The sequence below is a fragment of the Muscardinus avellanarius genome (genome assembly GCF_963383645.1).
Source record: "Muscardinus avellanarius genome assembly, chromosome: 3".
Taxonomy (NCBI): Eukaryota; Metazoa; Chordata; class Mammalia; order Rodentia; family Gliridae; genus Muscardinus; species Muscardinus avellanarius.
Genome location: NC_137788.1, coordinates 39,892,473 through 40,032,916, shown reverse-complemented (window position 1 = coordinate 40,032,916; position 140,444 = coordinate 39,892,473). Strand labels below are relative to the sequence as shown.

At 42.1% G+C, this 140,444-nt stretch overlaps 3 protein-coding genes across 5 annotated transcripts; 2 read left to right on the top strand and 1 right to left on the bottom strand.

Annotated features, from left to right (window-relative positions):
• Window positions 1-58,215: 58,215 nt before the first annotated feature.
• Window positions 58,216-98,467, top strand: EFCAB14 (EF-hand calcium binding domain 14; the record flags this gene model as incomplete). Of its 2 annotated transcripts, none has more annotated exons than XM_080691002.1 (11): window positions 58,216-58,400; window positions 59,937-60,085; window positions 65,476-65,621; window positions 78,835-78,933; window positions 83,336-83,446; window positions 85,823-85,909; window positions 86,913-87,104; window positions 89,034-89,120; window positions 91,502-91,613; window positions 93,087-93,212; window positions 98,292-98,467. In XM_080691002.1, 11 exons carry the CDS (start codon window positions 58,216-58,218, stop codon window positions 98,465-98,467), a joined length of 1,470 nt encoding a protein of 489 aa, XP_080547128.1. The 2 variants fall into 2 exon arrangements, with proteins under 2 accessions (XP_080547128.1, XP_080547127.1); XM_080691001.1 differs by having other exon boundaries at window positions 85,805-85,909.
• A 6,196-nt stretch (window positions 98,468-104,663) lies between these two features.
• On the bottom strand, window positions 104,664-105,854 carry TEX38 (testis expressed 38; the record flags this gene model as incomplete). The annotated part of the gene is made up of 2 exons (XM_080693158.1): window positions 105,812-105,854; window positions 104,664-105,268 (listed from the first exon to the last, which is right to left on the bottom strand). Exons 1-2 carry the CDS (start codon window positions 105,846-105,848, stop codon window positions 104,664-104,666), a joined length of 642 nt encoding a protein of 213 aa, XP_080549284.1. The 5' UTR covers window positions 105,849-105,854.
• Window positions 105,855-108,114: 2,260 nt separating this feature from the next.
• Window positions 108,115-132,286, top strand: ATPAF1 (ATP synthase mitochondrial F1 complex assembly factor 1; the record flags this gene model as incomplete). Of its 2 annotated transcripts, XM_080690471.1 has the most annotated exons (9): window positions 108,115-108,419; window positions 110,820-110,928; window positions 116,418-116,468; window positions 117,298-117,360; window positions 121,658-121,708; window positions 122,828-122,875; window positions 127,338-127,433; window positions 129,767-129,874; window positions 132,092-132,286. In XM_080690471.1, 9 exons carry the CDS (start codon window positions 108,115-108,117, stop codon window positions 132,284-132,286), a joined length of 1,026 nt encoding a protein of 341 aa, XP_080546597.1. The 2 variants fall into 2 exon arrangements, with proteins under 2 accessions (XP_080546597.1, XP_080546598.1); XM_080690472.1 differs by lacking the exons at window positions 127,338-127,433; window positions 129,767-129,874.
• Between the last annotated feature and the right edge of the window lie 8,158 nt (window positions 132,287-140,444).

Below are 140,444 nucleotides of genomic sequence, written 5' to 3'. Positions count from 1 at the left end.
AAAATAGGGAGGGGATGTAGCAGAATGCCAGAATTCCCCTGGGTTCAATATCTAGTATGAGAGAGAGAGAGAGAAAGAAGAAGGAGGAGGAGGAGGAGGAGGAGGAGGAGGAGGAGGAGGATAATAATAATAATAATAATAATAAGAAGAAGAAGAAGAAGAAGAAGAAGAAGAAGAAGAAGAAGAAGTCGACGATGACAGAGGAGGAGGGAGGAGGGGGAGAAGGTGGAAAGAGGAAAAGGAGGAGGGAGGAGGGAGGGGAGGAGGGAACATGAGGAGGAGAAGGGAAAGGGAGAAAGGAGGAGAAGGGAAGAGGAGAAGGGGGAGAAGGAGGAGGGAGGAAGGAGGAGAAGAGGAGGGAGAGGAGGAGGAAGAAGGAAGAGGAAGGAAGAAGGAGGAGGGGGAAAGGAAGAGAAGGAGGAGGAGAAGGAGGGAGGAGGAAAAGGAGGAGGAGAAGGAGGGAGGAGGAGGAAGGAGGAAGAGGGAGAAGGAAGAGGAGGAGGAGGAGGGAGAAAGGAGAAGGGAGAGGAGAAGGAGGAGTTAAAATATTACCCTTTCATCCAGGCGTGGTGGCGCACGCTTGTAATCCCCGCACTTGGGAGGCAGAGACAGAAGGATTGCGCTGGTTCGGAGCCAGCCTTGCTGGCTTAAGAGACCCTGTTTCCACATAAAAAGTAAAAAAAATAGGTCTGGGAGTGTAGTGAGGAACACACTCAAACCATATCCAAGGTAGAAACTGGTCATGCTGTTTGAACTCCTAGATCAACCTTCACTGAAAGCTAGGATTACCTTTGAACCCTTTAATTGAATAAGCTAAGAAATCCACTTTATCAAATATATTCAAATATAAATCCCCTTTATCAAATATTTTCTGTTGCTTAAAACCATAGGATTCCTACAGAATATACTAGGGAAAAACCAGGAAAGTGAGAAAGGTTTGGTTAGGTAGGGATGAAACATATTGGGGAATTAGTCTGGGACACAGAGAGTGGAATTAACTTGGGAAAGGGAGTCAACCTGAATATGTTGAACATGGGGGGCTAGCCTGAGAAGTACTGAGAGGCTCACAGAGGAGCTCTATGTGAAATCTGCACAGAAGCTTTCATAAGAGGGAAGCAAGCAATAATCTGGGTGTGGCGAAAGTGAGGGGCATATTTGTAGAAGAAGCACATACCTGAGATGTTATGAAACAGAAAACACAAAGGAAAGAAACCTGTCAGAAAACTGGAATATCGGGAGCTGGGTTAAGAAGGAGTCTATGCCTCCCAGGCTGCAGGAAGCCATGGCATAGAAATGAGGATGCTCAGAAGTGGCTTCTAGGAAGATCACCCCTCACCCCTCTGCATATGTCTGATGACTATGGCTGGTGAGGTTGGAGCCTGCTGAAGACCTGGAAAGGAAAGGAAGCTATCAATGTGCTGGTCCTTTGGGAAGTGACAAGACTGGTCAGGGAGGTAACAGGGCGCATGATCCTGAGCTGCTTGTGTGTAAGGGGACTGGAGCTCAGCTGAGAATGACAGACAAGAAGAGGAAGTCAGAGAAGATGAGCAGGGTGAGTGTCACTATGGCCTCAGACTCAGAGGTCCTGCCTATCTTCCCCTGCCAGAAACATGGCCTGGTTCTTACGGCTATTTTTCACACACACCCTACTCTCCACTCCTTGGTTAAATTCTGGCAGCCACCCACATTTCTAGGACAAAAGACAGGTGACCACATGAGCAGAGTCAGAGGCTAGGTAGAACCAACCTCTCCGGTCCTATCCTACCAGCTCCCAGCAATGAGCCACCTTGGCAGCAGAAATGCTCCACTCTGAAGCTTCCACCCACTGATCTTAGTTTGACCCTCAAGGCTCCAAAGAAAACCTCTGTGAAAAGAGGATTAGAGATGACTCTCAATTCAACAGTGTGCCAGAACTGGCTGGCACTGGCTCTCAACAGAAAGTGTGAGCACCGCTTCCCACCTTTGAGTTCAGTGACATCATACCAGTAGCTTGAATTGGCCATCATGGGAATATTTACACCTCGAAAAAACTGGCAAATATTTGACCAAATTATGTGCATAAATAAATATCTAACAACAAATCCCACTATTATATATAACCATACTGCACCAATAAAAAATGGGAAGGAAATTGGCAAAGCTACACAGATCAAGGCTTTCTGCCCTGGAAAGCCAAATGTTAAACATTTTCAACAGATGGCCACAGTATGACACTGCTCCCCACCCACAACTCTATAAACCTTCAAAAGACATTCGGGATCCTCTCTACTTCCCCAGAACACAGTAAATTCAAGTGAATGTCAAAGAGACTGGCTACTATAGCTGGATATGTGGGGAGAAGACGGTGAGAAAAGGTTTATTGACCAATGTAAAATATAGTGGCAATTGGTACCTCTTGTAACTGGGTCCCAGTAGCCACTGCCTGTCTGGGAGCCCTAAGCTCACCACTGTCCTTTTTTTAATTTTTATTGGTGCATTGTAGTCATACATCTTAATGGGATACAAGATGGTGGAGGCATACATGCACACATCACCCAATTGGGACTCCTACCTCAAATCAGGGAAGTCAGGCTGACAGGGAAGAGGGTGTACTGAATGTTAATTCTTAATAAAGCTGGGAAGATTCAGAGGAATTAAAAATGTTCTAGTGCAGTACTCTCGATCTCAGCTGCACATTTAAATCACCTGGGAACCTTTAAAAATATCCCTTGCCCTTGCCATAACCCTATCCTATGTGCTGGCCTGGAACCTGTCTTTCCTGATTATGTAGCCTTCTTCACAGGTTTGTTGCAAGGAACCTGGGAACTCAACAATGTCCTATGCACATTGTAAAGCTGGTGTCCACCGGGCCTGGTGGCACACACTTGTAATCCCAGTATTTGGGAGGCTGAGACAGGAGGATCACAGGTTCATGGCAGCCTCAGCTACTTAGTGATGCCCTCAGCATCTTAGTGAGACCCGTTTCAAAAAAAAAAAAATAGCAGCATTTGGGAGGCTGAGACAGGAGGAATGCAGTTCAAAGACGGCCCCAGCTCCTACTTAGTGAGGCCCTTTGCAACTCAGTGAGACCATGTTTCAAAATAAAGACTAAAAAATAGGGCTGGGGGTGTAGCTTGGAGGTAGAATGCCCCTGGGCTTTATCCCCAGTACCACAAAAAAATAAATAAATAAATAAAAATAAAAAATAAAAAGTAAAAAATAGGACTGAGGATATAGCTCGGAAGTAGAATGCTCCTGAGTTAAATTATCGTATGCCGGGCATGGTGGCGCACACTTATAATCCCCGCACTTGGGAGGCGGAGACAGGAGGATCACACAGGTTCGAAGCCAACCGCGCTGGCTTAAGAGACCCTGTTTCCAAATTTAAAAAAAAGTATAAAAAGTATAAAAAAAAAAAGTTCTGTGAGTGTAGCCCAGAGGTAGAAGGGTTTCCAGGAACCCCAGTACCACCAAAAAAAAATTCTCAGTACTCTCCCCCCCAAAAAAAGTTGGTGTCCCATGTGAAGAATGGCTACCAGTGCACAAAGTAGTGAGGAAGCTGGGGAGATGGGCCTCTGTGCTAGCATTCGGGACTTTCTGATCTTTGTGGTCTGCCCAGTTCCTTCCACTTAGGTTGTATTTGCTCACGAATGAGGTTGTATTTGCTCATGAACGATCCCAGCCAGCTGTGGCTAAGCACATTGGTCCTGAAAATATGAGGGGGGAAGAAGGAAGGTGGAGATTGGGAGGGCCAAGAACAGGGAGGAATGTGAAGCAGCTGGCTGCACAGAACTCAGTCCTTCTATAGGCTCCGTCTTGAGTTGAGGCTTCAAGAGAGCCTGAGGCCTCCTTCCCAGGTGCCCCACTCTACCACAAGAATGGCTTTGCCACCAGGATGGCTAAAGATGATAACCCTGGTATAGATGTGAGTCAGAATCCCTGCCCCTCCAAGGACCCCTGCCCTTCTGCTTATGGTGGTGTGATAATATTCTTCACAGAAAGTTCTAACAGTCCCAGGAAGCCAGCGTGGCTGATAAGGAGGTAGGGGTGAGGGACACAGGCCAGGTTTCGATGGTGAATAGCCTGAATACCAGGCTAAAGATTTGGCCTTTTCCTGGTGACCCCAGCCATGCCTCTGAGGGGGGACACTATTAGAATTTTATGTTTGGCAAATGTTAAATGGGGCAGAGTTATACACCTACAGGGAAAGCTATGAGTCCATAGACAGGAGCCTAACCTCATAGGGAAACATGCCTTCCTGCCTGGGAACAGAGCCTGTCTGCCAGAGGTCAAACTTCCTGCATGTCTAGCTCTCCCCCAGAATATGCCAAACAGGAAAAGTGCTGAGTCAGAATCCCTAGTGAGGGAGGGAAGGAAGGGAAAAAGAGAAAAGAAGAGCAGGGGAGGGAGAAAGGAGAAAATGGATCCTTTTGAAATGCTAGATGGAGTTTTGGCTGACTTGCCAAACACCCTCCTTCTCCCTGTGAGTTTGAAGCAATTGAGAAATACCCATACCTCTTTTTTTAGTATCTGGGAAACTGAAATTCACATGGGGGTTCCCAAGCCCCATGATTCAATGGACAGCTCTTAAATTCTCCCTTCATGCCAACCTGGCCAACCCCCTCATCAGACATGCTAGCTGCCTGGGATTGCCAGGAGCTTCAGTTAAGAATGTCTTCTTGGGTTTCTAACTAGCCTGAGACATAAGCCCAGCCCTGGGCAAATTTCATAACCTCTCTGAGTCTCAGGTTGCTAATCTGCAGAACAGAGATTATAATAGTATCTACTTTGTATTGTTGTTTAGAGGATTAAAGGAGATAATGCATGTGAAGTGTTAGTTCTCACATTAAAAATGATTTAATATTCTTAGAGTTGCATTTGGATGGATGATGATCAGTAAAAGGCTTCAACAGCTTCTCCCACTGAAATAGACTTGCTCAGGAGTAATCCCAGCAGTGCCTGGCTGGTATCGAGCCTGGGTTTGTGTCAAGACCTGCTCTGCTTCTAGCTCCCATGAGGAGAGAGGAGAGGCCCTTTCACTCTCTCTGCTTCCCGCAGCCATGCCCTGAGCTCCACAGACTTCACCCCACCTAACATGGACTGCAACCTCTGAAGCCTCCAGAACTGTGAGAAAATAAATCTCCCTTCTTCTATGTTGTGGCAGACAGGTATTTTGAGCCACAGTTGTTAGAATGCTGACTAAAACAGGAGGTTTGGACAAGGTCCCATCTTGCTCTAAGGTAATGTGTTTTTTTGTTTGGTTTGGTTTTGCAGTATTGGGGTTAGAACCCAGGGGTTCTATCTCCAAGCTACATCCCAAGCTTACTTTTTATTCTTTATTTTGAAACAGGGTCTCACTGAGTTGCAAAGGGTCTCACTAAGTATCTGAGGCTGTCCGCGAACTACGATCCTTTGAAAAGCTCTGCCTGACAAAAAGCAGGGTTAGCACAAATTCATGGATGAAAGTCAGTAGGCAGCTAGGAGAGAAGCAAAATGACGTGTGTGTGTGTGTGTGTGTGTGTGTGTGTGTGTGTGTGTGTGTGTGTAAGAGAGAGAGAGACAGACAGAGAGAGAAACAGCTACAGAGATAGATACAGAGATACTGGGGATGGAACACACAGGGGCATTCTACCTCTGAGCTACACCCCCAGCCCTATTTTTATTCTTTATTTCGAAACAGGGTCTCACTGAATTGCAAAGGGCCTCACTGAGTAGCCGAGGCTATCTGTGAACCCAGATCCTCCTGTCTTAGATTCCCAAATGCTGAGATTACAAGCATGTGCCACCATGCCTGGCATATTTTTATTTTGAAACAGGGTCTCACTAAGTTTCTGAGGGCCTTGATAAGTTGTTGAGGCTGTCCTCCAACCTGTGATCCTCCTATCTCAGCCTCCCAAGTACTGGGATTACCAACATGAACCACAATCCCTGGCTACTTTTTCTCTTTTTTAATACCCAACCTTTTTTGGTGGTACTGGGGTTCCTGGAAACCCTTCTACCTCCGGGCTACACTCCCAGACCTATTTTTATACTTTTTAAAATTTTTTATTTGGAAGCGCAGCTGGCTTTGAACCTGCGCGATCCTCCTGTCTCTGCCTCCCAAGCGCGGGGATTACAAGCGTGCGCCACCACACCCGGCTCACACCCAACCTTTAACGACCTGATTCCACGTATTCTATACCCAATGCACTTCTTCCAGGAAGCCCTCCCCAAGCCCACCCTCAACCCCACACTCTGCTTGGTTGTCCATGATTTCCTTCCTGTATTTACCCTACTGTCCACAAGCCTTGTTCCCCTCATCCTCTAACCCTACCACTCAAAGTCACCCAAGAACCCTCTCCCTCCTCAAACCAGGGGCTTATCTGATTCAACTTCCTGGTGACCAGGGCTCAGCATGGAATACTATGACTGACCATCTCAGTGTGCCGAGGACTGAGAGTTTCCCAGGACATATGACTTTCAGTGATAAAATCAGGAGAGTCTTGGGCACACTGGGATGCTTGGCCCACAGTTGGATCAGAAAGCACCTACTGAATTTCAAGGGAAGAAATGCATGGGAAATTTGTTAGCAAAAGGAATGGTCCATTTCTAATGAATTTTTATCTCAAGGAGATAGGAGCCAGAAATTGGTTGGTCCTAATAACATGCCAAGGCTGCAACAAACATGTGCGGAACTGCAGGCTTTGGGAGGCATTTTCTCCAGCATAAGCTCTACAGATTCTCACAAAACCCTGTGAGCTCATTAAATAAGGAAACCTAATCCCCATCTCACCAGCCACAGAAGTGCAGAGAGGTTAATACATGGAGAAATATACTAAATCCGTAGAGGAGAAGACTCGGTATCACAAAGATGGCATTTCTTCCTAAAGTAATCTGTAACTTCAATGCCATCCCAACGGGAATTTTCACAGGACTTAATAAGCTGATCCTCAAATTCTTATAGAAGAATATACTCAAGGGCTAAGTATAGCCAGAAGAATTTTAAGGAGAATAAGAGTGGACTGGTCCCCACGGAGATACTGAGACTTATTTTAAAGCTATAATGATGTTTTAAAAGTGTGGTAATGGCACAATGGAACAGAAGAACTAATAATGACACAAAATATACAACAAAAAGATTATTACAAAATCAGTAGGTATAAATGAAATATTCAATAGATGGTGCTGAGCACTGACTATTCACATAGAAGTGGGAAAAATTAGATCTCTATCTTATATAACACACAAAAATTCCAAATGTATTAAAAACCTGAACACTGATATTTTTAAATCTTTAAAACTTATAGAAGAATATAACCACAAAGAGGAAACTCAATGCACTTGATCACATTAAACTTTACCAAACTTCACCACATTAAAATTTGAAATTTGTATATGACAAAAACATAAGCAAAATAAAAAGCAAGACTGAATCAGATACTTATAAAGCATGTAACTAACAATGAGATAGTATTCAAAATATATAAAGACCCACAAGTAACAAGCAAAAGACAAGCATCCAAGTAGAAAAATCTGCAAAAGATAGGAAAAGGTAATTCATAGAAGAAAAAAGATCTCAGTGACCAAAACCATGGGAACATGTTCAAACTCTTTATCCAATGACTTGGCAAAAATCTTCACAGTTGACAAGACAGACCCAGGGATGGGTGGGGACACGGAGGAACGCAGCCCATCTGTTTCTAGTAAGAATGTGAGGTGGAGGCAACGTGGCAGTGTTCCACAGAGCTGCATAAGCACAGCCGTTTCCACCCAGCCTTCCTTCTAGCCACGTATGGAACTCCCACACTGGGACCCACGCACCGTGCAAGGCCACTGGGTATTTCTTGTTGCTGTGCTTGTTATGGTTACAAACAAAAAACAAAACAATAAAAAGTGTAATCTCAGTACATGGGAGGTTGAGGCAGGAGGAGCACAGGTTTGAGGCCAGTCTCGGCAGTTTATTTAGTGAGACCCTCAGCTATTTAGCAAAACTATTTCAATACCGAGTACTGTTTTTAATCCCAAGTACCAAAAACAAAACAAAATTGTGATGTGTGCTAAGTTCTGGTTAAACTTTTATAGAGGGAGGAAAGAATGCCAGATTATCAAGGTAGTCTTTATTTTATTTTACTTTTTGGTGGTACTGGGGATTGAACCCAGAGGCATTCTATGAGGTATACCCCCACCCCTATTTTATTTTTTATTTTGAAACAGGGTCTCACTAAGTTTCTGAGGTTAACCACGAACCTAAGACCCTCCTGTCTCAGCTTCCCAAGTACAAGGATTACAGGCATAAGTTTAACTGTATCTAGCATCCTGAGCTCTGTGGCCCAGATGATAGTGTCCAAGGGACAAATTCTTGGACCTTGCCATTCTGTGTCTGCCCAGAGGATAGAGCCTGGAGCTGAAGGGGAAAGCACAACTCTGGTTCCATCAAAGCAGTGGGGAGGTGAGGGCCGCAGGCAGTGAAAACATATGGCCAACATCACAAAGCCGACCGGAAGCTGGAACAGCAGAGCCTGGTGAGGACTGTCACAGCAGCGGGGCTTTATCCTTTTTTTCCAGCTCTAACTATGTTATCCTGATGTTATGGGGGAGATGCAGCCTGTAACAGTTAAAGTTCTTCAGAGAAACAGCACTCATGGGATGAGTTCCTTCGAATAAGGAATTTACTCATGAGATTATGGAGATGGACAAGTCCCGGGATCTGCAGTTAGCAAGTTGAAGACGCAGAAAGGCCAATGGTATAGTTTGTCAACCTATATATATAAAGAAAAATCAGAGAAAGATTCTCCAAAGAATAATGGCATTTATTTGGGAATAGCAGAGTGAACACATGTGCCACGATAAATTCAGGGCATTTTCAAAAGAGATCAAGACAAGTTTTTAAAGAAAAAAATGAGGATTACAGCAGATATTTTGAAGCAATAATCCTCAGCCACAATGATTTATAGCAAGAATGACATCAGTCCAAGGTTGAACAGACAGCTGCTGGGCAGATGACCTCATAGATGTAAGTCCTTTCTAAGTTGCAGGGCGTCAGCATGCTTGTCATCTGGCAGAGCCTTCTGTGATGGTTACTAAGAGTCACATACCCTTCCTGCCTATGCAGACTCCTTCCTTCATAACTTCCTAGCTTTGTTCTGTTTTGCCTTGTTTATAATTGACACAAGTAACTTCACTTGATTTTGATGACTTCCCATCTCTTTTACAAGCCCTAGTCCAAGTCTAAATGCCTGAAAACCCAGATGTGACAGTGTAGTCCTATTCCAAAAACCAAGACTCAAAGTGAGTTTGAGTCCCAAGGAAGGAAAAAAGAGATCTCCTAGCTCAAAGGCAGTCAGGTAGCAGGGTTCCCTCTTGTTCAGCCTTTATGTCCTATTCAGATCTTCAGCTGATTAATTAGAGGATGCCCACCCATGAAAGGGAGGGCCATCTACTTTACTCATATTACTGATTCGATTCATATGTTAGTCTTATCTAGAAACACCCTCTCTGACACACCCAGAATAATGTACAGACATCTCTTTCAAGACCTATACATAAGACGTGGAGAACAGAGGTTTAGACAGTGTCTGAAAGAAATGTTGTGTTTTACATACATACATACATACATACATATATATATATATATATATATATATATATATATAATCACTCAGGAGGTACTTAAGCAAGATTATAGGCTGGAGAAAAGATGAAAAAAAGTAGGACAGAGAACAGCCAATGGCAAGTTGAGAAGACATAGGAAGACACATAAGAGTCGTGTTTACCTAGATGAATGATAAATTTATAATTTTATTTATAAAAATTCATATACACACTATACACAGTGGCACATGCCTATAATCCCAGTCCTTGGAGATTGAGACAGAAGATTGCAGGTTTGAGGTCAGCCACAGCTCACTTAGTGAGACCCTCAGCAACTTAGCAAGACTATTTCAAAATAAAAAATAATAAGATGAGCCAGGTATGGTGGTGCATGCTTGTAATCCCAGCATTCAGGAGATTAAGAGTGGAGGATTGTGCTTCGTGGACAGCCTCAGATACTTAAGTGAGGCCCTCCGCAACTTAGTGAGACCCTGTTTCAAAATAAAGAATAAAAAATAGGGCAGGGGGTGTAGCTTGGAGGTTGGATGCCCCTGGGTTCCATCTCCAAACCCACAATGAATAAATAAATAAATAAGATAGGGCTGGAGTTATAGCTTGGAGGTAGAATGCTTTAGGGTTCAATCTCAGTACCAAAAAAAGCCATTCAAATATATATTTCAAATGAAAGCTCAAGTATTTAGAAGAGAAATATACTGAATTCAACCCATCTTCAAATGATTCTGAAAAATATGCACATAAAATATATGTAATATATGTGTTATAACATATATATATGTATATGTATATGTATATGTATATGTATATGTATATGTATGTAGAGTGTGTGTGTGTGTGTGTGAAGCTGTCAGAATTAAAATGGAGTCGTTTGTGTCCATTATAACAAAATAAATAAATAAAGGTGGAAGTTTACCAAGAAAAGGCTCTCATGCACAATCGCCTGATAGAAACTATCAAAAAAGACTGCTGGGAACACCACCTTGTACAATGGCTACCACCACCCTACATTAAAAAAACCTGCTGCAAGGACATCTGCCCAGCAACTGTCTGCTTACCCTCAGCCTGGCACTATCCTTGCTATTAATCCTTGTAGCCAAGAAGTTTGGTTCTACATATTTTATGGATGGTCATGGGGTCATTGTGGCTTCCAGTGAGACTTCACAGGAAATCCTGGGAGGCCAGGCAATGCACAGCAGGGCTGGCATCTTTGCAAGCAGCCCCTGACAAGGCCATCCTAGAGATGCCGACTGAAGCAAAAGCTTTCTGGAGCGGAGTTCCAAAAGAGGTGCCAGCAGTGTGCAACATCTGCCAAAGGAAGCTGCAGACAACAATAAAAAAAACTCACTCACAAGATGCCATGTGGGCTAAAGGAACAAGGCCACCGGGGTGAAGCTGCCCAAGCCCTTGAAAGCCCATTTGCCACCACAGTGAGTCCCAGACCCCAGATACAGAAGTTTAGGACTTAATATCTAGTCTTGCTCTGTGCTGATCCCTCCTTACTAGTTTCCTATTTTTCCCTTTTGTACAGGAATGTTTACCCTATGCCTGTCCCACTGCTATATTGTAGAAATATGTAACTTTCTTTCTTTCTTTTTTCCTTGTTTTGCAAGGATTTGCAGCTGCATTTGCCTCAAGTCTGAGAATAGACTTTAGACTTTGTGTTTGGACTTTTGGATTTTGAAACCACGCTGAAATAGAAAAGACTGTTGAAGATCCTTGGGGATGGCTGAGTGCATTTCACATTCCGAAGTGGACATGAGCGCAAAATGCTACAGCATGGATACTGACTATCTCCCAAAGGCCCTGCCCACAGGCTTGGTCCTCAGGGTGGCAACACTGGGCAACAGTGGCACCTGTAAGAGGTGAGGTCTGGTGGGAAGTGCCTACGTTGCTTGTGTCACTGAGGGTGTGCCCTCATCAACTAAGGAAAATAAGTCTCAGAAGAAAGGTCTGAATTGCAACGGTGAGTAGAGAAAGTGTCAAGAAAAAGAGAAAATGCAAATAAATACCAGCCAAATAGAACAATAATAATATCTTGCAGATATTATAAAATAACTGAAAATGAAAATAAATAGGCTTAAGGCAGGGTGATAACATAAGAGATAAAGTGTTCAAAGGTCCTTGAATTGTTCAGGAGAATAATTAACATGAACTTAAATTAACTTTATGCTTTGATATATAAAGTATGCATGTTAAACATCTAGCTAGACATTTAAGAAACATTTAACAACTTTTAAACTTGCAGGTGGAAAATAGCCCCCCAAAAAAGGCAAGAAATGTTAAAAAAGAAAAAGAAATATTGAAAAGGTGGGGAATACCTTAAAAGTGGCCTTCAGAAAGGGCTCTGTAGACCCAGAGGCCTTGTTGCACCAGGGTCACTCCCAGGTTGGGATTTTGTCGAGAAAATCTCTCTGGAATAAATAACCTAGGAGAACCTTTTGTTTTGTGATAGTTCATACTAGTGAGCAGAGCAGCTGAGCTATTCAAACTAATCACAGTCAAAGAAGCAATAGAGAAACTACTACAAAATCAAGTGGAATTAAACTCAGCATTACATGCAAACTGACCTCCTAAGACACATTGCCAATAGAAGACTGCACCCTAAGAAGGCCTTAACAACATGGAGATTGTCGCGTCCCTAAGGCTCTGACCAGCAGAGCCTAGGGAAGAAACACACGAATGCTGACTCTGTTGATGAAGCTACTTCCTCTTTAATGCTTCCTCATTCCTCCTCCTTCTTCCTCCCAATGCCCCAGCAGGCAAAAATATATCAGTCTTATAACCCCTCCCTCATTACTCCACCAACCCCAAGCTTCCCACAGCTAGGGCATGCACATTTCTAACCCTCTCATAGGCGGGCTGGTGGTAGCACGAGGCACTGCGTCACTAATCATCCGTAAGGCGCCTGATAGGGCTCACTGCGCAGGCTCAGGGCACCGCCAGCCTCGTGAGCCTCGTGACTTGGCTGCAAGCCCAGGCGCCATCTTGAGTCCACGCTGGCAACAAGCCTGGGTGCCATCTCGGTCCAGCCGAGTGGGCCCCGACATCTCCCCCTTTCTGTTTTATTAAAAATAAGGCTCGGGATCGTGCCTGTCTTAGGTTGTCGACCCTCAAGGATCATTCTTACCCGTCTTTGGGAGAACAATAGCATGATTGTTTCCCTGTCTTAGGTTGATATGATCCTGGGGACGATCTTACCCGTCTTTGACTACTGATCCAGCATATTGAGCCAAACCTGAGGAGATGAGCCAACATCAAGGGCTGCCATAGCTTGCACCAATATGCGCTGTTGTTGCAGTGTGCGTTGTCGAGTTCGCCTGATATATCCAAACAGGAAACAGCATGTTACCACCAGCAAGAATGCCCAGAATGCCATGCCACCCCAATCTTTTAAGAAACCCAATGTTCCATGTATCAAGTCCATCCATTGTTGTACTGTGGCGACTTCTACGCGGGTAGAATTAATTGCAGCGATGGATGCTCGAAGCTCAATCATGGTGTGTTCAAATTCACGGCTCCAAGTCCCTAGAAGCATCTTGCTTAATTGACGAGACAAATTGCCTGCATGGGAGAAATTTTGATACTGCACATACATTATACATAATCCAGAAAATTTATGAATACATGGTACCATGGCCTTTTGCCCCAGAATGTCAACCTGTTCTTGTAACAGGTCTACTCTTTGATTTACCATTAATATGCCAGCTTTAAGTTATCCATTTATTTGAGCTTGCTGAGCCATGGCAGTAGCCACATGTGAGGATAGAGCATTCATAGTGGCTGCAGTATTTATAGATGTCGCCAAAGCGGCAGCAGCTGTAACTGCCGCGGCCACAGAGGCCACAATTACAGCAATAAGAGCAGAAATTTCACAGTCTCTCTTTTCTCGTTTCAGCAAAACTGGAAGGGAATTTACATTCATTCGTATTGGCCAAGGAACTGCTATAGGCAGTCGCATTGCTACTGCCCAAGGGTACATTGAAGTATTCCAGCAGAAAGTTAGAAAACAGGTATCAATAAAACAACCTAGACTATCATTAACCAAGGTAAAGGAAGAGGTAAAGCAGAAATAATTCCCCAAAGATCTTTTTCACCCATTCCAATGTGAAACATTAAGGAAGAGGGAAAGCAGAAATAATTCCCCAAAGATCTTTTTCACCCATTCCAATGTGAAACATTACCAACAGAGTTAGCAATATCCATTTGTCGCTTGGCATCTTCCATTGGCTCCTGTACATGGCGCACCAATCTTTCAGGAACCCAAATCGGCGAGTCTTTGTCCTGTGGGAAAACACAAACCGACCCTCGACCCCACGTTAGCACTGGATCCGGACCATTCCATGCTCCTGTAAGAATATCTTTCCACATTGCTTGCCCTGCATAGCGCTCATGAGGCCTGTAGTGTCTTTCCGCTGCCGTTTGTCCATTGGCATCCAGCGTTAAAAAATTTAGAATAAATAATATAAGATTTAGTTTATCTTTTGGTGTGCTCCATTGATCCCCTACTCCCCTTTTTTGTTTTATTAAAGCAGACTTAATAGTGGCATGGGCTCGTTCTACTATGCCTTGGCTCTGTGGATTATATGGTAATCCATGATTTAAGTGTATAGCCATTTGGGCACAAAAATGAGAAAATCTTTGAGAAACATAAGCAGGTTCATTATCAGTTTTAATTTGGTGAGGGATGCCCCAGGCAGCAAAAGCCTGCAAACAATGGGAAATTACATGTTGGGCCTTTTCTCCAGTATGAGCAGAGGCAAAGATGACTCCAGAACATGTATCCACGGAAACATGTACATATTTAAGAGAGCCAAATTCAAGAACATGCGTGACATCCATTTGCCATAGGTGAAGAGGTCGCAGACCTCGAGGATTTACTCCTGTAGTAGGCTGTGGCAATAATGTCAAACAATTTTTGCATTGCAATACAATGTGTCGAGCTTGTTCTTTAGTGATTTTAAATTTTAGTCTCAGCATTTGGGAATTTACATGAAATTTATTGTGAAATTCTTGAGCCTGTAACACTTTGTCCTCATTTGAAAAAATAAGTACAGTTCGAGTATGAAAATCTGCAATAGCATTGCCTTCAGCAAGCGGTCCAGGAAGTCCTGAATGAGCTCGCATGTGGGTTGCATAGAAGGAACATTTTCGGTTCCAAATATATTGTTGTAACTTAGCCAATAATAAAAGAATAGTAGATTGCCCCTTAATATGTCCTACACATTCAAGGCTATTAAGTGCCTGTACTACATATAAGCTATCTGAAATTAAATTGAATGGAGTGGAATCATAGAGCATAAATACTTGAATCACTGTCAAAATCTCTACTGCCTGTGCTGATGAATGGGGAAAAAGAAAAGTTTGTGGATCTGAGCCCTCTTTGAATATCACTCCCATACCTCCTTTGGATCCATTTGTAAAAATATTTAGTGCTCCAGCAATCGGTGCAGATCAAGTGATTTTAGGAAAAATAATAGGATGAGCCAAAACAAACCTGCGCCATGGATGTTGTGGATAATGATTATCGAATTGTCCTGTGGCCATTACATGGACAATGGCCCAGTCAGAATTGGTGGCAGCTAGAGTGGCAAGCTGTTCTTTAGTATATGGAGTGATGATAAGATCAGACTGCATCCCAAATGCAGTCAGAGTTGCCTTTAGTGCCTTAATAATTATTTGTGCAACACAGGCTGGATACCATGGCAACACTTTTTTGGGAGAATGAGGGAGGTGTACCCACATTATGGGACCCTCTTGCCACAACACTCCAGTGGGTGTGAGATCTGTGGTAAGAATACATAAGAGCAGTTTTTTCTGATAATCTATACGATCCACTTGTGCTTCAGCTAATCTTTCCTCTACAAGTTGAATACATGTTCGCGCCTCAGGTGTTAAAGATCGCGAAGAAAGCAAATCTGAATCCCCTTTTAGCAAATCAAACAAAGGTTTTAGGTCAGCATTACTAAGTCTGCAATATGGTCGAATCCAATTTATATCCCCTAAAAGTTTTTGGAAATCATTTAAAGTTTGTAAATTGTCCACCCTCAAGCTAACCTTAAGAGGACGAATAATGGTATTTTCTAATTTGGTGCCAAGATATTGTTTAACATTTCCCTGTTGTATTTTTTCTGGAGCTATAATTAAGCTCCATTGTTTAAGACATAGTATAGTTTTTATAAGCATTTCGTCCAAAATTTCTGGGGTTTTAGCACATAATAAAATATCATCCATATAATGACAAATCATGGAAGAGGCAAATTCTCTCCTAATAGATTGTAGGGCTTTATCTACATTTATTTGGCACAACGTGGGACTATTAGCCATACCCTGTGGTAGCACTGTCCATTCATATCTTTGATCCACCTGCTGATGGTTAATGGACGGTATTGTAAAAGCAAATCGAGGGGTATCTGCAGGATGGAGTGGGATAGAGAAGAAACAGTCTTGGATGTCCAATACAACAGTGGGCCAACTGGCAGGGAGGGCTGATATGACTGGTAGCTCCAATTGCACTGGTCCCATGATCTCCATACTATTATTTACTGCTCGGAGATCATGTAACAATCTCCATTTACCTGATTTCTTTTTGATAACAAAAATAGGGGTATTCCATGGAGATGTGGAGGACTGTAAATGTCCTGCCAATAACTGCTCCTGTACCAGCTTGTGGGCTGCTGTAACTTTTTCTTTAGGAAGGGGCCACTGAGAGACCCACACTGGCACATCTGTTTTCCATTTAATTTTTAATTGTTCAGTGGCCCCATAGAAAAACCCAGTCCTCTTTTATCTTTGAGATTGTTATGCCCCATTATGGGAACAGGGGACTTTCAACCTTGTTCAAATCGGCCAAGCCCACCTGTCCCTGAATAGCCTGCATCATGCATAAGTTGTTGACTTTGAGGGCTATATACAGATTCAGTAGTCAATTTTACTCCCATTTGTTGTAACACATCCCAGCCCCACAAGGATACAGGAAGCTCCAGAACAAAAGGTTGGAATGTCCCTGAATGAACTTCTTGATCTGTCCAATTCAGGTGAACAGCACTGCAGCTTGGACTATTTGCATATCCTAACCCCTTAAGTAATTGATCTGTCTGTTGTAATCCCCAATCTTTTGGCCATTCAGATAATCTAATGATACTACGGTCTGCACCTGAGTCTCCTCTTTCGCTACCTCTAAAGCATTAGAGCCTTCAGCCAGAACTTGATGATACCTCCCTGTTTTATCTGTCAGGCATGATTTAATTAAGCTCCAAATAGCCAATGTCCCAGGTGGAAGAGCCCCTTCAGCATCGGCCTTAAGAAGATCCTGACCAAGACGTTTCCACTGAGGAGTGTTAACATATCCTTCCTCTAAAAACCATGGAGCCACAGCCTTAACTGTGCTAAGAAAATTTTCTAAAGTGGCTGCCTTCACTTTTACTCCTCCCCTAGACAGAATGTTACAAAGAGCCTCTTTGACCTTCATGGTAGCAACCTTAGACCCCATGATAAGTTTTACTTCGTCGCAAACTCCTACAAACCTATCGTCGCAAATCCCTGCGAACCTATCGTCGCAAATTCCTGCGAACCTATCAGTTGCAAATTCCTGCGAACCTATCAGTTGCAAATTTCTGTGAACCTTCACAGCGCTGTCCCTTGCTTATCCGTGAGCCTTATCTTATTTTGTCACTTACCTGCGAATTTTTTGGTACGTTTTTTTTTTTTTTTTTCTTCCCGGGTTTCAGCGCCACTTGTTGCATCCCTAAGGCTCTGACCAGCAGAGCCTAGGGAAGAAACACACGAATGCCGACTCTGTTGATGAAGCTACTTCCTCTTTAATGCTTCCTCCTTCCTCCTCCTTCTTCCTCCCAATGCCCCAGCAGGCAAAAATATATCAGTCTTATAACCCCTCCCTCATTACTCCACCAACCCCAAGCTTCCCACAGCTAGGGCATGCGCATTTCTAATTCTCTCATAGGCGGGCTCGTGGTAGCATGAGGCGCTGCGTCACTAATCACCCGTAAGGCGCCTGATAGGGCTCACTGCGCAGGCTCAGGGCACCGCCAGCCTCGTGAGCCTCGTGACTTGGCTGCAAGCCCAGGCGCCATCTTGAGTCCACACTGGCAACAAGCCTGGGTGCCATCTCGGTCCAGCCGAGTGGGCCCCGACAGGAGATAGCCATCCTAATAAATGCATAAATACCAACACAGAAACACAACAAATATGACATGGGTGTAGTGGCTTATGCTTGTAATCCTAGTACTTGGGAGGCTGAGACCTCAGCTACTTAGGCCCTCTGCAACTTAGTGAGACCCTGTTTCAAAATAAAGAATAAAAATGGGGCTGGAGTGTAGCTGGGAGGTAGAATGCCCCTAGGTTCAATCCCCAGAACCACACACACAAAAAGAAAAACAACAAATATGAAAAACAGAGCAACATTTCTCCTCCATAATTCATAACTCTCCAGTAACTTACTCCAAAGTTATTGAAGAGGAGGAAATTTTGGACAAAGAATTCAAAAGAATAATTTTTATTTTATTTTATTTTATTTTGTGGTAATGGGGTTCCTGGAAGCCCTTCTACCTCTGGGCTATACTCCCAGACCTATTTTATACTTTTTTATTTTTGGAAACAGGGTCTCTTAAGCCAGCGGGGCTGACTTCGAACCTGCGCGATCCTCCTGTCTCCACCTCCCTAGCACAGGGATTACAAGCGTGCGCCACCACGCCCGGCAAAAGAATAATATTTAAAGTTATCAACAAATCCAAAGAAGAACAACTGAAAGAAATAAGAAAGACAATGCAGGATATGAAAAAGCAGATGAATAACGGAAATAGAGATTCAAAAGAAGAACCAAACAGAAATCTTAGAAATGAAAATCTCAATAAATCAAATAAAAAACCTCAGTTGAAAGCCTCATCAATAGACTAGGGAAAACAGAAGAGAGTATAGCAGGCTTGAAAACAAGGTAGACAGCCAGGTATGGTGTCACATCCTCCCAGTGCTTGGGAGGCTGACACAGGAGGATTGCAGCTTTACAGCCAGCCTCAACTACTTAGTGAGGCCCTCTGCAACTTAGTGAGGCCCTGTTCCAAAATAAAAAATAAAAAAATAGGGCTGCAGGTGTAGCTTGGAGGTAGAATGCCGCTGGGTTCAATCTCTAGTACCTCCAAAAAAAAAAAAAAACAAGATAGACTAATAAATTCAGACATTAATAAGGAAAAAATGAGAAATTATGAACAGAACATACAAAACTTTTGGAATATTAAAAGACCCAATGTTTGAATCATAGGGACAGGAGAATCGAGCTATAGGCTATTGGTACAGAAAACTTATTCAGTGGAATAATGTAAAAAAAAATTTCCAAGTTTTGGGATTAATATAGACAACCAGGTACTGGAGACATTCAGAACTCCAGATAGACATGACCAGAAAAGAACCTCTCTCTGCCATACTATGGTTAAGCTTCCAAAAGCACAGAACAAAGGAAGATTATTAAAAGCTATAAGAGAGAAGCTCAGTGTCATTTATAAAAAGGCAAAGTCATACAATAATAACATACTTCTCAGCAGAAGGTTTGGAGAAGGAAAGGGCAGAAGATCATGGAATGTTGTATTTCAAGCCCTAAAAGAAAATGACTGCCAACCTAGATTATTATATCCAGCAAACTTATCTTTCAGAATCAAAAGAGAAACAAAGACTTTCCAAGGTAAGCATAAGCTAAAAGAATTTATGATTACTAATCCAGCATTACAGAAGATACTTGAAGGAATCTTACACCCAAATAAGGAAGCAAGATAAATACAACCACAAGAGCATGGGAACAAAAATATCTCATCAAAGGGCCAATAAGCAAATGGGAAGTAGAAAAGAATCAAACATGATTATTTCAGTAAATCAAGGCTCTAAGATGAACAAAGGAGAAAGAAACAAACATAGGTTATTCAAAGCTACCAAAATAAAAACAAAAAAATGACAGAAGCTAGGTTGCATCTTTGAATAATAAACACAATTTAAGTGGTCTGAATCTTCCAATTAGAAGACAGAGATTTCTGGGTGTGATGGTACATACCTGTAATCCCAGCACTTGGGCAGTTGAGACAGGAGGATTGAAGATTCAAGACCAGCATCAGCAACTGAGTGGGACCTCATTTCAAAATAAAAGGGGGGGGGGCTATGGATGTAGCTCAGAGGTAGAATAGCCCCAGGTTCAATCCCTGGTGCCAGAAAAATAAATTTTAAAAAGCACAGACTGTTTGGATTAAAACAAGACCCCAAGACCCATCTGTTATTGTCTGCAAGAAACTCACATCACTGGCAAAGATAGACATAGACTGAAAGTGAAAGAAAGGATGAGGAATAATATTCCAATCAAATAAAAGCAAGTGGGATTAGCTGTACTCAGATGCTGTGAAATAGACTTCTTTTTTAATTTAAAAGAATTTATTTTTTTATTTTTTTATTTTTTATTGTTGCATTGTAGTCATACATCTTAATGGGATAAAAGATGGTGGAGATATACATGCACACATCACCCAATTAGCCCTTGCCCAATTCCTGCCCCAGTCTCTCCCCTTCCCTCCTTTCCATGCTTGGCCTAGTGATTGATTTGATATGTTTGTTTAAGTATACCATGTGCTTTAGAGAGTTTCCCTCTCCCCCCCTCCCAGCCCCTCATTTAGGTCGCCTTATTTGCTCCTCTATAGAATCTCCTTCTTCATCTAGAGTTCCTCCTGTTACCCATTTCTCCCTAGCTTTCGCATATTAGGGAAAGCATCCGATTTCTTATTTTTTGTGACTGACTAACCTCACTTAGCATAATGTCCTCCAGTTCCATCCATTTTCCTGTAAGTGATGTAATTGTGTTTTTCTTTACGGCTGAGTAAAAATTCATTGTGTACATATCCCACAGTTTTGTAATCCATTCATCTGTTGATGGACATCTTGGCTGGTTCCATATTTTAGCAATGGTGAATTGTGCAGCTATGAACATAGATACACATGCATTAGTTTGGTAGTTTCAAAATAGACTTCTTACCTCAATCAGAATAGCTATTACAAAAAAATGCTGGCAAGGATGCAGGGGAAAGGAACTCTTATATACTGTTGATGGGAATTTAAATTAGTAAAACCACTGTGGAGATCAGCATGGAGGTTACTCAAAACACTAAAAGCAAAACTACCATATGATGCAGCTATGCCACTCCTAGGTACGTTCCCAAAGGAATCAAAATCAGTATACTGTAGAGAAACCTACATACCCATATTTATAGGGACATTATTCAAAATAGCCAAGCTACTAAATCATCCTAGATTCTCAACAGTGAATAAAATGTGGTGTGTGCGTGCGCATGCACATTATTCAGACAAAGAAAAACGAATTTCCTGAAATGATGTCATTTGCAGGAAACTGGATGGAGCTGGAGATCATGATGTTCAGCAAAGTGAGCCAGTGTCAGAAAAACAAGTCTGTTTCCCTTCATTCGTGGAATTTAGAAAAATTAATTTTTTAAAAAAGATAATGAAAGTAAAAGGAGGATGATTAGGGATGGGGAAGAAGGAGTAAGAAAGGGTTGTAGGGAGGGTAGGTACAATCAAAGCATGTTATATGGAAATGCCACGATGAAACCCATAAATCTGTACAATTAATATGTACTAATAATTATAATAATAATAAAATGTGCAAATAGAAGCCACAAAATGGAATGAAAAATGATATGATCCCTGGTGGGGAAGTGGAAATTTGAGAGCAGTGTTGGAACTAGCCAAGAGGGAGAAGAGTGGAGGAAGAATACAGATGCCCCGAGGACATTTCCAGTGGCCAGGCCCAAGAATCAGAGTCTTAACCCACTCTCAACACTCAATAATCTCCAAGAGCCTCCCACCAATGTGTCTCTCAGAAAACAACCTAAGTAAAAGCAAAGCACTCGCTATGCAAATGCAGAAAACAAGTCCCTAGGTGTTCCCCACCCCACCCACAAGAATATACTACCTATTCCAACTTGTAAAGAGCAGATGCCATGATCTAATCTTCAAATGCATGCTAAGAAAGTGCTCCAGGCACATTAATTGATCTTCTACTGTTTACCCCCCAGTAGAGCTAAGTCAGCAGGGCGGGGGGGTGCTCTAAAATATAACAGCCTTAGTAGTAGACCCAGTGTAGCAAAAACTCTTCAACATGCAGTTCTGCCTGGAGATGGAAGAAGGGACAAGAATGAGAACTCACAGTTAAAAGTGCTCTTACCACCACAGGCTATTAGACACACAAGCTGCCAGGCAGGTCCCTCTGAGCTATGAGATACTGAGCTCCCCACCACTGAAAGTGAGCAAGGACAGGCTGGGGTTCCTGTCCACGAGGGAGAGGGAGGGCGCTAAGTCAATGCCCTCAAGGAACAGGGCTCTACTTTAGCAGAACAGGCCTGGTGGTAGATAGTGGCCCAGTCTATAGCAAGGACAGCCATGGATAACCGGCACAGTGCAGGTCAGGGCAAGTGGTCAAGTTACTAAGCATGGAAGGATCCTACCTCAACATAATAGAGGTTACAGTAATACCATCCTGTGGGCCCTGCCCATGCCCTTTGGAAGCTGGCACAGTTAGTGCTTAGGTTTAGGATGGCTTGTGAGAACTGTGAAAGTTTGCTAAGTACTTTTATCTCCTTGCTGGGTCTCCAGCCCTGGCCTGGGAACAACTGCCTGATGCAGGCCTGGTGGTAGATAAACAGGCTTTGAAAAAGGGTTGTGTTCAGAGAAAGGTCAAGTGGATTTAGCAAGAGGAATGGCATGGTATTGGTGGCTTGGGCCAGAGCCATGTCACCATGTCAGGGCCAGAAACTAATAGATAGAGGAGTGAGTGGGAGGAGGAATGTACAGAGAGAGGGCCAACAACAAACTCCTGCACGCATCGCTGTGCAGGGGGAAGCTGAGGAACACTGAAGGATCCAGGAAGGCTTCTCTGCTTTGGGGATAGGGAAATCTAAGCATCTTAAACACTGAAAGGAACAAGAGGCAGGACATAGGGGAGAATGAGATGGATCTTGCTCTTAAACATGCAGGAAGACATGAGAGCTATGGTGCAGCTCTGGCCATGCCAGGTAGTGGCAGGAGAGCCAGACAAGGGAAGGCAGGTTCTGAAGAGACCAAGGAAGACACTGGAGCTTTCTCAGGCAGAAGGAGACAGGATTGGGTGGTGGTGGGGGTTTCCCTGAGTGGAAGAAATGAGAGGAAAACGATGGCCACCGAGAAGACTGGGAACCACTGCAGAGAAAGGCATGGAACTGGAGCTTAGCAATCATGAGGGACCAGAAGCCACCTGGAACAGTGTGGCAGAACCCATGAGCTCTATGGTAAGACTGGCCGAAACGCTTAGCTTAGCCCTGTGGCTCATGATGGGGGCTCTGAGGCTGCCTACACTGCCTCTACAGCGCCTCCTAGGGGCTCCTCTCCACCATCCAAAGCCTCCCTGTGAAGCCCCCTCAGTCCACCTGCAACCCAAGCAGAGTGAAGCCCTCCCTCTTGAGATCCTGCACAGGCTGGCATCTCTCTCTCTCTCTCTCTCTCTCTCTCTCTCTCTCTCTCTCTCTCTCTCTTTTTTTTCCTCTCTCTCTCTCTCTCCTCTCTCTCTCTCTCTCTTTTTTTTTCCTCTCTCTCTCCTCTCTCTCTCTCTCTCTCTCTCTCTCTCTCTCTCTCTCTCTCCCTCCCTCCCTCCCTCCCTCCCTCCCTCCCTCCCTCTCTCTCTCTGTTTTTGTTTGTTTGTTCTGTTTTGTTTTGTTTTAGGGAGATGTTGGTACTGGTATTGAATACAGAGGAATTCTCTCAGCTATGTCCCTAGTCCTTTTTATTTTTTGTTCTGAAGCAGGGTTTTACTAACTTGCTAAGGGTCTTACTAAGTTGCTGAGTGCTGAGGTTGCCCTCAAACCTGTGATGTTCCTGTCTTTACTTCCCAATGCTGAGATTCCAGGTGTGTGCTACCATGCCCAACTAGGCCTCTCTTGATAACTGCAATTCCTACAGTAACATCTGGAGCACCAAGTTCTCTAGATATGATTGTTGGGGTGTTTGGGGATAGGGGGAACTCACAGATGTTTAACCATCATAGCATCCCCCCATAGTCAAGAATTATTAACTTCATTTTACCAAAGGGGAAACTCAGGCTGAGAGGTAGTAGCCTCAGTAGCTTTAACATGACTCATCCAGACTTGCCCAATGTGATGCTGAGCACAGAGCCCATCGTTTCCTCTTTGCTATGCGTGGGCCCCGTCTGAACCATATGCTCCATGAGCAGAGAGGTGGGATCCACTTCATCTGCTCACCTCCAGAAGACCCAGCAAGGTGCTCATGGCAAATATTTGTGGAAGCCCCAGAGACAGAGCATCTGGTCCAAACCTTTCATTTTAGAGAAAAGAATACCTGTAGAATCATTATATAATATCTATCATAGATACAGCAAATGAGTACTGGTACTGAGTCAGGCCCCAGGTGATATGGCTCTGGACAAGAGCCAAGCCCATAGAACCTAGAATGAGGTTTGGGTCCCTCCTGGGCGCTACTCCCTCAGTTGTAGCTGCCTAATTATTTGCCCACTAATCCTATTATGTTCAGTACATTCTGAGCCTTGAGTCGGAAGCCAACTTCAGGGCTGCCAACTCTACTTGCCTGCTCTCTTTTTCAAAGAAAACCACTCCAGTAAACAACACGGCCACCCTGCCCACACAGGTCTGGGGTGGGGACTGAGTCTACAGCCCAAGAGTTCAACTGGGGCTCCATTTGGGACATTCAAGGAGACAGATTAGAAACATGTGTGGGAGCACAGAGAGCGAGCTCTGGCTCAGTCTGGAGGCCTGGATATTATTTGGAGAAGCTGCAACAGAACCAAGACCTGAAGGGTGAGTAAGAGACCCCCAGATGGAAAAGGGCATGGAAAGGGGTCCCTGTTGATGCATACAGCAAGAGTAAAGGCTTGGAGGTGGGAGAGAAAAGAGTGTCCAGAAGTCAGTGGTTCTGAGGGGTGCTGTAATGAAGGTGCCATGTGAGGCAGGGAGTAGATGGGGAAAATGGGGCACAGGGCTGAGCAGAGCCAGAGCCTTTACCATATAAGGAAGGGAATAGCAGTGGCACTTCAGGTGGGGGGAATGGAATGAACAAATACCAGGAGAGGGGGAGAGAGAGAAGTATTTAAATTATGACACTGCCCTGCCTAGAAACTTGTGATGGGCTCAGACCTCTTTCCCTCAGGACAGAAGACAAACTCTTTGTTTCCCAGACCTGGCCAGAGTCCTGAGGGCCAACCTAGAGCCCCCTGCCACCTGCTCCCTGCACATCTCCTGCACATTGCATCTGGGACAACCTGTGCCTGGAATGTTCTCCCCAGCTAAAAATTCCACCTGCAGTAAGCCTTCTGCAGCCCACCCTTAAAACCAGTCTCTCCCTACTCTCAGTCCTGAGGTCCCCAGAGCTGCCCTCACCATAGCTCTGTTTACAAGGTTTTTAAATTCTCTAACAGGAAGGAGGAGAGGTGTTATTTCAAGCAGTCATCTGGAGGCTGGGGGTGTGGTTCAGTGCTAAAGTGTTTGCCTAGCACATACAAGGTCCTGGGTTTAATCCCCAGCACTGCCAAAAACAGGTAATTAAAATAAACAGTCAACTGCAATCTGGGCCAAATGGCCCAGGAAGAAGTAGAATTCTTCTTAGGGAGAGAATGTTCTGTTAGTTAGGAAAGGTCAATAAGGTAAATTGTTAAATGAAACAATCTTGGCCATAGATTAGATGTAAACTAAGCAAAGAGATTTTAAATCTCTATGCACAATGCTCCTTACCCTGTACTGTCTATGTCTATGTATTGCTCTTCCCCTCTTTCCAAATCCCCACTCTGGTAGCTAGCCTTGCAGGTTTTTGCAATCAGAGGTAAATTCTTGATTTGAGGATTCAAAGCCTAAGCCAAATGAGAAAATTTTATAACATGTGGTGAGCCGCCATTAAAAGATGGTGCCGGCTTCCTGCCTCTGAACTTGATTGGCACATGGCTGTGCAGGAAGCAACTCCATATTTGGAAGCTAGGGTTATGTAACACATGACGTGGTGGTGACCTGACGAGCGTGAGCCAGTGAGTGAGTGAGATGTGGCAAGAAGTGATTGGGAGAGTTAATGTTTATAATGCCCTGCGCGAGGCAGATCTTCGCCATTTTTCTTTGACTTGTATCCTGAATAAACGGCTTGCAAGAAGAGCTTCGTGTTGCGTCTTAATCGCTGGTCGAGGGACGCGACAACTGGTGGCCCGTACGGGGAAAAATCAGCTCCCGTGCATGAAGCTCAGAACTTGCTGTCGTCAGGGAAGGTGCACCGGTAAGTCCCCTGGTAGATTGGGGGGTCCGCGAAAAATGCGGGTAACCGCTCTCACCTGTGGATAAGGGGAGAGCAAATCAAGTAGAGCTGCGATCAAAGCAGACGCGGGAAAGTAAAAGTAGAGCTGCGATCAAAGCAGACGCGGGAAAGTAAAAGTAGAGCTGCGGTCAAAGCGGACACGGGAAAGTAAAAGTAGAGCTGCGATCAAAGCAGACGCGGGAAAGTAAAAGTAGAGCTACGGTCAAAGCAGACGCGAAAAAGTGAAAGTGGAGCTGCGGTCAAAGCGGTCGCGGGAACGCGAAGGTAGAGCCGCGATCAAAGCGGACCATTTTTAAGTTTCATTTTGAGCTTAGTTTTGGGATGGGGGCTTCGCAGTCTCATCCAATTTTTTTGGCTCTTCAGGAGCTACTTCATTCTAGAAGTTTAAAACTTAGAAAGTCTACCTTAGAAAAATTTTTAAATGGTTGTGACCACGCCGCTCCATGGTTTGCTGTCTCAGGTAACCTGACAGTTCCTAGTTGGGAAAAGCTTGGTCGAGATCTTGAATATGCCAAGCAACAGGGAAGCCTTAATCCCTGTGTTCTACCTATTTGGAAATTGGTCAGAGGTTGTTTAGAAGATCAAAAATATCATGATGCTATTAAGGAAGGGCAAACCGCCCTTGAATTACTCAAAGAACAGAAATCTGAGGAGCATAAGTCAGAACGGGCAGTTAGTGAAGCAGGGGAACCTGTCCGTTCCTCACTCTATCCAAATTTATCTGAATTTAAAGGGCCAGACTCCTCTTCTGATTCTTCTGATGAAGAAAAAGGTTCGTTAAAGAAACAAATGGCATGTGTGTCGATTCATTCAGCCTCAAAAAAATCCCGTTTGCCTAAATTAGATCCGGACTTTCCTATGCCCGCAGGTTTACAAGAAATTCCTCCTCCGTGTTATCCTCCTCCTGTGCCACCGCCATCCTTACCATCTTCCACTCAGGGATCTCATAGTTCCTTTTGCCCTCAAGTTTGGTCACGTGTTAGAACTGAGCTCCCGTTGGCCTTTCCTATTTTTCAAAATACACAGGGCACTTGTTTTTATGAACCCCTTGATTTTAAGGTCATTAAGGCATTAGCAGAATCAGTTCGCATGTATGGGGTTACAGCTTCCTTTACATTAGCCCAAGTGGAAGCTCTGGCTAGAAACTGCATGACGCCAGGGGACTGGAATGGATTAACACGAGCATGCCTTACCCCTGGACAATTTTTGGAATGGAAGGCCTTTAACATAGAATATGCCTCTGATCAGGCTGCTGCTAATGCTCTTGCTGGAAATCCTCAATGGGATTGGGATATGATTTTAGGACAAGGGCTACATGCCCAAAACCAAACCCGACTTCCTTTGGAAGTTTATAATCAAATAAATTTTGTGCTATTAGAGCATGGAAATCCCTTAGGAGCTCAGGGGAATCTGCTGGTAACCTAACCAAAATTATACAAGATCCTGCCGAGCCGTTCGCAGATTTCATAGCTCGTCTCCTTGAAGCTACAAGTAGAGTTTTAGGTCCTAATGTGGAGGTGGCAACACCTTTGATTAAACAGTTTTTGAACAGTGTACAAAGGAATGCTGAGCTGCTATCCGACCATACAAGGACAAAAATATTGAGGACTGGATGAAAATCTGTCGAGAGTCAAATGGCCCTCTAACTAACGCAGGTTTAGCAGCCGCCGTCATGCAGTTAACTCAGCGCTCCGGGATAAATCCGGGAGCCTGTTTTCAATGCAGCCAAATGGGTCATCAAAAGCGACAATGTCCACAAAAGAAACAAAATTTGTCTATTATACCAAATAATATCATAAAACAACCTGGCCTTTGCCCTAGGTGTAAAAAGGGAAAGCATTGGGCCAAGGAGTGCCGTTCCATAAAAGACATCAATGGCCAGCCCCTGCCTCCTCTTCAAGAAAATTCTCTGCCAAAAAACGGACAAAAGGGCCCTCGACCCCAGGGCCCGCAAATATATGGGGCCCTTACCACCTCCAATATCCCACAGGCGACTCTTCAAACAATTGTTCCGCCTCAGGGGGAGCCACTCAAAGCTCCGCAGGATTGGACCTCCGTTCCTCCTCCAAATACCTATTAAGTCCACAATCTGGTGTTCAAGTACTTGATACCGATTTTCAGGGTCCTCTGGATCCTAATGCTGTAGGACTAGTCATTGGCCGAGCTTCATCGTTGCTTAAAGGTCTTGTGGTTCATCCTGGTATTATTGATCCCAATATTAAAAATAATATAAAAGTCTTAGCTGAGTCACCTCAAGGAGTGGTTTCTATTTCTCCTGGTGACCGAATAGCTCAATTATTGTTGCTTCCAAAATTTTATTCCATTCCTGGCATAAAAAAATAAATATAGCAAGAGAGAGATAGGATCCTCCGGAATTGATTTTACTTTTCTTTCTATTAATCTGGATCAGCGCCCTCTGTTAAAGTTACAAATAGAAAATCATGATGTTTTGGGCTTGTTAGATACAGGAGCCGATAAAAGTATAATAGCAAAAAAAGATTGGCCTTCTGGATGGCCTATTCAAACTTCTTCTCAAACCCTTCAAGGTCTAGGGTTTGCCCATGCCCCAGAGATGAGTGCACGTCTTTTAATTTGGAAGGATTCAGAAGGTCATCAAGGAAAAATACAACCATATGTCCTAGAGTTGCCCATCTCCTTATGGGGGCGTGATTTGTTAAAGAATATGGGATATAAATTAATTAATAATTTTTCAGTTACCTCTCAAAATATGATGAGAAAAATGGGACATTACCCCGGGACAGACTTAGGAAAGTACCTACAAGGTCAATCCAGTCCCAGTGGATGCTCCCAATTCCATGGTTTTATTTAGGTCTAAACGAGATTTTGGCATCACGGCTGCCATTGTAGCCACGATTGCTGCCGCTGCTGCTGCGGGCACTGCAGCTGCAATTGCCTTAACTCAGACAGTACAGACAGCGGAGACTTTAATTAATATGTCCTCCACTGTGGCGCAGGCCTTAGATACTCAACAACGCTGAATAGTCAACTTAAAGGCGGCCTTATGGTAGTTAATCAGCGCATTGATTTAGTACAAGAACAAGTTGAGATATTATGGCAGCTTGCTCAGCTTGGATGTGAATGGAGATACCCTGGTCTCTGTGTTACCAGCGTTCAATATGAAAACTCTACAAAAGCCGCTAACCTGTCTCGGGAGTTGTCAATTTATCTTTTAGGCAACTGGACGGGAGAATTTGAAACCCAACTAGAGAGATTATGCACTGCCGTGGTCACCGTCAACTCGACTCATGTGGACATTAGTTTGGCCGAAGGACTGTCATCTTGGATAACTCATGCCATGAATCATCTAAAGGAATGGGCTGGATTGGGGGCCTTGATGGGATTATTGGTTGTGGCTGTGTTGTTTTGTGTCTGGTGCATTGCTCGTCTTCGCCAAAGTTTTAATCATAATACAGCCATGTTTATACAGGCCTGTGTGGCTATCGAGGCGGGACAATCACCCCAAGCCTGGCTCGCGGCAGCTAAGGCATAGTGGCTCAGGTTGCAAGGCGAAGCACTGCAGCTGAGGGCACAAGTTTGGTCCTCAGGAAGAGTACGCTTGACTGCACACGGGTTAGGCACCCAAGTACCTGTCCCTAGAAAAAGGTGCCAGTGATTAATAGGGGTCAAACCTCTGCTCTTACCTGTTGCCTATAAAAACAAAAAGGGGGAATTGTGGTGAGCCGCCATTAAAAGATGGCGCCAGCTTCCTGCCTCTGAGCTTGATTGGCACATGGCTGTGCAGGAAGCAACTCCATATTTGGAGGCTAGGGTTATGTAACACATGACGTGGTGACCTGACGAGCGTGAGCCAGTGAGTGAGTGAGATGTGGCAAGAAGTGATTGGGAGAGTTAATGTTTATAATGCCCTGCACAAGGCAGATCTTCGCCATTTTTCTTCGACTTGTATCCTGAATAAACGGCTTGCAAGAAGAGCTTCGTGTTGCATCTTAATCGCTGGTCGAGGGATGCGACAATAACATCTAACAAATTTGGTTAAATACATGATCAGTTGGAACCACTTTCCTATAGCTGAGACCAAAACTGAATGAACTAAATGGGATAGCAGAGAAGAGATGAAGAGCAACGTGTCTATAAGAATGGTCCTTGTGTTACCTCTGCAGGGAACTCAGTACAAAAGGACACAGGCCTTCTTGGCTCTGGGAAGGTGGAGTAGAAAGCCGCACAGTGCTTCTAGGCTCATGGGTCTTAACAGCCTCTCAGCAGAGAAGCAAACAGATGCTCTGTGTATGGAGTTCAGGGGTAGCTGGGAAGGAGTGGAACTGGAGGGGATTTGTAGTTGGAAATAGGTAATGAGGTAGCAGTCAGTTCCATGAACTGACAAAGGATGAGGTAGAACCACGTACAGCCTGGGGCATGCTCACAAGGACAGACACCCTGAAGCCTAGGCTCACCAGTGTTACGACTTAGAACTTGACACAAGCTGGTTCTATGGTCTCAGTGTGTGTGTCTCCTCAGAGTCATATGTTGAAACCTAATCATCAATGTGGTAGTAAGGAAGTGGGCCCTTAGGGAAGATAATTAGGTTGTGCTGCAGGAGAGGCAGGAAAGTGTTAATGTCATTATAAGCCGGGCGTGGTGGCGCACGCTTGTAATCCCTGCACTTGGAAGGCTGACACAGGAGGATCACAGAGGTTCGAAGCCACCCTCAGCTACTTAGTGAGGCTCTCAGTAACTTAGTGAGGCCCTATTTCCAAATAAAATAAAATAAAAAATAGATCTGGGAATATAGCCCAGAGATAGAAAGTCTCTAGGTTCCATCCCCAATACCACCCAAAAAATATATATATCATTATAGAAGCAACTCAGAGAGCTACCCAGCCCCTTCCACCATGTGAGGACAATGCAAAAAGATAAACCAGGAAGCAGGTATTCATTAGACAATGGTACTCACAGCCACAGTCTTGACCTTGGACTTCCCAGCCTCCTGAACTGTGAGAAACACAGTTGTTTATAATACACCTAGTCTATAGGATTTTGCTATATCCACCTAAATGGATTAAGACACCTGGCAAAAAGGTGTGAGGAGATCTTTGTGTGACTGACATTCATTTCCGTAGCTTTAGGGAGTTGAGAAGAGAAATATGTTTCAATGTGGAGAAACACCATTTTACTTCTAACAGCCCTAAGTTTATGGACTAAGAAACTAACCATTGGATGTTCTCAGCATAAGAAAATAAGACTGGATGCAAGTGAACAGGGAGAGGAAGATAGAGGAGAGGGGAGGAAGAGAAGCCCAGAATGATGACAGAAAAAGCTGACCCCGAAGGTAAACAAGAGCTGTAAGAAATTCTCTGTGGTGTGAATGCCTGTGAATTTTCGTTCATGTGAGTCTGATACTCAAACTGAAGTTCTTGTTTGTTCTGATCTTTGTTGCAACACACCCCCCGTGGCCTCAAATCATCAATATCACCCACTAAACACGTTGGCCTGCTGTCCTGGCCCTGCCACTATGTTGATGACAGTGTTGAGTTACCCAAGGCAGCTGGAAGTTAGCAGGGTTCAGTTTCTGCAGGGCACACAGGCTTGTTCTAAATCTAACAAATGTGTAAGATTGTGATGCCAAGAGGAACATCACTACAAGATGGGCTACAACAGTTTTCAGACTTCGGAATGTTCCTGTAATTCATTTGGGGGCTGACCAAGAGCTCCGTGAGACACACCCAGAGATGGGTAATGGCTCCCCCAATGATCAAAACTCCAAAACTTAACAAGGCAATTAAAATTGGCATAGATTGGACTTCCGGGAAGATGGCGACCAAGAGAAGCGGGGCTTAAGAGCCCCCCTAACAACAAATCTCCATTACCACAAAATCAGCGCCTTTCAAAGCCAGAAAACACCATCACCAGAGAAACAAAAAAATCACCAGGCTCCAGAGAGAAAGCGGACTGAGAACAGAGCCACAGAGGAGATCCTCACACCTGAGGACGCGGCCTCACGCCCAAGGACGCGGCAGCAGCGCCATACTGCCGGCGGCAGCGGGACGGCTACAGCAAGCCGAGGTGAGCCGCTGTGGAACAGCCAGGCGGGATCTTTCGGCGCAGGTAAAATCTAAAGCTCCCAGTGGCTGAGCTCAGCACACACCGCAGGGATTCAGAGTGGAAATCAAAACCAAGAAGAAATATGGCAGCCTCACGGCCGAGGGCATGACAGCGGCGCCATATTGCCACCGGCGGCAGCAGCAGAGAATTCACCGAATCCGGTACAGCTACATCTGCGTACTAAAGAACAGTGAATCAAATTGCAGGCCACAGAGGAGAAATCCCAGTACTGTACTCCCTGGGACTTGACCCAGTGGGGGAGGGGCAATGGCCGAGATATCACACCATAGGAGAACGTGCAACCTGGCACCCCCCACAGTCTAAAGCAGCCTCTATCGACTCTCTGGGTCGGAGACTCTGTGATACAACCCAGTAAAGGAGTAGTGGGGTCTGAGATACTACTGACTCGAGATCCAGAGCACCTTAAGTGAAGTCATAGTGACCCAAGGGAAGAACCCAGAGAAGGCACAAAGATCCGAAATCATGGGAAAGATAAATAATACTGGAGCAATGAATGCCCACAACCCCACAACATCAGAACCCGATAAAACAGAAAATCAGAGATTTCTAGAAGATCAAATCAGGAAAATAACTGTAGAAATAATAGAGGTGCTTCAAAAAGAACTCAGAGAGAGCCAAAAAGAGATAAAGGATGCAATTAATGAAGTAAAGGCCTCAATTCAAAGCACAAACAACCGATTAGAACACATGGAGAACAGAATCTCGCTCTTAGAAGATGAGCAACCCAAAAATGAACGCATAGTGTCTAATCTAGGAAAAAATATCCGACAGCAGGAATCTGATATTGAAGAAATATGGGCCCATTTTAAGAGAGCTAACCTAAGAATAATTGGAATAAAGGAGGTAAAAGAAAGTGAAACCAAAGGGATCAACAATCTCTTCAAGGAAATAATAGCAGAAAATTTTCCAGACATAGAGCAAGAGGTTGATACACAGGTCCAGGAAACTTATAGAACTCCCTTTAGACAGGATCGGAGAAGAGGATCCCCACGCCACATAATTGTCAAAATGACCAATGTGGAAGCCAAGCAGAGAATCTTAAAGGCAACAAAAGCAAAGGGCCAAGTGACATTCAGAGGCAAACCAATTAGAATCACTCCAGACTTCCCAAACCAAGTCATGAGAGCCAGAAGGGCTTGGAGTAACATATTCCAAACTCTGAAAGAAAACAACTTCCAGCCAAAAATTTCCTACCCAGCAAAACTTTCTATCAAATTAGATGGAGAAATAAGAAGCTTCCATGACAAACAGAAACTGAAGGAATTTATGTCTTCAAAACCAGCGCTAGAGAAAATACTCAAAGAGATTAACTACAAAGAAGAAATAGGTAACACACATCAGAACTAGAGAAACAAGATTTTCCATCCAACAGACAACTAAGATTGGTTATCTGTGGAGATTCATTATTTATGTTAGTCTTTTACCTATCTCTAAAGGGTATTGTTTGCCTTTATTGTTGTTAATTTTTAGGATTTCTAGTTGGAATATTAATATACCTTCAGATATAGCATTTGGAAATATTTTATCCCATTCTATTAGTAACTGTTAACTCTGTTTACATTGTCTTTGGATATACAATATTTTTTTTTATTTTTTAGGGAGTTTGTATACTCTTCTGTTGCCTGTGCCATTGAAATCATAACCAAGAAATCACTGCCAATTGCAATGTTGTGAGGTTTTATGACCCAGATTTTCTCCTAAAAGTTTATAGTCTTAAGATTTATATTTAGGTCTTTTATCTATTTTGAGTTAATATTTGTATATGGGATTAGGTAAGGGTCCAATTTTATTCTTTTCCATGTAATTATTATTTTTCAACAATATTTAGTTAAAAGATTATTATTCCCACCACCAAATGTTCGTGGAAACCTTGTCAAAAATAACTTGAAAATATAGGGAAGAATTTAGCTCTAGGCTTTTATTTAACTCCAATGGTTTATATATCTGCCTTTAAAATAGTACTACACTGTTTCAATTATTGTAGCTTTATATGGTTTGAAATCAGAAAATATATATCTTCTAGCTTTGTTCTTTTTCAAGATCTTTGTGGGTACCTAGAGTCCATATTCCATATTAGGATAGATTTTTTTTCTGATAAATAAATATATAAATATATGATAGTTTCACCTAAAAAATAGAAAAAAAATATTCTCTGGTAAGAAAGAAAGCAAAAAGAAATATTGAAATGTTTTCTTTAAGTCATCAAAAGCTTGGTATCAGACAAATGACACTGTTATGTGAGATTATCATTTTTAATTTTTGATAAATAGCTATAATACTAGATGTCAATCACTAAGCCAAGCATGGGAGGGAGGGATAGGGAGAGAATGGGGTGGGGATCGGGTAGGGGCTGACTGGGCAATGTGTGCATGTATGTCTACAAAAGTATGTATCCCACTATGATGTATGAATACAGTGCACCAATTAAAAATAAATAAATAATTGGCATAGATTGAAAAATAATAAAAAAGAAAGATAAGTGCCTCCTGGCCATAGCTTATGTCTAATAATGAAATAAACATGTCTGTGGGTAGGAGAGGACAAGAGAAAAAAAGACAGAGGCTTGGGCTCTGGTGTGAAAACTCTCCCTCAGGAAGATGCTGGGGTTCCCCACAGTAAACCATCCATTCATTTTCCAGCAGCAAATACCAAAGAGAACAAGTTATTTCTGCTTAATCAGTACCTGACACTTCACTGAAAAGATGGAAGCGCTAGAACATGAAGGCATTACTCACCCTCCCCATCTCCCATCTCACTTCCCTCCTCTCCCTCTCTCCTGATAAGCGACAGCAACAGGGGATGATGGATACAGGTAGCCAGGAACCCTGCAGAATTTTATAAACTAGAGGGCAAACTTTTGGAGAGGGAAGTGATTAGGGGAAAAAGAAGGCAATGTGCCACAAAGCTTGCACCCAGGTAGAACTCCTCTGTCTTTGCATAAAAGCAGGATCTCCCTGAGGCCCTGGGAGCATTGTGGGTGTGCCCTAACTATGGAAGGGTGCATGGAGGAAGGAGGATACCAACTTGCAGGGACCCTAAGGTTAGCTCTCCCTTTGTGCACCTTTGCAAAGTTTTCCTAGCACCCAGTCAAAGACTGGAGCAGCAGGAACCTGAAACCATAGACTAGAGCAGTGACGCCCTTTGAGATCCCCTGCAGGCACTCGGTAAACACCCACTAAGCGGCTGCTGTGTGCTGGGCCTGGCATGAGGGCTGGGGCCACAGATGTATCTCAGATGTAGACTCTGCCCTGCATGAGCTCACAAACAGATGGGAGAGAAAGACAAAAGATGAATCCAAGTGGGCAAATATTTTTGATGCTGGGCCCTGCGAAGAGGAGAGGAAGGAAGAAAGAATTTGTTCCTGCTGGGCTAAAAGGGAAGTCATGGAAGCTTTCACGGGAGCAGAACCACCAGAGCAGAGTCTGGAAAGATAAACTAGCACTTCCTAGCAGAGGACATAGGAGGGTTAGGGAAGGCTACAGAGGCAGGGTCAGTTGTTCAGTGTTGGATAAAGCCAGGTATAATGGTTTCAAAACAGAATGTCCCCCAGCCCTCACGGAAACTGGGTAACAATCTTGGAAGCAAGACTTGGTTGCAACCTCAGCAGTGGATAAATCCATTGTAATGGATGGATCTGGGTGGTGGCCTGGGCTGGTAGGGGTGGCTGCAGAAGGTGAGTCCCTGGGCTGCAGCCTTGGAGATTATATATCGTTCTTCCTCCTCTTGCGCTCTCTCTCTTGCTTCTGGCCTCCATGAAGTGAGACTGAAGCCTTGTGCTCTCCCTCTTTCCATTTTCCATGGCTATGCCCTGAGATCTGTGGTCCCCAGCCTCCCATGGACTGAACCCCAAAGCTCCCAAGAAAAATCATGAGCAAATAAATCTTCCTATCTCTAAGTTATGTGGTCAGGTCTTTGTATATAGCTCTGAGAATACTAAGACACCAGGGCAGTGGACATGTGCTGGTGCAGACTGAGGAAAGGGGCTGGAGAAGAAGGTCAGCCCCAGATCACACCTGCTCTTGCAGGCCACTGAGGAACTGGAGGTTTTCCAGACCATGAACAGTGCAGAAGGATCCCAGAGGTATGAGGGCATGGCTATGAGGTCCACTTAGGAAATTATGTGAAGTTGGGCTTTTGTTGTTGTCGTTGTTGTTGTTGTTGTTGTTGTTGTTGTTGTTGTTTGTGGTACTAGGGATTGAACTCCGGGGTTTTCTATCACTGAGCTACACCCCCAGCCCTTTTTACTTTTTTGTTTTGAAACAGAGTCTCACTGGGTTGCTGTGAATCTCACTTTATTCTCCAACCTTCGATCCTCCTGTCTCACCCTCCCAAGTGCTGGGATTACAGGCATACACCACCACACTTGGCTTATGTGAAGATTAATGTAGGGAGGGGGAAGAAGAGACTGGAAAGCGGGAGACCAGTGAGGAGGGGTGCAAGAGATGATGGAGGCTTGAGCCGGGATGTGGCCACTGAGAAGACCTGGATGCAGATGGAGCAACAGAGAAAGACCCAGATGACCAACAAGTGCAGAGACCAGAAGTGAGTGCCCAGCCCAGGTCATGCCCCAGATTCTAACTACAAACATCTCGTTCCCACCCCAGCTTTGGATGGAAAATAAGTATTGGCAGCAGCTTCAGAATAATGAGTAGGGGTGGGATGGAGACATTGGCAGGGACAGAAATGGGAGGCAGGAGGCAGAAGCAGAATAATTTCTTCCTCAATGCCAGGAATCTGTACTTTGCCCTGTGTCGTGCTGACTTCCATGGCTGGGAGGGAGGGAGTCGCTTCCCTGACTTCATTCCACAGTTTACTTAACCAACATTTGCTTTGGGCTACCTAAGGGAAAGGTACCAGTTCTTGGAAACCAACAGACCTGATTCAAATCCCAGGCAAACCATTTACCAACACCATGGCCTTGGGCAAGACTCAGCCTCTGAGCCAGTTTCCCTCTGGAAAATGGAAGCAGTCATCTCTGCCATGCAGAGATTTCTAAGGATTAAAAATAATGTATAGAATGATTCAGGCGCATAGGTGATATTATGCAAATGGCTGTCATTATTTGCCTAAAACCTTGCTCTGATCACAGCAAGGATGAACCTAAACCAAACCCAGGCTTCAGAAGTTTTTATGTTTCAGTGCTTCCCTCTGCTGGCCAGAAGGGGTAGGTTCCAATGGGGAGAGAATCACAGATGCTAGCTAAGACCAGACACAACTCCCTCTCCTCCTACCCACACCAGGAATCCCCTTACCCTGAGCATCGCCATTAGGTGGCTATCAGCCTTGGCATGGATCCTTCCACAAGCAGAAGATATGGTATACCATATAGTCCACCAGCTACTCACCAAAGGTATGAAGTTGGTACAAACTTTTCATCTCTCTGAGCCTGTTTCCTTAGCTCTAAAATGGGGTGACGACCCCTGCCATGTTTCAGAGTTGCTGTGGAATATTTTGGTCTATGGAATATTTTGAAAATCCTGAGCTACTCCACAAATGTTAGTGGTCAAGCACTTTTTGGTGCCCCCTTCCCTACCACTCTGAGCACTGGGGAACCCCAGAAGATGGAAGAAGCTGGTCCTGCCCTTGAGGAGGTCTGATCTGATGAGGGGGACAGTCATACTTCAGGCAGGTCTTGGGGTGGAACGCAGACTGTGTGTATCTACAAGAGTCAAGGGAAGGCCAGCTTTATCTGCCAGCCTTTTCCAAGGCCTCCATATTTTCAGGCCTAAAAGAGAAAAGGCAAAAGTCAAGCCCCAGAGGACCTGCAGGTCTCTGATCACTGCCTCTAGGCATAATCCTCTTTATGCTCCTCAGACCCATCACCTTCAAAGCAGAGAATGGAGACACATGGAAAACAGTCACCAGAGCCAGCCGCCTCCGAGTATACACCACCTCGTGTTCAATGAGGTTCCCAAGTCACTTCTGAACTTTACACACTCTCACTTTGGATTTCCTGGGACAACTCTTTATAGGCTTCCCAGGCACCCCCATCTCTAAAGCTTTGCTTTGACTTCACCCCACTAAACTCACTAGGTCACCATTGACACATTTCCACCAGGGAAATTTATCCTGGCTCCCATACCTGCAGAAAATCCTGGAGACTGACAGACTCGTACAGGTAGAAAAAGATTCAAACAGACAAGAAGGGACAAACTGGTAGAGAAACACAGATATATTTGGCCCTTCCTAAGAATTTAGAATTGGGCATGGGGGAGTTCTTGTCTGATGAGAAAGCCTATGTAACTAAGAATTTAGCAAGATAAACTACTCAGAACAGTGACTTAATTAAATTTCCTTGAGAAAGAGACTCCACAATTAATTAAACTCGTGAAACTCTGAGTAAACATAATTAAATTTTATTGCAAGATGTCTCAGAGCCTTCATTATGCAATGATAACTAGGAATTTTCAAGCAGGATGTGGAATATAATGTATGCAGTGTTTATCAGGCTTATTTGATTAAGAAATTGCTTAGTCAAGGAACACTTGAACTCAGTGGATTTCATGAAATCAAGGACTGATGTCTATTGTGATTTCCTTTGTACCTTGGCTTCCAGGGAGCTCAGTGCTAATCGCAATGCTTGCAGAGGGATACTGGGGATTGAACCCAGGAGTATTCTACCTCTGAGCTACACCTCAGCCATATTTTATTCTTTATTTTTAAAACAGGATCTCAGTCTGAATGTATGCCATTTTCAGTATATTCCACATAAAATTTTAAAGAATAATAAATAAAAAATAAAACAGGATATCACTAAGTTGCATAGAACCTCACTATGTTGCTGAGGCTGGCCACACACCTGTGATCATCCTGTCTCAGCCTCTCAACTCCTGGGATTACAGACATACGCCATCACACTTGGACTTCCTTAGATAACCATAACTAGTAGTCTTATGCCCAAACTTCTCCAGGGAAATAGAGACCTCAAGACACCCTCCAAAAGGCCCTAGAGATTGAAGGAGGCACCCTGATCCTTCTTCCCAATGTTCACTTATTAATTCACTGGGGAAGCAGTGAAGAACAATGATTACGAGAAAAGTGTTAAGAGTAAAACCTGAGTTCAAATCCAAGTTCTGCCTCTTTGGCTATGTGGAAAGAGGAGGAGGAGGAGGAGGAGGAGAAGGAGAAAGAGGAGGAAGAGGAGGAGGAGGAGAAAGAGCCAGGTGTGGTGGCGCACACTTGTAATCCCAGCATTAGGAGGCTGAGACTGGAGGATCGCAGTTCACGGACAGCCTCAGCTACTTAGTGAGGCCCTCTACAACTTAGTGAGACCCTGTTTCAAAATAAATAATAAAAAAATAGGGCAGGGGATATAGTTTGGAGGTCAAATGCCCCTGAGTTCCATTTCCACAGCCTCAAAAAAATTAAAAAATTTTAAAAAGTAAAAATAAATTTAAAAAAAGAAGCTAGGCTGGTCATGGTGGCACATACTTATAATCCCAGTACTTGGGGGGCTGAGACAGGAAGATTGCACGGGTTCAGAGCCAGCCTTAGCTACTTAGTGAGGCTCTCAGTACCTTAGTGAGATCCTGATTCTAAAGAAAAATATAAAATAAGTCTGAGAGTATAGCCCAGAGGTAAAAGGTCCCTGGGTTCCATCCCCAGTACCACAAAAATGAAGCTAATAATTTTACTCAGTGTTGTTAGGAAAATTAAATTAGTTATGTAAAATGTATAGCACAGTGCTCAATAAGGGGCCATAGACAGATACAGTCCCCAAGGCTATGCCCTAGGGACCACCCTCTCCAGCCATGTCTTGCCTCTCTAAATTGCCCACACATGAGGTTTGGGAGAACATTTTAAATCCAAACCATAACAGCCTGTCTCAAAATTTAAATAAATAATAATAATTTTAAGGGGCTGAAGGTATAACTCAGTGATGGAGTGTTTATGCAAGGCCCTGGTGGTGGTGGTAATGGTGAAGTAGGAGGAGGAATAAATGGAGACAATGTTTCTCTCATGTTTATAAATAGATATACTTAATATTGTTAAAAGGTTAATTTTAAATTGAATGCAACCCCAATCAAAATCCCCACAGAGATTTTGTGTGTGTAGTACTGGGAGTGGAATCCAGAGGCTTTCTACCTCTGGGCTGCACTCCCAGACCTATTTTTTATATTTTATTTGGAAACAGGGTCTCACTAAGTTGCTGGGAGCCTCACTATGTAGCTGAGGCTGGCTTCAAACCAGTGTAATCCTCCTGTCTCAGCCTCCCAAGAGCAGGGATTACAAGCATGTGCCACTACGCCTGGCTCCCACAGAAATTTTTAAAAAGAAATTTGGCAAGCTTATTGTAAATTAACAATAAAAATGAATCCAAGAATACCCAAGATATTTCTGGGGGGAAAAACAGAAAGAATTTGTCTTGCCAGTTATCGGAACATATTATAAAATAATGGTAATTGAGACAGTGTGATGGCCAAAACTGCTTAAAATAGACAACCCTAAAATATATTTACCACATAATAAGACAGAAATGAAAAATTAGACTGAATTTCTATTTTTCCCTATACACAAAAAAATATGCTCTAGATGGACCAAAGACTAATGGAAAATATAAAGCTTTAAAGCATTTAATATGCCGGGCGTGGTGGCACACGCTTGTAATCCCCGCGCTTGGGAGGCAGAGACAGGAGGATTGCGCAGGTTCGAAGCCAGCCGCGCATGCTGGCTTAGGAGACCCTGTTTCCAAATAAAAATGTAAAAATAGGTCTGGGAGTGTAGCCCGGAGGTAGAAGGGCTTCCAGGAACCCCAGTACCACCAAAAAAAAAAAAAGCATTTAATATATAAAACATAGGCTAGTATCTTTATAACTTTGACCTAGGGAGTTATTTCTTAAACAATTTATCCAAAAATTTGAGCTAGTCATAAAAGAAAATATTACTATAATAATTATATTGAAATAATTACTTCTCTTGATAAAATGCATTTTTAATGAAAGAAAAGAAGTCAGGTGTGGTGGTACACACCTGTAATCCCAGTATTTAGAAGACTGAAACAGAGGATCATAGGTTTGAGGACAGTCTCAACAACTTAGCAAGATCCTGTTTCAAAATTTTAAAAGGCTAGGGGTAAAAAAAGTCTCAGAGGTAGGATGCTCGTGAATTCAATCTCTAGTACCAAATTTTTTTAAAAAGCCAGTTATGGTGGTTCATGCCTATAATCCCAGCACTTGGGAGGCTAAGACAGGAGGATTGCAGGTTTAAGCAATGTAGCAAGACTCTCAGAAACCTAGTGAGACCCTGTTTCAAAAACATAAAATCAAATATGGCTGGGGTATAACTCAGAGATAGAATGCCCATGGCTTCAATTCCCATTATCAAAGAGAGACAGGAGGTAATGGGGGGGATGAATAACTGTAACAGACAAATAGCAAAATATTTATATCAAGAACCTATAAAATGCCTCAAATCATCCAGAGGGGGAAAAAAAACAATAGGAAAAGTAAGCAGAGGTCAAAAACATTTCACAAAAAAGGAAGCCATAGATTCTATAAACATTGGCTCAACCTTGTTAGTAATAAGGGAAATAAAACTTAAAAACTACGGTGAAATTCAAATTGCCCTATCCCCATTCATTCTAGAAAGATTTACTAGCAATAGCAAGTGTTAAAGAGAATGTGAGCTGGGTGTAGTGGCACACGCTTGTAATCCCCGCACTTGGGAGGTGGAGACAGGAGGATCACGCAGATTCAAAGCCAGTCTTGCTGGCTTAAGAGACCCTGTTTCCAAATAAAAATGTAAAAATAGGTCTGGGAGTGTAGCCCGGAGGTAGAAGGGCTTCCAGAAATACCCTAGTACCACCACACAAAAAAAAGAGAGAGAGAGAATGTGAGTCAGCCATTCTACTATACATTATTGATGGGATTGTGCATTGATACCACCATTTTGAAAAACAATTTAGTATTATCTTGTAAAGTTGAATTTTTACATACTTTGCAAGCAAGGAATTCTACTACTTCAAGATTATGTGCATATGTGCATGTGGCTGTATGTACAAGAACACAAGAACTAGGGTACATGAGTGACAATATTTTTAGCAGTATTATTTGTCCTAGCAAACAATGGCAACAATTCCAATGCCCATATATGTATATACATCAACAGAATTGAGTGAACTAGTCCACAGAACAACTTGAATGAATCTTGGTAAAATTATGTTAAAATAGAAAAGCAGGTATCAGAAGATTGCATACAGCATGATGCCCTTTTTAAAAACTTAAATAACTACCAGGCATAGTGGTTTGTAATCCCAGTACTTGGGAGGCTGAGACAGGAGGATTGCAGGTTCTTGGCTATCCTCAGCTACTTAGTGAGGCCCTCACAATTATTGAGACCCTGTTTCAAATAAGGAATAAAAAGTAGTACTGGGGGTGTAGCTCGGAGGTAGAATGCCCCTGGAATCCCCAGTGCCGCAAATAAATAAATAAATAAATACTTAACAACTAAAACAGATAGGGGTGGTGGTGTATGCCTATAATCCCAGTACGTGGGAGGCTGATATATGACGACTGAAGGTTCAAGGCCAGCCTCAGCAACTCAGCTAGACTCTCAGCAATTTAGGGAGAACTTGTTTCAAAAGCAAAAAAATAAAAAAGGACTGAGTGTAGTTCAGAGGTACAATGCCCCTAAGTTCAATCCCTAGGACCACACACAGACAAAAAATTAAAACAAAAAAATAAAATAAAATAAAGGCTACCTAATATGTATTCTTACTCAAGAAATTTAGAAATATAAATTTCAGGCTGATGATACCTGGGCATGGATTCTTAAGTATAAATCAATGTTCTTACTTATTGGATTGGGTTGAGTTGTTTGTTTCTGGGGAGAGAGAAGGAAAAGAACAGAAAGGGGAGAGAGAGAATGAAAAAAAGGAATAAAAAGAAGAAAGTATGGAGAAAAGGAAGTTAGTCTACATGAGGACCAATGGAGGACTGTGTCAGAAGTCAAGGTAATAGATAAGCCAATTTGAGTGTTCATTAAGAAGAGAAAGAGGGAAGAGGGTCAGGCGCACGCTTGTAATTCCAGTATTCAGGAGGCTGAGACAGGAGGATCGCGGTTCATGGACAGCCTCAGCTACTTAGTGAGGCCTCTGCAACTCAGTGAGACCCGGTTTCAAAATAAAGAATAAAAAATAGGGCAAGGGGTGTAGTGCGGAGATCAAATGCCCCTGGGTTCCATCCCCAGACCCGAAGGGAAAAAAAAAAAGAGGAGGAAGAGGAACAGGCACCTAATGTGGGAGGGATCAGGGAAGGCTTTCAGAAACAGTCTGCCTTACTTGGGCATTGACTGGCACTAGGCTGTATCTAGATGAAGGAAGCACAAGGGGTCTTTCAGGAAAAGTTAACATAAAAAAATGCCCCAAAGCTTGGGCCTACACGCTGCCTTGGATAACTGCCGAGCAGAGTGGGGACCAGCCACTGTGAGGAACAAAAGGAAGGAGCAGGCAAGTGCTGCGCCACCTCGACACCCCAGCCACAGAGAGAGGTGGGGCCTAGGAAAGCGGTGGGTCAGAGCCCTCCCATTCCCTAGATCTGAAGCTTTCTCCATCAATGCAACCACGACCTGGGGCACCCAACAGAGGTAAAGCCAGCACACATGCCAAACCCTCTCTTAGCCGAACCCCAGAGCCCCGTGCTGCTGGCCACGCAGTGATGGTGCTGAGCTTGTAGATTCTGAGATGGGAATGCAGGTGTGCCCTCCAGAGGTGGAAATGGGAAGTTACACATAAGCATAAGCACCATGGACAGAACCCGCAGCGAATTTTTTTTTTTTTTTAAATACTCAGGGTTCAGCATCTACGTAGAAACAGTGCACACGTGTAGTCGGCAGACACTTTTAAAGGAGTCGTGTTTAAGGAGTTAAGTCCATAGAAGCAGAGGTGACTGACAAATCTTAAGCCATACTTCCTGTCTAAGTTCCTTGCCCAGGGGCTCTTCTGGGCCTCAACAGGACCCAGCCGCAGCCCTGATGGAGGCTGTGGGAACAGCTCCTGCTGGACGGCGTCTCATTGCCTTGTGGAGGTAGGAGCCCTAAGTGAGTTCAGAGTGGGCAGGGATCAGGCCCTCTGGCTTCTACTCTGGCCTCAGTTGGGGGGTGAGCACAAGGGCAGGATGGGGCATGAGAGGTGGGTGGCTGTCACCACGGCCCACTCACAGGGCCTCTGCCTTGACGCCCTGGCTCTGGAGAAAGTTCTCAAAATAAAGGGGGAAAAAGAGGGCAAAGGAGCATGTAAGGGCTGAAAGAGGGAATGAAGTGTGAACTGAAATGGAAATTAAAAGGAAGAAAACAAAAAGCAGGATGCGGAGCAGAGGTGGTGCGCGGTGCGCGTGGGCCTCGGCCTCCAAGCCCACTGCGAAGGCTCCAGGTCCCGCAGAGGAAGGGCCCATTGACTGTGGACATGAACAGAGAAGACTGAGCCCACCTTGATTCCTATTTCCTGAGAACTTCCTATTATGTGAGGACTTGAAGAGTGGTTTGTAAGCACCGTCAACTTTGTCTACTTGATGAGGAGGAGTAATTTGTGGTTCCACTTCAATTCTTTTCAGCAGCTGTGATATTGCACTATCTAAAACATTGAGTCTACTTATAGCTGGTGTTTATTGACACCTGAATGGCTCTTGATGGCTCTAAAAGTTGTGGGGTTTTTGTAGATAACTTAAGATGTATCAAAGGCTTTATTAAATTTGTACTTGAGCACAAAATAAATAAATAAATACTCAGGGTTCAGGCCAACCAGAAAAGTCCAGGTGGAATCTTTGGCAGACAAATTCTTGGAGACTTTTACACTGGAGAGGCCCAGGGAAATCCCGTATCCAGAGTCCGCTGGCCTCCATCTAGCTGAATATAATGGCTTTCTCTTTGCTCTCGCCTCTCGCCTGGTCTTCAGACCTCTGGGCTCTGCCCCACCCTAACCTCCATTTCACCCCCTCAGTGCTGCCAAAGCAACCTCTCTAACTTGTGACTCTGGCCATGATTCTGTCTCTTCAGAAACCCTTCAGTGATGTCCTTATCCTATCATTCAAGGCCCTTCAGGACCTCTCTGCCCTTATTTTTAACATTATTGGTAGCCTCTGTCCCTATACACCTTTGCTTATGACAAAGCTTTCCTTCCTGCAATTTCTTCAGGCCCCAAGCTGGAGAATGGAGGATCCCCAGGGCTCAGTCCTTGAAACTCATTCTCTGTTTCCAGCCATCACACTGCAGATCTAATCTAGTCCTGTGGTTTTATATACACCTAGCACCTAGACTCCTGACCTGAACCTTAGATTCAAATATCTACTGTTTAATAGATCCACATGGATGCCTACTAGGCATCTCAGATTCAACAAGTCTATCACAAAGCACCTGATCTGTTCCTCCCACAATGACTTCTCTTACCATCTTCCCCATCTCAACAACTGGCTATTCTGTCTTCCAGTCACCCAGGCCCTAACTTTCTCCCCTTCTCCCTCCCCCTCCTTTATTTCCTTCCTTTCTGTCCTGTCCCATATGCAATTCATCCGCAAATTCAGTCAGCACCTCCTTTGAAATGTATCCACAAACCAATTCATGCTGTCTCCACCTTGGTCCACACAACCATCCTCTCTGTACTACTGCAGTAGCCTCTAAATTGACTTCCTTGCTTCTTCTGTTGCCTTCTTTAATTCTATTTTGAGCACATCAACCAGAAAGATCTGCTAAAACACTAAGAGAGCATACAATCATCTTTTTTTTTTATTTTATTTTATTGGTGCACTGTATTCATACATCATAGTGGGATACAAACTTTTGTAGACATACATGCACACATCGCCCAGTCAGCCCCCACCCAATCCCCACCCCATTCTCTCCCCATCCCTCCCTCCCATGCTTGGCTTAGGGGTTGACATCTAGTATTATAGCAATTTATCCAAAATTAAAAATGATAATCTCACATAACAGTTTCATTTGTCTGATACCAAGCTTTTGATGACTTAAAGATAACATTTCAATATTTCTTTTTGCTTTCTTTCTTACCAGAGAATATTTTTTTCTTTTTTTTTTAGGTGAAACTATCATATATTTATTTTTCAGAAAAAAATCTATCCTGATATGGAATATGGACTCTAGATACCCAAAACAATCTCGAAGCAAAAACAAAGCAAGAAGATGTATATTTTCTGATTTCAAACCATATAAAGCTACAATAATTGAAGCAGTGTAGTACTGTTCTAAAGGCAGATATATAGACCATTGGAGTTAAATACAAGCCTAGAGCTAAATTCTTCCGTATATTGTCAAGTTATTTTTGACAAGGTTTCCACGAAGATTTGGTGGTGGAAATAATAATCTTTTAACTAAATATTGTTGAAAAATAATAATTACATGGAAAAGAATAAAATTGGACCCTTACCTAATCCCACATACAAGTATTAACTCAAACTAGATAAAAGACCTAAATATAAATCTTAAGACTATAAACTTTTAGGAGAAAATCTGGGTCATAAAACCTCACAACATTGAAATTGGCAGTGATTTCTTGGATATGATTTCAATGGCACAGGCAACAGAAGAATATACAAACTCCCTAAAAAATAAAAGAAAATATTGTATATCCAAAGACAATGTAAACAGAGTTAAAAGTTACTAATAGAATTGGATAAAATATTTCCAAATGCTATATCTGAAGGTATATTAATATTCCAACTAGAAATCCTAAAAATTAACAACAATAAAGGCAAACAATACAATTTAGAGATAGGTAAAAGACTAACATAAATAATGAATCTCCACAGATAACCAATCTTAGTTGTCTGTTGGATGGAAGCTCTTGTTTCTCTGGTTCTGGTGAGTGTTACCTATTTCTTCTTTGTAGTTAATCTCTTTGAGTATTTTCTCTAGCGCTGGTTTTGAAGACAAAAATTCCTTCAGTTTCTGTTTGTCATGGAAGCTTCTTATTTCTCCATCTAATTTGATAGAAAGTTTTGCTGGGTAGGAAATTTTTGGCTGGAAGTTGTTTTCTTTCAGAGTTTGGAATATGTTACTCCAAGCCCTTCTGGCTCTCATGACTTGGTTTGGGAAGTCTGGAGTGATTCTAATTGGTTTGCCTCTGAATGTCACTTGGCCCTTTGTTTTTGTTGCCTTTAAGATTCTCTGCTTGGCTTCCACAGTGGTCATTTTGACAATTATGTGGCGTGGGGATCCTCTTCTCCGATCCTGTCTAAAGGGAGTTCTATAAGTTTCCTGGATCTGTGTATCAACCTCTTGCTCTATATTTGGAAAATTTTCTGCTATTACTTCCTTGAAGAGATTGTTGATCCCTTTGGTTTCACTTTCTTTTCCCTCCTCTATTCCAATTATTCTTAGGTTAGCTCTCTTAAGATGGGCCCATATTTCTTCAATGTCAGATTCCTGCTGTTGGATATCTTTTTCTAGATTAGAAACTATGCATTCATTTTTGGATTGCTCATCTTCTAAGAGCGAGATTCTGTTCTCCATGTGGTCTAATCGGTTGTTTGTGCTTTGAATTGAGGCCTTTACTTCATTAATTGCATCCTTTATCTCTTTTTGGCTCTCTCTGAGTTCTTTTCGAAGCACCTCTATTATTTCTACAGTTATTTTCCTGATTTGATCTTCTAGAAATCTCTGATTTTCTGTTTTATCAGGTTCTGATGTTGTGGTGTTGTGCACATTCATTACTCCAGTGTTATTCCTCTTTCCCATGATTTCGGAGGTTTGTGCCTTCTCTGGGTTCTTCCCTTGGGTCACTGTGGCTTCACTTAAGGTGCTCTGGATCTCGAGTCTGTATTATCTCAGACCCCACTACTCCTTTACTGGGTTGTATCACAGAGTCTCCGACCCAGGGAGTCGATAGAGGCTGCTTTAAACTATGGGGGGTGCCAGGTTGTACGCTCTCCTATGGTGTGATATCTCTGCCACCACCACTCCCTCACTGGGTCAAGTCCCAGGAGGCCCAATACTGCGATTTCTCCTCTGTGGCCCGCAATTTGACTCACTGTTCTTGAGTACGCAGATGTAGCTGTACTGGACTCAGTGAATTCACTGCTGCTGCCGCCGCCGGTGGCAATATGGCGCCTCTGCCACGCCCTCGGCCATGAGGCTGGCGTATTTTTTCTTCTCTGGTTTTGATTTCCACTCTGAATCCCTGCAGCGTGTGCTGAGCTCAGCCACTGGGAGCTTTAAATGCTGTCTGCGCCGAAAGATCCCGCCTGGCTGTACCGCATCGGCTCACCTCGGCTTGCTGTAGCCGTCCGCTGAGTTCGCCGCTGCCGCCGGCAGTATGGCGCTGCTGCCGCGTCCTCGGGCGCGTGTGTCTCCTCTGTGGCCCTGAGCTCTGTTCTCAGTCCGCTTTCTCTCTGGAGCCTGGTGGTTTTTTTGTTTTTCTGGTGATGGTGTTTTCTGGCTATGAAAGGCGCTCTTTTTGTGGTATGGAGATTGGTTGTTAGCGGGACTCTTAAGCCCCGCTTTTCTCGGTCGCCATCTTCTACTATCGCATACAATCATCTTATCAAGACTCAATAATGGAGCCAGGCATGGTGGCACACGCCTGTAATCCCAACATTTAGGAGTTTGAGACAGGAGGATCACAGTTTGTAAACAGTCTCAGCTACTTAGTGAGGCCCTTTGCAACTCAGTGAAACCTTGTTTCAAAATAAAGAATAAAAAATAGGGCTGGGGGTGTAACTTGGAGATAGAACACCCCTGGGTTTCATCCCCAGTACAAAAAAAAACTCGCTAATAACCCCCTACCCCCTAGCCATACTCTTTACAAGATTTTACATGGTCCTAAATTACCCGGGGTTTTGTTAACTGTCTGATTTCATATCCTGCTAGTATCTACATCTATCATTCTGCTGCAGCCATACTGGTACCCTCAACTGGTCCTCAAACATGCCAAATGCACTTCCACCTGGGGTCCTCTGACTTTTCCTTCTCCCTGCTTGAGATGTTATCTCCCTTGATTTCCATGTGATTTGTCCCTTCAACTTTCCTCATATCTTGGTTATCATAACATTCTGTTAAGTCTTAGAATAATATAATGTAAATCTTCATTTTCTTCTTTTTCAAGAACTTTTTGACTATACCAATTTCTTTGCATTTTCACATATATTAAAATATATTCATTTGGAAGGCTGAGACAGGAGGATCACGGTTCGCAGATAGCCTCAGCTACTACTTAGTGAGACCCTTTGCAACTCAGTGAGAGCCTGTCTCAAAATAAAGAATAAAAACAGTCAACTAAGATTGGTTATCTGTAGAGATTCATTACTTATGTTAGTCTTTTACCTATCTCTAAATGGTATTGTTTGCCTTTATTGTTGTTAATTTTTAGGATTTCTAGTTGGAATATTAATATACCTTCAGATATAGCATTTGGAAATATTTTATCCCATTCTATTAGTAATTGTTAACTCTGTTTACATTGTCTTTGGATATACAATATTTTTTTATTTTTTAGGGAGTTTGTATACTCTTCTGTTGCCTGTGCCATTGAAATCATATCCAAGAAATCACTGCCAATTTCAGTGTTGTGAGGTTTTATGACCCAGATTTTCTCCTAAAAGTTTATAGTCTTAAGATTTATATTTAGGTCTTTTATCTATTTTGAGTTAATATTTGTATATGGGATTAGGTAAGGGTCCAACTTTATTCTTTTCCATGTAATTATTATGTTTCAACAATATTTAATTAAAAGATTATTATTTCCACCACCAAATGTTCGTGGAAACCTTGTCAAAAATAACTTGACAATATAGGGAAGAATTTAGCTCTAGGCTTTTAACTCCAATGGTTTATATATCTGCCTTTTTAACAGTACTACACTGTTTCAATTATTGTAGCTTTATATGGTTTGAAATCAGAAAATATATATCTTCTAGCTTTGTTCTTTTTCAAGATCGTTTTGGGTATCTAGAGTCCATATTCCATATTAGGATAGATTTTTTTTCTGAAAAATAAATATATAAATATATGATAGTTTCACCTAAAAAAAATAGAAAAAAAATATTCTCTGGTAAGAACGAAAGTAAAAAGAAATATTGAAATGTTATCGTTAAGTCATCAAAAGCTTGGTATCAGACAAATGAAACTGTTATGTGAGATTATCATTTTTAATTTTGGATAAATTGCTATAATACTAGATGTCAACCACTAAGCCAAGCATGGGAGGGAGGGATGGGGAGAGAATGGGGTGGGGATCGGGTGGGGGCTGACTGGGCGATGTGTGCATGTATGTCTACAAAAGTTTGTATCCCACTATGATGTATGAATACAGTGCACCAATAAAAAAAAGAAAAAAAATAGGGCTGGATGTGTAGTTTGGAGGTAGAATGCCCCTAGGTTCCACCTCCAATACTACAATATATTTTTTTTAATTGACAAGACTCAGATTGTTATCTATTAAAAAAATAAAAAGCCTTCTAGAATTTTGCTTAAGACTGCACTGAGTCTGTAGTTCCATTGGGGAGTAACTGACATCTTAGTAATGTTTTATAATCCATGAACATAGTATATGCCTTCATTTATTTAGATCTTATTTGGTGTCTCAGCAAAATTTTATAGTTTCTCTCAACTCTGGCCAACTGGATCTTGAATACCTCTCATCTCTGTCTGTGTTCTGGAAGTTATTCAGCTCATACTTATCAGTAGTTATTATTTGTGCTCATGAAGTGTTCTCTTATGCATGCATAACCAAGATCCTACAGACATCTGGAGCTCTTTTTCTGAGTAGCTCCTACACACACACTCTGATCTTCCAGAAAGTGTCTTCAGGCAGAAATCTCAGGTGATTTTCGGGCTCACTTTGTTCTTTCTCCCTCAGGGATCACAGTCCTGTGCAAATTGTTGTCCAGTGTCTAAACAGTTATTTCTTACATGTGTCCAGTTTTCTAGATATCTATGCAGGACAGAACGTGCAGTACCACTAACTCAATTGTGCTCAGAAGCTGTTTTCTCTCCCTTGGGTCTTTTTTCAAATATTACCTCATTTAGCAATACCACCTGTCTTCATTACATGTTTTATTTTTCTCCTTAGAATCATTGTCTAACACAACATATGTTTCCCTATCTTGTTTATTAATTTTCCCTTCATAAGCTTCATGCAGGCACAAATTTTTGTGTAATTTTCCCTTTTGTACCTCCAGAAAGATTAAGTTTAGAATACATTACATGATAAATAAATATATAATGGATAAGTGAGTCACTGAACTAAGGAACTAATTGGTTAATTACCTAAAGACCATTACCATTTGAAAACTTTTCCAGGTGTTATCCTTTCTGCACCTTATTTCAAGGTGTTGATCACACCTTTATCGTTTACACATGTGTGTCTCTCTTCAAAACACTCACTAGGAGCCCTTAATCAGTGGAATATTATTTTTTTCAGAATATGATCTTGAGGTGGACCAAATACAGGGCTGGACAGAATATGATCTTGAGGTGGACTCAATACACAGCTGGACATAGAATTAGCATTATATGTGAATATAGGAATTGTCCACATGTAAGACAATGCTGTTGTTAAGAAAACCAGCAGAGGGCAGCACACGGCTGCTTTTACTGTCTTGGTAACGCTAGTCTCCGTGGATAAGAAGACCCTGGTATCGCCTGGAACTGGAGCAGGAAAGCACCAGATCCTTCCTCTGTGAGGTGAGATTTGGGGCATTCAGGGTGGTATGGCTGTAGACCCTTCTTCAATTAGAAGAACCTCCCTTTCTGATCCAATCATCTTCTCCCCAGCTTGCAGTATGTTCCCTGGTTCAAGTGGGATTTCTCAAAGGTCTGTTTTCTGACCCCCACCACAGTTCAGAAAACAGAGTGCACTTAGAAATTTAAATTGAGCCGGGCATGGTGGTGCACGCTTGTAATCCCAGCATTCGGGAGGCTGAGACCTGGAGGATCGCAATTCGAGGACAGCCTCAGTTGCAGAGGCCCTCTGCAACTCAGTGAGACCCGGTTTCAAAATAAAGAATAAAAAATAGGGCAGGGGGTGTAGCTCTGAGGTCAAATGCCCCTAGGTTCCATCCCCAGACCCGCAAAAAAAAAGAAATTTAAATTGAACCCTTAACACAGGCACTGCCAGGATGTAAGCACTGTTAGTTCTCACTTCCAGATGAGGAAACAGGCTCAGAGGAAAAAGAACTTGCCTAATGTCACATGGCTAGTGGGTGGAGAGGCTGAGATTTAAATCCAGTGCTGCCAACCCTGGGCTATTTTGCAGCCTCCTCTCGAGCTCAAACTCCAGGGGAAGAGGACAGGAGTGCAGGACAGGGCCGTGGGCTGAAGGCCGTGGTACAAGTTCTTTCCTCCTAGGAGTATTATTCTCATCCTAAAATAAATCTACTCGGTCCTTGCTTTTTTCACCCACTATAAAGCTTTCTGGGGCATTTATCCTGTGATGGGGAAGTGGGCACTGCCTGCTTCCAGGGAGCTATTGCAGAGCAGAGTCTGAGTATTACTGTGCACTCCAGGGCAGTGCACAGGAGGTCCTATGCAAGTAGGGGCTTGCTTGGGGCAGGATGGATGGATGGATGGATGGGAATCACCAAGAAAATCAATGTCCAAAAACTCTTTAAAGCTTCATCTACTCTAATCATTCAGATCTGCAAACAGCCCTTATGTTCCTCCCAGCCCTGGATTCTGTTATAGATGCTAAAGACACCGTTTATAGTTGGGGAAACAGGCCACTACTAAACAAAGGCACAGAAGTTTGCGACTATTCAGAGGAGGCTGAGCCTGGAATAGAAGGAGAATCCCAGCAGGGACGGAACTCACCCCTGCCCACAATAATGCTGGGAACCAGCTGCTGCTTCCGGCTGCTTGGGAGCCATGGGGAAAGAAGCCATTGTTCAGTGTGGTGCTTGGCCCCTTTCCTACCACCCAATCCTTCTCCTTCTCATTGTCCTTAGGCCCCTCATCAGGGTACAGGATGCAGCTGCCACCAGAGCAGCAAAAAGATGGGAAGGGGTTGGGGAAACCCAGGAGGTCATCCCAGAAGAGCCGAGAGGCTTCAGCTGGTGGTCCCTTTCCAGATGAGCTGCAGGCAAAGGCACCAGGCAGCGGGCTGTGCCAGATTAGCCCTGGGAACAAGGTGCAGAAGCCAGGCTTCCAAGGTGAACAAATCCAGATTCAAGCCCCAGCAGCTACCACTGATTCATTGTGGGACCCTTTCAACCTCTGAGCATCGCTTTCCTTCTTGGTCAAAGATGAAATGCTTGTCTAGTAAGGGTTAACTTATTGCAGTGAGGATTACCACAAAGATGCCTGATGCCTACATATTTTTAAATGTTCACTTGTGTTCCTTCTTCCCACTCCAACCTTAGCACAGCATCAAGGAAAATAATGCCAAAGAAGAATCTTAGAGTAAATATAAGCAGCACTTTCTATTAAATGAGTGGAGATGTGTTCCTACAACTGAGACATTATCAAAGTCACATGTAGTAAATATACACTGTTTCTTTTAATCAGTTATAATTGCATTAATGGAACAGCTGGCATGTATTGGGCACTTACTTTGTGTCAAGCACATGGATTCTGCAATAATCACTCTGTGAGCTCCGTACCATCAGGACCAACTAAAGCTGGTGTATGACCAGTGCAGCTGCGTAGATTGTCCCACTCAGAAGGGCGTTCCACGCTTGGGGTTTAATGCTCTGGGGTAACAGTCTTGGAATTCTTGACAATTGTGTCTTTGTGTTCTGTATGTGAAGCCTGATTGAACAATGGCTCATAGACTAGGTATTTGGAGTCCCAGTTCACATGTGAGCTTGTCTCCTCTCTTGTCTCCTCTCTCCCCTCCAGATGAGTTCTCTGCTGCCAGCCCCTACTCATGCAATGCCCTGATTCTGTGGGGTCTGGATGCAGGCACAGTGAGAGGAAGGGAAGGCAAGCATGCCAAGCTATGGGACATGGACCTACATTCCTGTGACACTCTATACTCGCCACCAGGCCTAAGGAAGCACAACATTAAGTAGTGAATAATAAACAGCATAGCATATTTGAGAAAAATTGAAGAAAAAAGCTTTTTTCTGCTTTTTGAGCAAGAGGCCCTGTATTTACACTCACACTGGTTTTCACAAATTATGTAGCCAATCCTGAGTACTGTTACTAGCACCACTTCACAAAAGTAGACATTGAGGCTCAAAGAGGCTCAGTAATTTGCTCATGGTCACACAGCTGCCAAGTAGCAACAGTCAGAGACTTAGATCCCAGAAGAGAGATGATGCCCAGATCTTAAAGAACTCCATCCCAGGAAATAGGAGGCCTGCATCCGACTTCTGACTACGACTGGGCAAGCTCCCAGGTGAAAGCACTCTACAGGGTCTTCCAAGGCAGCACAGGTCTTAAGGCTTTGTCCCTTACACAGATTGTGATTTTTTAGCACAAGGAAATTGTCATCCCCCCCTTTCCCAGAGAGCTACTGGGAATATTCAGCAGACAATATTCACTCACCCTTCATGGCACTTCACAGCATATAAATCATGGTGCAGAAGGCTGGGCAAGGAGTGTTAGTATTCCCATCTTACACACAGGAATGTCAGAGCATCAGAACTGTGAAGTGATTTCTCCAGCTCACACTGCCTCTCAGAAAAGCTTTGACTAGATTAATGGGGCTTCACAAGCACGGGGTCAGAGTATGAGCACCCCCAAAGAAAAATCTGGGTTACACTTTGGGCATGGGCCTCTCAGGACAAGAACCCCAGCCCTTAGGGAGTTGGCTCAATTTCTGGCCTTGAGAGTCCCAGGTATGAGGGAGGAGGCAAAGAGGTATCCAAAAACTCCTGAGAGAAAATAAATACCAGGTGAGCAGCATTAAAGGGTGACTCAGCATCCCAGAGGATGTCTACCCAACATAGGAGAGGTGTAATCCTCAAAGCATACCAGCCACTAGTCACATATGGTTACTGGGTACAGTGGCCAGTGATGCTGAGGGACAAATACAGAATTTTTATTTCACTTTAAGTCAAATGTATGCTTAAATTGCCATATGTGGCTACTGGCTACTCTGTTTGGACAGCGGAGCTCTACAAACAAAAAGGGACAATAGTCTGGCATGGTGGCACATAATCCCAGTATTTGGGAGACTGAGACAGGAGGATCTCAGCCTCGGAAAATTAGCAGGACCCTCTACAAATCAGAGACCATGTTTCTTTTTGTGTGTGTGTGTGTGTGTGTGTGTGGTACTGGGGTTCCTGGAAGCCCTTCTACCTCCGGGCTACACTCCCAGACCTATTTTTACATTTTTATTTGGAAACAGGGTCTCCTAAGCCAGAGCACGCAGCTAGCTTCGAACCTGCACGATCCTCCTGTCTCTGCCTCCCAAGCGCGGGGATTACAAGCGTGCGCCACCACGCCCGGCTGAGACCATGTTTCAAACATTTTTAAATAAATAAAATAGGAGTGGAGGTGTAACTCAGTGGTAGAACACTGCTGGGTTCAATCCCCAGTATCACAAAAGGGGGAACACTAACAGTGGAACAACTATACCGTGACTTGGGGCTTCAAGAGCACTGTCACAGTCTTCATCTCATCGTCTGTTCTGTGAAACACAGGTTTATCCTCATTTTACAGAGCAGGAAAACTGAAGCTCAGAAACATTAAGTGGCTTTCATACTAACAGAGCTAGTATCAGAAGTATGATTTAATCCCATTTTTTCTTGATTCAAAATTCCACCCATACTACTGTGCAATGCCACTCACTTATGTAGTCATCACATATTTATTGGGTCATTGTTTTCAGGGACATACCTCTGAGCTAAACACTTAAAAAGAAATCAGACACAGGCCTAGGCTTTGGGTGGGAGTCCCCAGACAAGGGCACTGTAGTTGCTACGATCAGAATGTAGGTATACAGATTATTTCAAGTGACTCTCTTTGACATGCATAAAGTACTTCACTTTAGTTTATGCCTGAAAACTCTCCAACTTATAATTCAGGCCCCAATCTCTGCCCAGAACTCCCAGTGGATATACCAAGAGCAGCAGCATGGACTTCCCCATTTGAATATCAAGTTGGCTTCTCAAGGATGACCCAAACCTTCCCACTCTCGGCACACAGTAATGCCCTTCTTTCAGTTGTTTCGCCTCAAGCTTCTGGAGTCATCTGTGGCTCCGCCTATTATCATACCTTCCATCTAACCCACCAAAAAATACTGTTATCTCGGCCTTCTAAAGCGTCCAGAACGCTGGCCATTGCCCCTGCTGCCACCCTCACCTCTCATCATCATCTCTAGCTGGACTGGAGCAAACTGGTCTCCTATGACGCTCCTCTGATCCTATTTTCCACACAGTAATGACTGTGATCTTTTTAAAACCTGAAAAGCCAGCTTAAAATCCTTTCTTCTTAAGCTCCCAATGATTTCCCAAAGTCCTTACATAAGGCCCTACATGGTGTGGCCCCAGGTTGCCTCTCTGACCTCATTTCTTACTACTCTCCTGGCTTTTCAGGCCCAGCTCTACCAGGTCTTCCCAGTCACTCCTTCCTGCAGCCACTGCATGGCTCACTTCCTCAGGACTTCTGACCAAAGGTCCACTTATCACTGAGGCACTCCCCAACACCTATCAAAACACGCACCTCCTGACATTTAATAGGCTTGCAGGTTGCTGCTCTCCTCCCACTAGAGTGTAAACTGCAGGACTAGACTGGCAGATAAAATACAGGATGCCCAGTTGGATTTGAACTTCAGATAAACAACAAATCATTTTTCAGTATCAAGATGTACCAAGTGTTGTATGCAAAAATCTACTTCTTATACAAAAATAAAATTCGCTGTTTATCCGAAATTCAGGCTTTACTGAATGTTCCGTATAGTTATTTCCTAAATCTGGCAGCCCTGAACAGGACGGCAAGGGTAGGGGTTATTTTGTTCATTGTTGTATCCCCAACAACCCTGAACATCGGCCTCTATTTATTGAATGAATGAATGTGTTGAACTGGGTCATTCATCTGAAACGCGCCCAAATTTTTCATAACTTGCCAGTCAGAGGGGTGGAGCCTCGAGGCTGGGTTAGGCCGGCTCTCCACCCCGGGCCTGGCAGCTGAATAACTTTTCAAGCAGGTGGGGCAGCTAAGTGCTTTGCCTGCCCCCGCCCACGCTTCTCTGCAAACCAAACTCCTGGTTCAGGTGAGCTGCAACTCTCCCGCGGCCCTCCTCCGGGCGGGGCCTCCCTAAACAGCCGCCCAGAGTCAGGGCCCCTTTAACGCCCCGCCTCCTCTCCGCCACACACGCCCGTCGGCGTGACGTCACCCAGCGAGCAGCCAATGGGGGACAGGCTTACTGGCAGGCGGCGCCGGCGGCGGCTGCCAAAGGGGAAGTGAGCTGGGGCTGGAGCGATGGCCCGGGTCCGGAGCCCGCGGCCGTCGCCGCCGCCAGCGCTTTGGGAGCAGCCGCGGCCGCAGCGGGGGCCGGAGTCGCGGCTCGAGTGGGAGCGGCGCGTGTGAGGCGCCGAAGTCGCCCGGGTCCGAACACCTCAAACTCCGCGGGAGCGCTTCAGGCGCACTGAGCGACGGACCCCCTCAGCACCGCGCCCCCCAGGCCCCGGCTGCGCGGCGCGGGCTCCGAGCGCGGGACCCGCTCCTGTCAGGCCGGGTCTGCGAACCCGACTCCCTTCAGACTCAGGACGGAGGCCAGAGGACAGTGACCATCCGCAAAGCCCGCCTGCTTCCTCCGCGGCTGGGCAAACCCCGTCTTCCGGCTCTAGCGAGTCCGCGCTGTCTTGTCCTGCATCTCCTCTCCCGTTCAAGAACAAGCTTCTTCTCTCTCCCCATTGGGAATCCTGTCTCGGAGGTCCAAATTACTTATCCTGTGTGTCCTTTCTCAGCTCCCGGAGCACTTAGAAATATTGCCTACTTTTCATAGCCAAGAATCTGTCGCTCTTGACGTGGCTTTTTCTCCTTTAGGAGATAAAGGTTTGCCCACCTTTTCACCCTCTTTTCACTCCATGACCAGGGCTTTATCCATTTGGATCTTGGCACCTTGGCCATCTCTATGTGACTTTCCCCCAGCCACTTGAATTCCAGTTTCCTCTGGGCTCCATTCTCCAGCCCCCAGTGGATCTGGTCAGTCCCACCCCTGGGTGGGAGTGACCAGGGGGCTTTGGCCCAGGATTTCCCACCCTGGAAGGCAGCTCCAAAGCAGCGAGAGAATTGGGCATCGGGTACGAACCTGGCAACTCAGGAGTGGGTGCGCCACTCACCCCACATAAGAAGATGAAAAAGCGCAAAGAGCTCAATGCATTGATCGGCTTGGCTGGGGACAGCCGAAGGAAGAAGCCCAAGAAAGGCTCAAGCAGCCACCGCCTTCTTCGCACTGAGCCTCCTGACTCAGACTCTGAATCCAGCTCAGAGGAGGAAGAGGAATTCGGTGTCCTTGGAAATCGCTCTCGATTTGTCAAGTGAGTGATGCCATGGTGAGGGCTGGGGTGGGTAAAACCAATGGGGCAGATCTCTAGGAAGAAAAAAAGAGGAAAGCCTGGGAAGGCAGAGGGAGAAAAGGTGTTAAATAACAGAGTAAGCAAGCTTAGGTCCTAGATGGAGGATAAGTTAGAGGTCAGTCTTCAGGTATGGAAAGAAGAGTTTCAGATAGTGAAGTTGCAGACTTGAGGAATGTGTCAAGAGCCCAGGAACTGTAAAGAGGCTAAGAATAAAACTGGAGGGGCAGAGAAGCTTCCGGGATTAGTCCTTTTTAAAAAACAAATAGAGGTGAGGGACCTTCAGACTGCTAATTATTTCTTGTACTAGTTATGAGTCTGCCTCCTGGTGATGGAGTATGTGCTAAGGGAGATACTGTAGAAAGTATAAGCCTTGAGAATAGGTGGGAAATGAAGGACAAAAAGGCAACCTTTTTCCAAGCCTTTTTTAAGTGAAACAGCCATTAGACAAACCAAGTAGTGAACTTTGAATACTTTGGGAATCAGAACTCAGGTTGGGAAAGGGCTAAAAGGAACCTCTAGGGCGTCTGTGTACCCTGTCAGAGAGCACACTTAAAGAAGATTGTTGGGAGGTGGAGATAGGAGGATAGGGTTTAAAGCAAGCCCCAGCAATTTAGACCCTGTTTCCAAATAAGAAATAAAATCGGGCTGGGGGTGTAGCTCAGAAGTAGAATGCCTCTGAGTTCAATCCCCAGTGCCACAAAAAAGAAAAAAGACAGTTGGCAGAAGTTTGGGGTGCTAAAAGAGACTGGATCCTTCATGAGTCTATTTAGATCATCTGTGTCCTTTTATTTTGTTGAGGAATAGTTTAGGTCTAGTAAGCTTTGTCAGAGTAAGTACTTAAGGGCATTCCTGTGTTTGGGGTATAAAGGTCTTATGAATGGTTACTCTTCGTGGTTAGTTTAGACCTTGAGGACTGGATGAGTTGGGTGTGAAGTTTAGCTCATTTCTGTTTCCTTCTTTCTGAGCCAAAAAGCTAGAGTGCACCAGGTATCTCCTTAAACCTATGATCCTATTTCTTTCATTCTGTTTGCAGTAAAACTTGCTTAAAAGGGTATGAAGTTTTAATAAATTGAAACAAGGTCTGCTGGATTGCATGAACATATATTTGAGGGAGAGAAAATAGATAGGTAAATTATAGCGCAATGATAGAATTGCAGAGAACCACTTTTCTTACTACACTTGGCTCCAAAGGCCTCCCCCTGAATGATGGTGATGGTCATGATCTGCAGAGCAGATGCTTCTTGTGGCTCACAGGAACTCCCTCTATCTTTTTATGAAGTTTGAAACCAATGGAAGAAATTTTCATAGGTCGCATTACTTAGTCATTTTCATAACTGCTGCTATTTAGATTAAGTACATTGCCCTATCTCCCCTGGTAAATCTCTAGTTATTCATTAGAAAATATAATACTATGATTACACATATATATATTTATTTCTAATAAAGCTGTACTCATAACCACTTTGATACTCATGGTTGAACTTGCTCTTATGATAGAGGAGACTACCTACGATGCTGCAAAGTCTGTTATCCCCTCTGTGCTTTTGTCATCCTCGCGGCCTGTGTGGTGGCCTGTGTTGGCTTGGTGTGGATGCAGGTTGCTCTCAAGGAGGATCTGGATGCCCTCAAGGAAAAATTTAGAACAAGTAAGTAATCATCCTTTTCTAAGCATAATTGTGGACTCTTCAGGTTCTAAGACAGATTGAACCATACTGAATTAAGAGTTTTACCCATTTTGGTGAAGCAGTTATACATTCTTTTCAGCATTTTTAAATGTTCTTTCTCAGCTGTCAGCTTGAATGTTACCTCTAAACTAAAGACGGTGCCCATATACCACCAGGGCAAGCAGCATTTGAAATATATTACAGTCGACTCTTAAAGCACAAAAGGAAGAGCTGTAGTCATTCCACAAGTATAAAGTGGCAATGACAACACTAGGTGTTTCCTTCCACCTCATAGGACCAGTTGAGAAAGAATGTGGGCTAGGCATGGTGGTACAGGCCTGTAATCCCAGTTCTTGGGGGACTGAGACAGGAGGATCACAGATTAGAGGGCAGCCTCAGCAACATCAAAACTCTCAGTAACCTAGCAGACCCTGTATCAGAAACAAAAAATAAAAAGGGTGTAGCTCATAGGTAAAATGCCCCTGGAATCAATCCCCAGTATTGTGTACACACACACACACACACACACACACACACACACACACACACAGAGTGTGGGAATGTCTGTCAAATTATTTTCTCTTAAGAAACACCAGCTGGGCATAGTGTTGCACTATGCTTGTAATCTCAGCATTGGGGCCATTCTCATTTGCGAAGGGCCTCGCTAAGTAGCTGAGACCTGAAGATTGCAGTTTGCAGACAGCCTCAGCTACTTAGCGAGGCTCTTCACAATTCAGTGAGACCCTGTTTCAAAAAATATAAATACTAAAAAATAGGGCTGGGGATGAACAGTGCCCCTGGGTTCCATCCCCAGTACCGCAAAACAAAAACAAAAACAAAAAAACCCACCATGTAGGAACATAGAAATGAGCAGTAATAATAGTAATCAACATGTATGGAATGCCTACTATGTGCCTGTTACAAATAAATCATTTTATTCCCAGAACAGTCCTATGATATGAGTATTATTTTTGTGCTCTTAAAAAAACAGGCTTAGAAGGATTAAGTAACTTGTCAGTGATTAAATGTGGCAGAGCTAAAACTTAAACTCAGTCCTCTTGCCTGTTTGCTGTATATCTGTCCATGTTTATAATTACTAGTATACTGCATCACTGTTCCCAGTGGCTATGTAAGCCTACACACATTCCTCCAAGTGCCCACAGATTTCTTTGTTATCATCTTGGGTCAGTAATCTAAAAGAAGTACTGGAAGAGCTGGTTTTCTGCATATTTATCAGTGTTTAAGCAGAGTGCAAGAACTAATACCCTAACCTTGAAGCATTTGCACATGAGGGAATTGACCACAGGCTTTCTCAGAGTCATAAATAAATCTGCTCCAGAACTAGAATTAGAGTTTTTCTTCACATTTTTGAGCCTAGGCAATTCCAACATCCAACCTTTCCTTTACCCCAGCTTCTCTGTTGCCTGCAGTTATACAAGTTGTGAACCTGACCAAGGAACATTTAAATCTGAGTGTGTCAGTGGCGCCTCTAGTGATGTTACTCCAAGACAACATATTGAAATACTCACTTTAGTATTTCTTCCAAATTTCCGATTCAGGAAATGGGATTGGATAAGCCACAAATTTGGATGAGAAAGAAAGAATTAATATATCAGTTATCTATCTCCTTTTCTGGCTATATAGGCAAAGTGGTGATGTTTAGTACAGAATGTTAAAATGGTCTTGTGCTAATGAGGACATTAGGATGTATCTGACATCTGGAATATACTAGAAAGAGTACTGGCCCAAGAGCAGAAGATTTGATTATTTGTTTTTCTTTTTGTTTTTTGTTTTGTTTGCGGGTCTGGGGATGGAACCCAGAGGCATTCAACCTCCGAGCTATACCCCCTGCCCAATTTTTTTAAATTTATTTTGAAACAAAGTCTCACTGAGTTGCAGAGGGCCTCACTAAGTAGCTGAGGCAGTCTGCAAACCGCGATCCTCCGGTCTCAGCCTCCTGAATGCTGGGATTACAAGCGTCCATCACCACACCTGGCTAAGATTTGACTGTTTGAATCCTGGCTTCTCATTACTAGCTGTAAAACTTGGACAAGTCACTTATTCCTACAGAGCTTTATTTTCTTATCCATAAAACATGAAGATATATTTTTGCCACCAAACCATGTTGGGCATTTCTCTAACATCTGTCACACTATATAATAACCCATACCTTACTTCCCTTCTAGACTGAGAGCTTTATGGTCTTTGGTATGCACTGATGTCAAGTACAGGGCTGGGCATATGGTAGGGACTCAGTAACAAATTGTTGAACAATAATTGCATAAAAGTTTATTGCAAACTGTGAAGATATTACATAAATATAAAACAGTGCTATCAGTATTATATATGTTCTGTTTGAAAATTATGTGTGGGATTTCCATTTCCTAATCAAAAGAACTGAGTAAATTCTTTTGAGAATTAACATATTAAATTCTAAATGAGTTGCTTTCCATGTTGAAAGAACATGGATTGGTAATTATGATTTGTTTGTTTGCTATACTTCCTTCCACTTATGTAATAAAAGTGCCTCTACTTAGCCTGTCTCTTTCTAAAAAGCCCAAATCATAATGATTATGATCCCTCTTGGCTCATATCATACTCAAAATCCAGAGTGCTTTCAGGGCTTGTCAGTTTTATATATTTATGAATTAATAATGTATAACCCAGGTTATTTATGTGTTTGTCATATTTCCTCTTCCTTCTACTTCCTACTTAATGCATATAGTCTTCAGGAAAGAGAGAGACCTTCCCATTCTTGGAATGTTCAACTACCCAAGCCTGGCAGGCATTTGTGGGATGGGTTTTTCTATTCAGTATAACTGAAAATGTGTAAGAAAGTCAATGAAATGGTAAGAGTTGCCTTGGTTTAGCATGAATGGTAAAATGTATGAGTTGGATATATTTCTACAAATTATATGTAAACCAGATGCCACATTAAAAACACATAGGGAACCAGGCGTGGAAGTATATACCTGTAATCCCAGTACTTGGGGGACTGAGATATAAGGATCACAGGTTTGAGGACAGCTTCAGCAACATAGTGAGACTCCTAGCAATGTAGTGGGCCCTGTTTCAAATTTAAAAGGCTCATGGTCTAGCTCAAAGGTAGAATATCCCTAGGTTCAATTCCCAGTACACACACACACACACACACACACACACACACACACACACACACACACACACACACTAAATAGGGAAATCTATATATAATGAAATCCTTTGGCAAGTTTGTTTTGTTTTGTTTTTGGTGGTGGTACTGGGGTTCCTGGAAACCCTTCTACCTCCGGGCTATACTCCCAGAACTATTTTTATACTTTTTTATATTTGGAAACAGGGTCTCTTAAGCTAGCGCAGCTGGCTTCAAACCTGCGCGGGGATTACAAGCGTGTGCAACTACGCCCAGCTGGCAAGTATTTTTTGAAAAATAAAAACATCAGCCGGGCGTGGTGGCGCACGCTTGTAATCCCCGAGCTTGGGAGGCAGAGACAGGAGGATCGTGCAGGTTCAAAGCCAGCCACTCTGGCTTAAGAGACCGTTTCCAAATATAAAAAAGTATAAAATAGGTCTGGGAGTGTAGCCCAGAGGTAGAAGGGCTTCCAGGAACCCCAGTACCACCCAAAAAAAAAAAAAAAAAAAAAAAAAAAGAAGAAGAAGAAGAAGATGATGAAAATGAAAAACATCTAATTATATATAGTGGGCTTGTGTGAAATAGCAGTACCCTCAATTTTTATAGGGCTCTTTAAGTTTGTGTGTTTGAGTTTTTTTATTTGTTGAAGTTTTCTTAGATTGACAAGGTAGATAAAGTGATGAGAAATGTGACTGGGAGATAAGCAAAGGCCAGATTTATTCAGGTAATACATATTTATTGAGTGCCTAAAATGTGCCAGGTGTATTGTAAATGCATTATTTACAGAAATTAGCAAAATCAAGCCTTCAAGCTTGTGTTATGGTAAATTGTTTTAAATTGGACCTTTATACCAGTTTTTGGTTTTGAAATATATAATAATTAAGTGGTGTCTGATTTTTTTTAATGGTACAGGTTTTATTCTGAAGGACCAGCCATTATTAAGCATTGGAAAGAAAAATACTTTTTTTTTTTTTTTTTTTTTTTGGTGGTACTGGGGTTCCTGGAAGCCCTTCTACCTCCGGGCTACACTCCCAGACCTTTTTTGTATTTTTTTATTTGGAAACAGGGTCTCTTAAGCCAGCGCAGCTGGCTTTGAACCTGCGTGATCCTCCTGTCTCCGCCTCCCAAGCACAGGGATTACAAGCGTGTGCCACCACGCCTGGCAGAAAAATACTTTTTAAGAAAGAAAAGAAAGCATTTTCTCAAGCCTCTGCCTTCAGGCTGGCAAACCTCTAAACTGTTCAGTAGATATTGTTTCCTAAGAAAAGCCCAAATATCACCCTGTACTTCACATAGAATATTCCTTTATCTTCTGTTTCATCTTGAGCTTTGGAGTTAATATAAGGTTTAAGAAAATACTGTTTGCTATTTATGAAAAAGATTAAAAATCTTAATCCTCACAACAATATTTGAAAGGTGGTAAGACCCCTGCAGTTGACTAATTAAGTTAGAAAAATAGATTTAAGCATTTAGAAATATAATTTGTAATAACACTTGAGCATTAATGGAATTACAGTAAATACTAATTGTCAAGTCAAAAAGTTTCTTAATTGAGCTGGTCAATACTTAACATTTATCAGTTTTTGTATGCCTGGCCAGACATGCTAAGTGCTTTACAACCATTCTCATTTAATTCTAATAGTCCATGGAAGTATATCTTATCACTGTATTTACAGATATAGAAACCAAGTTCAAAGAATTTGAATAATTTGCTTTCTGCTCATGTTCTTTGTTATAATTTTTAGTTACCTGACCTTTTGGGTTTTTTTGTATACTGGAGATTGAACCCAGAGAGTTCTACTTCCAAGCAATGCCCCGGAGCCCTTTTGTTTTTTGTTTTGTTTTGTTTTGTTTTGAAATAGGGTCTCACTAGGTTGCTGAGTCTTGCTAAGTTGCTGAAGCTGGTCTTGAACCTATGATCCCCTCCCAGCCTCCAAAGTAGCACACTCAGCTAGTCATCTGACTTTTAAAAGTTGTTTTGCCAGCAATGAAACAGCTCTAGTTATAATGGAGGTTTAGTGGTAAAGATATACACTTGCATATAGAAGAGAACAGTGTAGTTAGTTGGTATAACTACAGTATAAATTCAGTTATTGGTATAACTACAATATAAATTCAGTCATATCATCATCCCAGAGTAAACTTTTATTAATCCATTTCTTTCTTACTATGTGACCATTTTTTCATCTTGGGACCATGAGGGAAGTTTGTGTCTATGATTGTTCTTATTTTTGCTTTTTAGTGGAATCTAATCAGAAAAGCTCATTCCAGGAAATCCCTAAACTTAATGAAGAACTACTTGGCAAACAAAAACAACTTGAGAAGATTGAATCTGGAGAGTTGGGCTTGAACAAAGTCTGGATCAACATCACAGAAATGAATAAGCAGGTAACAAAAGTATGAGCTTATTTCTGTGTAAGCTATGAATATTTAGTTTGGTTAGTTGGTCATTTAATATGAATTTGTACATACAGAAAATTCACTTCAGGTTTTTTAACCTTTTTGTGTGGGGGAGGGTACAGGGGATTGAACCCATGGGCGTGCTTCTCTGAGCTACACCCCCATCTCAATTTCATTTTTTGCTCTGAAATAGGATCTCACTAAGTTGCCTCATTAAGTTGCTGAAGCTGGTCTAAAACCTGCAGTCCCCCTAGCTTGGCCTCCCAAGTACTGGAGTTATAGATATGTACCACTATGCCCTGCTGAGAACTTTATTTTGGTTAATAGAGTTACAAACTTATAGATGCAGGTTTGGGGAATATAGTGCTATGCACTGTGTTAAAATAAATCTGGAGCCGGGCATGGTGGTGCACGCTTGTAATCCCTGCGCTTGGGAGGCTGAGATAGGAGGATCGCACAGGTTTGAAGCCAGCCTCAGCTACTTAGTGAGGCTCTCAGCAACTTAGTGAGACCCTGTTTCCAAATAAAATATTAAATAGGGCTGGAGTATAGGCTGGAGATAGAAAGCCCCTGGGTTAGACTCCCAGTAACAACAACAACAACAAAAAAACCACACAAATTTGAAAACCATCAATAGATAATGGCAGCCATTTAAGAATAGCTTGGGAGCAGGTGGTAGAGTTAGTCAATACTTTAGCCAGACAAGCAAACCTAGGGCATACATTTTTTCCATCTGAAAGTTGGCCAGAACTCAGTAGGCATTGCTTCCAAAGGAAGGAATCTGCCAGATAAAAATGTATCTTTATTGTAAATATGCTGACAAGCATCTCATAGGTATAAAGAGCTACTGTTGCCCCTAGGGAGCTATAGCCCTTCTCCTCAGTGTTCTCAGTTTGTTAGGCAAAATATGGTCATTTACAGATACCAAGTGAATGATATACATCAAAGTGCTAAAAAAAAAAAAAAAAAAAAAAGAACCAAAAAGGTTTGTTGGAATTAAGTGGATATTCTCTTCAGAGGGGAGTCCAAATTTCAGAATAAGCCAGTGGGGAAGAGCAGTATCTTAGGAGAAAGTGCTTATAATTATTTTGAAGCTATACCAATTGGCTTTCAAATTTTTGTCTGGGATTCACAGTAAAGAATGTTTTACATTTTTACTCAGTAAACACACATACCCGTATGCTGTGGTTTGTATCCCCCCAAAAGTTTATGCTTCGAAAACTTAATCCCTGGATTCAGATGCTAGTGGTATTTGGAGGTAGAGTGTTTGAGAGGTAATTTAGGATTGAATGATTTCAAGAGGGTGGCTACCCCATGATGGTATTTTCTGGGGGTTTTGTTTGTTTTTTTTTTTTTTTGGTTTTTTTTGCAATACTTAGGATGGAACCCAGGGGCATTTCTGAGCTACCCCCCAGCCCTACTTTTTATTCTTTATTTTGAAGCAAGGTCTCACTAAGTTGCAGAGGACCTTACTAAGTAGCTGAGGCTAGCCACAAACCTGTGATCCTCCTGCCTCAGTCTCCCAAGTACTGGGATTACAAGCGTGCACCACCACACACGGCTCCCATGATGGTATTATAAGAAGAGGCATTGAGACTCAAGCTGGCACACTTGTTCTGTCTCATCACACTCATGTGGTGTCTTGCACTACATTATGTGGCAAAAAGGCCTCACCAGATGTTGGTGCCATGCTTTTGGACTGCGTAGCCTCCAAATTCAGAAGCCAAGTAAACCTCTCTTCTTTATAAATTATCCAGTCTGTGGAATTCAGTTAAAGCAACAACAAAAAATGTACTAAGATATGTAAGTGAAATAAGTTTCTGAAAACAGTGGCTTACCCTAAATATGTATGATGCCTTATGATATTTTATTACTTTTATAGTTCTATTTTTTAAATTATTTCTTTAAAATAATGATGGGTGCCAGGTGTGGTGGTGTACATTTGTAATCCCAGTACTTGGGAGGCTGAGACAGAAGGACCACAAGTTCAAAACCAGCTTCAAAAATTTAGCAAGGCGCCGGGCATGGTGGCACACGCTTGGGAGGCGAGGACAGGAGGGTCACGCAGGTTCGAAGCCAGCCTCACCGGCTTAAGAGACCCTGTTTCCAAATAAAAATATAAAATAGGTCTGGGAGTATAGCCCAGAGGTAGAAAGGTTTCCAGGAACCCCAGTACCACCAAAAAAAAAAAAAAAAAAGGAGGGGGGGGGCTAGGCTGTCACTCAGAAAGAATGCTCCTGAGTTCTATTCCTAGTACCAAAAAGTAATTAAAAGATAAAAATAATTGGTTATAGCATCTCATATTTACTAGTTGTCAGTTTTCCTTGAATTCTGAATAATTAGAGAAATAGGTATTCACTTTTGTGCAAGAAGAATAGCATAACTATGGCCTTGCTAACATTCACATAGAAAATGAGCAGTTTGGCCAGACATTGTATCTGGTGAAAGATGACACTAAATCCCTGAGAGATAGCTAACATCTCTCTTGAGGCAGCCTGTGGGTTCCAGTAGCAAGTCATGGAGTTAACTGTTCTGAGACAAGGATGATATTGTTTAGCATGCACAGGTGACATTAGCTATATATTTCCCACCTCCTTATAAATGACATTATAGGAAGATTCAAAGGGGAAATTGGTATGTAGTTTAAGAAGACACAGATTTTTTTTCAAGTGTTTTGGACATAATTTGGTTTCTGAGTTCTCTTTAACTAGGAATCTGGACACAAAAGAATCATTTTATTCCTGGCCAGGCCATTATTTTTAATGCAAAAAGTACCTGGGAAGGCAGGCATATAGGGAAGTTTCCAGCACTAAGACTTTAATATGAAGTTAGGGAAGATTAAACTGAAACCCTTTCCAGTTGAGTTTCAGTATGCCTTCAGATGCTGAAAGTGACTGATGGAGCCTAATGCAGGGGAAATCTCTGCTCAGCTGGGCCCAGAAGAATGAGTGGGATGAAGCAGAGCTTTATGTTTTATCCAAAGGGAGCTCAGCACCTGATGGTTTTCTAAAATTAGTGCTGTGCATCTCTGATGGTCTATTCAAGTAAGAGACATTTGCCCTAAACCAAAATAGGTATAAAAGTAAAATTAATATTTAACTATGTTTCTATATCTAAAAGTAACTCTGTCCATTAAGATGCTTTTAGTGGCATTTTTTAAGCAATTCAAATTGGCTTAAACAACAAGAAAATATATTTCATCACTCAGTATGGCTGTCTTTACCACGGTGCAACTTGAAGTTAATATACTCTCCAAAAAAAAGCCATTTTCTGAAAACTTAAAATCATATTTCCCTTGAAAAATCTTTAAACTAATAGTTGAGATCTCAATTACATTTGTTTTACTCATAAAACCACTGAATTTATACCCCTTCTCCCACCCAAAATAAGTAGTCTTCTCTTTCCTTGAAAGCTATTAATTCAATTAATATTTACCGATCTGCTTTTATAAACCTATGTCTTAGTTTCTGTTTTAGTTTTTCCAGGCTACTGTAACAAAATACCTTAGACTAGATAACTTATACACAACAGATAAAATACCTTAGACTCAGTAACTCATAAACAGTAGATGAAATACCTTAGACTTATAAACAACAGAAACTTACTGTCTACAGTTCTGAGGGCTGTAAAGTCCAGGCTCATGGTGCCAGCAGATTTGGTGTCTGGTGCCACTTGTTCTCTGCCTCATACATGGTGCCTTTTTTTTTTTTTTTTCTGGTGGTACTGAGGTTCCTGGAAACCATTCTACCTCCGGGCTATACTCTCAGACCTATTTTTATACTTTTTTAAATTTGGAAACAGATCCTCCTGTTTCTGCCTCCCAAGCGTGGGGATTACAAGCGTGCGCTACCACGCCTGGCTACATGGTGCCATCTTGCTATGCCCTTATGTGGCAGAAAGGAAAAAAAAGCTTCTTTAGACTTTTTTTTGGTAAGGGGACTAATTCCACTCATGAGGTTTGAGCCTCCTATATCATGTCTCAGAGGCTCCACCTCTTAGCGCAGCAGCACACTGGGGATGAAGTCTCAGGATAAACATTTTAGGGGAATATAAAAGCCAGGCGTGGTGGCACATGTTTGTAATCCTAGTACTTGAGAGGCTGAGACAGGAAGATGGCAGGTTTGTGGCCAGCCTCAGCTACTTAGTGAGGCCCTCTGCAACTTAGTAAGATTCTGTTTCAAAATAAAGAATAAAAAATAGGGCTGGGGGTGTAGCTCAGAGATAGAATGCCCCAATATCCCCCTCCCCAAATTTAGGGGAATATAAAATTCAGAGTATAGTAGATTTAGAACCAAAAAGGTATCATTTCTTCCCTTCAGGGTCTTACAGAAGACTAGTGGAAGAGGTAGAAAAGTAAACAATTATAAACAGTCTAAGAAGCAGTAAAAAATAGATCCAAATTAGTGATGTGAGGACAGATTTAAGTCTACATTCAACCCGGGCTTGGGATCAGTGGGGTTTTCCAGAAATGTTGAGCTGTATCCAGAAGGGCTTATAGGAGTTGGCCAGGTAAATTCTGCACAAAGAGAGAACATACTCTAGGTAAAACATTAGTACATCTGATGCTAAGAGTTTGTGATTTCCACATTTACAAATTCACCTACTTGCTAAACTTATTTGTGACCCTAAAATCTATACTTGTAAGGCTTTTGCATGCATTTACTGGCATGTCCAAAGCGGTGAACAACTTGAGTCACTCAGCACACACATTTACAGCTGAGGGTGAATAAGGAACACACTGCCTTCTTGTTTCTGTCTCATATTGTAAACAAATATTTTTTGTGGTACACTTTGTGCCGTATTTTTCACATTTTATGATTTTTTTGGTGGTTTCACTGTTTTTGTTTGTTTGTTTCTTTCTTTCTTTTTTTGCGGGTCTGGGGATGGAACCCAGGGGCATTTGACCTCTGAGCTACACCCCCTGCCCTATTTTTTATTCTTTATTTTGAAACAGGATCTCACTGAGTTGCAGAGGTCTTACTAAGTAGCTGAGGCTGTCCGCGAACCACAATCCTCCAGTCTCAGCCTCCCGAATGCTGGGATTACAAGCGTGCGCCACCACGCCTGGCGGTTTCACTGTTTAAATGCCCCTCAGGCACAGTAATATCCTATTAACGTTCATAAATGCAAGAAGACTATGATGTCCAGTCATGGTGGCGCATGCTTCTAATCCCAGCGCTTGGGAAGCTGAGACAAGAGGATCCTGCAGGTTCAAAACCCAGCCTCAGCCACTTAATGAGGTTTTCTGCAACTTAGTGAGACCCTGTTTCCAAATAAAATATAAAATAGGTCTGGGAGTGTACCCCAGAGGTAGAAGGCCCTGGGTTCCATCCCCAGTACCACACACACACAAAAAAAAACTGTGCTGTTCCATATGAAGAAAACACCTATGTTAGGTAGGCTTCCTTCAAGCATGACTTATAGCATTGCTGGATATGCATTCAATGTTAATGAGTGAACAGTATGCTTTAAATAAGATATTTAAAGCATGCACAAAGCATGGTTATTTATTATTTGACAAAAATGTGACCAAGGAGCTCGCAGGAACATAACCCTATGATTGCCTAGGAGCAGTGGCTTAGCATTTACTAAATCATTGTTTGCTTTATCTTTTCTAGAAGAAAACTACCGGTAATAATGAGAATCAACTACATGCAAAAGAATTGATGAGTGAAAACAGGAATTTTAGTCACTAGTCACAGCTCTAGTTTGATGGGAAGAGGCCAGAAATAAATCAACAAGAGCCATTATCAAGAAAACCTTGTGTGTCCTTCTGTAGTATTACTCCCGACTTCTTTTTGTTGTTTTAGTACTAGGTGTTGAACACAAGGGCATTCATTCTACCTCTGAACTACAACTCAAGCCCTTTTTATGTTTTATTCTGAAACAGGATCTTGCTACATTGCTGAGGGTCTTGGTAAGTTGCTCAGACTGGCCTTGAACCTGCAATCCTCCTGTCTCAGTTTCCCAAGTACTGAGACTATAGGTATGTACCACTGAGCCTGGTTCCCTATATCTCTTTTTAAGCACTCAGTCCAGATACCTTACATGATGGCTATTTGCATATGCATCTAACTAGACTAGAAAACTATACACTGTGCTCTGAAAATGATAACTGTCATCCATTAAATGTATTCTTTGTGCAAGCCACTGTTAGATGCACTGTGTGTATAGTCTTCTGTCTTTGTGTCTATATCCCTATGAAGAAGGAAATGGTAGCTCCGTTTTATAGACAAGAAAACTAAGGCTCAATAAAGTGCAGTAGAGCCAGGCGTGGTGGCACATGCTATAATCCCAGTGCTTTGGGAAGCTGAAACAGGAGGATCACACAGGTTCGAAGCCAGCCTCAGCTACTTAGTGAAGTTCTCAGCAACTTAGTGAGACCCTGTTTCCAAATAAAGTATAAAATAGGTCTGGGAGTATAGCCTGGAGGTAAAAAAGCCCCTGGGTTCCACCCCCATTACCACACACACAAAAAAAGTAGCTTGCTAAAGGTTACACAGCTGTATAGCAGTACTAATGCTCAAATATTCAAGTCTTGGGAGCCCATTTTCTTTCCAGTTTCCCATTCGCCTCCCATCTTTATATCCCTTTCAAGATTCAGTAGGTGCTAAGCAGGTAAACTTGAAAGCATATGATGTTGGGTATGTACTGGGTCAGAACTCATAATCATCTGCCATTAATGATTGTCTCTCTTAGTAACTTTGTTCCTTACTCTTAAAGAACACTTAATTCTAATCCCAAAGGAAAGGAACATTTCTGACCATAAATGATATATTAAGCAAATGGTCTACAGTGGCTATTTTTAATTTTGCTAATGAAAAGTCATGTAATATGCATAAAAGTCTGACTCATCTTTTGGCTAGAATACAAATTTTTTAATGGTTTCTATTCAACTTTTTAGGCTCTTTAAGATTACAAAATGTGACTCATAGTGATAAGTTCTGTAATGTTTGAATCCAGTCTGACATTCTAGAATGCACCTATTAGAGGGCCGGGCAGTTCCAGAGACTGTAGGGAGGGTGCCCTCGTCTCTGTTGTAGTTGCACATGCAACTTTGCCATAGTCTTCCACAGATTTGTCATTACTCCACTGAAGAGGGAAAAGATGGAAGATGGAATCCAACTTTGTAACTTACGGGAATAGAGCTGTGTCCTAGTGACTGGCCAGTGTGTGATCTAGGTCTTATAAATGAGTTAGAAGCCCTACGAATATTATGTAACAGCAGAACTGACAATCATCTCTTCAGATCATACTCTTTCAAATATTGAGCTAAAACCCTCGGCCAAGAGAATCTGTGGCATGGGGAGAGGTTGAACGATGTCTGCTTACACTGGCTTCCAGCTACTTCTCTGGTTTGAGGTGAAATGGCAGACGCTAGACAGCCATACTAGCCTTTTATGAGGCTATTACCATTCCTGAGATATTTCTGACTATATCAGGATATTGCAGTACCTGAGAGAAGAGTTTTTACCCAGATCAGTCCACCTAGAGTGCAGTTTGTTGTCCCTTTAGAATCTGGCCAGTTGACACTAAAAGAAGTTTGTTCCCTCTGGTGGCTAAAAGATAACCACATATTGAAAGTACATTTGGAGTAATTGTGTTAATTGCCTATCAAATTGATTTTGAGCACTTGGCCTGGTGGCACATACCTGCAATCCCAGTACTTAGAAGGCTGAGACAGGAGAATCACTGGTTCAAAGGCAGCCTCAGCAATATAGTGAGACTCTCAGCAACCTAGAGAGACCCTGTTTCAAAACAAAAATTTTAAAAGGCTGGGATGTATCTCAGAGGTAGAATGCCCCTGGATTCAATCTCTAGTACCACAAGAAAATAAAATGTTTTTGAGCCAATGGTGTATATACTATAGGATGAGTAAAATATAGCTCAGACTTCCTACGCAAATTGCCTTTCAGTCCCCATGTATTTGTTCCCCTATCACAGATACACACTTATATTTGTGTTTCCTGTTCCCATAGTTGTCCATTGTCAGTAATATGGGCTGCAACTTTCCAGTCGTCTTTCTGTGTATTTACAAAACCCATAACAACTTTTTCTTCCCTTTGGTACTGGGGATTGAGCCTCCAAGTTACACTCCCAGACTATTTTATTTTTTGTTTTGAAACAAGATCCTACTAAGTTGTTAAGAGGCTTGCTAAGTTGCCAAGGCTAGCTTTGAACTGCAGTCCTGTTGTGCCTCCCAAATCCTAGGATTATAGGCATGTGCCACCATGCCCAGCCATAGTAATTTTTAATATGAGTACCTGATGGATTAGCATGTATGTGCAAAATAAGTGAGGTGATGTGTTCTACACCTTACTTTATTCACTAAATATATCTACGTCCTTAATTACAGACATTTCGTTTGTTTCTAGTGCTTTGCTATTACAGATAAAGGAGACCAGACTATCCTTGTACATATATTTTTGTGCCCATGAGCAAATAATCTTCAAGATAGATTTCTTTATTTGGTAATAGGGAATGAACCCAAGGGCATTTTACCTTTGGGTTACACCACCAGCCCTATTTTTTTTTTCCCTTTATTTTTGAAACTCACCAAGTTGTGGAGGGCCTCACTAAGATGAGGCTGGCTGAAGACAATCCTCCTGTCTCAGCCTCTCAGGTACTGGGATTACAAGTGTGCTCTGCTACACCCAGCTTTAGAATAGACTTGTAGAAATGAAATTGCTGCTTAAAGGGTATAAATACTTCAAAAATTATATTAGAGCATTGAATTATACATCAAGTGAAGTTCAGTGTGGTACATACGAACATGCACACAGCTCTTTGTATTTCCATCCATGTCCCACTCAGCTGCCTCCCCATACATGTTAGTGAAATTGGTGGCAGTACCTTCGTATATTGCCATAGTATTATTTGAACTGTTTCCTTTTTTTTAATACTGGGTGTGGAACCCAGGGGCTTACTACCTCTGGGCTATACTCCCAGACCTATTTTATATTTTATTTGGAAACAGGGTCTCACGAAATTGCTGAGAGCCTCACTAAGTAGCTGAGGCTGGCTTCGAACCTGTGCGATCCTCCTGTCTCAGCCTCCCAAGTGTGGGGATTACAAGCACGCGCTCCCACACCCAGCAGAACTGTTTCCTTTTTCGTTCTTCCATTTTTCCTTTCCCATCCCTCCCCCAGGTCCCTTCCACTATCCTACTGGTCTTTCTCTACATCATTTAAGTTCCTTTATGTTTCCTATTTTCTCTCTATTTTCCACATATGAGAAATAACATACAACCCTTGACTTTCTGAACTGACTGATCTCACTTAGCATATTATCTAGTTCCATCCATTTTTCTACACATGGCATAGTTTTTAAAACTTTCAAATTTTGAAGGATATTCCTAGATAATCTTCTAACAAAAGCTTTTCTAATTTATACTCTATGAACAATGCCTGTTTCCTTATACCTTTTTCAAATCCTAATATTATTATTATTCATATCTTAAAAGCATGGGTGAAATTTTCTTAATATAATTGCTACTCTTAGATTCATAGCTTGCTAAGAGTATCTCTCTGTGGAATGAGGTTTCTCACCTTCTTGTTTTTAAGTGGATAGAGTTAGAATGTTAATGAATAATCTGAATATTTGGGAGCATTTATAGAGAATTACATGTTTAAGTTCTTGTTAAATTTCACCACTAAAGTACTGTCACTTATTTGATTTATTTGTACCAGGTACTGTGCTAAGAACTTCAGTTACAAATGTCATGTAATTCTCAGAACCTTCGTTAAATCTGTTGCTGGGTTACATTCTGTCCCAAAATTTAGTGGCTTAAAACAATAGTCATTATCTCAGTTTCTGTGGTCAGGAATTGGGGAGCAACTTAGCAGAGTGGTTCTGGCTAGAATCTCTTAAGGTTGCAGCAAAGGCATCAGCCAGGGCTTCAACATTCGAAGGCCTGAGTAGGGCTGGAGGGTCCTCACTCACATGGCAAGTGGCAAGAGACCTCAGTTCCTCCCAATACAGACTTATCCAACCTGGGGCCTTTTGAGTGACCTCACAACATGGCAGCTAGCTTCCCCAGAATGAGTGATCTCAGAGAGAAGAGAAAGCTGTAGTGCCTTTTATGTATGACCTACTTTCCAAAGTTGCCAATTGCTACTTTGATTTTATTCTGTTTACTAAAATCAAGTTGCTAAGCCCAGGACACACTCAAGGGAAGTAAATTGGGTTCGACCTCTCAGAGGAAGACATCAAAAAATTTGCAGACATATTTTTAAACCATTACACATCCCTCTGAGATTGCTGTTGAACAGTAGTTGTTATAAATACTATATTGGTGAGAAAAATAAAATCACTGCTTACCTAGCTTTATTTCCCACCTCCTGGCTTCTCTCTCTACTCTGCTTGTACCAGCCTTCTCAGTGTTCATCTCAGATATAGGGTGTTTATCCTTAGCCATTTATTTGTTCAGTAAACGCCTGTTGAATTCTTGCCTTTGTGACGGGAATAGACACAATCCTGATCACATGGAGCTTACCGTCTTGTGGAAGAGAGAAATCTTTATCGAATTATTACAACTAAATAAGTCATTGTCATTTTGAAAAGTGCTATGAAGAAAAAGTAACCCTGAACCTATTCATACTATTGCTTCTACCCATTCCCCTGTGCCACCGTCGCTCTTCTAACCTAGAAAGAATACCTGCTTTATTTTTATATATAAAATTAGCTTTTCTATCAAAGTCTAAATTGAATTCTACTAGAATAAAGCCTGTCCCTTTCCACCTTGCTAATATCATTTTTTCAGAACTTTAGCCAATATCACATTTAATGCTTAATCACTTCTTTAAAATGCCCTCTCTCTCAATTTCTTGAGCTAGTTTTTCTTAATTCCTCCCCTCCTTACCCCTCACATCCAGTCCCAGCAAATCATGTCATCTCAACTCATGCTGCTATTCTACCACTGCCGCACAAACCACAGTTACCTCTTATCTGGACTACCTGATTGCTTTCTTTTGATCTTTCTATTTTCACAGAGCAGCAATAGTCATCTTCCTACAAGTTATTTTTGGTCATGTTTACTACATCTTTACTATCATAGCTCAAATATAATCCATATCTTTGTTCTTGTTTACAAAGGCCTGCCTATTATGGCCCTTTCCTGTACCTCTGGTGTCTCCATGCACACATACACACACCCGTGTGCACACACGTACGTGTGTGTGTGTGTTGTGCATATATAACTAAAGCTCTTTTTTTTTTTTTCAATTTGGTGGTACTGGGGTTCCTGGAAACCCTTCTGCCTCCGGGTTACACTCCCAGACCTATTTTATATTTTTATTTGGAAACAGGGTCTCTTAAGCCAGCGCAGCTGGCTTCGAACCTGTGCAATCCTCCTGTCTCTGTCTCCCAAGCGCAGAGATCACAGGCGTGCGCCATCACGCCCAGCTAACTAAAGCTCTTATCACAGTACCTGGTACAAAGCATCAAATAGGGAGCTGGTGAGTGTGTACACACGTGAATGTACACATTCTCTTTCTCTCTTTCTCTCTCTCTCTCTCTCTGTCCCTCTCTCCCTCTCTCCACACAATTATTTGGTTCTGCTCCTGAACTTTTTTCTATTCTTTAAATAGACCAAACTCTTCCCTGTAATGGGACCCTCACCCTAGTAATTCCCTCTACCCTGAAGTTTACCTCACCCAATCTTTGTGTAATTAATTCCTTCTTGTATTTAGATCTTAGTTTAAATTTCATCTCCTTATAAGGCCTTCTCTGACCTTCTGATTCAAAGTAGCTACTCAGTCACTCTTACTAGGTTACCTTATTTCAATTTTCTTCTAATGCTTCTCACCACTTGATATTTTTCTTATATAAAATTGTCTGTCTCCTTGCACTGAAATGTAAACACTACAAGATCCCTGACATCTGCTTTGCTATCACTGGTGTATAATAGGTCTTAGTAAATATTTGCTTCATTAATGAACAAATGAAAGATGGCCCTAAGCCTCTGAGCTTACCCCTCCTAAAGGGAAAGAAGGAAATGAGTTCCTGAGATCCCAGGTTCCTCATCGTCTCCCTTATCCAGATCCAGCTGCTCCTCACTCTGGGGGCTCTGATTAAGTTCTTTGTATGGTACTTAGTGCTATCGGGTTCTTTTGTTTTTCTGTCACCTTCATCTGGGATGTAAGTTTCTAAGAGCAGAGCCCCATGGTTTTCTTTGCCACTTTCTCCTTGGTGCCAGTAGCAATGCCTGGCACAGAGAGGACACCAAGCATTTGATGAAGGAATAGTAGGGAATCTGGTTCTGCTTTGCCTAATATCCCCCGGTGCCTACCATAGTGCTTGGCCTGTGGCAAGGGCCCACAAACTGTGGTGGTTACTCCAGGAGACCACTCTGGATATAATTGTTTGGAGAAGATCTATGTTCTCATCCTAGAATTTGGAATAGGAAAGCAGTTTGAAACTGTAAACCTTTGAAGAGCATTTTGAGCCACACTGCAAGACTTGTTAGAATATGATCTCTGCAGCCTGAAATTGAATGTTGTATAGGTTCAAGAGAGAAGTCCAGCTACTTAGAATTCTATCCCTAAGTAGCAGAAGGGAAGCCACATTTTATTTTGATTCAGTTCCTACTTTAATACATTCATTGCATCAGTCAGTGAGTCAGTGGGTATTTATTGAGCCCCTTCAGGGTACAAAGTAGTGCTTTGGCTGAGTTATTGAGTTTGAAATATTAATCACATTATTAAACCAAAACCAAATCCCCAAGTAGCTGAAAGTGCTGTTCAAGTTGTCGGGGTATAGTTCCTGTAGACTGTGTTTTGTGATGATGGGCTTTTACTTTATAATATATGTTCCCAATTGGACAGGAACAGAAGTTCAGTTAAATAACTGAGGTGTTATATTTTACCAAAATGAAATTTTGAAGTGGTCCTTGATCATTAGTTTTTTTCCTAACTGTTGAAGGATTGTGTGGTAATCACTGCATCTTTTGGGTAGTTTAAGATTTTTGGACCTAGTAGCTGCCAGGACTAGGATAAAGAATAATACTTGCCTTTCCCTCTTTGGTACTAATTTAAATTGGGCAGGGAAAAAAGGAATATTATTGCTGCCTCCTGAATCTCAACTTTATCTAAGTACTATACTGTGAGCTGATAGGCCACCTTGACGTCATCAACCATAGTTTGTTAAGGAAGAATGTACTCTCTAAGTTTCATTTTCATGGTTTGTTACTCTTTCCTTCCAGATTTCTCTGTTGACTTCTGCAGTAAACCACCTCAAAGCCAATGTTAAGTCAGCTGCAGACTTACTTAGCCTGCCTACCACCGTAGAGGGACTTCAGAAGGTAAGTGCTATATTATAGGTACTGAGATTTACCTATATTACAGGTACTGAGATTTACCTATTGCTGGAATTCTAGCTTCTTACAAATTTCCTTTGAAAGCCTGGCATTTGAGACCCGTTGCTCTGAAAGAGCAGTAGTAGCGTGTATCATTGTGTTCTGAAGAGTTCATAACAACTTTGTTTTTGGTCTTATTTGCTGGGACTTTAATTTGCAAGAAAATATGTTAATTATAGTTTACATGAGCTCGCACCTTTTTATTTTTCTCTCTGGGTCCCAGATTTGCTTTGCTAGGACTCTTATGTTAGCATATGTGGGCTTGATTCCCCCCCCCCCCGCCTTTTTCTTCTTTCTTTGAATGGGATTGAACCCAGAGGCATTCTGCTCCAAGGGACTCCTCCAGGCCTTTATTTTTTATTTTGAAACAGGGTTGGCCTCAAACCTATTGATCCTCCTTTCTCAACTTCCCAAGTACAGGGATTATAATCATGTCTCACCATGTCCAGCTTGGACTTGCTTTTAACACTTGCCTTTTCAATTTGTCAATCACATTGTTTTCATGAAAGCAGACCAGTTGTACATGAGTGTTGCTCTAAATCTCTATTTTCTGTGGTTGAAAATAATTTGATTTTAAAAAGGGAGTGGGGAGGAGACCTAAGGGAAATGCAAAAGTTAAAAATTTAGGAAATAGGTATTACCAAGGATGTGAAGCAAAGGATACTTTCAAACATTCCGGCTGAGAGTATAAACTAGAAAAACGTCACTTGGAAATCAATTTGATATTATTTTGTAAAGGTAAATATTCACATCCTCTAAGCAATTCTCTCATAGGTATGTGTGGATTCAAGGGCCCAGACAAACAAATTGTTAAGAATTTCCCTTTACTTGGTTCCTAGGATTCAGGCCTAGTGCCAGAGGCAAGGAAATTGGCAGCTAGATGTAGTGGCACATGCTTATAATCCCAGTACTTGGGAGGCTGAGAAAAGAGGATCGTAGGTTTGTGGCAAGCCTCAGCTACTTAGTGAGGCCCTCAGCAACTTAGACCCTGTTTTAGACAGCCTCAGCTACTTAGTAGAGGCCCTTCGCATCTCAGTGAGACCCTGTTATAAAAAATAAAGAATAACCGGAAGTGGTGGCGCGTGCTTGTAATCCCCGCGCTTGGGAGGTGGAGACAGGAAGATTGCACTGGTTTGAAGCCAGCCTTGCTGGCCTAAGAGACCCTGTTTCCAAAAAAATATATAAAATAGGTCTGGGAGTCTAGCCCAGAGGTAGAAAGGGTTCCATCCCCAGTACCACCAAATTAATAAAATAAATAAAGAATAAAAAATAGGACTGGGGGTGTCACTTGGAGGTAGAATGCCCCTGGGTTCCATCCCAAGTAACACACACACACACACACAATATATATATATATACACACATACATATACACACACACACACATATATATATGTGTATATGTATATTTATGTATACTGTGTGTGTGTGTGTGTATGTGTATGTGTATGGCTAGGGTGTAGCTTAGAGGTAGAATGCTCCTGAGTTCAATCCTTAGTATAACCAAAAAAGGAAGTTGACTTTTTATTCAATTTATTAACTAAACAAACATTATGGAGCTTCCTCCAGTGTGTACCAGGCACTTTCCAGTTGGTTGCAGTATTAGTTTGAGTTTCATTCCAGAGTTTGCATGGATTTGTCAGCTGCTTTTTTGAAAAAATTACTAAACAAGAGCTTACTATCTTCCTGCGTCCTGATAGGCTCATATATTCAGCCAGTAAGGATTCTCTAACAGTAGGTGTCTTTGAATGCCTGTAGCTCTTGTAACAACAGAGCTTACATATCATCCCAGCTTAGAGACTTCTACTCTGTATGTTGTCTCTTAATAAATCCTTGCTAGGTACTACTTTGGGCTTTTTTTAAAAATAAATTTTTATTGGTGCATTGTAGTCATACATCTTAATGGGATTAAAAAAAAATCTTGTGGAGATATGCATGCACGCTTTAAAGTGTTTCCCTCTTCCCTCCTCCCATCTCCTCAGATAGGTCACCTTAATTGCTCCTCTATCTCTATCTTCTTCTTTTAGAGTTCCTCCTGTTACCCTTTTCTTCCTAGTTTTCGTACATTAGGGAAAGCATCTGATACTACTTTTATTACTAGTGTCTCAATTTCAAAACAGTAAGTCATACAAATACCTAACTTCAGTGTATGTCATGTGATTTTTTTTCAGTTTTGAAATGTTCCTTCTTATTCTCTAGCATTCTTGTATATCAGTGTAATAAAATATTAGCTTGGTTAAAAATACTAATGTGACACTATAAATTGTCAGCATGTATTTATACAAAGCCAGAACCAACCAAATAGAAACACTCCATTGGCTGTTTTCTTGGAATGGGGCTTTTCTTTTCTGTAGGAAATATTTTCTTTTCCTCTAGAAAAAGTCCTTCAGATCGCCAGGTGTGGTGGCACATGCTTGTAATCCCAGCATTTGGGAGGCTGAGACAGGAAGATCACTGTTTGAAGCCAGCCTCAGCTCCTTAGGCCCTTGGCAATTCAGTGAGACCCTATTTCAAAATAAAGAATAAAAAATAGAGCTGGGGGTGTAGCTTAGAAGTAGAATGCCCCTGGGTTCCACCCCCAGTACCACACACAAAAAAAGGAAAAGTTCTTCAGATTGAGAAAATGACTTGGCTTTATATATAAAGAACACTTTATCTATTTAGAGAAAAAGCATGTGTATGTTTGTTTCCTGTTAATTGTCTCAATGTAAGATACATGAAATTGGTAGCTAAAGACATTTGAAGTAATTTAAAACACTGATCTATATTAGCTTAATGTTTAATGTAAATTAAAATTTCTCAGTGTATCCTCAGTACTTCTGAAGCTGAGACAGGAGAATTTCAGGTTCAAATTCAGCCTCAACAACTTATTGAGACCATCAGCAACTTAGCAAGACCCTGTTTCAAAATAAAAAATATAAAAGGATGGAGGTGTAGCTTTGAGGTAGTATGTACTTGGGCTCAATCCCCAGTACTAAAGAAAGAAGGGAAAAAAATCACAATATACCACTATGCTTCCATTAGAATGGCTAAAATTGAAAAGACTGACGCTATCAGTATTAGGATATGGAGTAAGAGGAACGCTTATGGTGCTGGTGGGACTATAACATAGCATAACTTTTTTTGTGTGTGTGGTACTGGGGATGGAACACAAGGGCATTCTACCTCTGAACTACACACCTCAGCCCTATTTTTTTATTGTTTGTTTGTTTGTTTATTTGGTGGTACTAGGGTTCCTGGAAACCCTTCTACCTCCGGGCTACACTCCCAGACCTATTTTATTTTATTTTATTTTATTTTATTTGTTGTTTGTTTGTTTGGAAACAGGGTCTCTTAGGCCAGCAAGGCTGGCTTTGAACCAACACGATCCTCCTGTCTCCGCCTCCCAAGTGCGGGGATTACAAGGTGCACCACCACACCCCGCTTATTCTTTATTTTGAATCAGGGTCTCACTGAGTTATAAAGGGCCTCACTAAGTAGCCGAGGCTGTCCTTGAACCACGATCCTCCTGTCTCAGCCTCCCAAATGCTGGGATTACAAGCATGTGCCACCACACTCGGCTTACATAACTATTTTAAAAGACAATTTGGCAGTTTTTTCAAAGATAAGCATAAGCCAGGCATGGTGATGCATGCCTATAATTCCAATACTTGAAAGACTGAGACAGGAGGATCACAACTTCAAAACCAGGCTGGACAACTTAGCAAGACTCAAAATAATTTTAAAAACGAGCTAGTGGTATAGCTCAGTGGTAAAGTGCCCCTGTTTTCAATCCCCAGTAGCACAAAAAATCAAAACAAAAAGTTAAACATAGATCTGCTATAGAATCAGCCATTTACTTCCTAGAGAAAGCATATGGTAAACGGAAGTAAAGGCATAAGTCTTGCAAAGACCTAGACATAAAAATTTATAGCACCTTTATTTAATAGTCAAATGCTAAAAACAACCTAAATGTCCATCAAGAGGTGAATAAACAAACTGATACAGCCGTATAGTAGACAACGTTCTGAGCAGCTACATCATCAGTGAGTGACTAGAAGAAGCCATACTATAAAAAGTGCATACTCACTTGTTGGTTCTATTTATGTGAAGTTCTAGAAAATGCCCATAGGTGTAGCAGGAAGTGGATCAGTGGCTGCCTAGAGGTGGAAAGGGAGGAATTGCAATAGGGCAGGAAGAACTCTGGGGCAGTGAATGTTGTCTTGATTGTGGTAAGGGTTTTTCAGGTATGTTTGTGACGGATGATCAGATTATACATTTTGAGTATGTGCAGTTTATTGCATATCAGTTATATCTGATATGCAATAAAAAGGGAGGGAAATTGACATTCCTACATTTTTCTGTCCAGAGTGTCGCTTCCATTGGCAATACTTTAAACACTGTCCATCTTGCTGTGGAGTCAATACAGAAAACCATGGATGAACACAAGAAAACCATGGAACTACTACAGAGCGATATGGTAAGGAGATCAGCAAATGCTACCAAAGGGCAGCATGCTCCTGCTCACCCTTCTGTATAAGAGACCCTCTGTGCACCTGTTAAAAAGAGCTCAAAAGCAACAGGTACTGATTATCCTATGGTCTGTAAAGTAAGCAATTAAGGAAGATGGAGTTAGAAGCTGAATCTTGCAGACATAGTGGAGGAGGAGGAGGAGGAAGAAATAGGATAAAGCATATTTCCTGAGAATAGAATGGGTAGAAATGGAAAATAGAAAAGAAGGAAAGAGAAGTGGAGAATTATCTCGATTTATTGCTGTATAACAAACCACCGCAAAATGAGTTATTATTTCTCACTATTTATAGAACCAGGAATTGGGGCAGGGTTCTTATACTCCCAAGCACTGAGAAGCCAAGAGGGGAAACCATCTGGAGGATGAAAGGCCATCTACAGAGCCAGCCAGGTATCAGTGGAACACGCCATGTGTGATCCCAGCTTATACCACATGGAACAGGAGAACCACCTCCACTGACTCCCGAGTTGAGCACAGTCAGCCCACAGAATTGTGAGAAATAATAAATTGTTCTCTTAAGTCACAGAGTTTAGGGATGATTTGTTATGCAGCAGCAAATAGCTGGAATGGATGTAAACCCCTGCAGTGCTTAGGGATTGTATTCACTGTCTCTGGGTTTCCTAATGTTGTTGCAGAGAAAAGCCATCCATAGTCATTATGAGGCCTTAATTAATCACTTAGTGGGTAACAGCTCCATGAAGTGTTCATGAATGGTAAAAGATGATGCACAGCCCATTCTGTCGTGTTAGAAAGATGAGTTATAGGTACATAAAATCAGGACTATTCAAGGTACACAAAAGTTTCCTCAGAACCAGTAATCTTCCTTGCTATTTAGTGGGGCTAACTCAAAGAGAAAAGTATTGATGTAGGTGTCCAGACAGCTCCTTTTAGTTCCATCTGTTACTGAGTAATTGACCCATAAAATAAAGACCCCTCTAACTCAGCAGTAATTAACCACTCTCTCTTTTATGTTCTCGTGTGTGTGTGTGTGTGTGTGTGTGTGTGTGTGTGTGTGTGTGTGCATTCTATGTCTGAGCTAAATCCTCAGCCCTATTTTATTTTTTATTTTGAAACAGGGTCTCTAAGTTGCTGAGGCTGGCTACAAACTTGAGATCCTACCGTATCAACCCTTCAAGTATTGGAATTACAAGCATATACCACCATGCCCAGATAATTAATCAATTCCTCAAATTTTTTTCCTAAATGAAAAATTTCTGTTTTCTAGAAATAGGTTCTCCCTTCCCTTCTCTTTAATGTTGCCCCTTTTTCCCCCTCATAAAGCTAGGGCTGATAAATGTCTAGTATGTCAGATTTGATGGAAAATAATTTATTTTTACCACAGTTACATTCTGTTGTAATTAAATCTGCCTCTTGGCTGCCAGTGGTCATCCTCCTATTGTGATAGTGTATGGTAAGAGATAGTTACAAGCTATGAAGGATTAAGCCATGCAGTTCTTCCCACAAATAGGAAAAAAATGTACATAAGCATGTTATACTTCAATCTCTGGGAAAAGAGTCTAGAGCAAGGGGGAAGGAATGGAAAAAGAAGGGTAGCCCTCATAGATCTTAGTATGTGCTGTAAGGGAAAAACTAATAGTGTTTAGTATCACTGATTATACCGAAAGCCTGAGGTCAGTGGTTATGTGACTGCCCTGTTAGTTCAGTAGATATGATGGCACCATCCCAAATTTAGACTGAGTTGGTCCCAGGAACATTCTAGTGATTCCATAGTTTTTCTGGGATAATAAGTTATGGGAGGAGGGCAGGTAAATGTTTTCTAGGGAATTCATTCCATTAAAAGGCTAAGAAGCAAACTAGGAAGATTGCAGTGTTTGGGGGTAATCTGAGTGCTCCTGCTCCAGCCAATGCTTCAAGGTAGTCATCCCCAAAAGTCTGAGATGTCCTCAGGGCCTAGCACAGAACTAGTTGAAATGTAGATTCTTAATGGTTGAAGATTCTTTTTTTTTTTTTTTTTTTTTTTGGTGGTACTGGGGTTCCTGGAAGCCCTTCTACCTCCGGGCTACACTCCCAGACCTGTTTTATTTTATTTTTTTATTTGGAAACAGGATCTCCTAAGCCTGCGCGCGGCTGGCTTCGAACCTATGCATTCCTCCTGTCTCTGCCTCCCAAGCGCGGGGATTACAAGCGTGTGCCACCACGCCCGGCAGGGTTGAAGATTCTTAATGGTTGTAGATTAAACTGTGGGTGCACCTGGGAAGGGGATAAAATGTGTCAGGACCATTCCAGTTGGTTAAGTAGACCTAGTAATTACTTGTTGCTTACGCTGACCTCCATTTGTGTTGACAGGATCGGCACTTCTTGAAAGAGACCAGTGGAAGTAACCAGATCATTCCATCACCTTCAGCTACATCAGAACTTGACAATAAAACCCACAGTGAGAATACAAAACAGGTATTTTGGGTCTCTGGACCATGATGTCTATGGAGGCGACCTGGATTGTGGGCTTCACCCTGTTGTGCCTCAGCAGGCCTCAGGCATCTGTTCACTGGTTTGGGGATCCAGAGTACTGCTGTGTCTCTTCTTTGTTTCTCTGCTTTTTTCCCCTGCATGTCAATCAGCAAAGTAAATTCCTTTTCACATCTTGAAAGACATAGAATGACCAGATTATCCTGAAACTCTATGAAAAATAGCAATCTGGGCAAGTCAAAGATAGATGGATAGCAGATTAATGCAGAGTGATGGCTCTTTGGAGCCACAGTAAATTCTAAGAATGTTAGGAAGCATATCCTTGAAAATTAGAATTTTCTAAAGTCTAAAAGACTTTAGAAAAAGAGGAAAGGCAGGAGGGGGAAAAAACTGATACTGAGTTCAGAATCACATTAAAGAGAATAAAGGAAATCTTCACTAAGAAGAATTTCTGTCCTGATTTTAATGCCCTTTAAAGCCTATAGTCATCATTTTATTTTAAGTAGCAATCAGTACTAGAGAATGTCAATAAAAATAATTGAATCATGTACTAAATAATGCACTACTTGTTATGGTTTTGTTACAAGCCAATTCAATAATTGGTATTGTTCCTAAGGTAGTTTTGTTCTAACAAATTAGGTTAATTGGACTTTCAGTTAATAACCCAGCAGGCTTTTCTGCCAGCAGGTAAACATTGAGAAATCAATTCCCAAACTTTATACTTTCTGGGACCAGTCAGAAAATCACATAAGTAGTTTTCTTTCAACTCTTTTCCCTCCTGTCTAGCTGAGGTCAATCAATTCCAGAGGGAGTAACCTGGGAACAATTTAGAGTAGAAGAGACAAAGTAAAGACAGGCAATTGATGGTCACAACCTGGAAAAGGAGTTTACTTCATCAGTACCTAGACATAATAATGGGTGCTATTGGCCTGCTTGTCTAATATGCATCTTTAGCTGGATTCTGCAACTTGCTTTATTTCCACTCTAGGATATCCTGTACCTTCATAACTCTTTAGAGGAGGTAAACAGTACCCTAGTGGTATACCAGAAACAGAATGATCTTAAACTGGAGGGGATGAATGAGACACTCGGTAACCTTACCCAGAGAGTCAACCTGATAGAAAGTGATGTGGTTGCTCTGAGCAGAGTAGAAAACAGAGCTAACCTGACCTCCAACATGGTAAGCCTTTTCAAACCTTATGTGACATGTTCTGTGTTGCACTGTTTTTATTTGTACCTGGATGACACTGCACCACTTTTTTCGATACTGGGGATGAAACCCAGGGGAATTCTACCTCTGAGCTACACTTCCAGCCCTCTGTTTCATTTTTATCTTGAAACAGAGTCTCACCAAGTTGTGGAGGGTCTCACTATAAGTAGCTGAGGCTGGCCGCGAACATACGATTCTCCTGTGTCAGCCTCCCAAGTGTGTGTGCCTTCATGCCACCACCTTTTTTTTTTTTTTTTTTTTTTTTTTTTTTTTTTTTTTTTGGTGGTACTGGGGTTCCTGGAAGCCCTTCTACCTCCAGGCTACACTCCCAGACCTATTTTTACATTTCTATTTTGGAAACAGGGCCTCCTAAGCCAGCGCGCGCGGCTGGCTTCGAACCTGTGCGATCCTCCTGTCTCTGCCTCCCAAGCGCGGGGATTACAAGTGTGTGCCACCACGCCCAGCCATGCCACCACTTTTTAAGAACAGTCTTTTGTCATATTTGGGAGATCATACATTTGTATTATTTGTAGTCCATGTCTTCTATAATGCTTAATGCTAGCTCTGCTGTGAGTGGCACAGGCGTTGCTAGTCCAGATTTGGAAAGGGAAATGTGGAGGGGTCAAGGCCTCACCACAAGTTTTTGGCAGAGATGACGAGTCTCTTATGTTACCAGTGCCCCATGTTACCAGTGCCCCATGTGGTAGGGAAAGTTTGGCACTTATTTCCAAAGAAGTCTGCCACTTGTTTTTTAAGATGTTAGAGGTGGGAGTAGTGACAGTGTCCATTACCAAAAATCTTTTTCTATTTCTTTAAGCCAGAATTTGGCTTTCAGATTTATCCAGCTTCTGTCTACACCTTAGGAGGAAGTCTTTGTACGTAATGTCAAGAAATCCATTTAAAGCAAATCAGGTCAGACCAGCTCACATTATGAGATCATTGAATTCAGTCCCTCATTTTACATATAAGGAAACTGAGTGACCTGCTGAGTCACTGATGCTGACTGACCCTACAATTTACTTGTTTTCCTGGTTTCATGAATAAAATGTACTTTTTTTTTATCACCTTTCACAAATACATTGTGCTGGGATCTCTGTGGATTATTTCTTAACAGCTAAAGGCCCCAAACTTAAAGATTTCATAAAGCAAAGACATAGCATGTATTTAAAAATGGAATCCAAATACAGAAAATCATAAAGTAAATTCAAGTAGCCACCAAGGCTGGAAGCATGCCTGCAAGTAAAGTCAAACTCTGGCAAATGACAAGGAGAGCCTGCACTGGCTCTGTCACAATTTAGCCTTGGCAAGTTGCCCGGATGTGGCTTTAAAAGGTGGAGTAGAAAGACCGACCTATCCCTATCCCCTTCTATTTCCCATTCTTGCTTTACAGAGGTGTATAATTTACTACAAGGCTATGGAGATTAAAGGAGTCCTATTTTTAAAAGTCCTTTTGAACTCAGCTAATCTAAGTAGGAGCTAGGAACCTGGATGATTTGATGAATGTCAAACCTTGAAGGTTTTCAAGGCTTACTATGAAAAGTTGCTGCCCCTAATCTCCCCTTACTATCCCTGTTCTCCAACAGATAATTGGTAATAACACCCATTTGTCCTACTGTTTCTTCCAATAGCATCTTATCTAGCCTGTATCTGGGTAGAAGTTCTTTTACCTTTCATACTTCAGAGTTTTTAAACTTGTGACTGAAACTAGACGCACCAGTTTCTACTTTCTCTCTGTGAATTTCCTCCCTCTGTCTTCCCATTCTCACTCTGCCATTTCTGTTGAAAGTGATCTGAGACCCTTTGAATAAGCTTGATCAGTTTATCTAAAAAGTACTAGATGCTATTCAAGTTTTAATGATTGTCTTTAATCTTTTCCTCTTGTCCTTTTTGCCCTCTAAGATGGGTGATAGAGCTGCCACTCTGAAAAGAGAGTCTTTGAATCAAGTGCCCAACAGAACTGATACCATAAAAACTCAAAGCATAAAGGTAAATAAACAATGTTTACTCTGAAGTAAAAATAAGTGTATCAGCCTCTCTGGCTCAGGCCTTCTGCTTTCTTCTCAGAGGGGGCACTTTGGTCTCACATGCTAAAACTGTAAAACAAAGCAATTATTAAATTAGTATACTAATTTAATAATTAGTATACTAGTGAATGAGTAAATTTTGTATCTGGTTCCTGCCTTGTACCAACCTAGCCACAGAGATGAGGACAGACATATGACCGTTATTCTAGTGAGCTCAAATTCCATCAGTCAGAAAATCATTAACAGAAGTGAACAGATAATTGATCACAAGTCTGATAAGTGTTGCAGAGGAATTATATCAGGTATTATCGGGGGGTCACAAAGATCAGAAAGACTTCCCTAGGGAAATGACTTTCAAGCTAAGATAGTTATCTATACTAATGATGGAGGGACAGAGACATAGATAATCTAAAAATGATGTTCAATCTCAAAATTATTTTCTATTTTAGGTAGCAGTATCAGTACATTCATAGTACATTTAAGCCAGTCTTTTCATCTTATACCTTTTTCTTTTTGGTTCTTCCCAGACATATTGTCAAGATGAAATAAGCAATCTGTGATTATACTTTGATATCCCAGGAAAGAAAGTTTGATTGTAGCACACTCTAGAGTGTTGTTTAACATTATTTGTAATCCCAAGGCTAAGATAAAGGCAAAGTCTGGGAGATTGTGACTGAGTGACTACAGTGTCATCTTAGATCTAATTGCATGTTGCATTTGAGAAGTTCAGAGGATATGAGATTGAGAGAAAGTGAACTGGACTGGAGCCATAGTACCTAAAGCTTTTGATGTAATGATTTTTGTCTTTATTTTTTCATCCTTAACAATTTTGTATTGTCTAGATAAAGTCGTATATTTAACATTTTAATGCATCATAAGCTGGGCTTTTATTGAGTTTTTAACTGCTTCTACAATTTTTTTAAACCTCCCTTAGAGAATGACAAGAAAATTTTAAGAGCCAGTTATACATGTTGAGCACAAACAACATTTGGGTGTTATCAGAAAGTAATAGTGATTTTAGCAATAGTTCACATTATAACAGTGACGATCAGAACATAACACCATTACACACTTTCACCTAAAGTTCTTGGCTTTACTCTGACACTTCGTGTTTTTAACTGTCATCCAGTGTTTCAGGCTCCTTGTGGTACCTCATCTAAGCATCTAAGCATCCTAACCAGATGAAATGTGTTCTTACCACTATTCTTCAAACGTTTAATACCTAGTTTTTGTTACATAGATTAATAATGGAGCTTCCTAAATAAACCAAATGACCTACTATACAATAATTATAAAGGTAAAAATAAAGATAGGAGAGAGAAGTAAATACATATTGAATAAAAGAAATGTGAAGCTGGGTGTGGTAGTGCATGCCTATAATCCCAAAGGAGGCTGAGACAGGAGGATTGCAGGTTCAAGGAAAGCCTCAGCAATGTAATGAGACTCACAGCACCCTAGTGAGACCCTGTTTAAATAAACTGGGGGGGTGGGGGTGTAGGTAAGAGGTAGAATGCCTCTGTCTTCAATCCCCAGTACCACAAAAAAAGAAGAAAAGAAATGTGAGATGATATTCTTATAAGCATAGGATCAGATTTTAGCACACACCTGTTTAAGCAGTTAGAAAGTAGCCTCATAAAAGCCAGGCTTTTTTCACTTTATAATTAAATATTTTTATTTGCCACACTAGATCATCCTGAGAAAGGCAAATTGTAGGAGGGCTTTTTTTTTTTAAGATAAAAGTAAGACTTTGAATTAGAAATATTACCGCTCCTCCTTTATGTTCCGGTCAGTTGCTGCCACCAGTTAAATAATCACCATAGGGGAACAGAGGGAGGTACAGGGGAATACTTGTGCTTTGTTTGTGAACTGTGTTTTTGTTATTGTTGTTTTGGGGTTTGTTTGTTTTTAAGGCAGTAAGAGCATAAAGCTCTGCCTCAAGTGGTCAGGTCACAAGGGGATGTGAAGTATTCAGGACAGTTATTAGTGTGGAATTGCTCCTGGAGAACAATAGCCTTCTCATTTAGGAAATGGATATCGCACAGGCACCTGACCAGGGTTACCTTTCCTTTACTGCTGACCATGCATGCCTTTCCCCATCAGCAAAGGGTTCACAGTGAGTCAGATCATTTGGAGCATAATGTCCTCTTAATGGTCTAGCCTCAAACCCAGCTCAACACTCATCAACACTGAGCACCAGAGATATCCCTAGCATTTGATTTGTTCTATCATTGCTTTTAAAGGAACCTAGGGTCCAGCAGTACATGCTAAATAGTTTCTGGGAACATAGAGGAGATCTCATAAGATCTTCCACCTTCAATCTTCTGTGATCTTTATTTTGAACAGAAAGAAGATAGTCCAAATTCTCAGGTATCCACACTACGAGAGAAACTGCAGCAGATCAGTGCTCTTACAAACAAACCTGAGAGCAACAGGCCTCCAGAGACTGCAGATGAAGGTGAGCTGGCTTCTGAATATTTCACGCAGGCTTGGGCAGCTTGCTGCCCACACAGGGAGTGGGGAAGGTGTTCCAGCAGCACGACCATGCCTACTGAGTGATGCCTGAGCGCACTGAGATGAAGCTGATGCACTTTGCTTTCATTTAGAAAAAGCCCATTTTGCACATGATTTGTACTCCAGTCTATTAAGGGAAGAATGGGTAATGTTTAGCTGGAAATTGACTTCTCCATGCTGTCTGCATCCAATTATTGGCAAAAATGTTACTGTCATAGTGTATATTAAACCAGTCCTAAATGTTGTTTATGGGAGTCTTCTCACTTCTCTAAGTGCATAAAATTTACTTAAAAATAAATATTAGTCCTTCTGGGAATTATTACCATATAATGATGGGATTATTGGATTGGAAGGGTACTTGGCTTTAGGCAGGAACATAGCTAATCAGTATTAGTAGATGTATTAGCCTCCACTCATTTAGGCCCTATGTTGTGTTCATAGCAGAACACAAGCTGACTCTGTCAGCTTTGACCCCTCTTCCTACAGATATTTTTCAGTTTTGGAAAAGCTTTACAGCCTCCCTTGGATGTGCATGGGTGGAAGGCAGAACTACACGGGAGGCCTCATCCTAGCACTGTTGCGTATAATCTCATTGGTAGCACACTTAGCACCAGCTTGGCTGGTAGATGTACCGGGCTTATTACACATCTCCCAGGATGTCAGAAGATCTTTAATATCCAACTACTATGCTGTTGTCACTTAAGCTTAAACTCCTACCATCTGAGCATGTTAATGCTAACTTATACTACAGCTCGATTTTCTCTTATCTGAAATGTTTGGAACCAGAAGCAGTTCAGATTTAGGATTTGGGAATATTTGCCTATACATAATGAGATATTTTTTGTACACCTTCATTTTGACTGCCATCTGTCACATGAGGTCATGTGTGTAATTTTCTACTTGTTGTATCTTGCTGGCACTCAAAAGTTCTGGATTTTGTACCATTTAAGATTTTTTAGTTAAAGATGCTCAAATTCTATAACATATTCTAGTTGGACTACTTCAGACTTTAATGTGATGCTGGTTCATCTTCATTTGCCCACAAACATCTCAAGCCAAGCCTTTAATGTCACATAGTCACTATGCTACTTATTCTCAGCTATTCCTCTTAAATTAAGTATACCTGCAATTGCCCTAAAATGTGACTTTCAGTACTATTTGCAGTGGACATTCGTTTTTTTTTTTTTTTTTTTTTTTTTTCCGATACTGGAAATTGAACCCAGGAGCACTCTACCTCTGAGATCTACACCCAGCCCTATTTTACTAAATTGCAGAGGGCCTCACTAAGTAGCTGAGGCTGGCCGCAAACCTGTGATCCTTCTGTCTCAGCCTCCCAGGTACTGGGATTACAAGTGTGCGCCACCACACCCAGTGGGTATTAGATTTGATTATACTAAAGCTTATATGTTTGTCACAGAGCAAGTACAGAGTTTCACATCAAAGCCATCAGCATTGCCAAAATTGTCACAGTTTTCTGGAGCCCAAATGGAGAAAGCTGCCCAACTAAGACCTATCTCCCTCCCAGGAATTTCTAGCATTGAAGGTAAATTTAAGAATTATAACTATGGGATAATGGTGGGGATGTTCAAATTAACAAATTTTTTTAACCTGTAAAAAAATGATATCTAATATTTATTGAATACTTTCTGTGGGCCAGAAACTTAATATGCATCAGGTCATATAATACAGATATCCATCCAGTAAACATAGATATTTATGTATTATACCTGTTTTACTTATAGGGAAATTGGCTAAGTCCAAACAGTACAGGTTGAAGCTGTGTGACACCAAAGCTTGCATGCTTAACCAGTGTATCATATTGTCTCTCTTTTAATGCTTCTACGGTCTTCATCCATTAGAGCACATCCTACATAATGAAAATACAGTATAAGATAGAGTGTCAGTGGGTGATGCACATCTGCAGTCCCAGTACTTGGGAGGCTGAGACAGGAGGATTGCAGATGCAAGGCTAGCCTCAGCAATTTAGTGAGCATCTCAGCAACTTAGTGAGACCCTGTTTCATACTAAAAAATAAAATGGGGTTGATGGTGTATAGCTCAGATGTAGAGCACCCTTGGCTTTAATCTCCAGGACCATTAAAAAGAAAATGTGTGTGTGTGTGTGTGTGTGTGTGTGTGTGTGTGTGTGTGTGTGTGTGTACTTACCTCAATGACAGTATAGTGTAAAAGGCATGAAAGCAAATACAGTACTGTGAAATTAACAAAATAAAGTTGACCCTATTTTTAGGGCTCTCCAAAAAGGAGGGCCTTTTCCTGAAAATCAGCAGAATAAACATTAGTAAGAAGAATAAAATTCACAGAAAATATGTGTGGCTCATTTCCAAGAGTGCATTCTACTTGTTGTGATGTTAAGACTTTCTGACTTCACACTTGCTAACTACCTGGAAAATCACCCGTTCCTGTCCACCTACCTTTCTCTTTTTCTGGCTTATCACTTTTGCTTAACTACCATTCCACCAGGAAACATTTCCTCCCAGGACTCCTTCTGTTTACTATCATTTGTGTTTGCTTGAACTTAGTACATGTCGCTCTTGCAATTTCCTCTGGAGATGCAGAATTTAACTTCTGTGGATGAGGTCTGTGTGTTGTTCACTCCTAGTCTCTTCTAGCACAGAGCTTGGGACACACAAACATTTGTTAAATGAATGGATGCATTACTACTGCTGCAATTACTGCTTAGAGCATAGAACACTTAAAGATTTGTATCGCTATTGAAGTGTAATCACTTTTTCCCTATCCCTGATTTTTTTTTCCCTTTCAATTTTCTGGGGTGAAGAGATAGTGCAGCATTTAAGAGCAACACAAGTTGCCTCCTCCCCCCTCCATCATTACCTCAAGAATTGATGGGGAAGGGTGGGGGAGGGAAGACAGATTAAATTTGCACATCTGTTCTCAGCATTTTTCAAATGTCCTAAAGCTGCAATTTGAATACTGCTACCAAGTGCATGGCATGTTGTATAAACTCATCACACATACGCACACACGCACGCACGCACACACGTTTTTCCATCTAGCCACTTGGTGGCAGGCATTGAAAAGAAGACCTACTTTTTCTGGTGTTCAGAGAGCTTTTGAGGCTTTACTAGCTGAATTAACTAGGCCTATGACAGGAGTGAGAAGGGCCTTACTGAGAAGTTATTGATAAGAATTTTTTATGAACTGAGGCTTACAACTCTTTTTTCTCCCTTCGGGCCATTTTTATGCTTCCCATATCCCAAACAGCAAGAAGCCTGTTAAATCTAAAAGTAAAGCCGGGCGTGGTGGCGCACGCTTGTAATCCCAGCATTTGGGAGGCTGAGACAGGAGGATCGCAGGTCCACAGCCAGACTCAGCTACTTAGTGAGACCCTCCACAACTTAGTGACACCTTGTTTCAAACTAAAGAATAAAAAATCGGGCTGGGGGTGTAGCTCGGAGGTAGAACACTTCTGGGATCTATCCTCAGTACCACAGAGGGGGAAAAAAATCTAGAAGTAGCCTTGAATAAAGGAAAAGAAGTTAGGAAGATTGCTAAAGAGACATGTTACTATTGATAGAAATTCTCCAATCCTATTGGCTGAAATAGTACCTTAGAAATAAGAAAGATAGAGATCAATTGATGGTATTACTCTCTTTCATGACTCCCAAAAGAAAATTATATTCAGGGGGAGAGAAAGAGTTGTTTGTTTGTGTTTGTTTTTGTTTTGTTTTGTTTTGTTTTTTTTGTAATACTGGGGTTAGAACCCAGGGACATTCTATCTCCAAGCCCTATTTTTTATTCTTTATTTTGAAACAGGGTCTCACTGAGTTGCAAAGGGCCTCACTAAGTAGCAGAGGCTGTCAGCGAACCATTATCCTCCTGTCTCAGCCTCCCAAATGCTGGGATTACAAGCATGCACCACCAAGCCCAGCAAAGAACATATTTTGAAGAGATAAATAGCCCTCTGGTGCTTTTTTCTTTTTAATCAGTGATATGTTTATAAAAATTTAATCAAATGCTTTTTTAAAAAGATACTTTTAAGCCGAGCATGGTGGCACACACTTGTAATCCCAGCACTTGGGAGGCTGAGACAGGAGGATCGCACAGGTTCGAAGCCAGCCTCAGCTACTTAGTCTCTCAGCAACTTTGTGAGACTGTTTCCAAACAAAATATATAATAGGTCTGGTGTAGCCTGGAGGTTTCATCCCCAGTGTGTGCGCGCGCGCGCACACACACACACACACACACACACACACACACACACACATTCTTAGTATATTTAATTAAGCATCACAGTGAGGTTCAGAGTGATAGGGACATACGTGCCCACAGTACTTGGCGTGTTTCTCTGTAGATTCCACCCTACTCTCTCCTCCCTGTACATAATTTTGAAATTAGTATTGATAACTTCATATATGAACAGCATTATTTGAACTGTTTTCTTCATTATCTCTTTCACCTCCCTACTTCCCTCCTCAAATCTCCTTCCACCATTCCACTGCGATCTTCCCTGTTTATCTCAAGTTCGTTTTGTTTCTCTGTTTCTATCTAGCTTCCACATATAAGTGAAAACATTTGGCCCTTCACTCTCTGAGCCTGGCTAATCTTGCTTAGCATAATATTCTTTAATTCCATCCATTTTCTTGCAGATATAAGTTTTTTCTTTTTTATAGCTCAGAAAAATTCTATTGTGTGTATATACCATAGTTTCATAATCTATTCATTTGTTGATAGATACCTAGGCTGATTCTATAGTCTGGCTATTGTGAATTGTGCTGCTATAAACGTGGATATGCATTTATCGCTAAAATATCACATTTAAAAGATTGCATACCATGACCAAGTAAGTTTCATTCCAGGAATGCAAGTTTGATTCAACATTTTCAAGTCAATAAACATAATCCATCACATAAATTATAGAACAAATCACATAAATTACATGAGCCAGGCATAGTGGCACATGCCTGTAATACCAGTACTTGGGAGGCTGAGACAGGAGGATTGCAGGTTCAAGGACAACCTCATAGTGAGGACAAGCAACATAGTGAGACTCTTAAGCAACCTAGTGAGACGCTGTCTCAAAATAAAAAAATAAAAAGGGCTCAGAGGTAGAACCCCTCTGGGTTCATTCCCCAATACCACCAACAACATCAAAACCCCACATGATCATCTCAATAGACACACAAAAGCATTTGAGAAAATTCAATACCCATTCATGCTAAAAACACTGAAGAAATTAAGGATAGAAGGATCTCTTTAATTGAGATATAATTCACATGTCATAATAGTTGCCCTTTTAAAATGTATAACTGAGTGATTTTTAGTACATCCACAGGATTGTGTGACCATCACCACTATCTAATTCCACAATCTTTTCATCCCCTCAGAAGGAAACTACCCATTAAACAGTCATTCCCCAGTTTCCTTTCCCCATTTCTTGGCAACTATATGAATTTGCTTATTTGAGATGTTTTCATATAAATGGAATAATGCAGTATGTAGCCTTGTGTATGCTTTTTTTTGGGGGAGGGTGATCCCAGGCTTCCTACCTCAGAACTATACCCCTGCTATTTTTATTTTTTTGTTTTAAAACAGGGTCTCGCCGGGCGTGGTGGCGCACGCTTGTAATCCCCGCGCTTGGGAGGCAGACAGGAGGATCACGCAGGTTCGAAGCCAGCCGCGTGTGCTGGCTTAGGAGACCCTGTTTCCAAATAAAAATGTAAAAATAGGTCTGGGAGTGTAGCCCGGAGATAGAAGGGCTTCCAGGAACCCCAGTACCACCAAAAAAAAAAAAAAAAAAAAAAAAAAACAGGGTCTCAATAGCTCAATAGGTTACTGATAGTCTAAGTTTCAGTGTGTTTCTGAGCCTGTCCTTGAACCTGTGATCCTCCTGTCTCAGCCTCCCAAGTACTGGGATTATCTGCCCACCACACCCGATTTGTATATGTTGTATATGCCTCTTTAAAAGTGTGATATTTTCCTAGTTTATTCATGTTGTGGTATGAGGCAGATTTTTTGGTATTGTTACTGCATAGGAGTCTAGCCTTGTTGAACATATTTTAGAAATGGATATATACCCTGAACTACCTAAAATCTACTTACATAACAAAAAATACCCTTTTGCTTGCCCATCACCCCTCCAGTTCTCCGAAGTATTGTTGCAGGCACGGTGCCACCTTTTAACTTGTTGGGAAAAAAAGTTGTATAAAAGGTTTTTTTTTTAATCCCTCCAATCCCCACTCAGCCATCCAATAAGAAATCACAGTATACCATGATCTGTTTTATAGACTAGCTCCTATCAAATAGGGCTCTACATTCCTTTCCATCCCTTCAACATAGACTAAATTCTGGGAAATCTAATGGGAAGGCACTGGCCAGAGAGGAAGCCAGTCCATTCATTTCTCCCATGATTTTCTGTCATTGCTTCTATTTTGGGGGGATAGTACAGTATAATATTTCTCTCTTTCGTAAAGATCAAAAATTAGTCTTTCTGATTTAGTGGCATCCTAAGCATTGCCTTTTGGAAACAATATCTGCAAAAGTAGCTTTTCTTTTAATGCTTTAAAGTCAGCTGAGGCTATTAACTAAATTTCACTATTTGTATAGACATATACTTTTTTTTTTTTGTAATTCTTTTTTGACAGATCTTCAGGATTTATTCCACAAGACTGGCCAGGATGTGGATGGGAACCTGACCTACAAGGAAATCTGGAACTCCCTAGGTTCTACCATGCCAGAGCCAGACATCTTGAGAGCATTTGATTCCAATGGAGACGGAAGATACTCATTCCTGGAGCTAAGAGTAGCTTTAGGTGTCTAGCCTCATCAGGCATATTCTACAAATGGTCATATTCCCTGGACTACCTAAAATCTAATTATATAACAAAAAATGCTTATACTCACCCATCACCTCTAGTCCTCCAAACTACTGTAGCAGACATGTTGCCACCTGTTAACGTGTTTGGAAAAGCTACATGAAAGTTATTTTTTAAAAAAAAGAAAACTATATTACTTATAATATGATGTTCAGAAATCTGTGATTTCCTGAAAACAGTAAAATCTTACATTTAAAACTTGCCAGGAAAAAAAAAAAATCCCTCTTTTTTTCTCTTTCCTTTTTTTGAGGGGAGGAGACCTTAACTTTTAAAACTGGAAAATGTGTATATAGAGAGAATAAACCACCTTTTATATTTCTATAAATTTGCCTTAAATTAGCTGCACTTTATAGAGACTCAGAAAAGTCTCTTCTTTAAAATATAGGCCTTTTCTGTTTGTAAATATTTAAATGAAAGAAAGATTGTGCATAATGGATAGAAAGTAGGAAGAATGGTTTTGAACAGGTTGTGAACAAATGACTTAGTAAAAATCACTAACCTGATTTGGATAGCAGCTTAAACTATGTCCACATCTCCTTAAGGCATCCCTCAAGGCCCAGTGCTCTCGTGGGGCTTATGGCGGCTGGGTAACAGGGACAGTGATACAGGGAGTTGACCTTGTGGGGACAAGGCCAGATCCAGGATCCAGAAAGTCCAATTCTGGGTCTTTGTTCCAGTTTCCTTAGTTAATCCTAGTCTGGGAACCAGAAAAGTCTTACTGAGGATTTTTCTCATTTTTATCCTCGTTAGGGTTTATGATCATAAATGTTATTGGGTGAGGAACTATACTTTCCCCCAAGTGAACTAATTATCTTTCCCTACCCACCTACTCAAGTCTTGTCTGAAGGCTGTAGTTGGCTCCTACTTTCAATGCTGTCTCCATTCTGAATGGCCCTGCTGAAGTCCCCAGTCACTGTCTCAGACTGGCCAACCAGAGCATTGGAGGAAAGCTGTGCTGCTGCTGTTGACCCAGGAAACTACACTCCTTGAGACTTTACCTGGGCGCTGCCCAAGAACCTGCTGTATTTCTTGGTGACGTGACTAAGGCCCGAAAAGCTATAAAATGAAATGTGTGAAGTCATATTCACTTTCCTTAAAATTATCCGTTCAGAAGTAGCTTGAGGCTTTCTGTCTGAGGATGCCAGACTACAGCTGGTAGACCTGGAGCAGGAGCCTTTGTGTGATGGCAGCAAGGGTTTTCAAACATAATAAAAGCAAGTGTAATACTTATGTGGATCTGGACTGGAAGGAGTAATACCTCCATGTCACCCGTATGTTGCGTTAGACTTGCATTGTTTTTTCTAGAAAGTCTTTAAACAACAAAAAAAGAAACCTCTACAAAGCTTAAATTTGCTGTAGTCAAGTCAGGGAGAAACTAGAGAAGTTCTTGTGACAGACTTCTTTAGTAGAGACCATTTCATTTAACTGTGTCCAAGTTGCCCTGTGCCATGGATGCAGTCCAGTACCCTTAAGCATGTAAAGGCTGGTTTTGTTTTTGTTTTTCTTTACATGACATTCAGCTTGGTGTTGGCTAACTTTAAAATTTTTTCTGGAAATAATAAAATTTAGTTAAGTCTTTTCCTACAAATGTGTCTGCATATGTCATTAAGGCTTATGTTTCTCCCTTAAAAATTTTTTCCCCTTACCATTTCCCTTGTCCATTTATGCTATTTTACTTTCTTGGAAAAAATATATAATTTAAAATTAGCCTGACACTTTAGATAACTTGAAGATAACTCTGCTTTTCTGGTTGCTTTCTATTCCTCCCCCCCTCCCCGCACACTCTAATATATACACCCTTACAAATTTTGTAACAACCAAATAAAATTCTAGCAATAAATTGAATTATACTGCTATATTTGTATATACTGTACCATAAATAGTACATCTGTACCTGGAAGGTATTTTTTGAGAACTGATTTATATGAAATATACTTGAGGGTAATGTAGCTTGTCCTTTGTCGTTTCAAGTTCTTATTCATAGGCAGAAACCTTAACTCTTCGTGGTATCTACTTTTCTTTTGCATTCAGTAGCTCTCCAAGGAGAAGTCAGGTTTTTTAGTGTCTCTTCTGTTCTTCCCACCTCCTGCTTGTCTGCCAACCTCTGAGCCAGGTGTAGTGTCATCCCTCCCTCACCGAGCATGCCAGAGGCATCCATGCCACACTCAGGCCTGCGATGCCCTTGCCATCTGCCTGGGAAACTACTGAATCTCCTGAGGAAGCAGGTCTCTTGTCTTCCTTCGCTTAAAGTTGAACAGACTCACTGGTTTAAGAGTCCCAGATGCCTGTCATTCAATGTTAATTTGGAATTTTCGTTTATATGGTATCCTTGCTTACCCATCCAGTGCCTTGTATTGAGCTGAGTCAAGCCTCACCTACAACATCTCAACTCAGAGAGAGATTGTGTGGTCATGGTGAGTTTGGCTTTCATTTTAAATTCTATTAGCTTTCGGTCTATAGCTCCAATTGCTTCTCTCTTCAGTTTCCCAAAGCAGTATTTCTTGATCCTTTTGTTCCGTTGCCTTACACTGTCTGGCATAATGTTTACTTAAAAAGCCTCCCCATATATTAAGAGAGGCAAACAAGTAATGTAGAAAGAGACGACCCAAAGAAAGAGAACCTGGCTTCAAAATGACTGCAGAGGGCAGAGACACTTAGAATGGGTCTGGTACAACAAAGCTGAGTGGTGGGCACCTTTTCCCTGTGCTGGCTCTTTTCCCCTCTGTGGCAGATTCCTGTCTGTGTGGTTGCTGGACATAACCCTGTCAGCCCCCCTTTCTGATCCTGCTGGTCACAGTTGAGGCTTCTGACTGTGATGGGCTCCTACTTATAATGGCCTGTTGAGTTGTTTTTACTGGCAGCTTTTGTTTGCTACACACCTCATTGGCTTGCTTGCCAACACCAGCGAGATGTGCTCCCTTTCATAACCAAACCAGAACACATTTGGGTATTCCTAAGACTTTATATAGTGTGTATTGTTTGTTATATGAACCTAGACTGCCTTGTTGTTTTCTCATATTAAGAAGTGTAAATCTACTTTGCTTTAGTGGAGCTATTTTGGTAATGTATAAGCAATTTTGGTTCCATTTAGGGAGTGAATTCAAGATTTTCATGACTCAATTTTGCTTTGCTTATTTCATATCAGTAATACAGACATTTTAATTTATCTAAATAAAACATTTCCTATTTCTCTCACTGTGTCTGACTAAAGCATCCCCCACTTCCCTGATTATTAAGAGAAAAAAAATCTGTTTTGATCCCTATTTTCATGGAATCCTTGAAAGCAAGGACTAACAGATGGTGGACACAAAGTAATGTTGAAGAATCTACCTTAAGAATTGCAGTATTTGGCCTGAAAGAAACCGAGGCTGCAGGGCTCAGCCTTTAGGCATATGCAAGGTAGAAGGGGCCAAGGTGAGAGAGACGTGAACCCCTGCCCATGTTGTACTAAAGAAGAAGAAAATAAAAATTGACTACATATGTACACTAAGTTCTGGCAGTCCCACCCACACCACAAGCAGGCAAAACCTGAGTGGTTCTTCCCCTCAGGAAAATCTACACAAAGTTCATATCATTTAAATTTGAGAGGGTTTGCTCATCTTCAAAGTGAAAAGGAGAAATTTGTATTCTGTGACAAAACTGGTGAGCTTTCTTTAAACTGGAGCCAAATAGATAGTAATTATTTGTCTCCTTTTAGGAAACAATTGCCCATTTCCAAAGGGTATAAAAATTATTACTATCTCACATGGTGGATCTTAATTTATGGGATAAAAGATCAGGTGGAGGTATAGCTCAGAAGTAGAATGTCTGAAGTTCATTCTCCAGTAACACACACACACACAAGCTGGGCATTGTGGTAATGCCTGTAATCCCAGTTCTTGGGAGGTTAAGACAGGACTGCGCCGGGCGTGGTGGCACACACTTGTAATCCCCGCACTTGGGAGGCTGGGACAGGAGGATCACGCTAGTTCAAAGCCAGCCTTGCTGGCTTAAGAGACCCTGTTTCCAAATAAAAATATAAAATAGGTCTGGGAGTGTAGCCCGGAGGTAGAAGGGTTTCCAGGAACCCCAGTACAAAAAAACAAGACAGGATTGCAAGCTCAAGACCAGCCTCAACAACTTAGCAAGACTCTCAACCCAGCGAGACCCTATTTCAACACATAAATAAAAAGGGCTGGGAGTATAATTCAGAGGTAGAACACCCCTGAGTTCAAGCCTTAGTACCACAGACATACAAATATACAAACTATGAGCTGGGCATAGTGGTATATGCCTGTAATCCCAGTTTTGGGGAGGCTGAGACAGGAAGATTACAAGTTCAAAGATAGCCTCAGCAACACTGCAAGATTCTCAGTGACCTACCATAACCTATTTCAAAACAAAACAAAACACCGGGGAAAGCTGTGTGTGGTGGCACATGCTTGTAATCTCAATTTTTTTTTTTTTTTTTTTTGCGGGTCTGGGGGTGGAACCCAGGGGCATTCGACCTCCGAGCTACACCCCCTGCCCTATTTTTTATTCTTTGTTTTTGAAACTGGGTCTCACTGAGTTGCAGAGGGCCTCACTAGGTAGCTGAGGCTGTCCGCGAACCACGATCCTCCGGTCTCAGCCTCCCAAATACTGGGATTACAAGCGTGCGCCACCATGCCCGGCTGTAATCTCAATATTTAGGAGGCCAAGACAGAATCTCAGGACAGCCTCAGCAAGTAGTGGAGACTCATCAACCTAGTAAGACCCTGTTCAAATAGGAGCCAGGTGTCATGGCGCACACTTGTAATCCCAGCATTTAGGAGGCTGAGACTGGAGGATCACAGTTTGCAGACAACCTCAACCACTTAGTGAGGCCCTCTGCAATTTAGTGAGATCCTGTTGCAAAATAAAGAATAAAAAATAGGACAGGGGGTGTAGCTCAGAGGTCAAATGCCCCTGAGTTCCATCCCCAGACCCACAAAAATAGGAGCCAGGCATGGCACATTCTTGTAATCCCAGCATTTGGGAGGCAGATAGGAGGATCGGGGTTCACGGACAGCCTCAGCTACTTAGTGAGGCTCTTTGCAACTCAGTGTGACCCTGTTTCAAAATAAAAAATAAAATAATGGTTGGAGGTAGAATGCCCCTGAGTTCCATCCCCAGTACTGCAAAAAAAAAAAAAAAAATTAGGATTGGTGGTATAGCTCAGAGGTAGGATGCTGTGGGTTCAATCCCCAAGACCACACATACACACACACAGACTGGGGGTTTAGCAGAGAGGTAGAATGTCCCTGGGTTCAATTCCCAAAAAAAATAAACTATGGATGTATTTCTATGTATAATCTTAGGAGGTACACTAACTGGCCCTTCATCCAAGCCAATCCACAGACCAGACACCTCACATGCCCTAAAGCATTCACCAAGTATATTCTAACATGACATGATTAAGATAGGGACACTATGGGGCATGGTGGGACAATCAGGAGCTTTGATGCCAGGTAGATATAAATTGGAAAACTGGCTCTGCAACATAATATAGGACATCTGCCGTTGAAACCTCTTCATCAGAAAGGATGATCATGGGAGATAACCATTTGGCAGTGTTCTTGTGATGTGTGGGGAATAATGTACAGAGACAGCCACCTAAGAACCAGTAGCCGTTCCACCCATAGTGTGGTATGGCTCACAGGTCTCAAGATGACCTGTTGGCCCGTGATGTGGCCACTGTGGACTACCATAGCCGTGTACCCTCAATGGCTGTCACACTTGAGGCAGGTATTTATGCTTCCCATCCTGCAGAGCAGCAGTGCCTCTGGCGGCTTGGGCCATGGCCTGGTACTCTTGTGTTAGTGTAAGTACTAGACAGAGGGATATTGAGCCCATCCACAAGTACTGATTTACTGCATCTCCACACAGCCCAGCACCAGTTCCCATTTGTATTGATGAGACTTAAATCCAACTCAGTTTGCAAAAAGTGTCCCCATGAAACAGCAGGAAGATAATGCCCTCCCTAAACGCAAATGAAACATAAGAGACTTGGATTTTTTTAATCTTTTATAATGTGACATCCAGATAGGCTCTGACCTCTCTGTCAATACCATTTCCCTGAGATTAGCTCCATTTCCTACTCTGCATCTGGTATCTAAAGCTCTGACCCTCAGTGAGAGGTGGCTACAATTCTGAAGCAAAAGGCTTGGCGTTGGAGCAGTTCACCACATGGGCCAGTGTGGGAAGGGAATGGAAGTGGGCATTCCTTTCAGGAAAGTTGGCCAAAGGGTAGGAGACAGAGTGGTTCAGCATGGGAGGTATGTTGCAGAGGGATAGGGCAAAGGGAACCTCCTGGAAGATGGGAATCGGGACTGGGGAGTTGCTCTGAGGCTGTGGCATTGGGTTTGACAGGGGCTGCTGTGGGACCACGAAGGCAGGTTGAAGAGGAACAGGGGCCTCCGCCTTGGGGCTGCTGTCTTGGACAGCATAGCTCCTGTCTCCAGAGGTGTCCAGCTCCCACAGAGGATCTGGATTCTGGACTTCAGTCTCGGTCTTGGGGACAGCAGGGGGAGGGCCCATGTTGATGGCGGCATTCATGCCATAGTGCCTCCGCTTGTTTATCCAGTACAGCAGTGGACTGTAGGTGAACGTGGCGGCTCTCATCACTTCCACCCATTGCTGGGCACGTTCTTCCCGCCGCAAGTTCTTCTTCCAGTGCAGAAAGAGAATGCAGCTTCCAGTTACCACAGCACACAGTCCCAGGAATCCGAAGTACAGTGAGACCCACACTAAGGCAGTTAGAAAGAAAAAGAAGTGGGCTGACTGATTGTTCTAGCTTGGGGCCTGAGCTGTTTCTCATTCTTCTCTCTGACTTGACCCAGTCATTCATCCACTTAACTAGTTTCTCTTCTCCTTCTCTCCCTCTTCAAAGGCTTTCTCATTATTCTCTTATTCAGTCAAAGCTAGATTTCCAGGGAGCTTAAGGGGCCACTTTATCCCTTTACAGATAAGGAACACTTAGTCTAAAGAGGGCATGACCTGCCCAGGCTCAAGCCAGGCCTCACTCCCAGCCCAGGATCTATCCAATCCCTTGACTAAGAAGCCTCATTAAGGGCCAGACCATCAAGGAAGAAAAGGTTCACGAGTTTACAGGGAACCAATGTATCGCCTCTGGATGGGCAGAGTATGGCCTCTGCCTCCAAGGAATCCTTTCCTAGAGGTGAATATCTCCTAAGGCTTAGCACTCCATGTAGGCAACCACCACTCCATCCATGCAGCAGGTCTCCCCTGAGTATTTGTCCCCAAGCCCAAGGGACTGGAAAGACACTTACTGCCAGGGAGGCTCAGGTCTTCCTGATGGGAATCCATAAGGTTGAGCCGGTACCCAGGCTATGGCTCTAAGGAGAGGAAAGTCAGCCACTCATCTGTCAACCAATGGGAGTGCTCAGAAGTCCCAAGCCCCATTGTTCCCTAAAGAAGATGTCACCAGGTTCTAAACATTGGGCATTCCAAGGTGGTACTTGTAAAGTGCTCCTGAGTTAATAAAAGAAAGGGATTCTTATGGGCACAGTGTGTCTCCACTACATACATACATACATACATACATACATACATACATAGTGGTACTGGGGGTGGAACCCATTCTCTGTCCACTGGGGGTGGACAAAATTCTCAGGCCTATCTTATATTTTAATTTGGAAACAGTGTCTCACTAAGTTGCTGAGAGCCTCACTAAGTAGCTGAGGCTGGCTTTGAACCTGTAATCCTCCTGACTCAGCCTCCCAAGTACTTGGATTACAAGCATGTGCCACCACGCCCGGCTTAAACCAAAAATATTCTAAGACATGTAGAACAAATTAAATTAGTCACCCTTGGAAGTTTCCATCCTTACCTCATATAACCTAAATTCCACCAGTAGCCAGAATGATCATTTTACTAGATCAAGTTACTCTGGTCAAAACATACAGGGTCTTTCCATCTCAGATTAAAAATCATTGTCCTGGGCCAAGGCCTCCAAATCCTGGAGCAGCCTAACCAATACCCCCCCACACACACACACACACTTGCATACCTCCTTAGTCTCATTTCTACAGCAGTCTTCCCCCATTCAGATATTTTTGTGTGGGGGCGTCTAGGGGTGGAACCTAGGGGCATTTGACCTCCAAGCTACACCCCCTGCCCTATTTTTAATTCTTTATTTTGAAATAGGGTCTCACTAAATTATGGAGGGCCTCACTAAGTAGCTCTGGCTGTCCATGAATGGCGATCCTCCAGTCTCAGCCTCCCGAATGCGGGGATTACAAGTGTGCACCACTATGCCCGGCTATTCAGATACCTCTTTGCTGTTCGACAAGAAAGGGACACATGCTCCTGCTTCAGAGCCTTTGTACTTGCTCCTCCCCCCATACACACAGATACATACAGAGCATTCCCGCATTTCCTTTAGGTTTCTGCTTAATGTTGCCTTATTTCCATCTCTTTAGCCTGTTTTGTTTTTCTGCACAGCATGTGTCATCACCTAACATTATATATTTATTTGCTGTCTGCCTCACTCCTCTAGGATGTAAGCTCCATGAATTAAGGGAAACAAGGATTTGAAAATTTTGAATAATGGTAACTGCTATGAAAAGAAAAAAATAGGCTAAAGTAATAGGGGCAAAAACAGACTAGAATAGGATGTGTAAGGTTCCTTTGCGTTGCTGACATGTGAAATGAACCCAGGTGTTGAGGCAGCTGTGTGCAAGTCTGAGCAGGGGGAACAGCAAATTCAAGGAGCCTGAGCCAGGTTCAGGCCAGCACACCTGGACTTACATTGCTCCCAGCACAGAGCAGGGCTGATCTCCATGAGTGTCAGTTTTGACCTAGCAGAGTTGGAGAGTCAGGTAAGACGCCACAGGACTTCCACACAATACAATGGAATGACTGCCCTCACAGAGGGGTCCACTCAGTTTGGGAACAGGTGAGACAAATGATGTTAAATGTCCCTGATGACCCCAAGAGGTCACACCTTGTTTGAAAGGGGAAGAATATAGTGACATCTGGGTTGTGAAAGGAGAGAGCGTTCCAGGGATTTAAAAGAAGAAAAAAGACCCTGAATAAAGACATATCAAAGACGATTCCCAGTTAGATGTAAGGAACCAGAGGGAACAAGGCTTCAGAGTGACTTGGCATCTTGAAAAGAACTCAGCTTTTGGATGGAACTTGAACAAATCACTTAAGGATTTGGACACTGGACAAGTCACTTAACGAGTCAGCCTCTGATTCCTCTTGTGTAAAATGAGAATACCTGCTTCCCAGGATATGAAGCCGATAAAGTATTCTGTGCATAAAAAGCTCAGTAAAGAGACTGCGGCTGTGATGCTCGTAGGGTGAAACAGCGTTAGACGCTGCAGTACGGGCTGCTACCGCGGGTGCCAAGAGAATTTAAAAGGAGCAAACTCCGTGAGGACGCGAGGGGCCGAGCCGACCGCGGTGGAGACTTGGCGCGCAGAGGCTGCTGGTCCCCGGAGGGAGGGCGCGAATCCCGACGGGCTCCCGGGAGGCGGCGAGAGACGCCCGGCCGCGGCCGCAGCCCGGAACCTTGGGCGTGCGGAACCTCGGTGGCATAGCGCAGGCGCCGCGGAGCCGGACAGCGATGGAGCGGGCGCGCGGGCCGGGGGCCGAGTTTCCAGAGGAGGAGGAGGAAGAGCCGACCATGGCGGCGGCCGGTGGCGCCGGCCCGGCCGTGCTGCAAGTGGCCGGGCTCTACCGGGGCCTGTGCGCCGTGCGCAGCCGCGCCCTGGGCCTGGGGTTCGTTTCACCCGCGCAGCTGCGCGTCTTCCCGGTTCGCCCCAGCTCGGGCCGGCCCTCTGGGGGTGAGGACGGCCGCGCGGTTGCGGCTGAGCTCGAGGCCAATCCCTTCTACAATCGCTACCGGGACAAAATCCAGCAGCTGCGCAGGTGCGCCCGGGCCTGCCCGCCGGGAGCGGGGAGAGGGAAGGACTGGGCCTTGGGACGGCCAGGCCCGGGAAGGTGGGCACTAGCACTGTCCCGCATATCCCCACGACTGACGTCATCTAACTGGTGTCCCCCACTTCCATCCTGGGCCCCTCTACCTGAGTCCATGTCACTGCTACTCTAGAGATCTTTCTCAATTTTTGAAGCAATGATAGACTAAATGAGTACTTTTGCCCCGTTTCCAACAGGATTTTTATATTCTCAAGTATTTGTCATTTTATTTTATTTTATTATTTTTTGTGGTACTGGGAATGGAACCCAGGGGCATTCTACCTCCGAGCTACACCCTCGGCCCTATTTTTTAGTCTTTATTTTGAAACAGGGTCTCACTGAGTTGCAAAGGGCCTCACTAAGTAGGTGAGGCTGTCACTGAACTGCGATCCTCCGGTCCCGGCCTCCTAAATGCTGGGATCAAGCATGTACCACCACGCCCAGCATTTTGTTTATTTATTTATTTTTGGTGGTACTGGGGTTCCTGGAAGCCCTTCTACCTCCGAGCTACACTCCCAGACCTATTGTTACATTTTTATTTGGAAACAGGGTCTCCTAAGCCAGCGTGCGCAGCTGGCTTCAAATCTGCGGGATCCTCCTGTCTCTGCCTCCCAAGCGCGGGAAGCGTGCGCCAACACGCCAGGCGCACGCTCAGCATTTTAAAAACCTTTCTTTGGCTACTACATCCCTTTCCAGCCTTTCCTCTTTGATTCCTTTACATATAAGCTTCTCAGAAGAACTGTCTACTCCCTCTATGAATACTTACCAGCTCCCACTCACTTTTTACTCATGAACAAATAATGGCTTTGTTTTACTTCCCTACTAGATCATCCCATAAACATTTATACATACCATTATCTTCTGAAGAGTCATCTTCCCAGGGTACCTCATTGACTTCTGGGTAGCACCCAAATTCCCTAGTATTGATAGATTCCCCTGAACAGCTGATACCTTCTGGTGTTGGGGGGGGGGGGGGTTGCTAAAAAAAACAGTCCAGAGAGGTGATAGTAACCTGAGGAGCATTGAATAAAATAAAGGGTGGTAAAAACACTCAGGGAGGCTCTGTGTAAAAATTTTTTTTTTCTGCAAAGGGAGCAGTAAGCTAATACATTTGGAAATCTCTTGTCTAACGTTAGCTATTACCAAAACTTCCTTTGAATAAAATGGTTTAGCACATAAAAAGAAATAGGGGAAATGTCAGTCTAGGTGAAAGTACAGAGGCATAAAACCACTTCATTCATTTGGAGATGTTTGAGCAAATTTTCATCATTATAACTGTAGCACTTGCTATTATTCATTTGCATACCTGTCCCTCCCACTAGGTAGTAAGCTCCTTAAGGGAGGGACTCTTCTCATTTATTTCTATATCCCCAGAGCCCCACAAGTACCCCGCTGCCCAGCATGTCCCTCACCCTCTCTACGCATTCACCACAGCAGGCCCAGGCGTATCTATGTCCACTAGTAGGGCTGACCCAGTCCTTCCAAAAGGACAGATCAATCCATCTACATAGCAGTGAAGAGAGTGGCATTTGATATCACCTTCAGAAAGGAATTTTATGGAAGAAAGCCCCCTTAAAATGCCTTGACTGGGAAAGGCAACCAGAGGAATAGCCTAGATGTCTTTGGCTCCTGTAGATCTGACATATGACACTGGGTCCCACAACCAAGGAGCTAGAGTCCCTGGATGATGGCTTCGCCCAAGTGTGCAGAGCCTGAAGAATTCTCAGTAAAGATAGCAACCCCAATCTGGACTTTCAGCCTGGAAACTAGCCCCTTTTAACATAAAAACCAAGTTTTCATGTTCCATCTGCAAATCCTTTGGGGGGTAGGTGCTAAATCTGCAAAATAGGAAGCGTGAGGCCTTTGAATTACCAGGATCTGAATAAACAGATGGTTAACCTAAGAGTGGGGGTAGAGGGAAATGTCAAAGAAATGGATATATTCAAGTAAAATCTTGATGCCTAGTATAGATGCTATAGGATTCCCACCTGAGGAGAGTTGACCCAGACAGGATCACTTCAAAGTACCCTTTCCATCCTAAGGACCTAATTCTGAGAACATATGGTATAAGTATCTGAGGGACCAAGCCCTGTATTATGCTAGGGAATAGTCTGCAGGAGAATGTTAACACTGGCCACTTGAAGATTAGCAGTAGTTGAATAGCTAGATTTGTTTTTCTACCTTCTTGATTTTTAATCCTCTGCCTGGTTTTTACTGACTAAAGGAAAATACTTCAGTCTCTCTGATGCTTTGCCTTTTCTCTGTGGAGCATGAATGGTGGAACATGATGCTTTATTATTTCAAAATCCGAAAAGACACGGGTGGTTTACCTTTTGGTTCACCTCTGATCAGGTCTGACCCAGCGGCTTTTGAGTCCCGCCTGGAAAAGCGTAGTGAGCTTCGGAAGCAGCCAGTGGGGCACTCCAGGCAAGGTGACTTTATCAAGTGTGTGGAGCAGAAGGTAAGATGTGGCATCCTTTTTGTGTTGTTGGCTTACCAGCACTCCTCCCTACATCCCACAGCCTTTACCTTTGAAGTGGGCTCCTTGATGGATCAACTGGATGATCTGAACATAGCCTCTTTCTGCTTACTCAGCCTCCATCTTGCTCTTTCTGGCTAAGATACTTTGATCATGGTAGAGATAGAAACGTAAAAAGAATAGCCCCTGCTCCCAAGGAACACATGGCACTGGGCTGCAAGTATCAGAGAAAGTTTCTCAGTGGAGATAGAACCTGACCCAGAATAGGAAGAGTCTGGGTATTTTAGTCAGCATTTTGCTGGTATGACAAAATACCTGAGAAAATCAGCTTAAAGAGGAAAAAGTTATTTGGGCTCACAGTTTCAGAAGTCTCAGTCCCTTGTCAGCTGGTTCCATTGCTCTAGGGCTAAGGTGAGGCAGAGCATCATGGTGGAAAGATGTAGGAAAAGAAAAGCTACTTGGCTTGTGGCAGTCAAGAAACAGAGAGAGAAAGGGGCCAGGGGCCAGATTAGTCTCCAAGGTTCTAATCTGAAGGGACTCTCCCTTCAGCTAGATTTTACCCCCTGTAGTTTCCACCTTTCTCAATAATGCCATCAAAATTATGAATCCATCAGAGGATTAATCCATGGGTAAAATCAGAGACCTTGTGATCCATTTATTCCCAAAGCCCTTCCTCTGAACATTGCTACATTGGGGACCTTCAACATATGAGCCAGATCCAGACTATAATATTGAGAATTTAAATTAAGCAGAGAGGCGGGAGTGGGACTTTGACATAGAACAGTAATCAAATTTTTCTATAAAAGACTTGATAGTAAATATTTTAGACTTTGTAGGCCAGATGGTCCCTTGCACCTACCCAGCTCTGCTATTATATTGTAAAAGCAGACACAGACAATAAGTAAATGAATGAATATAGTTATGTTCCAATAAAACTTCATTTAGAGGATTGGGGATATAGTTTAGTGGTAGAACATTTGCCTAGCATACACAAGATCCTTGGTTCAATCCCCAGCACCACAAAAGCAAAACAAAACAACAAAAACTTTATTTACAAAAACAGTTGGTAAGCTGGATTTTGTTTGCTACCAACCAATACCATCCAGACTTCACTCCCAGCCCCAGGTCAAGGAATTAGCTCAAATAGAGGAAGAGCTTTGAAAGTAAAGAGTTTCAGGACACAGTGAGGTACTTTGCCTAATTTATGTATCCACAGAGCCCAGCAAGAACTTGGCTGCCAAGGAAACCCCTAGTCTCAGGCCAACGGATTACAGGTCTACGCCACCACAACCCAGCTTGTCCCTGTTTTTGTAAATAGGCTTAGAAATTGCATTTTTTTTTTTTTTTTTGGTGGTGGTACTGGGATTCTTGGAAACCTTTCTACCTCCAGGCTACACTCCCAGACCTATTTTATACTTTTTTTTTGGAAACAGGGTCTCTTAAGCCAGCGCAGCTGGATTCAAATCTCGCTATCCTGCTGTCTCCGCCTCCCAAGCACGGGGATTACATTCATGTGCCACCACGCCCAGCAAAAATTGCACTTTTTAAATGATAAGCTGCAGAACAAATATTTAAATTATGGATACTCTTAGGTAAATACTCACTTATTATCTTTCTTATCTAGATAGAAAGAAGGTTAATGACCAACCAATACTCTATTCTCAAAGCCCTCTCTTTACTTTTAATCATTAGCTCCCTATAAAAAAGTGCAATTTTATAATAAATTTTATTTAATTCTTCCTCTTCTACCTTTAAATAAAACAATATAGGAAGTAGACTATATAATCTACCTATACACCTAATTTTTTGTGGGGGGGGTACCGGCGATGGAACCCAGGGGCATTGTACCTCCGAGCTACACCCCCAGCCCTATTTTTTTAGTATTTTTAGTTTTTGAAACAGGGTCTCACTAAGTTGCGAAGGGCCTTGCTAAGTAGTTGAGGCTGTTCACAAACTGTGATCCTCCTGTCTCCGCCTCCCAAATGCTGGGATTACAGCCGGGCGTGGTGGCACACGCTTGTAATCCCAGTACTTGGGAAGCTGAGACAGGAAGATCTCAGATTCGCAGCCAGCCTCAGCGACTTAGTGAGGCCCTCTGCAATTTAGTGAGACCGTGTTTCAAAATAAAATATAAAATAGGTCTGGAGGTATAGCATGGAGGTAGAAGGCCCCTGGATTCCATCCCCGGTACCACAAAAAAATAAACAAACAAATGCTGAGATTACAAGCATGTACCACCACACACCCAGCTATACCTGATTTTTGAAGAGTAATCAGTATGATGCCCTAACCACAATTAAAGTGAAATACTTTTCTAACAAAATATACATGTTGGTATGTAAATTATTGGGTTAAGCTATTCTGTGATACCTAATATAGTCTCACCAGATATTTCCATCTATTTATTAAGTAACCGTGAGCACATAAGCAGCAGATGCTGACTGGTTACAGGAGTGTTGTATTCGTGATTATAAAAAACCCAAAACTATGATCATTGCTGTTACTAGTGACCTGAAGTTCCACATTGTACAGTCTTTTCTAAAGTTATATATCAGTTGTATATGGAAAATTCAATGTCTATTAAAGCTGTGTATTAAGCCAGGCATGGTGGTGCATGCTTGTAATACCAGTACTTGGAAGGCTGAAACAGGAGGATCATAGGTTCAAAGCCAGCCTCAGCAACTTGTGAGGCCCTCTGCAACTTAGTGAGACCCTGTCTCAAAATAAAGAATAAAATAGGTCTTGGGGTGTAGCTCAGAGGCAGAATGCCTCTGGATTCAATCCCCAGCACCACACACACACATATAGAAAGCTAAGTTCTAGGCCAGGTAAGTATAAGAAGATTTTCACTTCAAGGATGCCTGGCTAGACATTGAAAGGTCTGCAGATGAGGAAGAGTTCTTCATTGTGTAGACTTAACCTGTAAGGTTGCAGCATACGTGGTATGCCTGCCCATAAATACAAGTATCACCATCCATCTGATTATTTTGACAACAAAAGAATTCTTCTCACAGAATAATTTTTTTATTAACTGTATTTGAGACTTTTAGCATGTAGTTTTAACTACTTTAACTATTTCATCAGTTGTCTACTTTTTCACATATTAGCATCTTCAAAACTGTCTCAAATTGATGTGATAGGAAATAAAAGTATTATGTTATTTTGGGGAGAGTACTAGATATTGAACTCAAGGTTATTCTACCACTTAGCTATATCCCCAGCCCTTTATTATTATTATTATTATTATTATTATTATTATTATTTTGGTACTGAGGATTGAACCCAGGGACATTCTACCTCCAAGCTACATCCTTAGTCCTTTTATTTTATTATTTAGAAAAAGTTGCTTACAGCCTCATTCAGTTGCTGAGACAGTCTTTGAACCTGCAATCCTGTCTCAGCCTCCCAAGTACTGGGATTACAAGTGTATGCCACCACTCCTGTTTTGTTTTTTGTTTTGTTTTGTTTTGTTTTTCTCTTTGTGGTACTGAGGGTGGAACCTCCGGGCTATACTCCCAGACCTATTTATACTTTATTTGGAAACAGGGTTTCACTAAGTTGCTGAGAGCCTCACTAAGTAGCTGAGGCTGGCTTTGAACCTGTGCGACCCTCCCAAGTGCTGGGATTACAAGCCTCAGCTTTTTATTTTTTTAGACAGTGTTTTGCTAAGTTACCAAGGCTGGCCTCAAAATTGCAATCTGTCTGACTCCACCTCCTGAGTAGTTGGGATTAGAGGCACATATCACCATGTCTGGCTTATGTTATTGTTTTATCATATTAGTTTCCGAAGCCTGGTATAGTGGACCTTTAGTCCCAGTACTTGGGAGGCTGAGACAGAAGGATTGCAGATTCAAGACAAGCCTCGGCAGCTAAGTGAGGCCCTCAGCAACTTGGCAAGACCCTGTTTCAAAATAAATAAAATAGGACGGGAGGGATATATCTCAAAGGTAGAATACTCCCAGGATTCAATCTCCTTTACCCCCCAATATATATATTTTTAAATATATGGGGTGTTTGGTACTAAAAATCATGGTGAATCTTAGGATCAGTAGTGTCTTAGATTTGATAAAATGTGATAATCGTATACTTGGAGCTTAAACTTTTTTTCCTTTAAGTGAAATGGAAACAGTGGATTTAGGGACATTTTAAGAAAAGAATACAGTCCTGGAAGTTGGTGATTGAAAGATGAAGGTAGCTAGGCAAGTGGAGGTTTTTATTTGCTTTGTTTTGTTTTCACAATACACCTGAGAATGAGTGGCAGGAATATGAAATCAGTTCTCTCCTTTTTAGGTGGCTGACATAGGAAGAAACAGATACATTAGGATGCTACTGATGTATAGGGGTCTGACCGAAAAGACCAGAGGGCACCCAAAAGGCTTTTTTTGGTGGTAGTGAGGGTAGAAGCCAGGGGCTTTTCTACCTCCAGGCTATCCTCCCAGACCTATTTTATATTTTATTTAGAAACAAGGTCTCACTAAGTTGCTGAGAGCCTCACTAAGTAGCTGAGGCTGGCTTCAAACCTGTGCGATCCTCCTGTCTCAGCCTCCCAAGCATGGAGCTTACAAGCATGCGCCACCATGCCCGGCACCCAATAGGTTTTTCTGCACCAGGCTTTTATCTAATTTGTGGGTATAGGTACCAAGAACATCATTTATGAAAGATTTGGATTCATGAAAACACAGGGTGACAGAAGGCAAGGTTTATGCAGGAAGTATTTTTTAGTCTCAAAATTCCACATGTAGACTATACTCTGTACCTCTGGAAGGCATATTCTTGAACTGAAAGACCAAATAGAAGATTCAGAATTAGCCATCTCTTAACCAACTATCAAAAAACAACTTGAACTAGGATTTCCAGTCTGTGACTTTTATCAGAGGAAGTAGAAAAAAATATTCACTTTCAGTTGTTCTTGGCTTTTTGAGAGGAAGTCTAACTTAATGAGGGGGCGATTTAGACTGAATACTCGACTTACCTAACATAAGTGAGTAGCTCATATTGCCAAAAAAAAAAAAAAATTAAGTACTCAAAGATGTCCACTGAGGGAGGACACCTGCCATCAGAAATGATATCAAAGATGAGAAGCAGTCTCAGGAAACGTATCCTTCCGTTTCTCACTTCCTCTGTAGCTCATTGTGGGATAGATCAGAGCACTGAGCACAGGAAACACAAGCAGACCTAATTTGGGGGGGAAAATCCCTCATATCCATAGGGGTAAATATAGAATGAGCTCTCGGTACTAACAGATGGTGCTTACTGACAAGTCTTTTCTCATCTCTGCATATCAGAATCTTAAAGGAAAGTCATCCCATAAACAGAAACTCATAGGCTAAAATAGTGTGTACAGTTGTTAATAAAGAGTAGAGAGAAGTGAGTACTTAGATACAAGGTAATGAGTTTGGATACCTCAGCTAGACTGGTTTTCTTTTTCTGATTACTAAAGTGTGGCTTAATATCCTGTCTAATCATTTCAGACTGATGCCTTGGGGAAACAGCCTATGAGTAGAGGATTCACTAAGGACAAGGTAAGTTTCTAATTAAATATAGACATCCAAGTCTGAAGGCATGAGACATAACAAAAGGCTGCAAATTTGAACATATTTACTTTGCTTCAACGATTACCTGTAAGGTGATTTTTCCAATTGTAGAGATAAGTATTTCTATGGAATTTTTTCCTTGAGATGACCCCTAGCTATGGATTTTAGGGGTTCAGGAGGAAATTTGAAGGAAACATAGTGACACCACTTCTTTCTTTAGGAAGAAAGTTAAAAAATCAAATAAAAACATTTAGTCTGTTACTTAATTTGCAAACAGGGAGTCGCCTTTGGTAAAATAGTAGTTACATTAAAAATAATAGTTGCTGCCAGGCATGGTGGTAGGAGGCAGAGACAGGAGGATGGTGCAGGTTTGAAGCCAGCCACGCTGGCTTAGAGACCCTGTTTCCAAATAAAAATATAAAATGGGTCTGGGAGTGTATCCCGGAGGTAGAAGGGCTTCCAGGAACTCCAGTACCACCAAATTAATAATAATAATAATAATAATAATAATAATAATAATAATAATTTGTCCTTTTACCAGCTGCAGAATGCTGTAGGAGTCATTGTGGAGAGGGAAGCACTTGGGAAGTACATGTTGACCTAATAGACCCTCCCCAGGGAGGGAGAGGAAGGGAGCTCCCCAGGGGCTCTCTGTCTCTGAGGTGCCCCTGTTCTTATGCTTGTTCTGTACTTGCTGACAGTCTGCTTCCCTGTCCTGACATATGGTTTCCCACAGGGCTTAGAGACAAATTAAGCTGGGATTTTTTGGTTTCTTTTAAATTATAGGTGTTGATTGATTTTTATTTTCTCTTTCAAGACTCTCAGTTCAATCTTTAACATTGAAATGGTGAAAGACAAAACTGCAGAAGAAATAAAACAGGTAATGAATGAAAATGAGTTGGCATACTCCATGAAAACGTGTTCTATGAACCAAATCTGACAGTAGAAAGGAGCATACATTTTCTGACACCTTTTTCAAGCAAAAATGAAAAGTAGTCATATGAAGCAAAAGTGATAAATTACATGAACAGGGGCATAAGAAAACTTGTCTTTCTTGGTCTCTCTCTTATATAGCTAAATAATTTGTATTTCCCCTTTCATTTTCATTCATTTTGTCTACATCTTATTTAAATCATCCGTATTCCATACCTGGATTACAGCATTCCCTTTCTAAATAAGTTCCCTGCTCCCATTTCTCCCACTTTGCCTCACCCACTGAATCCTCTTGAAGTTCTGCTTGCCTTCTAGAGAAGCATAGCATACTGGTTAAAACATAGACTCTACAACCAGACTTCCAGTTTTAAGTCCTGCCTCTGCCACTTACTAGCTGTCTAACATGAACAAATTAACTTCTCAGGGCCTTAGTTTTCCCACTCTTAGTGGGGATAATAACAGTACCTGCTTCCTAGAGTTATTTGAGAATTAAATGAATTCACATTTGTAAAGCACTTAGAACAGTGGTTGGCACAGATTAAGTGCTATAGTTATGTTCTTAGAAAAACAGACAAAAATACTATGTTAGGAACCTACTCAAAAATGAAATGCTGTAGCCGGGCGTAGTGGCGCACGCTTATAATCCCAGCATTTGGGAGGCTGAGACCGGAGGATCGCGGTTCACGGACAGCCTCAGCTACTTAGTGAGGTTCTTTGCAACTCAGTGAGACCCAATTTCAAAATAAAGAATAAAAAATAGGGCAGGAGGTGTAGCTCGGAGGTTGAATGCCCCTGGGTTCCATCCCCAGACCCGCAAAAAAAAAAAAAAAAAAAAAAAATGAAATGCTCAAGACTTCCCATATCCCTTTTCCTGACATTCATGATCCTTCATTTTTTCAGGACCTTCTTTAAGAAACTTCCTGAATATCTTCCTTCAAAGCATTCATAGTGTCCCCTTTTTATTCCATGGACCTTGGTTTGCATTACTAATTACTTTTTGTGTGTCTGTGATTCTTTTCTCTAAATTAGACTATAAGAAACTATTTTGGGCACTCTATAATTCCATGAATTATATTTTTAGTTATATATACTAGTTATCTAATAGTAAAAACAGCATGCTGCATCAGGTACTCTCCATGTGTTTCTTATGTGTTATTTCATAAGATTTTCATAACCACCCAGTGAAATAGTTGCTGTTATTCCCAACTTAAAGCTGAGGACAGTGTGACTTAAAGAGATGAGGTACCTGAGCCAGGGTAGAGCTGGGATTTACATCCATTTCTATCTGACTGTATCATACTCGCTTTCAAGAAGTTGAACTATTTGTCATGTTTTCCTTTGGCTGTTGTATCATTTATATTAGCGAGCTTTTATTGAATACCTACTGAATATCAGGGTCTGTGGCAGACAGAATTCCCTACCTTCAAGAAGTTTTAACCTAGTGGAGGAACAAATAAAACCAAGTAGGATCAGCACAGGATTCTAACTTCCATAAGTTAGAAGTCTCAGGGAGACCTCAGGCTGTGCCTTTGGGAAGGAGTGCCAATGGAACTTGGGTCCCAAGCATGTCTCTTAGGAGAGAGAGAAGCCAGGCCCAGGAGGCCTGCTCATGTGAATATCATGTAGACCTAGAATTCTAAATATTAATTTGGGTTCACTGAAATTTTTTTGTATTGGGAATTAAACCCAAAGGCATTCTACCTCTGAGCTATATTCCCAGACCGATTTAATTTCTTATTTGGAAACAAGGTCTCACTAGGTTGCTGAGAGCCTCACTAAATTGCTGAGGCTGTCCTTGAACCTGTGATCCTCCAGTCTCATCCTCCCAAGTACCAGATTACAAGTGTGTGCCACTACTCCTGGCTTGTCCATTGAAATGGTATTTGAGTAATGAAAGTCAGTCGAATTAGGAAATATCTATTGATCTCATAAATTTCAATATTGATTCATAAAGTATCTGCTAATATCATTAGTTAAATCAAAACAATCAGATTATGCTGCTTAGAATGAAGAGACCAGATTAAGATGAAACAGGCTGCATTAATAGAGTGGTTTGCCTAGGTTGTAGGAGGTAATAGTCCTCTAGTGCTCTATGTTAATTAGATAGATCATATCTTGATTAGTATCTCCAGTTGAAGCCTTGCTTTATTTATATGATGTCAGAATTAGAACCCATGGCCTTACACAGACAAGGCAAGCACTCTGCCACTAAGCCACATCCCCATGCTTGTACCTTATATTTCAATGGGAATGTTGGCAGAGCAGAGCAGTTCTAAAGGCTGATGACCATTCTTCAACACCAGCTCACTCAGGTGTCACCTTATTTGGGTGCCTTTCCCAGCTCAGTGTCCTTGCTGATGTTGCCATTCTCTGCTTATAATGTGTCTCTCATCTCTTCCTGCCCTGCCTGTTCATCTTTCCAGCCTCCCTCTTAACCCCTCAGTGCTAACCATTCTTTCAGGATACAACTAAGTGTCTCTTCCTCTGGCACTCCTCCTTAACCTGAGTTAAGTCCTCTTTTAATAGCTCTGTCAGCAATCAGCATAGACCAGATATATTTCTTATTGTGTTATAATCATCTGTCAGCCAGCACTTCTGAGTGCTGTTTGGGTTGCCGGGCATTGATAACAACACAGGAAGACATCCTGCCTACAGAGGACTTGCAAACTAGTGAGGGAGATAGATCCATATGTAAACCTTACTATGAAGAAGCTAACCTAGACATCTTTACAGAGGTATTAAGTCCAAAAGCAATTCATAGGAGAGCTGACTGAAATGATCAAAGGAGACTACATGGAAGAAGAGGCATACAGACTCAGCTTTAGAGAACAGAAGAATTTGAGGGGTCAGAGTTGGAGAGAGGAAGGCTTTCCAGTCAGCCAGTAACTTGAAAAGGCATGGAGAACAACAGTAATAATAAAAATATAAAACATATGCATATGATAAGCTAAGGGTAAAAAAAAGCAAGACACAGTACTGCATATGCACTATATCTATCTATACTATAAAAGAAAAAATATCCCTAAAGCCTACTAGAAAAAACAAATACATCAAAATAATGATAACTGATTTTTGGGGGGTGGTAGGATTAGACATTTTTTTCTTTTCTGTATTTTCTAATTTTATCATATAAATTTTTATTCCTTACTTTGCCCTGTTTTTTTATGCTAGGCAGAGGTAGGATTTCTGACTGATAAATACCATAGTCACCTAGCAGACTCTCTCTCCCTCATATGGAGGACTTTCTGGAAGCAGTATTTCAATACCTACCCATAATAAGACAATAATAGCCAACAAAAGGTAGCATTATTGTTAGTATTTACTCTGTGCCAAGCACAAACCTATATTCATTTAGTCTTCACAACAATCTTGTGAGGTTGCTATTATTGCTATTTTATTGGTGTTATTTAGGGAGTTTCAGTGATTTGCCCAAGGTAGCGTAGCTGGTAAATGACGAGCTGGGATTTGCATCCAGACCCTGACTCTGAATGACTGATGGCCTGGTCTCTTAGTCTCTTAAGGCAGGCCCACCATTGGCTGGGGAGAGAAGAAGGAAGGTATGAAAATAAAAGATCATATATACAGTACATCTCCACAGGAATGATTTCAGACATCATAGAATCAATTTCTCTGACAGAATTTGTTATTAAGAGTTACAGTTGAACTGGGTGTGGTGGCGCACGCTTATAATCCCAGCATTTGGGAGGCTGAGACAGGAGGATTGCGGTTCATGGATAGCCTCAGCTACTTAGTGAGGCCCTTGGCAACTCAGTGAGACCCTGTTTCAAAATAAAGAATAAAAAATAGGGCTGGTGTGTGGCTCAGAGGTAGACTGCCCCTGGTTCCATTCCCAGTACTGGGGAAAAAAAATGAGTTTAGAGGAGTATGGTGACACACACCTTTAATTCCAGTACTTGGGAGGCTGAGACAGGAGGATTACAAGTTCAAGGCCAGCCTCAGCAATTTAGCAAAACTCTTTCAAAAAATAAAATAGGGCTGAGGGTATAACTAGGAGGCATTAGAATGCCCTGGGTTCAATCCCCAGTACCAAAAAAAAAAAAAAAAGTAACAGTTGATCACCTAGAAGTAGGTATAGTATTTAATCTTTTTTGTCATTATATATTAGTTATAAAAGCATTACAGCAGGTAGTGTATTAGAGCAATGAAAGCTGCCCGCCATTTCTTGGCACAGATGGAAAAGATTACTCAAGTGTCAATAAACATCTTCTCTCTTTTTAATACAGATTTGGCAGCAGTATTTTTCAGCAAAAGATACAGTATATGCAGTTATTCCTGTAAGTACTTGGGAGGGGAAATGAAAGTGTTGCAGTGCGAAGGTCAGGCTCGGCCTTAACAGAGTTTGCCCTTACTTTTCCTGTGTTTATGGCCTCTTGAGAACTTACATTTTACAGCTCTGAGGGTTTTTATTATACCCTAAGTACCAAAGATTGGACGCTCCATATGGTATATTTATGGCTTTTGTTTTCCCTCTCTCTGGTTTAGAAATGTTTCTGAGTCGAGCCTCTAACAAGGGAACATGGTATAAGTTCATGTTGCTGAGTAATTTCCAGATGTCTTTTATTTCTTTTTGGTGTTTTTTAAGCAAGCCATAGGAATTTAAGACAGGGCCTCTGGCACAGCTTTCTTCCCTTTTTGTCTATAAACAATATATACCCACACTGACGTGGAGCCTCCTCATCTTTCTCTGACCGTTTCCCTTAGCAAGTAAAGTGGCATTTTCTTGGTTTTTTGCTTCTTGAAATTGCTGTCTTGGAGATGGTCACTGGTCACTGCTTGACATAAAAGTCTGTGACAGGAAGGGGTGCTATGGGCTTCTCTGGCTAATGTCCTTCTGCTGGCATTGGAAACCATTTGAAATACTGGTAGTTCTTCAATTATTCTTTTCTTCCTGAGGAGGAAGTAGATTTGATTAAATTTATATCAGCATATAAATATCTACTGAGCTTATATGAGTAAGTATAAGAATAAGGAGGAAAACATAGGTAGAAAAGTAAATGTTAGCAAGGCCTTTTTATTATTTTGAGGGTATCACTATCCCCTTTTGTATAGCCATATCCTTCATGAGTTCAACAGCCAAAACAGTCTCCACTTTTCATTAAATCTCCCGTCTCTGATGCCAGCCCATTGTTTGAGCAGCCCTTCTTCAGTCCTCCCTTGGACTGACTTCGTTCCCTGGATGTTTAGAGTGCCTGATCTTCACACATAATTCTAACAGTGGACAGAGCACATCTGGCTTTTCTTGTCCTTCTGTCACAAGAGTGATTTGTAAATGATGGAACGTAAGAGACTGTTTTAGAGGTAGTATATTTCCAGAATTCCATCTTGGTGAACTTGTGGTTACAGTCTTGTGTCTTTGCATTTGTGAATTAATTCTGCTTCTTTCCAACTTACAGAAAGAGAAGTTTGATTTGATCTGGAACCGGGCTCAGTGCTGTCCAACAGTAAGTTCCTGGTGACCATGTAAAGATTGCTTATCAATACTACCAAACAAGGGTGCTTTCCAGCCAGCCCTTCAGATTTCATGCTCTCTTGCATACTGCGGTGCTCTGCTTATTTAACAAAGATGTTCACGTTAATTGTACTTACAAGTAATATTTACACCTTATGAAACCATGTGGATTTGACCCAGGGGGCTTCTAGCTTGTAAGCTCCCTGCCACATGGCAGGCCTTTCTCACGTGGACCTGTCAGTGCCAGTGCACATTAGAAGGCCCCCAAGACTTGAATCTTTGCAGCTTCTTTCAAGTTCTTGTTTCATTAGCAGTCTTCTTTGAGGTTTTGGTCATGCTATCCTGGTAATATGTGCCTAAAAGGAGTTACGAGGTGGTTGCTGGTGTAATGAGCTTCCAGAAAACCTCAAGGAAAGAGAATGGGGAGCTGACTTGACAGTTCAATTAATGTTGGTAACAATTTTTAGGGGCTTCAATTTTTTCCCCAAACATTGCTGACAGAAAATACAGAACACCTAAATAGAGAGCTATATCATATTTATGGATCGGATGACTCAGTATTGCTCAGATGTTAAGTTCTCCCCATATTGATCTGTAGGTTAAGTACAATCTTGGTGAAAATCCCAATAGGCTTTTGGTATGGAAATGAAGAATATACACTTCTCATTATATTTTCATTTTCTGATATCAAGTCATTGTTTGAACAGTCCTCCTTATCATTATTGGCATAAAGATAGAGATCAATGGAACAGAAAAGAAAATGTAAAAATAAACCAACTTGCCACTCGTTGTTTTTTAACAAAAGTGTTAGGAAAATTACATAGGGAAAGGATACTAAAAAAAACAATTGGATGTCCATGTGCAGAAAAATGAACCTCTGCCTTGACCTCACATTATACAAAATTTATCTCAAATAGATAGGTCATAGATAGCCAGGCATGGTGAGCTAGCCTGTAATCCCTTGGGAAGCTGAGACAGGAGTATCACAAGTTCAAGGACAGCCTCAGCAACTTAACGAGACTTTCAGCAACCTAGCAAGACCCTGTTTAAAAATAAAAGAGGGCTGGAGGTATAGAGTAGAATGTCCCAAGGTTCAATCCCCAGGAAGTCTTAGATTTGGTTTCACAAAAATATAAGTACATCACAAAAAGCACAAACTATGAAAACAATTAAGTTAGACTTCATAAAAGTAAAACATTTTATTTGTACACCTATGTTCCTTGTAGCATTAGTTGCTTCTAAAAGATGGGAGCTACCTGAGTCATATTAAGAACTCTTATAACTCATAATAAAGGGACAGAAAGCCCAATTTTAAAATAGATTTGGATAGTCTACCAAAGAAGTGAAATGGCAGATAAGCACCTGAGAAGATGTTTGACATTATTAGCCATGAGAACCTAATTTAAAACCATAATGAAGCCAGGTGTGGTGGCGCACACTTGTAATCCCCGCGCTTGGGAGGCAGAAACAGGAGGATTGCGCAGGTTCGAAGCCAGCCGCGCGCGCTGACTTAGGAGACCCTGTTTCCAAATAAAAATGTAAAAATAGGTCTGGGAGTGTAGCCCGGAGGTAGAAGGGCTTCCAGGAACGCCAGTACCACACACACACACACACAAAAAAAAAAAAAAAAAAAAAAAAACCACACAATGAAATGCCACTGAAATTGATAATACTGAAAAGACTGGTCATCCCAAGTGCTGGTGAGAATGTGAAACAACTGGGACTCTCATATACTGGTGGTGATTGTGTAAAAAGCCGAGTGTGGTGGCACACACCTGTAATTCCAGTATTTAGGAGTCAGAGACAGGAGGATGTCAGGTTCAGAGTCAGCCTCAGAAACTTAGTGAGGCTCTCTACAACTTGGTGAAACCATTTCCAAATAAAAAATAAAATAGGACTGGGCATGTAGCCCAGAGGTAGAAGGCCTCTGGATTCCACCCTAGTACCAGGAAGGAAGACAATTTCTTTAATGCTAATAATCATATATTTGTTGGACATGGTGGTGCATGCTTGTAATCCCAATGCTTGGGAGACTAAGACAGGAGGAATGCTGGTTTGTGACCAGTCTCAGTTACTTAGGGAGGCCCTCCGCAATTTAGTGAGACCGTTTCAAAAATAAAGAATAAAATAGAGGGCTGGGGGTATAGCTTGGAGGTAGAATGCCCCTGGGCTCAGCCACACAAAAAATAAAAGCATATACCTAACCTATTAAGCAGACATTGTACATTATATTCCTGAGTATTTTCCCAAGAGAACTAAAAGCAAAAGACCATGCAGTGACCTGTCCACAAATGTTTAAGCAGCTTTATTTATAATAACCAAATAATAGAAACATCCAAATGCCTATCACAGGTGCATAGAAATTATGAGAAAGGAGTGAGTATGTGTTTGTGTTTGGACCTGTACATACACAATGGAGTAATCTTCAGCAATAAAAATAGTTGAACAACTAAGACATGCACCAGCATGGATATATCACAAAATAATTATGCTGAGAGAAAGAAGTAAAACTGAAAAGAAAAGGGACATATTCTGTACTTCCATTTATACAAAATTTATAGCCAGACTGGTGGCGCACGCTTGTAATCCCAGCGCTTGGGAGGCTGAGACAGGAGGATCACACAGGTTCAAAGCCAGCCTCAGCTACTTCGTGAGGCTCTCAGCAACATAGACCCTGTTCCCAAATAAAGTATAAAATAGGTCTGGGAGTATAGCCTGGAGGTAGAAAAGCCCCTGGGTTCCACCCCCAGTACCACACACACACAAAAAAAAAATTTATACAAAAATTCTACAAAAATGCAGATTTACTTATAATCACAGAAAGCAAATCAGTGGGAGCAGGGAGATTTGAATTACAAAACGGATACAAGAAACCTTTTGGAGATGACTTGTAGATTGTGTTGATTATAGTAACGGTTTCACAGTATACATATGACAGTACTCCAAATTATACACTTTATGTATAATTTGTTGTACTTCATCCATGCCTCAGTAAATCTTTAACTTTTCCCTTAATAAAGGATCAGTATCAAATAGGTTATCTTATAATAATAAGCTGGGTGTGATGGCGCAAGCCTGTAATCCCAGGATTTGGGAGGTTGAGACAGGAGAATCTCAGGTTTGAGGACAGCCTCAGCAACATAACAAGACTCTGAGTAACCTAGAGAGACCTTGTTTCAAAACAAAAAGTAAAAAGGGCTGAGGATATAACTCAGAGGTAGAATGGCTCCAGGTTCAATCACTAGTACCTCAAAATAATAATAACCACAAATCAGAGCCTGAGTAGTTGCCAATATGAAGACAACTTCGTAGCCAGTCATGATGGTGCATGCCTATAATCCCAGTACTTTGGAGGCTGAGACAAGAGGATCACAGTTTCAAGGCCAGCCTTGGCAATGTTAGGGAGACCCTGTTTGAAAACTAACTAAATAAATAAAATATGTAAATCAGAATGCCCCTGGGTTCAATCTCTAGTACAGGAAGAAAGAAAGGGAGGGAGACAACTTTGCTGACTCATGTATATTTTATATGTTATACATGTCATATGTAATAATATTGACTAACATTTTTTGTTGTTGTTCTGGCACCATTCTCTACCAGTCATCTCCAATTCTAAGCATCTTGAACATAAAACTAATTATTTCTGGTGTTTAGTCTAGAGTCATGTGTTAAAATCATGAAGTAATAATAGCAATTGGAACATGAGGTAATTCAGCACCATTAGTAAGCTTAAAAATTAAAAAAGGAGCTGATTATGGTGGCGCATGCTTGTAATTCCACATTTGGGAGGCTGAGTCAGGAGGATCATGGTTTGCAGACAGCCTCAGCTACTTAGTGAGGCCCTCTGCAACTCAGTGGGACCCTGTTTCAAAATAAAAATAGGGCTGGAGGTATAGCTCAGAGGTAGAATGCGCCTGGGTTCCATCCCCAGTACCACAAAAAAGTAAATAAGTAAAATTTGAAAAAGACCCAAATGTTCATCAAGAGAAAAATAGTACTACATTTCTATGGTAGAATTCATACAACAGTGAAAAATTAATGAATTAGAGTTACATTTATTAACATGGATATCTCAGAAGCCTAATGTGAAGAAAGCAAGTTACAAAAGGATACATACAGTTTGATGAGATTTAAACACTCAGCCATGTGTCTTGCTTATGGATATACGTTACAATACATTGCAAGTATAGAAACAGAATGACAGGTGCCTAATGCAGGCTAGATATCGACTCTTGAATGAAGTAGGAATGGGGTGCAGAGGGAGCCTCAGATTATATCTCTAATGCTTTCTTTCTTAGGTGCATTGAAAAGTATATGAGTTTGTTGTATTATCACATATGAGCTTCATGATTTTAAAAATGTTTTTAAAAAATGGAGTGATTTATACAGGTGGTTGGACTTAAGGAACATGACTTCATTTATTCATTCATCTCATGTGTATCTATTTCCCACAGTTTCTGTGTGCACTGCCAAGAAGGGAAGGTTATGAATTCTTTGTAGGACAATGGACAGGTACTGAACTCCACTTCACTGCACTTATAAATATTCAGGTAGGTGGACTGTGCCCTACCAAGCAGAAAGGTAGAAGAAAGAAGCCTACCCGTTGGTGGGATTAAGAGTCTTTTCTGATGTTTAGGAGCACAGAATATCTACTAACTCCAGCAGTATTTGCTGTGGCACTGATTAATTGTCATACTTGGAATATTGGATTTGTTTTCTTAGCCATGCTTAATACTAAGAAATTAGAAGAGACCTCATTATATCTGGCTCTCTTGTCTCTTTTCCAGACCTCTACCCACTTACCTTCGTGTGCCTAACTTAAACCTGGCTAGGTTAGGATGTTTTCTTTTTTTTTAGTGGTGGTGTTGAGGATTGAACCCAGGGGCATTCCACCTCTGAACTACACCTCCAGTCCTTTTTTGTCTGAAACAGTCTCGCTAGGTTTCTGAGAATCTTGCTACATTGCTGAGACTGTTCTCAGACCTACAATCTTCCTATCTCAGCCTCCCAAGTACTGGGGTTATAGGCATGCACCACCACACCCATTCAGGATATTTTGGTTTTTGTTGTGTGTGTGTGTTTTTTTTTTTTTAAACTGGGGATTGAACCTAGAAGGGTTCTACCTCCAAGCTATGCTCCCACCCTGATTTTATTTTTTATTTGGAAACAGGGTCTCACTCGGTTGCTAGAAAGTTTGCTAAGTTGCTGAGCCTGGCTCTCAACCTGCGATCTTCCTGTCTCAGCCTCCCAAGTACTGGAATTACCAGTGTACACCAGCACACCCAGCTTTTTTCTCTTTTTAACCCAAGCTTTAAGCCCATTGAAAAACGCTACATGTCTTAATTGTGTTTTATTAACCAAGTCAGAACCTTCCAGTGTGCTAGATGGATAATTTTCATTTCATAAATATTATTTTGTTTGCTTCCTTTTTTCTCTCCTTTTATTTCAAACATTAGTTTAAAAGCTAGAATCATTGTATTTGACACTTTTAAAATAAAAGTCAGTATTTTGCCAGGAACTGTGCACACCTATAATCCTAGGAGGATCATGAATTTATAGCAAGACCACTATCTCAAAAAGAAAATATTTTAAATCATAATGACTAGGATTTACATTCTATATTTGGGTACCACATCTGGCAAAAATAAGCATGTATTATATTGGCTTTAAAATTCGGGTAAAGAGAAATAGAATGAGGAAGCAGCTATTCAGTGTTATAATTTGTCCAACGATCATTTATTGAGTACCAAAAATAATAAACAACATTGGATGTACTTACTGTGTACCAGATGTTTTATATCTGTTATGTAGTTTAATCCTCACAAATATGCTGTGAAACGCTTCTTGTTACTATTTCTAGTTAGAGACTAAAGTGAGCTTGAAGCAATTAGTTCATACTGCTGAATGATAGAGCTGGGTCTGAGTCCAGGATGTCTGGCTCCAGAGTCTATGAACTTAAGCATAATGCCATTGTGTAGGAATGATGCTGCTACTTGGAAATCTATGATGCATGGTCCCTGCCCCCATGAAGCTCATTCCCAGCATACCAGAAAGATCTGGAAACATAATTATGTTCAACATTACGAGTATATAAAGTTATAATTATGATCAAAATTATCTATTTAATATTAGAAGTGTGTTCAAGAGAACTAAGAGGCTGAACTATTAGCAATAGGTATAATAATGAAAAGGACTCTTGCTGAAATTTTAAAGATGAAATCCAGGCGTGTGTTTTGGTTTATGTCTTAATGTAGTTGTTTCCTTCTAGACCACATATGGGCTTTAGCTTTAAATCCAGCCTCTCTTCCTAGTCTAGATTTGAGGTCTAGTAACTACTGCCCTGACCATTCTTCATGAAGTTATGATGGTCCAGTTCTTCTTTTCTCTCCCCCACTAGATTACATTTTAAAACTGCACACCACAAATCTGGGCCTTTGTGCAAACCATGCAGCTCTGGCTACAGCTTAGAAGAGCTCAGTCTTCACAAGCAGCTGAGGGGAGTAGATTTCAGCTGTGACATGAACTACTCCATAAAAGTGGCAATTACACAGGCACATTGCTTTCTTTAGAACTCGCTTTGGTAGCTGCTTGTGCCATTTTGTTTTTAAATGTATGGCCACAATGAAGAATTCACAGCTTCTATAAACATTTCCTGGGAAAAAAGCCAGACCTTTTCCAATTGAAGACACAAATAACACCGTGCAAGCTGTCAGTTTCACTATGCCTGTGCAGGCCTGACCTTGCCCCCACCTTCCAGTCCTCAACTCACTAGTTACCCAAGGGGCTGGTAAGAACCAGAATTCCTCCAGACTCGCTATTGCTTTGAAATTGCAGTTTGTTGTGGTGGTACCTTAAGAACCTTGATAAGTGTTCCTCCTTGCAGACCCGAGGGGACTCTGCAGCCAGCCAGTTGATTTTATATCACTACCCTGAACTTAAGGAAGAAAAGGGCATAGTGCTGATGACAGCAGAAATGGATTCCACCTTCCTGGTAAGAATCAACATTTATCTTTGGATTTACCTAGTGGTCCTAAAGATATTATCTTCTGTCAAAGCTCATAAAAGGTAAAATCCCAGAGACCTACATGTACTTTGTTTCTTATTTATAAAGTTGACAATAATTTTGTCTCACGCATGTGCTTCCAAGTTAAAGTTAGTATAGATTCTTGATTATTTATTTACAATTCTGAAATCCACAAGCTCTGGAAATAGTTTTTTAATACACACTTGTTTAACAAAAACCTCATCTGACTTAAACTCATTTGAGAGCTAAATCTTCACTTAAACTGACATGAGGGCATTTATAGTCCTAATTAATTCTACTTAATATAGAATATTATACATTTTATTAGGGAAGTAATGTATTCATTTATGGGGAGTAATACATAGTTATCTAATGCATAATAAATAGTTATATATTATCTGTATCTGTTACCTTTCTAAAATTCAGTAATTCTGAATCCAGGGTGTATCTGGCCCTGGAGATTTCAGCTAAGAGATTGTGGATAAGTAAATGGTTTCAGAAATGTAGGGAGGAGCTCAAAGTCTAAAGGAATTCTCAATCTTGTCTTCCTCCACACCGTTCACATGTGTAGCCTTCACCATATGTGGTGTTTTCCTTCCCTTCTTTTTCCATTCCTGATGGGAATCACTAGAGGAAAGTTCTGACAATGTGCCTGTTGTTCCCCTGCATATCCAGGTACCAGGAGCAGTTCTATGATACTGTTTAACCTGTTTGTTTAGTTCTTGCTCATTTAGTATCATCTGCCAGAGGTGGTACAGGATGTCCTCAACGTCATGGTACTTCAAGTCATGCGGTGGTCTCTGCTCAGCATTTTTCTATACTATACTTTAGGAAAAAGCCTTTTTTTTACCTGAATTTTTGCTGGTGAATTGGTTATATAAATTACTATATGACAAACTACTCCAAAACTCAGTAGCTTAAAACAACAGACATCTATTACCTCAGTTGGTGAGAGGCAGGAATTTAGGAGCATCTTAGCTGGCTGGTTCTGGCCCCAGAGTTTCATGAAGTTGCTATCAAGATGTTGGCTAGAGCCGGGCATGGTGGTGCACGCTTGTAATCCCAGCGTTCGGGAGGCTGAGACCAGAGGATCATGGTTTGCAGACAGCCGCAACTACTTAGTGAGGCCCTCTGCAACTTAGTGAGACCCTGTTTCAAAATAAAGAATAAAAAATAGGTCTGAGGTGTAGCTCGGAGGTAGAATACCCCTGGGTTCCACCCTCAGTACTGAAGAAAAAAGAAAAAAAAAAGTATTGACAAAGACTGCAGACCTCCAAAGGCTAAGGTTTGAAGAGCTACTTCTGACCCCACTTAAGTGGCTGTTGGCAGAGGCCTTACTCCTGTGCCACTTTGACTCCCCTGTAGGGTTACTTAAATGTCCTGAGTGTCATGGAATTCATAAATTCGTAGACAAATTTTAAAGCCATCATAGCTGGCTTTCACATTTTTTTTCTGATTAGGTGATATCAGTAACAGCCTAGTTAGTCAAGAACTTAATAATCAGAAACTAATTCTCAGAACTGGGTAACCTCCTCTATTATTCCTCCTCTATTAAATATGTTCAGCTATTCAGAAACTGAATGAAGAGGGATCTTGTGAACATACACATTAATTTACTTTTTATTTTATTTTATTTTTTGGTGGTACTAGGGGTGGAACTCAGAGGCTTTCTACCTCCGGGCTATACTCCCAGACCTTTTTTATATTTTATTTGGAAACAGGGTCTCACTAAGTTGCTAAAAGTCTCACTAAGTAGCTGAGGCTGGCTTCGAACCCATGTGATCCTCCTATCTCAGCCTCCCAAGCGCAGGGATTACAAGCGTGCACCACCACGCCCGGCTACATACACATTAATTTGTTGAACAAACATTCACCAGATGTCACTGTGCAGGAATATAAAACAAGCTGTGATCTATATCTTTGAGGAATTTTTAGTAGGGTTGATAGAAAAAGAAAAAAAAGACAAATACAGTACAGGGTAATAAATACTGTAGTGGTGATAAACATAAGATTATTCAATTATTTGGAGAAGAGACACCCAACTAAGACTTGGAAAATCAGAGAGTTGGGGCGCTTTCAGAAGCAGTGAGCCCTTAGGCAAGGCACCCACCCACCACAGAACTCAAACACAGAAGAGCATGGACTCTGTACAGGAAGGACCTCATGATTCTTTTTGCCTTACAGAATGTTGCTGAGGCACAGTGCATCGCCAACCAAGTGCAGCTCTTTTATGCCACTGATCGGAAGGAGACCTATGGGTTAGTGGAGACCTTTAACTTCAGACCAAATGAGTTCAAATATATGTCTGTCATCGCTGAATTGGAGCAAAGCGGACTTGGAGCAGGACTGAAATGTGCCCAGAATCAGGATAAGACTTAGAACTCTAAGGATTGACTCCTCACAGAACAGCTCAGCCCTGCATAATCTAGAGCCCACCTACTCCCTTGAACTCAAGAGCTCAGCATCTATAATATGCAGTCTGTGAGTGGCCCTGTGTGCATACTGCAAGAAGTGATTGTGGAGATGAGCCCAGATACTTGAGAGGTACCCAGATACTCTGATAATGACCTCTCAGCATACTTGAGGTTTCCAGTCATAACAAGAGACAGGGATATGCAGAGCATTGACTTGATTTTGCACAGTGTAACAGCAGAGTTGCACTCTAGACATTCTGACCTCGCAGCCCCCAGCTGTACTTCTTTATGAATTTGTGACAGGATGAGAAGCCTGGAGACCTACTATGGTGAGATATCTAGTTAGATGTTTATGTACTCTTCCCATGCACTGGGCAGCTGGCCAAAACTCATAACCCAAATATCTTGTTTAGACTCTAAAATAGAGAGTCTCATCAGGGTGTAGATTCCATCTAGAGGCCCCAGAGTTGCCTTTGGTGTAGCTGGTGTGGGGTGTCAGCAAATTTCAGATATAAACAGGCACAGCACCTGCTTATTATTAAGCCATAGTTTGTGGCATCTGCTCCTCCAACTTGTCGATTAGAAGCTGTGTGTTTGAAGGTGGTGAATCAGTGCAATGTAAATAAAATATTTTTGTAAGAAGATCATTTGTGATTTGCATAATTTTTTAAAAAACAGCTCCAAGCATTACATGAAGAAGTGATAGATGCACATATTCCCAGATTGAATGTGGGAAAAATATAGCAATAAAATTAAGTCTGGCTTACAGTCTTTGTTATACAAACCAGTGAAATCTAAGCTGTGTGCTGTCTATAATGTCAGTACTATGGGCTAATTTTATCAAAACTCATCTTAGGACTTAGCAATTTCTTGAAATGCCAGAAATAAAGTTGTTCTCTAGCACTGGAAATCCACAGGTGCTTTTAATGTCACTGTTAGAGCTCCATGCTTAGTCATAGAAGAGGATGGTGGTTACACATCAGCCTCTGAGCTCGAGGCCCCTCTGCCCCCAGAACTGTTGTCAAGCCCCTGGGTATGCTTTTCCTTCCTATTCATGATCTAACATGTTCCACTCTGCTGCCCTGTGTAAGATCTTGATGACACTGAATATGGTGAGTAGAAGTTTAAGCTGTGTGTGTGTGTGTGTGTGTGTGTGTGTGTGTGTGCGCGCGCGCGTGCGTGCACATGCACACGCACATGTGCATTACAGAAGGCTTTTATAGGTTGGGCCTGTCTGCAAGCTATCTAAAAAAGATTGAGCTTCCCATTTTCTGAGCTATGTTTATTTTGTTGTATTTCTGAGTCAGTATGTAGAGAGACAGATGTTTGTTTAACTTGGAAAAGCTGCTACCCTTTCACAGTTTCTCTAAAGATTTCTGGCGGGGCATGATGGTGCATGTCTATAATCCCAGCTTCTCAGAATGCTGAAGCAGGAGGATATCAGAATTGAGGCTAGCCTGGACCAATTAGACCCTGTCTCAAAAATAAAACTTTAAAAAGTCTGGGGAACTGAGACAGGAGGATCACAGGATCCAGACCAGCCTCGGCAACTTAGGTCCTTTGAAACTCAGTGAGACCTTGTTTCAAAATAAAGAATAAAATAGGGCCAAGGGTGTAGTTCAGAGGTAGTATGCCCCTGGCTTCAGTCCCCAGAACTTAAAAAAAAAAAAAAAAGAAAGAAAGAAAAGGCTGGGGAAGATAAGCATGCACAGGTGGTACAGCCTGTAATCCCTGCACTTGGGAGACTGGACAGGAGAATCTCAGGTCCAAGGCCAGTCTCAGCAACTTAGCTAGACCCTGTTCAAAATAAAATAAGGCTGGAAGTGTAGCTTGGAGGTACCACACTAAGAAAAAAAAGGGGTAGCTAGGGATGTAGTTTGGTGATAGAGCTCTTGCCTAGCACACACACAGCCCTGGTTTCAATCCCCAGTACTGAAAAAAAAAAAGAAAAAAAAAACAGACATCATTGAGCTGTTTTCTAATACAAATTCTAGACCTATCCCTGGTCCTGGCAGTTCATCTTTTGAGAAACTGGAAACTTACCAGCCCTGCCATTTCCCTTAAGTGCCCTCCCACCTTCCAAATGTTTCACATCCCAAGAGTATTTGACATCGTGTGGAGCTGCTTTCATGGATATCTAGTTATGTGTGCTTTTCCCTCCAGATGGACCCAGTTCTTAATCCTAGTACATTTCATAACACCTCCACCAGAGGGTAAAAAGATGATGGAAAAAGAAGTTAAGAGATGGCCTCTCATGCTGTGGTCTCTCCCGCTTTGCTCTCAATCCCAGCTTGCTAAAGAAGCAAATAGCTATAAGTAATTACATTAGGCATAACTTAAGTACAGTCCACCTCTTTATATTAAACAGAAATCTGGCAAAGAACTAAAGGAAAATTGTAACATTTAATCTGTTAATTTGTCTTCTGGTGCCAGCATAGTGGTATAGGAAGTTGGCAGGCTTTAGTTAAGTGAATTTGGGTTCAAATGTCAGTGTCACTATCCCATTAACTCTATAATATTGAACACATTACTTAAGCCTCTACTTCTTATTTTTCATCTATAAAATAGTAATTATAATATCTACCTCATAGGATTATGAGAATTAAGTTAACTTGTGTTTAAAGACAAACCTTTTCTCACAGGTTCTCAGACCTTACAGTGAAATCATTCAGAGAAATTTAGAATGCAGATCCCAGCCCCCTGGCTGCTGAATCAGAATATTTCCAGAAGGTACTAGGAATCTACGTTTTAATAATATATGCCAGATTATTTAGCTATAGTTATTGATCAGCACTTTGAGAACCATTGCCGTATTTATTCTTCATGAAAGTGACCATTAGCCGGGTCTTTTTTTTTTTTTCTACAGTCATTGACCATAGGATTTAGGTTGTACTTCTGTTTGTTTTCCATAGCGGTCCCTTTTGCATACTCTGGGAACATCATATTTATTTATTCTTATGTCTTTTCCCCACTAGACTGTGAGCTCCTTGAGGGCCAGGATTTATCTCTGTTTCTAGCACCAGGGACATGGCCTGGGCCATAGAAGATATTCAGTTGTTTATTGAATAAATAAATGACATGGATCTTAGCCTAAACATCTTATTGGTGTGTGTGCCTCTATTTAAAGACTCTGGGTTTATGCCGGGCGTGGTGGCACACGCTTGTAATCTCTGCGCTTGGGAGGCCGAGACAGGAGGATCACACGGGTTCGAAGTCAGCCTCAGCTACTTAGTGAGGCTTTCAGCAACTTAGTGAGACCCTGTTTCCAAATAAAATATTTTTTTAAAAAAAGGTCTGGTAGTATAGCCCGGAGGTAGAAAGCCTCTGGATTCCACCCCCAGTACCACCAAAATAAAATAAAGACTCTGGGTTTAAGAGAATCAATCAATCTCTCTCACATTCTCCCTTTATTTTGTGTTTGTGTAAGGTGTTGGGGTTTGAACCCAGGGCCCTGTAAATATTAGACAAGAGCTCTAACACTGAGCTACAGCCCTAGCCCAAGAGAATCTCTTTTAACACACATAAGTTGAGAACATTACAACTATTGAGATGCCAGGTTATACACAAAGTCTCTCTTATCCCACCAAATTCTCCTGCATAACCTTGGTGGGCCATCTACTCAGTGCAATTCAGGAGGTACTCACAGAACGCCTGCTCTGCACCCACTGGATGAGGAGGATTAGGAAGGAGAGAGGGTATGAGCCCCATTCTCAAGATTTTCTCAGCCTTCTGTTTCTCTCTGGCCTCTGATTCTGTGCCTCGCATCTAGCACCTGGACATAGTTTGCCTTGTCTTGTTCTAAGGATATTTGTACTGGTACTTGTTTCTTCTCCAGCCAGTTTGGAAGCTGGAGTCATGGGTTCTGATTTCTGCATTCTCCACAATACTGAACTTTAGTTCAGACTCGGAGAAGAGGTACTAATGCCATTCCCCTAGTCATTTGACTTAGCATTGATGCAGCAGTTACTCATATTGAGCACCCATTATATGCCAAGCACTGTTAGAGAAGACAGCAATGAACAAATAAGTCCCTGTTCTCATGTAGCATATATTCTTGTGGAAAAGACAAGTAGGCCATGCCTGTAATCCCAGCACTTGGGAGACTGAGATAGGAGGATCACAAGTTCAAGGCCAGTGCATGGTAACTTAGCAGGATACTATTTCAAAATAAAAAATATAGGAGCTAGCCAGGTATGGTGGTGCACACTTGTAATCTCAGCATTTGGGAGGCTGAGACAAGAGGATTGCAGTTCCTGGACAGCCTCAGCTACTTGGTGAGGCCTCTGCAATTCAGTGAGACCCTGTTTCAAAATAAAAATTTTTTTTAAATGGGGCTGGAGTGTAGCTTGGAGGTAGAATGCCTCTGGGTTCAATCCCCAGTACCACAAAACAAAACAAAAAATTAAATAAAAAATAAAATAGGACTGGGGGTGTAGTGTGGAGGTAGAATGCCCCCATTTGATCCCCAGGATAAATACATATGTATGGACATGGATATAGGGCTGGAGCTATAGTTCACAGGTAGAGCACCCCTGGGATGGAACCCATACCTAGTACCACACACACAAAAAGACAAGTAAACCAATAAGGTGATTTCAAATACTGGTCATACTGTGGAAGGAAAATATTGTGACAGACTGTGGAGTGGAGGTAATAACTTAATGGTTAGGAAAGTCATCTGCAGAGTGACAACTGAGAGATGAGCTGGGGCGAGAGTACCAGGGAAAGAGAACAGGTGCTAAGGCCTTGGCATGGGGCCAAACTAAGCATGTCTGTTTCTGGGCACAGATTTAAAGATTCATCCCATCAGGCAAGATGTGCATATGAATAGTTATAATTCAAGGCAAACTGGCCATCTCTGAAGTACAGCAAGGCAGGTTACAGAACCCTAATGGGTGCTATGAAAGATGCAGAGCTTACCAGACCATGGTACCTGTCCAGGAAGTGCTTGTGGCTTAATAGGGAATAACAGGCAATATTAAAATCTCAAAAACTAGGTAAGAGATAGGAAGGAGGCCCTGCAAATTCAGAGCTGGCCTCACAATATATGCATGTTAACGGGCCACTAACTACTCTAAGGATTTAAGAGGTTCCAGGAATGGTGCCATCTGTTCATCTATAAAATGGGGATTATAGAGGCTGAGACCTGGAAGATCTCGGTTCGCGGACAGCCTCAGCTACTTAGTGAGGCTCAGTGAGACCCGGTTTCAAAATAAAGAATAAAAAATAGGGCAGGGGGTATAGCTCAGAGGTCAAATGCCCCTGGGTTCCATTCCCAGACCCGCAAAAAAATAAAAATGGGGATTATAATATCTACCATACACATGGTTTGTCTTGATCCTACCAACAACCTATGAGGTCAGCAAGAACCTGCTGGGTACCACATGTGTTGCCACTCTCCTTGTACCCTCCCCTTCTCCAGCTCCAGCACAAAAGAAGGCAGCCTCCTGGTTAGCTCTAAGCCCAATTCCAGAAGAAAACCCTGGTCTTAAGACATGGGTGGCACTGTAACCAACCCTGAGAAACACAGCTGCCAATTTTCCTGTTGGTAATAAAAGAACAAAACACATGCATTTCTGATTTCCCCAGACTTTACTTTTTTTTTTTTTTTTTGGTGGTACTGGGGTTCCTGGAAATCCTTCTACCTCTGGGCTACACTCCCAGACCTATTTCATACTTTTTTTTTTTTTAATTTGGAAACAGGGCCTCTTAAGCAGCACGGCTGGCTTTGAACCTGCGTGATCCTCCTGTCTCCGCCTCCCAAGCGCGGGGATTACAAGTGTGCGCCACCACGCCCGGCATCCAGACTTTACTTTGAAAGACATCATGTTCCAAGTCAGAAGGAGTTTTCTGGTGCTGCATGCTTTATGGTCATGGGGCGTTTTAGGTTTGTCATTTTTCCTAATGTAGCAGTTTGGTGGCAGCTTTTTTGTGCCTGTTCTGCTGAAGAAGAGACTTTGAGCCAGAGATGGAAAGAATGGCTTTGAAGGTTGCTGCCTGTATCAGGAGCTAAGACCAGAACAGAAGTGACTGTCCATGCTCTAGATTCAGCGGTATTTGCAGTGTTCACTGAACAGAAATTTCTCACATCCATTTGAACTTCAGAACTCTTCAGGTCTCAGGAACTAAAATATCTATAAGAAAAAGTGGTTCAAGCCGGGCGTGGTGGCGCACGCTTGTAATCCCAGCATAGGGAGGCTGAGACTGGAGGATCGCGGTTCGCGGACAGCCTCAGCTAATTAGTGAGACCCTCTGCAACTCAGTGAGACCCAGTTTCAAAATAAAGAATAAAAAATAGGGCAGGGGCTGTAGATCGTAGGTCAAATGCCCCTGGGTTCCATCCCCAGACCCGCAAAAAAAGAAAAAGTGGTTCAAAAAACTTAATCCTCCCACCCTCCCCAGAACTTTCAGAACTAAGTCCCTTTGGATCTGGTCACAAGAGCTTCAGGACCTGATGCCTGCTGACTTCTCCAGACTCATCTCTTACCACTCCTTAGCTCCAGCCATTCTAGTTGACTAGCCATCTCCTGACCACACTGTGCTTTTCATAACCGTTCTGATCTTAACACTTTTGCCTGGTTCGAATGCCTGTTCCCCTTTCATCTAGTTGATGCACATGTGTCTTCCAAAGCTCCACTGAAGCATCTCTACCAGAAGTCTTCCCATGCCCTACTTCCCCACATGACCCCAAGCTGGATCACGTGCTCCTCTGTGTTTCCCCGGCATTTTGTGCCCAGCCTTTATAAGGCTGTCCCCTCCACTAGACTGGACACCCCTTGGGGACAGGGATCTTATGCTCCTGGTATCCAGCATGAAACCCTGCACACAGAGATAAGATACCTTGTGGATCCTGAATAAATTCCTCTTGAGTGACCACTAGACTCAGCACCTGAGTCTACAGGCATCCCCTTTGCACAATGAGATCTGGCCCTGGCAAACACATAATTATGCCTCAGTCCCAGGCAGTGACCATTTTGTTTGCTCTTATGTAGAAACTACACCCAGAAAACAAAGACAAGGGGCTGTCAGAGGAGAGAGCCAGCCATCTAGAATTTGTAAGTAGAAAGAACTGGAAGATGATGATTGAACTTTTGGAGCAAGACAATCATTTTAAAGTACCAGCCTGGGATGCTCAAGTTCTTGGCTTACTATGCTTCAACATTAAGAGGGAAATTAGAGAATGTCCAGTCACTAGTTTTCTAACTATGTTTCAGGAAATTCTAAAAGTTCCTTAGCGATGAGGACCCTGAGAGTTTTATCTGGTCCTTACCCGCAATCAACCAGAGAATCGGTGTTTGATTTACCAGGCTTCTCATAAGCCATCATTTGAAGAAATAATTTCCAAGAGAGACTGAAAAAAAACCTGGTGTAGTCCAGCCTCCACCACCCTAGTGGCCCTTTTCACAGCATACCCAAGCCTGTAGCAGCTGTTCGAAAGCTGCCAGGAACTGGGAACCTTCTACCCTGATAACTGACCTGCACTAGGCTGAAATGGTTCTGACTGATGACAAGTTCTTCCCCACTCCTAGCTGAAGTCTAGCTTTCTCTCTGCCATTACTGGATGTCCTGCCTGCCATAACTGCAGCCTCTCAGAAAAAGTCTCACCCTTCCCACCTGTCTCCTGCTTATGTGTGGTATATGAAGATAGCTCTCAAGTTGCCTTGGAGTCTTCTCAGCAGATTAAACAACCTCTGTTTTCTTTTATGACCCCCAAACCCAGCCCCGCACTCTGGACACACTCCAGCTCACCAGTGTCTGCCTCACAGTTGGAGCCTGGAGATGAGCCCGACATGGTGTTATGAGGTGACCAGAGTGGATTCAGGGTGGCAGTCCCTTGAGAGTTGGCACGGCCCGCCTGGAGGTCATTTGCCCACACTGCCACTTCCTGAAGCCATCTCGCAGACCACCCACTCAAATCCCCACCCCACCCTCAGCTGTCTGCTGTCAAACGACTTTTCCTGCCCGGAACTTTTGACTTTTGGGCCTCTACACGTTTTCCTATTTCATCTGGTTGGTTTTAGTCCAGTGTTTCCATCACATCTTGACTTGAATCTTGACTCTTTCTCCAAACCAGCATACCTGCCAGCTGATGTGATTCCCACTTTTCCTTGGTCCTCCTCTAC